The sequence below is a fragment of the Seriola aureovittata genome, chromosome 3 (assembly GCF_021018895.1).
Source record: "Seriola aureovittata isolate HTS-2021-v1 ecotype China chromosome 3, ASM2101889v1, whole genome shotgun sequence".
NCBI classification, from domain to species: Eukaryota; Metazoa; Chordata; class Actinopteri; order Carangiformes; family Carangidae; genus Seriola; species Seriola aureovittata.
Window position 1 is genome coordinate 9,839,977 of NC_079366.1, and position 121,572 is coordinate 9,961,548.

General features: G+C 40.7%; 13 protein-coding genes, 1 long non-coding RNA gene and 1 other non-coding gene across 21 annotated transcripts; 9 read left to right on the forward strand and 6 right to left on the reverse strand.

Moving 5' to 3' along the window:
* The first annotated feature begins 10,256 nt into the window (after window positions 1-10,256).
* Window positions 10,257-19,662, forward strand: LOC130167106 (somatostatin-like receptor F_48D10.1). Its single transcript, XM_056373095.1, has 5 exons — window positions 10,257-11,664; window positions 13,469-13,609; window positions 13,806-14,078; window positions 16,070-16,216; window positions 17,360-19,662. Exons 1-5 carry the CDS (start codon window positions 11,083-11,085, stop codon window positions 17,591-17,593), a joined length of 1,377 nt encoding a protein of 458 aa, XP_056229070.1. The 5' UTR covers window positions 10,257-11,082; the 3' UTR covers window positions 17,594-19,662.
* On the reverse strand, window positions 13,920-20,814 carry LOC130167107 (uncharacterized). The gene is made up of 3 exons (XR_008827226.1): window positions 20,747-20,814; window positions 17,876-17,964; window positions 13,920-14,056 (listed from the first exon to the last, which is right to left on the reverse strand). It is a non-coding gene; the product is annotated as an uncharacterized LOC130167107 (long non-coding RNA).
* Window positions 20,815-37,375: 16,561 nt separating this feature from the next.
* Window positions 37,376-40,697, forward strand: LOC130166582 (lipopolysaccharide-induced tumor necrosis factor-alpha factor homolog). Its single transcript, XM_056372268.1, has 5 exons — window positions 37,376-37,448; window positions 39,095-39,242; window positions 39,387-39,440; window positions 39,597-39,744; window positions 39,854-40,697. The coding sequence occupies exons 2-5, from the start codon at window positions 39,128-39,130 to the stop codon at window positions 39,957-39,959; spliced, it is 423 nt and encodes a 140-aa protein (XP_056228243.1). The 5' UTR covers window positions 37,376-37,448; window positions 39,095-39,127; the 3' UTR covers window positions 39,960-40,697.
* Window positions 40,698-44,078: 3,381 nt separating this feature from the next.
* Window positions 44,079-53,223, forward strand: gprc5bb (G protein-coupled receptor, class C, group 5, member Bb). Its single transcript, XM_056367712.1, has 4 exons — window positions 44,079-44,934; window positions 45,658-46,762; window positions 50,996-51,108; window positions 51,194-53,223. Exons 2-4 carry the CDS (start codon window positions 45,658-45,660, stop codon window positions 51,236-51,238), a joined length of 1,263 nt encoding a protein of 420 aa, XP_056223687.1. The 5' UTR covers window positions 44,079-44,934; the 3' UTR covers window positions 51,239-53,223.
* Window positions 53,224-55,992: 2,769 nt separating this feature from the next.
* On the forward strand, window positions 55,993-59,978 carry knop1 (lysine-rich nucleolar protein 1). Of its 3 annotated transcripts, none has more exons than XM_056371903.1 (6): window positions 55,993-56,404; window positions 56,792-57,122; window positions 57,241-58,500; window positions 58,603-58,674; window positions 59,054-59,122; window positions 59,506-59,978. In XM_056371903.1, the coding sequence occupies exons 2-6, from the start codon at window positions 56,985-56,987 to the stop codon at window positions 59,809-59,811; spliced, it is 1,845 nt and encodes a 614-aa protein (XP_056227878.1). In that variant the 5' UTR covers window positions 55,993-56,404; window positions 56,792-56,984; the 3' UTR covers window positions 59,812-59,978. The 3 variants fall into 3 exon arrangements, with proteins under 3 accessions (XP_056227878.1, XP_056227880.1, XP_056227879.1); XM_056371905.1 differs by having other exon boundaries at window positions 57,055-57,122; XM_056371904.1 differs by lacking the exon at window positions 56,792-57,122.
* A 498-nt stretch (window positions 59,979-60,476) lies between these two features.
* Window positions 60,477-64,894, reverse strand: exosc1 (exosome component 1). Its single transcript, XM_056371906.1, has 8 exons — window positions 64,816-64,894; window positions 63,597-63,712; window positions 63,243-63,317; window positions 63,022-63,110; window positions 62,899-62,932; window positions 62,742-62,792; window positions 62,448-62,532; window positions 60,477-61,615 (listed from the first exon to the last, which is right to left on the reverse strand). Exons 1-8 carry the CDS (start codon window positions 64,841-64,843, stop codon window positions 61,509-61,511), a joined length of 585 nt encoding a protein of 194 aa, XP_056227881.1. The 5' UTR covers window positions 64,844-64,894; the 3' UTR covers window positions 60,477-61,508.
* Window positions 64,895-66,070: 1,176 nt separating this feature from the next.
* On the reverse strand, window positions 66,071-69,762 carry pgam1b (phosphoglycerate mutase 1b). Its single transcript, XM_056371910.1, has 4 exons — window positions 69,400-69,762; window positions 67,851-68,125; window positions 67,558-67,738; window positions 66,071-66,738 (listed from the first exon to the last, which is right to left on the reverse strand). The coding sequence occupies exons 1-4, from the start codon at window positions 69,536-69,538 to the stop codon at window positions 66,569-66,571; spliced, it is 765 nt and encodes a 254-aa protein (XP_056227885.1). The 5' UTR covers window positions 69,539-69,762; the 3' UTR covers window positions 66,071-66,568.
* An 84-nt stretch (window positions 69,763-69,846) lies between these two features.
* pi4k2a (phosphatidylinositol 4-kinase type 2 alpha) lies at window positions 69,847-80,867 on the forward strand. Its single transcript, XM_056371909.1, has 11 exons — window positions 69,847-69,978; window positions 71,454-71,542; window positions 74,241-74,610; window positions 76,440-76,640; window positions 76,717-76,848; window positions 77,695-77,852; window positions 78,581-78,638; window positions 78,780-78,879; window positions 79,218-79,351; window positions 79,561-79,620; window positions 79,846-80,867. The coding sequence occupies exons 3-11, from the start codon at window positions 74,272-74,274 to the stop codon at window positions 80,005-80,007; spliced, it is 1,344 nt and encodes a 447-aa protein (XP_056227884.1). The 5' UTR covers window positions 69,847-69,978; window positions 71,454-71,542; window positions 74,241-74,271; the 3' UTR covers window positions 80,008-80,867.
* trnap-agg (transfer RNA proline (anticodon AGG)) lies at window positions 71,749-71,820 on the reverse strand. The gene has a single exon. It is a non-coding gene; the product is annotated as a tRNA-Pro (tRNA).
* On the reverse strand, window positions 80,859-85,186 carry avpi1 (arginine vasopressin induced 1). Its single transcript, XM_056371911.1, has 3 exons — window positions 84,355-85,186; window positions 82,955-83,414; window positions 80,859-82,350 (listed from the first exon to the last, which is right to left on the reverse strand). Exons 2-3 carry the CDS (start codon window positions 83,323-83,325, stop codon window positions 82,149-82,151), a joined length of 573 nt encoding a protein of 190 aa, XP_056227886.1. The 5' UTR covers window positions 83,326-83,414; window positions 84,355-85,186; the 3' UTR covers window positions 80,859-82,148.
* Window positions 85,187-87,196: 2,010 nt separating this feature from the next.
* LOC130167112 (zinc finger protein with KRAB and SCAN domains 3-like) lies at window positions 87,197-91,927 on the forward strand. 2 transcript variants are annotated; one of them, XR_008827228.1, is made up of 4 exons: window positions 87,197-87,909; window positions 88,359-88,688; window positions 89,332-91,576; window positions 91,686-91,927. XR_008827228.1 is itself a non-coding variant. In XM_056373099.1 (3 exons), the coding sequence occupies exons 1-3, from the start codon at window positions 87,342-87,344 to the stop codon at window positions 89,934-89,936; spliced, it is 1,503 nt and encodes a 500-aa protein (XP_056229074.1). In that variant the 5' UTR covers window positions 87,197-87,341; the 3' UTR covers window positions 89,937-91,927. The 2 variants fall into 2 exon arrangements, 1 of the variants encoding a protein (XP_056229074.1); XM_056373099.1 differs by having other exon boundaries at window positions 89,332-91,927.
* Window positions 91,928-94,168: 2,241 nt separating this feature from the next.
* zfyve27 (zinc finger, FYVE domain containing 27) lies at window positions 94,169-103,300 on the forward strand. Of its 4 annotated transcripts, XM_056372404.1 has the most exons (14): window positions 94,169-94,478; window positions 96,015-96,243; window positions 96,376-96,446; window positions 96,553-96,739; window positions 97,545-97,640; window positions 97,924-98,036; window positions 98,133-98,251; window positions 98,763-98,834; window positions 99,641-99,661; window positions 99,899-99,919; window positions 101,033-101,174; window positions 101,341-101,387; window positions 101,511-101,592; window positions 101,757-103,300. In XM_056372404.1, the coding sequence occupies exons 2-14, from the start codon at window positions 96,017-96,019 to the stop codon at window positions 101,825-101,827; spliced, it is 1,269 nt and encodes a 422-aa protein (XP_056228379.1). In that variant the 5' UTR covers window positions 94,169-94,478; window positions 96,015-96,016; the 3' UTR covers window positions 101,828-103,300. The 4 variants fall into 4 exon arrangements, with proteins under 4 accessions (XP_056228379.1, XP_056228380.1, XP_056228381.1 ...); XM_056372405.1 differs by lacking the exon at window positions 99,899-99,919; XM_056372406.1 differs by lacking the exon at window positions 99,641-99,661.
* Window positions 103,301-104,391: 1,091 nt separating this feature from the next.
* On the forward strand, window positions 104,392-107,852 carry golga7ba (golgin A7 family, member Ba). The gene is made up of 5 exons (XM_056372768.1): window positions 104,392-104,494; window positions 105,591-105,716; window positions 106,138-106,290; window positions 106,393-106,494; window positions 106,586-107,852. The coding sequence occupies exons 1-5, from the start codon at window positions 104,447-104,449 to the stop codon at window positions 106,667-106,669; spliced, it is 513 nt and encodes a 170-aa protein (XP_056228743.1). The 5' UTR covers window positions 104,392-104,446; the 3' UTR covers window positions 106,670-107,852.
* A 1,501-nt stretch (window positions 107,853-109,353) lies between these two features.
* Window positions 109,354-113,887, reverse strand: crtac1a (cartilage acidic protein 1a). The gene is made up of 14 exons (XM_056372767.1): window positions 113,728-113,887; window positions 112,962-113,163; window positions 112,655-112,851; window positions 112,410-112,546; window positions 112,126-112,282; window positions 111,915-112,049; window positions 111,263-111,399; window positions 111,007-111,143; window positions 110,798-110,880; window positions 110,485-110,585; window positions 110,236-110,404; window positions 109,950-110,089; window positions 109,684-109,722; window positions 109,354-109,592 (listed from the first exon to the last, which is right to left on the reverse strand). The coding sequence occupies exons 2-13, from the start codon at window positions 113,159-113,161 to the stop codon at window positions 109,720-109,722; spliced, it is 1,596 nt and encodes a 531-aa protein (XP_056228742.1). The 5' UTR covers window positions 113,162-113,163; window positions 113,728-113,887; the 3' UTR covers window positions 109,354-109,592; window positions 109,684-109,719.
* A 233-nt stretch (window positions 113,888-114,120) lies between these two features.
* Window positions 114,121-117,941, forward strand: r3hcc1l (R3H domain and coiled-coil containing 1-like). The gene is made up of 7 exons (XM_056372909.1): window positions 114,121-114,256; window positions 114,573-115,084; window positions 115,247-115,446; window positions 115,826-115,896; window positions 116,026-116,121; window positions 116,233-116,373; window positions 117,223-117,941. Exons 2-7 carry the CDS (start codon window positions 114,599-114,601, stop codon window positions 117,273-117,275), a joined length of 1,047 nt encoding a protein of 348 aa, XP_056228884.1. The 5' UTR covers window positions 114,121-114,256; window positions 114,573-114,598; the 3' UTR covers window positions 117,276-117,941.
* The last annotated feature ends 3,631 nt before the right edge of the window (window positions 117,942-121,572 follow it).

Genomic DNA, 121,572 nt, shown 5'->3' on the forward strand with positions numbered 1-121,572 from the left:
CATGGAGTTGAAAGTACATTATTTGTCTTTCAGTATAGAGAAGTAAAAGTCATACGTTTCCAAAAAAATAATACTCAAATAAAGTACAGATACTATTGCACTAAGTAAATATACTTTGTTACTGTTCACCCATGTAAGCAGGACATAATGTATTATTTTCAATGTAATGTACAAAATTGCTTAATATAAGTTGAGGATTTAACATGTCTGTCTGCTTCTGTGTCTGTGCTTGGAAGGCGATTTACAGGAGAGACTGTGTGAATGTGCTAGAAATCTTATTCTCTATTCATGAGGCATCATTCAAAGCAATTCAACCTTGCATCAGCTGGACACCGCGTGTCACTGCGGGGCACATATTACAGCTCAAAACTAACAACTCGAGCTTTGTGCAGTTAAACAAAGTTCATTTCAATTCAAATCTTTTCATTCATGAGGACCTTCTGTAACTCCACAAGCACAAACATATACTTACATATATATACAACTGTATTATCAGCAAACCAGCTGACAAATTAAAAGTCATAATGGATAGACAGGATTATGTTTATTTGCAGTATCAGTTGGTTTGTGTGTTTTTCTTGTTTCACTTTTCTTGTGATTTTTGCCAGTTATTTACTTCTTTTTTTTTTTTTTTTTAACACGAAGAATCGGCAATCTAAAGGGGATTCAAATACTAAATAAGAGAGTAACAAAGTTGATTCCTTTAGCGCTTACCCTAATAGCTTTCTCAAAGGACTTCAAATGCCCTCATCTCAGGATATCTGCCTCTCATGAAGGCGAAGACAACTCTAAACAAAGTAGCTGAGGGTTAGCCTTTTTACCAACCTTACATGGACTCTGCCCCTCTGTATCCTTCCCACTCAGACTTTCCCACGCATTCCCTGTAAACTTGATTTCAGCTTGTCATGATCTGCCCCTCTGTGTGCCTTCCTATCTGGACTCTGAAATTACTTAAGCTTATGTGTCCATGGTTATTTTACTTCCTGCCCTTGTGTTTTCCCACCTTTGTGATTGCCAGTCACTTGTTGTTTGTTCCTTTTTGTTTGTGTACCTGCCTTGCAAGTCATCTTCCTGGTTAGCCACCATCTACCTGTAAGCCTGTTTTTTCATTGCTAAAGCATCTTCACTGCATCAGCCTGCCTTTTGTGTGACAGCATTTGGGTCCTTTCCCCTGTCTTCAGTCGTGACAAACATACCATTGTCAAGGATAAGATGCTCATAATAAGGTTCAAGTACTTACTGCTGGATTACCTTTGCTTTCACTTGAAGGCCAAAGTCTGTAAGTCTGTCCATGGACTTTGCAACTTGACATAATAGACTAGAGCCAACCCTCGACACAGCCAGCAGGGGTAAACAGTATTTTCTGGAGACCAGTGACAACCAAGGATACAAAAAAATTAGAATTTGCAACATTCGCAGGCTTAGACTGTTTACCTCATCTTCCTCTCCACCTCTCCGCTTCCTTCTTTCTTCCTTTTATTTCTTTAAACCAGTGATGTGGTCACGTGGTCTGTCCTGGAAGGTCCCTGCAGCCTTCCTGAGGGCCAATTTCTAGATAACTATATCACTATCTAGGAAATAAAGCAAGAGCTGCCCTCATCTACCTGCCATAACCCTCTTATTTCTCAGGTCAGGGTGGGGTATGAGTAAAGGTCAGAACACATTAAACTGGGGTGTTTTGATAATCAACTTCAATGTCCTACAGCCAGCAATCCTTTGTTCTATGTCATTTCCTCTATTTCTCCCTATTGTGCTGTCTAATAAATGCAAAATGCATAAATATACACATTGACTTGATGATATGCTCCTAATAATACAACAGTTAACACCCTCCACACAATAGAATTTTGAAAATTACTACTACAGCAGCTACCTTATGGTATATGTGGTTGTCTGTATTTAGATGACAACATTCATTCACACAAAGACTGCAGGCATGTGTCTTGTTTAGGCAAATAGCAATGACGAATCATAGTTAAGCAGGGAAGAGATGTATAATGTAGATGTGAAGGTAAAAAGTCACAGGAATGATTTTATATCGATGTTTGTGCAGAGAAATGTCTGACTTGAATAATATTGTACATAAGCAGCCAGTTTTGTCTGGATATGTGAGCAGCTACAGTGGAACATCCACTTATATTCAGGTTTATCCAAGCTCATCCAAGTGCATAATTGTGCTGGATAAGCTGCGGTTTACATCTGATTTACCTGTCACACACATAATTAAAGGTATTTAACCATGAGCAGTGTTATGGAGCAATGTTTTGTGGAGTGGGTCCCCCTGTTTTTTTTTTTTTTTTTTTAATATAGTCCACATGTGCGTGGAGGTTTGTACATGCTCCACTGAATGTAAACATAAGTTTTTGTTTGTTTACAGGAAAACTCTGGAGAGGTGATGAGGTTATGGGGCATTTGCCACATTCATAACACTTTTGTTGATCCTAACCTTAACAGCTGACGTCAAAGCCAGCTTTTTCATCCAGACCAGCAGCCGCAGATTGAAATGTTCTCAAAAGAATAGGCTCTCAATCTGTTGACCCTTACGAATATAGCTGCCCTTGAACATACAAACATGTACACAAACCTGTAGCGCAGCTCTGTTACATTCTGATAACATCTCTTGTTTTTTTTTCTGAAACTGAAGCAATTTTGTTATCGTGTTTCATCTCAGTGGTGAAGATAGTCAGGGGAGTTCATTTTTTCCCTGTATTTATTTTGAGATTTTCTCACGAATGTGCTTGAATAAAACATGTGTAAGCCTCTACCCATATTTCCATAATTACATTCCTATGCTGAGATGTGTTTGTCAAAACCAATGATTTTCCACAGCCACTGGCCATCTGTTTATAGTATTGATTGCTCTCTTTATTAACATAAGTACTGTGTTTATTTTTCCTATTGAACAATTTTTCTGATTCTTTCTTGGTTCTACTTATATCTCTCTACTGCCTGCAAGTATACTGAATATATACTGCATGATGTGTAATGTTAAACAACCCTTGACCAAAGCCTTTCAGGGGGACAGATGTGAAATGGAGCTCTTGACTCATATTCGTGGCATCCACTCCTCTGAAAAGCTCTCCATCTAGCTTTCTGTGAAACATATGCATCCCCTTTGATAATGCTTCTAATAGAATTAATGAATTTCACCTGTTTCCTTTTAGTTGATTCACTCCATACAACACATAAAGTATGGGATATCACACCCTGCGTAGCCTTACTGATGTTGCCTCTATTCTCGCCTTAAGGCAGATGACCTGTGACCGATTATGAGAGGCCGCACATATAGACTGATCAGCAAAAACATTTAAACATGAACTGGTTTTGATTCTTTCTGAACCATCAGTAAATTGAATGTTGTTTCAATTATCATGGCTTAAAGCTAAAAGCTCTTTCATGGCTTGACAAAGTAAAAGAAACACACCAATCACTCACAACATTACAACCAGTTACCTGTTGTGGCTGATCAGTATACATCCGTCAACAAGGTCACCCCTCAGTTCTTGTGCTCTTCACCTCCCTAAGAACACGTCCACCGAGTTGGGCTAGCAAGCTACAGCTCGTTAGCTCCATGTGTTCAGTCCATGTGTGGCCAGCCTGAATTAAACTTAATGGCCCTTGTTATTGTTAGCCACTGCTGCTTCAACTGATGAGTGTGGCTGTCCGGGGAGTGCTAAATTTGAGTTTTTGTTTTGTTTCAGAATGAGCACCAAGCCTAAGCACCCGAAGAAGAAGTCTTCTGTCTACCCATGTCCTTAGGAATGTGGCCTCTCTTTGCACAACAAGGACCAGCATAGGGCATGTCCCGTCTGTCTGGGCATTGTCCACACCAGGAGTGTTGACCAAACCCAAGGCCTGTGTGTGTTGTCACCAGCTACGGCGTTCAACATTGGAAAGGTGGGTAATGTTTGTGGAGAAAGCGGTGGGACAGTCTACTGCTGTACGATATGACTCCCTCCTCTCTGGTTTGAGGGACCTGGCTTTGTCTGAGTTGGGGAGTTTTCAATCAAAGTTCCCACTGGTAACTCGGCTGACCACATGGAGTATGTTGAGGGGTTAGCTAACTTTGATCTGAGGCCTTTGAGAGCACTAGCCAGCCTCAGCTTGAGCTGGCCACTCCACCTCCAAGCCTCCAAAAGGATTCAATGCCTAGGATGAAGAAAACACACTCGTAATTGTAGGACTGAGCAGCAGCAGGGATTATATAGTGGTTCACCTCCTTCAATGTTGTGCATGTGCTCCCTCTCAGTGGGTGAAGAGAACCATTGCTATGGGTTACGGGTTACAGTTCTAGTGTAAGTGAATGAATTCTCCTTCAAATCATTCACCTCATAACGCTGAGGTCAAGGAAAAGTGGTTAGCAATTTATTCAACCGTTGCACATTCAAGCAGTGAACTTTCAGAATAGATGCGACCCCAGAGTCAGCTGCATTTCTCCGCTCCTTTGCTCAATTTTAATTGAGACACAGGCCAAGTTTCTGGATGACTTTACAGCTAATAGGTATGATGTCTTCTATGATTGATGTAGTGCCGCTCAGGCTGTTACAGAAGTGAACCTTTGGTATCACCAGCTGTGTGTTGTGTCACTTTCAGAGGGGGCTGACAATAAACCCTTCCTGCACGTTAGCTCTCTTCCCTTAGAGGGAACCCTGTTCACTATGTAAGGATCTTGACATTTGCACAATGCAAGCTTCACATCAACTACCTGGAGCTGCTAGCAACTTTCTTTTCTCTGAAGCAATTCTGTCTGGTTCTGACAGGCCAGTGTTTTCTAGGAGTGGATACACTAGTGTTTGTAGTAGTAATGGCCCAACAATCCAGAGTGCAAGGGCGTTATCCACTCGAGGCCTATAAATGGCGGGCGTTTCAGCAGTGGTGTCAAGACTAAAATGTACTCCCATTTCAATGCTCTATTGTTGATGTTTTTATGTTTCTTCACGAGCTGCTGGATAAGGGTCTCTCCTTTTCCATGATTAAGATTTCACTTTATTGCCATTCGTTTTTTTAAATGGGGTCCATCAGCTGAGGACCCTAGTTAAATCCACTGTCCCTTCATAGGATTTTGCTTTGGTTCTTGAGGCTTTATGTGGTCCCCTATTGAGCCTATTGAATCTGTGGATATGAAATTTACAAGAATGCACTGCTTTTCGCTTTGATAAGGGAACAAATTGTTAGGACCATAACTTCTGTTCCCTGAAGGTGAGGAACCAGGTACAACACTTGATCACCCTGCTGCGAAGCTGGGCTCGGTGAAGAGTGGCTGTGGCACTGAGGGATGACCATGTTGATGGATGTATATATGTGCAGGTGGGGCCTCACATTCACTGTCACAGGTCATCTGCCTTAAGGCATGAATAGAGGTGTCAGTCAGGCCACGCAGGGCGTGAAGAACTACACTTAGGGGTTTGCACTACATCTGAGACATCAGTTATGACAGTCTCAAGAACATGGTACCAGTACTTGATGTTGCCTTGTAATGTGTTGGCTGTCATGGAGCTAAAGAGATGAATACTTCCTACCCTTTCATCTGTCTGGCTCAGACAGTGGAAAATGTATTGCATTTGAGAAACATAAAACAACACATTGAGAAGAAATTACTCTTTTTTGTGAAAGTGTGTGTTTATGTTTGCTTAATGCTCCTCTGAAGCAGTCTTGACTATTAACCTGTATGTACAGCAATTTGAGATGAGTTCATAGACTGACATTTAAAATAATACTGCCTGATGTATGCAGCTCTGCATATTTTGCATTTTTCACAGGCTATAGTATTCTCAGTGTCTTACAGTATTTCAGATAATATATATATATATATATATATATATATATATATTGTTCCTGTTTAAGTGTGTTTATGCTGAGTGTGAAGCTCATATGAGATTGTGGGATTGAGTGGAATTATTGTAGATGCTCTGTCTGTTTCCATCACACTCATCCACCAGACATTTTCTGTGGGATACTGAGGTTTACCTTGTGGTCTATCCTCAGATGCCTTGCCTGCATATACGACTGATTGAAAGTGAACACACAGATAAGAACTTAAGGACTCAAGGACACACTGGTGATGCTTTGTGAGATTTATGGCGATTTTCCGTGATAACGACACCTGCTGTCTGCTCCTTCTCCTATGGACTTATTACGCTTTACTTTAAAACAGTCTTGGTGTTAGGTAGCCTGTTCCTGTCCTGTTATTTTAGCCCATAGACTGTATATAAAAATGGTTGTAGACTCCAGGTCTTAAAAGTAAAGCCAATGCGGAATTATGTTAAATCTGCATCCTATCTAGTGACCATCACGGGGCGACTCCATTGGTTGCAAAAAGAAGTCTGATTGTATCATAGACTGGTTTAGCCCTACCCCTGGTGGTGGTGATGTGTAGCACAAAACACCTGATAAAATCCCTCTCAACACCGCCACGAGTGCAGGGAACCAAAATCTTCTATTAAAAACAGAAAATATCTCATTCCAAAAAATACATACTCTACTAGCAGCTCTACAGATTGCCCAATTACTGAAAACGCCAACCCCAACAAGACCCTCAAATTTGGTATTATAAATATCAGATAATGAATATAAATGATATTATTGTTCAGCATAATCTGGATATGATTGGTTTAAGTGAAACTTGACTTAAACCAAATGTTTTCTTACCATTGAGTGAAACTTCCCTACCTGAGTATGTCAATGCCCATGTTGCTTGGCCTACTAGACAAAGTGGGGGTGATGCCTTAATCTACAAGTCTATATTACTTTTAACTCTTTTGAGGCTCGTGCACTAAACCATCTCCATCAGCTATAAATTGCTTTGTCTAGGACAACAGACTCCGACCATCTCAACTTGTGGTACTCTACAGACCACGTGACCCCTTATTCACAATTTATAGAAGAATTAAGAAGGGAGTGCAAATGTCTTCTAGCTCCAATGGCATGAGTGTGTTTTGAATTACAAGCACTCAATCTCCACTACTAGAGCAGCATATTTCTCTCGCTTAATCAGTAACAATATGCCTAATCCTATATTCCTTTAGGCAAACATATTAGAAAGCAGCTGTCTCTTCCTTTACTTCCTACTTTTAGACTTGTTCTGCAGTAAAATATATGAGATTAGATACAAAATTAGTTCCTCAACTCCAGCATTTTCTGCAGAATCATTTGAGCATCGTGCTGAATCCCAGATAATCTCTGTTTTAACAAATTCTGTGACTATATATCTGGAATCATTGTCTAAGATGGTGTGAGCTTTTTAACCTGCCTCTTCGAACCTCTAGCTAAACTTTCCAAAGGATTCTGGCCAGTTATGGGACCTACAATCCTAAATATTCTTCATTTGTCACTTGCGTCTGGCATTGTGGCCACTAGTTAAAAAACGTTTGTGGTTAAACTGCTACTTGAGACACCACACTTTGATCCAGGGTCTCTTCAGAACTGTCGACCAGTCTCTAACCTTTCATTCTTTTCAGTGCTGGAAACAGTTGTGTCTAAGCAGCTGTCAGCACACATATCTAACAGTAGTCTTTTTGAACCTTTTCAGTCTGCTGATGCTGCTGAAACTGCAGTTGCCAAAGTGGTAAATTATCATTTGCTCACTACGGATTCAGATTCTACCTGTGTACTCTTACTCAATCTCAGCTGCAGCTTTTTATACGATAGATTACTGCATAGTCCTTGACCAATTGTAAAACCAATTTGGTGTCACTTTTCAATCTATATATTTCACTTCTTGGCCAAATTATACATAGTCATGTAATTAATTTCCACTGCTACACTGATGATACTCAGCTGTATCTTACTGTCAAAGCTGGTGACCCTTCTCAAGGGTGACCCTGATCAAATTAATCATTTGTCTACTGGCAAAAGCTAAAGGTCAAAAAATGTCCTGCTCCGAATTTCCGATAAAACTGAGATGCTGGTTATTGGCTTGGCCCGACACAGACGCACAGTAAATTCGACAACTATGTAATTTCCCAGAATATGACAGCCAAGAACCACGATGTTACGTTTGATCCTTCCCTCATCTTTCATCAGCACATTAAGGAAATCACTGAGACCGTCTAATTCTGTTTTTTCTCTCTGTCTATTGCAGATGCTGAGACTCCAATCTATATCTTTGTGTCATCCAGAATGGATTATTGTAACATTTTGTTTTCAGGCCTGCCAGATAGTAGAACTAAATCGTTCGGAGGGCTACAGCTAGAAGTTTAACTAAATCCAGAATATTTGACCACATTACACAGATTTTACATTCCCTTCATTGGCTCCCTTTCCAACCTGTCTGATCTCCTTAAACTTTATATTCCATCCTATGCTCTTTGCTCTCAGAGTGCAGGGGCCCTGTCTGTCCCTGGACTTAAAAAGATGTCAGCAGGCTGCAGAGCCTTTTCCTATCGTGCCCCCTCCCTCTGGAACAACCTCCCTGCTGACATCAGACTTTCTGACTGCATTTAAATCCAAACTTAAAACTCTTGATTATTCCATTAAACCTAGGACTTCCATCATAGTCGATGGTGTCCTGCTGATGAAGTTTCTGTAAACTTTCAGAAACCACTGCATCTCTCTAACCCACTGTATATTCCCTTGAACATAGGAGCCCCCCCCCCGTCCTCTCTTTTCACTCAGGCTCTCTGTTCTGGATCATCGGCCGTTCTGTTACCTCACTCCCTCATTCCCTGGCTTCTCCCTCTCTCTGTGTTTGTTTCCTTTTCCTAGACGTGTGAATGACGTGCTTGGTTTCACATCTTGCATGTTTATATAGTCCTTTTTCTAGTTCTTCACGGTTGAGGAGGTTGTGTGTCTCAGGTCTTATCTATTGGTGGCACCTGGAAGCTGCTCCTCCCAGAACATTTTCTTCATTAATGCTTACAGTATTTGGTGCTCTATTCTGTGTATACAACATCTATTGCATGTCCATCCTGAAAGAGGAATTCCTCCTCTGTTGCTCCTCATGAAGTTTCTTCCATATTTTTCCTTGTCCGGGTGTAAAGACAGAGGGTGTTGTAATGCTGTACAGATTTTTAAGCCCATTGAGTAAAATTGTGGTTTGTGATTTATAAATAAAATTTGACTTGACTTCTCTGTCATGCCCACATGACAGACTGCTCTGATGCCCAGCCTGGTGTTTTGAATTCATGAAGTTGTAACGGACTCTGATGTGTAATACTAGCCAGTGTTAGCATGTGATACTAAACAGACACACCTTGCATAGCTGATAGAGCGGATTTCACCTGTGTGAGCACAAAATATATGGACAAGAACATTCTTAGTGAGAATGGCCTTCTGTCTGTGGCACCTTCATCTTAATCAGGGTGACACTGAGCAGTATGTGGTGAATTGACAGATGGTCTGTATCACACAGGCTGTAATAGCAGGCGCATACCCTTCAATATGATATTAACATAACATAACAATATTTTTGCACTTTAGTTTTAAACCAGAACCACTATTGCAAAAAAAACTATGATTCGAACATGACCATGGAAATATATTGTCATCGTTAGATTTCTGTATTGCTGCAAAAATAATACAAAGAACCTTAAATCATCAATCAGAAACAGCCAAGGCTACTGTATGAGGAAGAAATACTCACACATTTTACTATAATAAAAGCAGTAATACCCCAATAGAAAAATGTTCCAAGTAAAAGTTTTGCATTCAAAATCTTACGTACGAAAAAATATATGCGTAAAACTTGGCAGAATCCCCCCTTTCAGTGTGTCACATTTTATAATTAATAGTATTACATTAGCACTGGCACATTAACATGTAAGCAAGCAGCCTTTTTTTGTTTTGGATGGTTGAGGCAGATCTAGTTAAATAGCACTACATCATGATTTAGACACTGTTCACATATTTATGTATCTCAATCTGCATAGCTGTCAGATAATTGTTGGTGTAAGTTTTCCTCTACAATCTAGTGGAGTAGAAGTATATAATAGCATGAAATGAAAATACTCAAGTACTTTACTTAAGTAGCCTAAGCACCTTAAAATTGTCCTAAAATTATACAACAACAGTAAATCTGTTCTCTTCTGTACTGACTTCACCCATGATCAGACTGAAGATCCCTCGGTTCCTTGTGTCTGCTGTGTCTCATGAAGGAGTGTTATACTCTCTCTCTTTCTCTTGCTCGCCCTCCCTCTCTATCTCTTAACAAATCATATCAAAGAAACAGCAGAGCTGTGTGGGCAGAAAGTTGAAGGAGAGGCGGCGGAGCTGCTGCCGACACACTCTGCTCAGCACCACGGACAGCGATCGATCGGAAAATCGGACACAAGCTATCCATCGATATTGCTTTATTGGAAAATCAGAGGACTGAATTAACACCAGAAGTTTGGTTTGGGGGATCTGTTCATTTGAATTTGAATTCACGCAGACTTGGACTTTTTTCACTGCTCGCCAAAGTAAGTCTGCTCTTGATAAATCACGAATGTACTAAATGGATGGTTTAAAAATGTGTCGTTGCATTCGGAGTGCATTACGTTATGGCACCACATAACCTACTTAAAGGTTATAGCACATAATCAGTCATTATTACAGAGATTATAGTCAAGTAGATCTGCCGTGCGTAAAAGCAGTGGCGCTGTTCCAATCGACTCTCCCTCGGCGCACGACGGTTGACTTGTAGGCGATGTGTTTGCGGTGTCAGGCAGAAGGAGAAGGCAAATAATTTAGGGCTGTGCCAAACCCAGAGACACCGGAGAGGTGACAACGACAATACTAAAGCTCAGTACTGCGTACTGCGTAAATACTGATACGACTCCTTGCGAAAACTGCTTCAATGTTATGTTAGAATGTAGGATGAATGGCTTCACAACTTTCCTCTTTGGAGTTGGTGCACACAATCAAACTTAAATTTGAGACAAACTAAACTGTAAATCAGACACGTTAAACCACTTTTCGTCATTTTAACCGATATCCTATAGTGTGGTGGCTGCTGACTCTCTCCTCTTCCTGATCTGTTCCAAAGAAAGCATGGAAACCAACAGGGTAGAAGAGAATACTTTTTTCTAAATCCTTGGAAACAGGGGGAAACAAAATTACTTCTGGATTGTGTGGCACGATCTTCCCTATTAATTTCTGAAAACTATAATGGAGCCTCTAGACCAGACCCAATGGATTCCCCTCTCATCAGACCTCGATTCCTCCTCTGCAGCAACTCCCTCATCCTTCCTCTTTTCTTACCCCCGCCTCTTCAACATCTCCTCCAACCTGTCCACTCAGAGTGTCCCCTTTCAGGGCAGCAGCACTCTGGTGACAGCGGTCATCTCCCTCACGGTCTTCATGGTGGGTCTCACCGGCAACACTCTGGCCATCTACGTGGTGCTGCGCTACGCCAAGATGAAGACTGTCACCAACATCTACATCCTGAACCTGGCTGTGGCTGATGAGCTCTACATCATCGGGCTCCCCTTCCTCACCACACAGAATGTGCTCTCCTATTGGCCCTTTGGCTCTTTCCTGTGCCGCGTGGTCATGACTGCAGACTCTATGAACCAGTTTACGTCTATTTTCTGCCTGACGGTCATGTCCATCGATCGTTACCTGGCTGTGGTTCATCCCATCCGCAGCACCAAGTGGAGACACCCCCGCGTGGCCAAGGTGGTGAGCGCAGCTGTGTGGGCCGTGTCCTTTGTGGTGGTCCTGCCGGTGGTCATCTTCTCTGATGTCCAGGTAGAAAACCCAGTCCTGGTTAACGTTATGTCTTTGAAGGCCTATGTCCCAGTGCCAGAGGTCAAAACGTTAGATAGGACCACAAGACACAGCGAGGTGACCCCTGCAGGTCCCTCTTAAATTTACATTTAATAAGGCAACTATTCAAAGAGCCACAGTGGTGGTTCTGCATTTTAATTCATTAATGACAAATTGTCTGTATCAGTACCTACATTCATTCATTATGTCATTATATCATTTCAAAATTAATTTTTTTAAAACAGGCTTTATTATGATGAAAAAGTGCATCTTTGCCAAAACAGGTCATAAAGTAAACAAGATAAGAACTAACAACAAAAAAGATAATACATCATGTCACAAAATGAGGACATGAAGACCCACCACTCAGCTGTATGCTAAACATGAAGCTAAAGCCAGTGAGCTTATCTTAGCACAAAGATCCATAAACAGGATAGCCTGGCTGTGTTCGAAAATCATTTAGTGTTTTAAAAACCTGTCCTTACAATTGTTAGTGTAGCCAATAGTGATTTATACAGTAACCTGCTAAATGGCATAATACCACAACAAACAACCAAATTCTTGCCAAAAACAATCAGGAATGATGTTGCCGGATGAAGGCACGAGACCGAAGTGTCAGACTCTTCTCTTTAGAACTCTTAAGCTGCTCTAATCAATATTTTTGTTATTACCAATGGATAAATCATGACTAATGCGAAAGCGCTCACTTCTAGTGTCAAACCTACTCTGCAGTAACCCTTGATTTACCTTCTTTCAGCTGACTGTTTTGGATGTTCACTGTCACTGTTCTCAAAACCTATTGTCCAGTAACAGCAGGGAGCTGTTTTCAGTGGAAAAGCTCTAATAGACTCACCGTACGCTAGTTGCCCAACACCAAACAACAAATAGACAAAGCTCACGACTAGCTGTTGAACATAATGGACCATTTAGCAGCAGCTGTTTCTCTGAGAAGTTGGTGGAAACCAAAAGCAGAACTAAGAGGAGAGTGAATTGGACTTAGATTTGTTGGGTGGCCAGAAACACAACTCCAAATTAATATTAATCTTGCTCTGTGCCTGCTGGATGTGTGTGTGTTGGGTTTACAGCTGGTTGTGCTGTCCAAAAGTGGCCAAGCAAATAAATGAAAAATAATGCAGGTTTCAAACTTGAGAAGAATGTGTCTAGATGGAAAGAATGCCTTTTTCCTCTCTATAGTATTTCTTGGTATTTACGGAACTTGAAAGGCTGTGATGGAAAAAACAGGCAAGTTGTTGCTGAGATGCTAGACATGCGAACTGAGTTAAAACACGCTGTTCAGTGTCTTTTGTTCAGAAGTTTAGCAGAGGCTTTTATATGTGCATGGAAAGAAAAGTATTGCAGAAATTTCTCTAACGGCAGCAAAGATTTTGAATAGAAAAAAGGTAATAGGAAAATTCAACTTCTGACAAATGCGGCAGTTTTGTTGGTGAAGGACATTGGTTTGATAACAACAGGAGGCAAGGCAGCTGTGCTGGGTTAAAGCTAATTGTTGGTTTGACACAAACTAAACACATTAATGTCTGGAAATGTCTTCCACAATGCAAAACACGCTTCTTAAAAACCCCAAGAAGCAGATAATGTCATTTGCATTTCTCCAAACATCCTCTCTGCATAATTTATGGGCTTTGCAATTAAACTCTTCAAAGTGCAATGTTTACCTCTTGTATTCTACTCACTGTCAGACTGAGCAGATGACGATTGGATTTTTAATTTGCTGTGGTTTCCTTTAATATTTAAATTTCAATCAGTTTATTTCCTCTCTCTTTAGGAAACATTCAACTCCTGCAACATGATCTGGCCAGAGCCGAATGACGTGTGGTCGACAGCCTTCATCCTCTACACTGCCACGGTGGGCTTCTTTGGACCGCTGCTCATCATTTGCCTCTGCTACCTACTTATCGTCATCAAGGTGTGTAAGTGTGTATATGAAGCTGATTAAAAAAGCTCATGTATAAATTCATACTGTAATCTGCTTCCTCATCATGATAATTTCCATCATCCTAAACACCCTCTCCCTCATTTTCATCATCATCATCATTATCACTCTCATATTCATCCCCCTTACCATCATCATAATCAAACTATCATTGGTGTTTTCCCTGCAGGTGAAGTCCTCGGGGGCGCGGGCGGGCTTCACCAAGCGTCGCCGTTCGGAGCGTAAGGTGACGCGGATGGTGGTGGTGATCGTGGTGGTGTTTGTGCTCTGCTGGCTGCCGTTCTTCATCATCAACATGGTCAACCTGGTTGTCATCATCCCAGAGTCCAGCGTCACTGCCGGCATCTACTTCTTTGCTGTCATCCTGTCCTACGCCAACTCCTGCGCCAACCCGGTGCTCTACGGCTTCCTGTCAGACAACTTCAAACAGAGTTTCAGAAAAGTAGGTTGAATGTTGTCTGGCTATCAACTCTGTGTACAGGCAAGGCCTAAAGAAATAATTACACATTTTCAGAAATACAAGTATTTGCTTTAATCCAAGGGTTACATGAACAGATTAAAACCACTCCCACGTCTCGTCATGTGTTCAGTATGAAGCTTACAGCCAGTTAGCCTAGCTTAGCATAAAGACTGGAAACAAGGGGGAACAGCTAGCCTGACTCTGCCTGAAGGCACAGAAGTACTTGTTTAAACCTTACAAATACGTAAGTGCAAAAAACAGCAAGTTGTGGTTCTACATCGTGTGCCAGGCTGTTTCTTGGCTGCAAGCAGTGACTTAACTGAAGGTGAAGGCAAAATGTCAAAGTAAACTGCATTAGTTTGAAACACTCTCCTCTGTACTGGAAGAAGGGCATACAGTTTAGACATGGTTGCCTCTTCCATGCTTGACAGTACATTATGACATCTTAAGAACAGAATATATGCATATATTTTGAGTTTTCAGACATCTTTAAACATTATAGACAGGTGACAAATTAATGGGAAAACCAACATAAAGTGTCTTAGTAAGGTGTTGGGCCACCCTGTGCCACCAGAACAGTTTCAATGCACCTTGGCATTGATTCTACAAGACCCTGAACTCTACTGGAGGGATAAACCATTTTTCCAAAAGATATTCCCTCATTATTGTTTTGATGATGGTGAGCGCTGTCTCAAGGTCCTAAATCTCCCATAGGTGTTCAACTGGGTTGAGATCTGGTGACTTTTAAGTTCACAGCATATGATTCACATGTTTTTCAGACTCCTCATTGTCTCCTATAGATGGGGGAAGTTTTCCCTTTAATTTGACACCCGTCTGTATCTATATACAATATAGATATATTTATATTTTTTTCTACTACAAGTCAGAGGGTTGCAGAGCATCTACATATAGGACAAATGAACAGATGGTGAAATACTTCCTCTGGCAACTAGGTTCCAGTTGAGAGCAGCTGATTGAGTTTGTAAGCTCATGACTCATGTCAAAGTGTGAAAACATTTAATTTCTGCCTAGGTTCTGACTGATCACTTGATCAATAATACATCTGACAATGAGTGGTAGTGAGTAAACATGATCTACATCGCAAAAACCTCATACTTAATTTAAAAGTTAGTAAAGTTAAAGGGAGGTTTGGTTTGGGTTAATTTACTTAATTCTTACTTACTTACCTCACAAACTAAAAGATGTGTTTTTTTTCTGCAAGCATATCTATCAGTTTTCTTTTGCTCTGCTCAAATATTATAATCAGGGTCCCAAATGCCATTCCTACACTTATTACTTACAAAGCTTTGTGACTTTTTATGCATTCCAACTTTCCGAAACTGACAATCTGACATTCACACCCACTCCTCACAGCAGTTGGCCGCTCTGCAGAGTTGGTGGAGTTTCGTTTGGTTTCTCTCAAGCTCGTTTTTGTAACAACTTTTTCTGTCACTTTTCATGCGAACAACTATGTGCAAAACTATGAATTCCTTTCACGTGACTTCCACAAGACTATCTTGAACTGTATGCTGTTATCCCTTTATTTAAATGATTATCACATTTCCCTCCTCGCTATTATGACATGGCTTTTCACTCAGCCTTCTGGTGTGCCTTCCGATGTGGTCAGAGGACACGTCGCACAATCGAGTTCTTTTGAATCAAACCCCGAGCTTAAGTAGTAACCGCCTCAAATTTAAATAATCGGAATAGCACGGCTCACTTACTAAATTATCTTGCCTTGTTGTTTATTAGCCACAGTCGGCCTCTTTTTATTTTAGGTTAACTTAAAGCCACGATGTGTAGGATCTGAAAAGTCTTTACTTTGGCGCCATCTGGTGATCGTATCAAGTATTACAGTGTGGCAGACAATGCTCCACTTCTACACGAGTCGAGTCAGTAGCTACTGTTGCTTCCTGGAGATTTCTGATGTAGCTTGAAAGCATCCACAGATAGTTGTTGTTGTGGTCCTGCAGGTGCTGTGTGTGAAGAGTATGAGGTGCAAGGCCAATGGTGTAGATGATGGTGACCCCAGTGCCCCACGTACTGAGAAAACCACAGCACACGACCTTGTCCTGCTCTCCCCTCGAAACCAAGTCTACCATGATCCCCAGAGCAGCCAGGTACTCTGTCTTTATGTGTGTGTTGTTGTTGTTTTTTGGGGCAAAAATGGGAAATGAAGTGACAAGGAAAAACAAAATCATTACAGAAAAAAATGGTGTGACATCACCATGGTGTGATGAGACACACACACACACACACACACACACACACACACACACACACACACACACACACACACACACACACACACACACACACACACACACACACACACACACACACACACACACACACACTCCAACTCTCTGCATCACCAATGAGTCCGATGCATCAGCTTTGGCAGCCGAACACATCTGAATTAATCAACAGGCAGGTGTGTGTGTGTGTGTGTGTGTGTGTGTGTGTGTGTGTGTGTGTGTGTGTGTGTGTGTGTGTGTGTGTGTGTGTGTGTGTGTGTGTGTGTGTGTGTGTAGGTGTGTGTGTGTAGCAGCTAATTGAAGAAGGATGGTAGATTAATGCTGCTGTGGAGGCAATGATTAGGAAAAACTCTGAATGCGGGAGTGCAAGATTATGAGATTATTAGTTCTGTGTGAGTTTGAGTGTGTGTGTGTCTGTGTCTGCGTTAGAAACAGGAGGGTGGTCAGGGAATGAAAAAGCTTTGACTCAGTCTTTGCAGCATGGGGGCTTCATAGTGTCCAATTAGATAACTTGTACAAAAGCAGCGAGGTGCATTAGACTGACAGAGCAGCTCTGATGAGACTCTCCCACGGCCCCTTCAGCTGGATCAAGGTTATCCAAACTATCAAAACTTCCTCGGTAAGTCACAGAGAATATGTTAGAGTCCAAATGCTCAATTATTCATGTATGGATCTGCTGGTTATTCTCAGAATTTATGTAAGTTCAAGTCATATCTCTTCATCTTCATGTGAAGAGAAATGCAATGAGAGGCAAATTACTATTAACTCGCATTTGTATTTTAAACCTGGGTTTTAACAGCAAGTGCATTTAATTGTACAGGTCAGAGAATTGTAAATTATTTACTGAAAAGGTAAATAGTAAGTCTGGTATCAGTGAAATAAAATTACACTGGATTACATTCATTCGTACTTTTAACCTCGCCTCTCTCTTGCTTCAATATATTGCTTTTGATGCTTCCTCCCTCTGCTCTCCTATGATTCTGGCTCTCTTCTTCCTCTATGAAGATTTCTCCTCAGGCTCCAGACTCGCCTGCCTCGCACACAGCAGCAGACCTGCACCGCTTCAGCCCTACCTATCAATCTCCCTCCACTTGTCCAGGGATCGGATCCACCACTACCACGATAACCTCCACAGCAGCCTCCGTGGTAACCAACATTGTAACCCCTGCTGAACCTCCCACCACCACTGCCCTGACTACGCCCGCCTCATCAGCCACCATAGCTCCACAGGAACACTAGCCAATAAACTCTGGATGTCAGGTGTTTTAGGAAATGAAAAGAGGAGCTGAGGAGGAAAAAAAACGTGATGATGTGAGACTATAGAGGAGGGAACACAGTTGGATTAGCTGATGAAAAATGGAAAACACTGATGCTTCTCAGCAGTAACAATGTAAAAATGCATATATCGGGCTATTTCCTGATACAAACATGCACACTCATTCTAAATGCATTGCAGCATTGATGGGCCATATCAGTGAAACAACCTGATGAATATTTTTCATGCCTCGATGTATGAATTACCTGTATGAATCACCAAGCCCTGGGTTTCTCTCCATCCAGCCATCTGACATAAGTGCCTTTTCAGCCACTCTCAGCAATCACCACGACTCCTAAAGACACACAAACATTCACACCTTACTTCTCTCACTTCCTGTTAGTGTGTCAGATAACATGTAAGAATGTATTAACTTTAAGGAACCAAAAATGCCATCAAGGACATATTTAAAGCCAGCGGAGAAGACTTCCCGCAGGTACCTGATATCTTTATTTTGGTAAACTGGGCATTACAGGGTTCTTTTATTATAGACATACATGATTCAGGCTGGAAAGATGAAGGTATTTTTAGATAAAAATCTTGGCCTACTACAGCTTGAATGAAACTGCTAAACAGCACAATGCACTAATTCAGTATCAAGTTTTTTTCTGTGTTAAAAGTGCATTTTTCTGTTTCAAGCTCCCACTCACTGCTGTTCACTTTACTCAAATGGGCGTATTGTGATCAATGAACTTGACATCTGTACCGCTTTGTGGAAACAGTCCGCTGTAATCCTTGTGGGTTATTGTTTGTATTTGGTAAAAAATAGCTTGCTTGCTGTTTGTCAGCTTCTCAGTCACAGGAAATGTGACTCTGCGCCTGCTCAGTGACCTTCTGCAAACATGTAGCCAGCTCTGAAAACAAAACCTCTGACCTCTTTGTATATACGCCTCTTACTTTGTGTCTTTATAAACTTGTGTGTCATGTAGGTGTGTGTGTGTGTACATGTACATTTGTGGCATATGTACAGAATATGTGTATATGTTTTTCTCTGCAGAAGCCGTGATGCTGCTAAATCCAGGGTTTACAGCAGCACGTATTGTTGCAAGTGTTACTGTATGAGCGGCATGTTTATTGTATAGTAGATGCTATTTCTGATCAGACTGGCAGCACATTATCAGCTCTCACAGCCTCTGTTAGTTTTGGCCTTTGAACTGCTTGTATTGCAACCGTGTCAGCCCTTGAGATTTTATTATCAAAGATCCTGTGTTGTGACAGGATGGAGAGGATTATACCACAGGCACAGAAAATACTTGTTTCTGAATGTTTGGGAGGTACCTTTAAAATCATATAACAGGACACCTCAGATATATTTCTGGTCAGTCATACTGAGCAACACAGGCAACTATAGAAACAGTATTTCTGCTTTATGCTACGTCACCTTTTAACACTGACAAGTGAAACAGACCTAAACAAAGACTAAAAACTATAAACCCACATTAAATTCATGGCAATCTGAGCACAGCTTCTCCTTTTGTGGTACAGTGAGTGACGGAGCAGAAAAACACATTCGTATGTTATTTTTGTATTTTAGTGAACCTAAAGCATTTCAGTAGTAACGCTTATGTTTCTATTTTCTGGTCTCCATATTCTCACCACACAACCAGTCCCTTTATAAAACCAGTCATTGTGATTAAGGCTATTCAGTAAAAGCTAATTAGAATCAAACAATGTGTTTATTGTAGTAGAACATACTGTAATAAAGTGAGTATGAGTTCAGGTTATACTTTTTTCAGCCACTTGTCATATGTGTAGAGAAAGAAAAACTCATCAGCGGCACGAGGAAGCTGACCAGGTGAATATAATGAGTGGAGGCGATGTCAGCGAAACGAATGGAAGCTGTCAAAAAAAAAAAAACAAGGCTTTTAATAATAAAGGCTTTTTCGTGCAAATACAGAGACTATGTTGTATACTTTACTAGATTATTTATAGTTGTTCAGATGCTTCAGTGCTGTATGTTTGTTGGGTTATATTGGAATAAAATGGTGTGATCATAAACCAAACATTTCTGCTTGCTGTTGTCACACAAACACACCCCGACAGCCGCGAACTGTCACTGTCATTCTGTAGAAATTTATAGAAACATGAGCAGTCTGCACTTTTAAGAAGGCTGAGCGACAGACAGTGCCAGCTCTGTATCCTCTGTGAGGAACGCTTCCTCCGAGCTGCGGTCAGACGATGATATAACCATGATGATATAACCTCATTTCTTTAACTCACATGTCAACAGTCCTGTCATGTCTCGCTATATGAAGCAATTTACATGCATAGCAGCCAGTCACATTACTAGACAGGGATTCAGGTGTGTGATGCAAACAATGAGAAGTAAAACTATTGATTGACTGATTCACACATACATAAGTGCGTACAGATAATAGCTACAGTTATAAACAAAGACAAAAACAGACTCAATTAAACTCTCCCATAATTGTTGGAAAAATCCCTCCAAAACCATTTTATGTTTAAACGCCCTGAAAAAATAATTTCTCAATTAGCTTGTTAGTGGGGGTCCCGCATGAACACCATTTTCCTGCCAAAGTTATGACACTTTCTTACTTATATTAATTGAGAGATTTCTGTATTGTATAGTGTGTGTTTTTTTTTCTCTCTCTCCTCTTGTCATGTTGGTTTGAAGTGTGCAGGGCTTAGTATGAAAGCGGTGATGTCATCTACTTACAGTTACCAATCAGGATTTAGCAACACATGATTTGATGACAGTTGGAGGGTTGGTGTGTCCTTGTGTTGTCAATGAAATCTTATCAAACCACCACACCTGCACAGTCCTGATGAAAAAGATTAACTGAGTGTTTGTGTGGTCAACTCTAAATAATAACTTCAGTTCCGACTGCTGTTGATTTAGTCATGATTATCCAACAGACGAAGTTCTCAGGGGCTAAGCAGCACGGGAGTGTACGTAGCTCCCAAATATCACATTGTGTTTAGAGCTTCATAACTCCGCCATGGTTTGAGCTAGAGACGTGCCGTTTTTTTTCAACTTAATCTAGAAAATCAACGCTTTCCATGTGAGTCACTTCGGTCTACAAACTGCTACGAAAAGTTACGAAAGATAGTCTTACCGTTTGCCTGAGGCATTGCCGATTTCTTTCTCTAAGTTTATGATCGATTCTCATCCGCCATCTTTGCTAGTGACGTCTAGAGGTATGTCACTGAATTTGACACTCCTATTGGCTCCGGTGGGTGCTGTCACAGCCAATCAGCGTCTGATTCAGAGGCTTGGCTGTCAGCTGCTTGTATACCCAAACTAATTGAAAGCAATATACTCTGAGCTCAAAGTGAGGAGAAGTTGGTGTAAGTTTATTGTAGAGACAAAAAAAAAGACAGAAAGATATGGCCAGCAAGAGTCACCTGATCCAGCCTGCTGCCCAGCTTACATTGCAACCTTACCTGATGCCTGTCCCTGCAGGTGGTGGGCCCAAAGGAAGGTGGCTCCATGTCATTTCTTTGGGCTGTGACCCCACTGCACTGCATGGGCCAAGGCCCAATCACCAGATGCACACCAGCGGGCTCCCCTCCCAGGTCTGGCTCCAGGAGGATGCCCCAGTTTCCCTTATCTGGGATAGATGACACCGTCTTGAAAATTGCCTTCCATCTGGTCGCTATTTGGCCTCTCCCCTGCAACCAATTTTCCTTTACCAGTCGATCTTCGTTCTGACCCTTGCCTATGGTCATGAGCTTTGGGTAGTGACCAAAGGAACAAGATCAAAGATACAAAATTTTGAAATGAGCTACCTCTGCAGGGCGGCTAGGCTCATATAGAGCCAAATCTCAACCTAGGTTATCAGGAAGAACCCATTGAAAGCTGGAGGAGGGAGATAGAGGGGGAGAGTGACATACCACAATCCAAGTTGCATATAGGAATGTATAATAATAATGATAACAATAAGGATAATAATAGTTGTAGTAGCAGGTGTTGAGCAGGATCAGGGGGTGGTATGCTTGCAGTCACAGATCCAGACTCTAGCTCCGGAGGCAGAAATACCTGCATAAAGTGACAGGAGGAGAGAGCGGAGGGATGAGAAAGCACAAAACTACAGGAGAGAGAAAATTGGTATGTGTTGCACCCACATTTTAACTTTAGTCATCAATAATTTAACTCAGAGGAGAGAAACGGCAGAAATCATATCCTTATACTGTGTCATTATCTGACTCTGTGTGTCCTTGTGTGTGTCTTCTTTCCCAGAAAGGTCTTTAGAGACGGCCCATCTCTGTAATGACCACGGACTGGATGTCAGGTTGACTCTCCCTCATTGCTTATGTAGCCTCACACACACTAACACAGGCAATGTACACAATGTTAATAGTATAATGTAATAAATGATACATTATTTCATGAAATAATTCATAGCATTTCATCCTCTTAGGACTGACATCATAGACGTGCATGCGTGTACTTTCTGAGCAGAACATGGTTTTTTATCTTTGTACGGGTCCTTATCTTAAACACACAGCTTTGAGGAGAAAGAGATGTAGGGAAAGCATGCAGCGGGCCACTGTCTTTATTCATAAACCTATATTTTGTGCATCATCAAGCAGATGCATGAAGTACCTATGCTGGGAAGGTTTCCATCTTGGTTAATTAGTCTGCATACATTTACATGAAATTTGGTGGACACACTGGCCCTTGACCATGGAATAATTCATAAGATTGTGGTGGTCACCTCGGCCCAGCAAGGGACATGTAGTGAGAAGTGATGCAGAATGTCTTTCATGACTTTGTGTTTGTTTCATATACAGTATGTCTTTGTGGTCTTGAATCAATGAGTGAGCTTCTGGCGACAGAATATTAACCCATGGACAGATTATGAGACAATGGTGACGCTGGGAAAAATGAAAAAGGCCATCACACTCCTCCTGCACAGTTCCAGAGGTCACACGTTATTTACCTTCAGGGAGTTTACACAGTTTTTTGAACATTTCACTAATCTTTCTCAAACATTGTAATGTTCAACAACATATATACAAACATTCAGTAAATAATTATTCAACCATTTCATTCATCTCTGTTGAACATTTAAATGCTTTACTAATGTTCAACATTGCATATGCAAATATTCAACCAACAGTTAATGAACCATTTCATGGTTAGGGTGAGGGTTAGCGAAACAGTTCAGTCATTTGAAATACTCTACAAGCCTCTCTGTAGGCAGACTACCAAATAAAGTGTTACTGAGCCAAATCCCCAGAACCGAAAGAGTAGTTTTGTGTTGTTTAGATGCTTTTTGTGTTGGTTTTGCGTCTCTGTTTAATACTCTTGCCTCTGTTTGTAGTCGATCTATGTCTCTTGTTATCGTTTTGCGTCTCTTTGTGGTTTAATTTTGCCCCTTTCTGGTATTGCATTTGTGGTTGATTTGCATCTTTTTGTTGTCAGTTGTCATTTAATTAACTTCCCAGCAAGTGATGATAACACTCACTTCAAACAAAGGCTGTGATTCCCAGATCTTTTGGGCCCCTGTGCCTGCGCCCATTAGCACTGTTCAGTAATCCATCCATGATGTATCTCTCAACCAAGGACAGTATCAGAGGCCAGTTGTATTACTGAAATCTTATTTATTTATTTTAAAGTTGAATGTAAAATTCTGTGTATAGGCTCCTAACACTTGAAACAGGGAAAAGAAACGACGACCTGTCTTTTCAAATGTTAAATTATCTGTGGTCTTGAAGTGTTTACAACAAAATTATTTGGCGAGTACCACTTTTAAATTTTGTATTGAGTCATAATCCTGCCCGAGACTGAAATGATTCTTTTGAGAGTTTAACATTGATCTTTTGTGTTCCTTCCAGACTGCAACACAGTGACTAATTATAAACTCCTCCTGCTGATCATCAACACAATTAACACTTCAGACACACTTTAGAGATTGTTCTTACTCACATTAATTATGGCAGATCCCCACCCACACAAACCAAACCAGTTCTTATTACATTGTGATACATTTACATCTGAAAGTACTTCACAAATACTAACTGATGAATCCTACTCATCACCAAGCTTCCAGTTCAAATAACTCACATTTGCACCCGGCCATCAGTTCAATGTCTGTGTTCCTTCTGTGTAAGATTATGATTGACATAAAAGATACGTCAGTCAAGTGACCATCAAAGCTTGTTATATGCTCCCCTCCAGAAAGCTTTCTCTTTGGATTAAGACATGAAGTTAATCACCTGGGGTTTGACTGTCACTCAGTGTATCTGTCTACAGACTCACTGGCTAACTGCCTGAGTGACAGACGATGCCCCACGGACATTATCCTATGGAGGAGCAAAGGAAAAAGGCTGAAGGAGAGAATTAAGAGATTATAGAGAAAGCAGGAAATATATAAATGTAGATAATGACTTGCAAATTTACCTTTTAAGGTTAATGTCCTTGTGTGTAGAATAGGGATCGCATCTTTCAAATGATTTGACACTGCCACTGGGGAGCACCAAAGACGGATATTTTCAATTCATAACAGGCTGAAAAAAACAGAAATCAATATTTTATAATAATAACATTAGTCTTAGAAACGTGGAGCTTCAAAATAGTTTCCAATCCTCTGTCAGTTAAAACCATATAATTTCAGTAATAGACAGCATTCAAATATAACAGTTGCATCAACAAACAGGTGATACTACGAGATGTGACATATCGAAAGTTTATTGTGACACATAATTAAACATTGTCCATAAATATTGAACTCACTACAAGGTCCATAGTTGTTTCAGAGCTTTCGATCATACGACATGAGCTTCATCAACAGATGGAGTTGTCCTGTTGTCATGGAACTGGACCGTTCCAGCAAGTGTTGAACAACTTGTACCAGGTGAAGAAAAAACAGGGTGAGCGAGGCAGAATTTTGTTATTGTGTGAGACAATGTGGCATTTCACCATTCTCTCCCAATCACAATACAACCCATTTCTTTTTCCTTTCACTTTACTCTCCATTCCTCAACTTCACACAGGAATTCCTTTTCCTTATGGAGGTGAAAAGTTTATGACCGCCGGCCACATGATCGGAGTTCTCTCTTGGACACAATGAATGCTGGATGTCTGCATGTACAGTACCTGCAGAAGATTGCAAAGGATGGATCAGACCGCCAGATGTATTAAAGAGAGGACAAAAGGTGTGATATGGATGAGAACACGTGGCCAAATGAAGGAAACGGAGCTGAGACAAACGCTGGTTTATGTCTATATCTATGGCTGTTCCTGTACATGTCTGTATAGTGTATACAGTATATATGGCTTTGTGTCTCATTGAATAGCAGAATCATATTGCAGCATTTCTGATTTAGTACTCTGACATACAGTGTAAGGTAGCACAATCCATGCAATAAAAACATGACATTTTAGTTGTATTGGAATCTTGGTTTATGCCAAATGAATGAATAAATAAATACTGGCACTGGCACATATTGTGATGGTACATGTTAGAGTTGATCTTGAAATATGGATGAAGTGTTGATGTGAGGTTAACTGTTGTGCTGACTGATCTGCAAGAACGAGAACTGTGTGAAAAGTGAGCTGAAGTATAGTATGAAAGGAAGTAAGTATAGATATGTGAGTTAGCAATTGTAGAAAAAAAAACAACTTAATAGCACGGCAAAAAGAGATATCACAATGTATTTCCATAATGACACACCCCATCCACAGGATAAAATTGGACTAACAGTCACCTAAACAGAATCTAATCACTGTTGTTGCTGATAAACATTATCTCACCGATGTCAGTCTGGGTTGCTTCTCTTGTCTCATCAATATCTCAAACAAAGCAGGGCCAATTTGTAGACTCCCGCCATGAGTTGTTTTGTGGGCTGGGCTCGCTTGACCTTTGGCTCTGCTTTTATAAACAAACAAGCTTAGACACCCACACATGCATGCAGGCACAGGCATGCACACCAAGCAGGAGAGGCAGGTCACACACTGGACGACTCCTCCTCATATAGTAACCCTGATACTTTTGTACCTGTTACTGTGCTCCTTGAGGCTGCCTGTAGACATGTGGTGACCAACAGAGAGAGAAACACAGACATGCACACACACGCACTCACACACACGCACGCACACACACACACACACGCAGCACACTCACCTGCACGAGAAATGAGAAACACAGGCAGCCAGGTGCAGCTTGCATGTGCGTCTGTATCTAGCCAGTATTATGGATGCTTTGGCAGCCACAGTCATTCGTGTTTGTTCTGCTCCTGATTTTAACTCTCCATTTACTCCTCCTTTTATGTTTTCAATTGAGTCATATTATTTGGAAGGTTCTGCTCTGTCATCTCCCGATTCACACACTTACTGCATCTCTTTCCATCTCTACCTTTCTCCTCTCCTTTATTCTCTCAGTTCAAAGCTTTGCCAATTTTCCAACCCACATTTATCAGCTTGTCTTACACTATTTGCTTTTCCTTTCTCCATTTCCTGCGGTCTCCACCTCTTCACTTGGCCGTGTTATTCATGCAGTTCACTTCTCCTGACACTAAAAGAATAATCATGAAGATATACTGTGTGCAGCGAGTTGCACAAAGGGAGTATGCAGTTGTCAGAGAGGAGACAGAGGGCAGGGAATATGCTCCAGTCATCTCCTGTGGCCTCATTTCTCCTTTCTTCATGTTTGCTGACTGACAGAACACATCCCTTTGTAGTCTTCCTCTACAGATGATAGTGTCCACCTCCCTGCCAATCAATAAACTAGTCATCTTCTTTCTGACCTGTGACGGTAGAGCCGCTATTGAGCCAATCAGTGTAATTTTAAAACTGCTCGGCTACAATGATGAGCTGTGTGATTTTCTCAAGATTTATTGATGTCCAATCAGTGGTTTCAGAGATAATGATTGCCTGTCATGGTCAGATGAAAAAAACCATCAATAAAGCACCAACTGGATTAATAAGTAAAATGCTGAGGCGACCCTGATATGAGATTTTGTCAAACTGATATCACATATGATGGACAAACTGCAATCCTGACAGGCAGCCCTCACTCTCATTTTTTTGTGAACACCCAGGCAGCAACCGCTTAGGCTGAAAAACATGTTTACAGCTGATAGGAAAAAATAATCTCTATAACTGATTTCCCTCGTCATGACAACTGTACGGGGGGTGAATATTAATATAAGTCACCTGTTGATATTTTATTCATTTTGCATAATCGAGGGGCGTGGCCGCTTTGAGTGACAAGTGGGTGCCGTCACGTTCAGCTACCTGTCTGCTAGGGTTAGGGTTAGCTTCTGAGCTTCCAAACCACACATGGTGACGTAACCCACGCTATGTCCATCTTTATTTATTGTCTATGGTCAGAAGGCATGTTCACCTTCACAGGCGTGAGCTGTGTGTGAATAGTGAATGGTAAGAAAGATGTTCTGAAATGTTCTTTTGTGACTGTGGAGCTGAAGTAGAAAACGAGCTCCACTGTCTCTGCAGTGCGTCATGAGCGGAGGGGATGTATTGTTCATAATGGAGAGCAGTTTGTTCAGTGACTGAAACACTGAAACATCTCCAGGTGCTGAGCAATAATGATCCCAGCCTTGCCAAAGAGTTTATTGATCCTGCTGGCATCTCTGGCACAGATCCCCCCCCTAACCCTAACCCTAACCCCCCCCCTTCACTTGCACTCCTTTCCACAGACTGGTAAGGGGCACAGTGCAGGGAACACAGAGAGCAGCATGGAGAACTATTATGACTGAATAGTGCTAGCATGTTGCCAGCTTGCTAGTGTGTTAGCCATTGGTTCACCAGGTAGAGTAGTTCCTCTGCTAGCTGTGCAAGTGGTCGTCACATCAACAAGCCTCTAGCAACGCTTATTTCTGTGTGGACACATGAATAAAGATTGCAGTTACAATTTCTGATGTAACCAGACGTTTAAATAGGGACAAAACATCCTTTTGTATGCCGCATGTTTGAAAGACAGAAAGGAGGAGGCCCTGCTGGGTAAAACCTTTAGAGCTGTAGAGTCAGCTTGAGTGACACTGTAGGATTAAGAACAGGAGGAGGAAAGGGAGAGATTCAAAGAAGTAGGTAATGATATGAGCTCTGCAATCAAAGGACCAGAATGAGTGATACCCTGTGCACCAAGATTTCTTGTGATTGCTGTGATTACAGTAAAAGTCACTGCCAACACAGTCATTATTAGAACAGTCTAATGTATCTGGAGGAGAAAAAGCCTGTGTGGAAATCCTGTTTATGTGTATGTTAGTATGTGTCTTTGTTTGTTTAAAAGAAGAAGACCCCCTGGGGAGATTATGAGACTTTTGGGCCAGACAGCGAGGTCCGCCAGGGAGCGAGCTGAGGAGCAGGGGTGTTGAAATATGAAAGGCCACGCTGTCGGGGGTCTGCATTTATCGCAGCTCTACAGCACCAGCCTCTCTGTCTCTCTCTCCCCTGCCTCCTCTTAACACTCTCTGCTGGTCCTCTCTCATCTCTTCAGCTCTCCTCTCAGCCCTCTCTACTATACTCAGCACCAAGCCTTTCTCCTCTCTCCCTCTTTCCTGACCTCCTACAATTGAACCACAATGCCATGTCTCCCACCTTCACTTCAGTTCAGATGATGGATTGATCAGTTGATTTCCCATAATGATCCAATGATAATAAATATGGAACAGTAAAAATGAATCTGGTAAAATTATGTGAATGTAAATATTAGGTGTTGAACAGTATTTCATAGAGAACATGAAATGGAATAAAAAAAGAAAAACTAGAATATGCTCATTTCTTAAAACGTCCCACACACAAACACACAAACACACACACACACACACACACACACACACACACACACACACACACACACACACACACACACACACACACACACACACACACACACACACTTTCACACTGTAATGGCCTCTGTATTGAATTAGTCATCTCTATCTCGGGTATTTGTTGTTAACTAACTGAAGCTCCCAGTCAGCAGCAGTACACTGACCTACAGGGCTGCAGGCTTTCTCTTCCTTTCTGCTAATTGCATTCACTCAATACCCCAGCTGTAATCAGACCCTGATTAGATGGGCTGGGATATAAAAACAGTCACGTTTCCGAGTGCTGAACTGTAAAGCACTGGCTCACGGGAATGCAAACTGAGTACTACTTATATATCAGGTAACATTGTCGCAGTCTGCTTCTCACTTTCCCTCAGCCCCCATCTCCAAACCCCTGCTCACTTCTCCTAACCCACGTTCTCACCTTCATCTCCACAGATCTGCCATTCTCCAGCCGTCCACCAGATGTACCAGCATTTTTCTCCTGTCTACAATTCCACTTGCTCACATGTTCCACATTTGCCTCCCCTGCCCACACACCTGATTGCAGCTCCCTCATCACCATCTCAGTGAACCTGCCATTACCAGCCTTTCCATCGCAGTTTTGTGCAAAATAGAAGTGATTTGTTTTGAAAAGTCGACAAAACATTGCGAATTGCCTGTGTTTCCATTGAGTGATTTTATGCAAATAAAACTGGGTTTTCTCCTCTCATGATATAATTTTAATTGCACATGACGATGGATTACCAGCATCTGCAAAGTGTTGGGGACGGTGATTTCGATCATATCCACCACAATAGCCATTGTGGTATCGAAGGTGATTTGGGGGATCTGGTGCATGTAATGATGGAGAGGCAAATCCCTTCTATCTGGCAGTGGCCACGTAGGTGGCAACGGCAGAATAGCTCACTCTGAAATTCAAAACCGCATTTCAGAAACCTATGGGTGACATCACGGAGGCTCTGTCCATCTTTATTTACAGTCTATGGATAGTGTTTGGTTGGACCGATACCAGCAATCCTGACATGCTTAGTTTAATTCCTCTCTTTCTTCAAGTTCGTTCAAAGGACAACATGCAAGGTTTTAGGGTCCCTCAGAGCCTTTTCCTAGGTCAGATTCTCTTTTCACATTACATGTCCTTAACTTTTTTTGGTAATAACAGGAATGGTGTTTATTGTTATGCTGATGATAATATATTATGTGCTAAAATATAGACTAGTTATTAGGTGCACCAATAGCCAATTAAGCCTTGCAAAAAATCCTCCCTTCCTAATGTTCAGTTTTACATAATTCACCTTCATGGTCATTTGGAGGCTGTGATCTGCAGTGATATTGTGTTGTATTTATATTGATATAAACAGGGGAGATAACAAAACAACAGCTGACCCAAATTTCATTCTTATCCCTCTGATGTCACAATTTCTGGCTCCTGTACAAATCACCACTTTAAGAAGCAATGCGCTTAATGTCGAGTTTCATTGTTTATCCTTCTGTTTATTTTGCTGTTGTTTCACTCTCACACTCTCATGTTGTTTTCAGCTGCAACAGGCAGCTGTTTTCAGTGGAAAAAAACCTAGTGCACGATACGTGCTGTGCTCCGAACAGCAGACAGACACTGGTGGTGACTAGCTGGTTGAGCATTTAGCAGCTAAAGAGAGAGAATAGCTATTACAGCTATTAAGTGGCCAGAAACACAACTCTAATTGAACGATAATGTTGCTCAGTGACTGCTGGATATTATGAAATAATATGAATTAATTAAATTATTAAATTATTATAAATTAATTAAAATACAAAGAAATAAGATAATAAGAAAAAAACGTATAAAAAAAAAATAAATAAAATATATTTCTTCCAATTGTGACTTGCATGAATGTTAGACCTGTTACCTCTCTTGGAAAATGGATATTTAAATGAAAATATTGACTTTGAGGTTTTGGCACTGACTTTCAGTTTTAATAAGAGGGTGTCCCAAACAGTGTAAGATCTGCCCTTTTATGTATTTATAGGACAGTGCAACAGACAGGGCACCCAAGGGTGAGACAGTTATGCAAATGAGCACATCGCTTATTTCACTCAATGACGACCACACTTTAGGCCAAAAGCCCCCCAAACAAGATGTAATGGCTGCAGGACAGACAACAGTGTCTTTTTTGTGCACAATCATTGTGTGGCCTCAGGACTGTTTTGTACATTTTGATTTTATTGTGAAGTTACTGTGACTTGAGTGCTTAAAAGCTTTTCTTTCTGTCACTACTTTTTCCAGAGCTGTTTTTGTTCCTTGTACCCAGAGATTAGTGTGACATTGAAAAGCACTTGATGTACAGTTTCTGCAGCAGATCACACTTTATCCCCACTTTCATGAGCTTCAAATGACTTGGATTAAGTTAGTCGTCTTCCTTGTTTCTGACACAAATAGATCCTTATATCAGTGGTCCTCAATCCTGCTATTCCAGTTTGCTTCTTCTTGTCTCTCTCCAAATAGTAGCATTCACGCTTCGCTGTAATCACTTTCTGATTTCACAGCTAGACTGAGAGCCCAGAGAACAGGGGGAGCATTCAGCTCCACGTTAGCATGTTGTCTTCTCTTGCCCTCTTTTCCTTTTTGAGGTGCCATGGATGTAATATACAAGATGTGAGCGAACAAAGACGAGAGGAATGTGAAAAGAAAGGAGGAATTCGAATGTCGGTCACAGCGTTGCCATAACAATCCTCGATCAGCATGAGTGGGTGAACGCATGGACCCTGAGAAAATGACAGTGTGGAGTCGACAAAATGAAGAAAATGAAGAAAGTTTCTTCGAAAGAAAGTGTGTTTGAGCTGTTCAGTTTTCCTCTGAGTGCTTCTCCATGTTTTTGTGATGATGAATCAGTAATGATGTCCCTTCATCTGGCCCCAGTTAAAAGACTTGTGATGACAATATCTCTGCAGAGCTGCTATTGAGGGATACTCTTCATACTACCCTACCCTTACCTAAAGGAGGGCAAAATGGGGGAACAAATGTTTGTCAGGCATCTTTCCTCTTGACATTTTGGGGTAATTTCAATCTCAATGTGATGGAAGACACTGAAAAAAAACATTTTAAGTGCAACTGAGTGGAAATCGAGACTGAGATCTACCAGCTGTAAATAAAATATCTCAATCAGTGAGTACAAAGACAGAACTGCTCTCTGCTCATGACAAATGTTTTATTCTCTTAAATGTAGACCTTTTGACTGACACTTCACACAGTGACATGTCACACAGTGACGTGTCAGTCAAAAACACAGTGACGTATCAGTGGCCAAGGCAGGGGGACATGCCATTTTACCTCTTTTTCGTCCATTTTGTCATAGAGTGGACTGTGCACTGTGCACGTATCAGTAATGTGTAACGCAGTTTTATTCAGGGGATGTTAAAAGCTTTTGAAAATTTTTCTTATTAATTTTCTCTTATTTTCATTTGACGTTTTTCAAAGAGTCCATACACTGAGCATGTTTTATTTATCATAACATAACTTGATTTTTACCTCATGTAGAGAGAAATGTAAAGTGCCATTATTTCCAGTGATTTACAGGCAGAGACTTTCAATGAAAAGGCACAAGAATGAGTGGGAATAAAATCACTGTTGTGGTTTTAGTTTTATTTCTTAGATTTTTCTGCAGTATTTTTATGTATGAAAAGTGGAATTATATGTTTTTTAATAACAATAATTATATTTTGAGGGTCTATCCATAAGGATTTGCAAATTTTTATGGGTGGATTTTTTTGGTTTTTGGGTTCTTGCCAGCTTTATACAAGTCAGTATAAACTAACAATATGATATGAAGAGTTTGACCTGAAAAAAAGGATACTGCACGTTACTGCGTTAAGGACTGTTTAAAATGTGCTAAGACAAGTGTGATAGAAATAAACTTGGACCCCAGGTTACACAGGATGGTATTTTCAAATGTGTTTTTTGATAGGGATGTGTGAAAAAAAGGAGCTCCGTGCTTCTTGTCACCCCATTATTTCCAGGTCGGAACCAGCAGAAAAGGAAGATGTCAAGTTGAAGAAGAAGGCTTTCTTAGCCTGGCTGACACTCCTGACACGTTTGAGAGAGAAGTGGTTGCCATTAAAGCTGCAGCTGCTGTACCTGCAGAGGCGAGAACCCTCAGGTGTAGGAAGACATTCAATTAGAGGGGTAAGACAGAAATGGCCATTATGCATTTCAAAGTCAACCACATCAAGCTGTGTAGCTGGGTTTAATTAAAATTGATATTTCAAAGAGTTTTCTTTCATTGCAGCACTACTTACTACTGAGTGTTCACACACCGGTAAGGATGATTATAAAGGTCATGACTGGTTGAATTTAGAAAACATTTGTCAACTCCCTGTTCTGTAGAGATAACAGGAGAAAAGGCTGCAACCTTGAAGACTTTGATTAAAAATACATATAACCCGAGCTTCTGTCATTTTAGGTAAAACCTTAAACAAATGTCAAGCTACGACAAGTTTATTTATATAACACAATGTCTGCCCCTACAAAGGATTTATCCCAAAAAGCAATGATGAAAGAATTTGCAGCTAAAGCTCTCAGACACAAGGAAAACCATTAAAGCTGCATTAAACTATGATTTTCATAATACAACAAATAACAGTGTTGTGTGTTGTGCAGCTAGTGATGAACGCGCACAGAATTATCACCCAACTCTGCAGTTCAAACCAGCGCTTTAGCATCTTTCAGCTTGTTGTTTCGGTTTTACGGCTGCAACTGTGCTGTTTTGGTTCAATCTCACCGCTCTCACGTCTTGTTTCCTGCCTCTAAAAACCCAACATACACTACCTGCTGAGCACCAGACAGCTATTCCCTCCCAGGAGGTGCTGGAGAGCAAGACAGAGCTAAAAGAGAGAAAACTGGTCACCGAATGAATGTTAATGTTACTCTGCGACTTGCCAGGTGCTTCCTGGTATGCCAGCCATATCAAGTACAGAATCAGTCAGTGGAGTTTCAGCATGATGTGCTGGAACTCGTGTATTTGAAATATGTGTTGAATGTTGTAATACCTGTGAAAGAGGTCCTCTCTTTACTTTGTTATAATTATGCATTACTCCATCTTTCCTGTCAGCCTGTTTCAAAAAAGACACATTTCTTTCTACTGGCAGCTGCAGCAGAATCCCTCCTGACTGCATCTGTGAATGCTCTCAAAATGTGTTACATCTGTACATGACATATGTGTAAAAATACTGTAATGACATCTAGCAGTTGACAGATGACACAGATTTCAGTGTGAGAAAATTATCTGTTTAAGCCAAGCCAGCAATGCGATGTGTATGATGAGTATGATATGTACATAAAACTGTGCTCAGTTCACAAAGAAGTTTCAATATTTGTTGTTTTGTTTAGTTTCTGTGTCACATCTTTAAATGTTTTGTGATGATGTGATGAAATAATAAAACCAAATAAAATCACAAAGTAACAAAACTTTGTAACTTTTAAATTTTATTTTTATTAACCATTTTCAGGTTGTAAACCAATTTCTGAGTAGTAATAGGAAAACTAATGAAAAGTTAGTTTCTCTCCAGTGACACTGAAAATTAACCTCTTTTTGAATTCTCATAATTGAGGAGAGAACCAGGAGAAGCACACACAGAATAGAAAAATATGTCTCGGAGCACAAAATAAATGATGGTTTTATTGTGCTTCTGTTTTTATATTATTTTTTATATTATTTTAAACACAGGTACTGTTTCCCCTGAGCTATCATCTTCACATCAAATGAAATTTGTACACAGTTACTCCTTAAACAAAAAAACAAAAATGCAAATCCTCAAAGCTGTAAGAGAAAAGTAGTTTGTTTGTAATTCTTAATGTGATTAATATATAATACATTTAATAAATCTTTGCTGCCCCTACGCCAGCATTTTCTTCCGTTTCTTACATTCAACACAAACTATCCATCCATTCATTTTATAAACAGTCTATCCTGTTAAGTGTCATAAGGGGCTGAAGGCCACATTCACCCTCTACCACCTTACCTGGATGTCTTTGTACAGTGGAAGGAAGCTTTGTGAGGCTGAGAATGCCTCTGCCATCATGCCATGGTGATCTATGGCGATCTTATTGAGTCTTGCTGTCTCAAAGCAAATAGAAAGTCTTTTCACATTCTGGATAGAGTGTGGCTGCAGAAAGCTCACTGAGGCCAGGCTGTGGCGAGCTATTCTGTGAGACATAACTCATTCGAGTAATACTGATACAAGGCTGCTTTGCCAACGGGCCAAAAAGAGCTTTGATCCCGCAGCAGCCCCCGTGGCCCCTGGTTCACTTTGTCATTTGGCTGCATGCAATTAACACTGAGGTAGGTTCTGCGTTAATCTGTGTGACCTACTTTTGTAGAAGGATCAAAGTCTAACTTTAACATGTCATTTTAGTTAATACTGTGCTTATATGGAGCATTTTCCTAAAGAAAGAACAAAATAACAACCCGTGGCCAACTACAGTAGCAGCAGAAGAGCACTGGTTAGTTTCTGGGTAGCCGGCAAGAGAAATGGGCAAAGGGTATCAACAGCAAACGTTTTGAATGTAATATGTTTTTTAAGAAAAGAAGAAGAATAGAAGTATAAAGTAGCATGAAATGAAAATACTCAAGTAAAAGCTTCTCAAAATTGTACCCATTTCAGTAAATGTAGTTTGTTACTTTGCATCACTGGTACTAGTCGCTCTCTCTCTCTCTCTCTCTCTCTCTCTCTCTCTCTCTCTCGCTCGCTCGCTCTCTCTCTCTCTCTCTCTCTCTCTCTCTGTCTCTCTCTCTCTCGCTCTCTCTCTCTCTCTCAATATTCCGACTGCTTGACAGAAGGTCGACTGCTTCTACCAAGTGGCCACTATGCAGCATAACATTACCTGACATGGCAAGCTTTCAGAGATTTCTCCCAGCAGCACGTCCTCTGGTGTTAGAAGAGGCAAATAGATTCTGACAACATAACACACACACACATTCACACACACACACACACACACTCACACACACACACACACACACACACACACACACACACACACACACACACACACACACACACATACACACACACACACACACACACCACACACACACACACACACACACACACACACACACACACACACACACACACACACATTCACACACACACACACACACATTCACACACACACACACACACCACACACACACACACACCACACACACACACACACACACAGTTTAAATTTCATGCATACAGGATTTCACACTCACATGATCTGAGTGACGACCTGCTGTATCTCTTCAGAAGAGCCTGGATGCTCCAGCTTCTTATAAATCATTCAGACATGCTTTTGGTTAATGTGCTGGTGCTGTTATTCTGTTATAGTTCAAATTTGTCTCAATTATGTGAATTTATGCTGGACAGGTGTGTGTGTGTGATTTTGTGCATACCAACAACACACATTTAATACTATAAAATATATTCACAGAATGAATTTAGTGCTTAACATAGAAATCAAAAATACAATTAAATAATCAAAACAAAAACGTAATTGTAACAGACAAAACTCAAAGAATTTCCTCATTATATCAATCAGTATGAAGACAATCATTTTCAAAGTAAGGAAAATATAACATTGATATCACACACTGAAGCCTTGCTTCACACACAGTACCACCACTGCTGAGCCGAGAGCAGGTCACACCCGCTTATAGGCAGGGGAGGCTCATGTAAAAATATAGCTCTGTTGGTATTCAAACTTCTAATAGTCAACAACTACCATAAAAAGAGCAAAGCAATCGATTAACTGATCCGGCTTCTTACATATTCTCTCTGTCATGGAAGCCTGATAGATCTTATTGCACTGTCTGTGCCACAGAGCTCCGCTGTGTCCAAAATCTATTAGAAACATCAGTGAAACATCAGTCGATCAATACCGCTCCACTGAGTAACATTGTACCTCATGCTGAGCGTGGGCCATGAAGTTAAACCCACTTACACTGAGCTTAGATACTTATCATAAAACCAAATGTGTAATTCACAACTTAAAATTGTCCCCAAAAAAAACTGACATTATAAACAGTGTTGCTCATAAAGTTGGAATAAAATATTTTTTACCTCTTTCCTTGAAATGATTGTGACAATGTGATTTATTTAATTTCACCTGGGTAATTGGGACACATAATGTAATCATTGCACCTGGTCAAAAGTGATTACTTATGCATTCAAATAGGAATAAACAGAAGATTGTGTCTGAAAATAAAATTATTCCAACTTTATGGGCAACAGTGTATATTATCACCTGATTTGAAATCTTTGCATAGCGACAGTGGCCACAGGGGCGATGGTCTCACACATTGTCTCCTTATCATCTTCTGAACCTTTGCTTGAATCAACTTAATATTTCCAAATGTCTCTTAGTGAGTTGCTCATCAGACTAAGCCCGTCAGTGCTGTAACATTAAAACGGCAGTTGTTCCTCTGGCATTTAATAACCACTTAATAATTGTCCACCATTTATATTTGGATACGGAACTCAGTACATCCCACACAAGTTTTCTTTTAAGAATCCCTTTTATTTTGCTTTGCACTTTGCAGTTTGAATAACCTTTATTACATCGTCTTGTAGCTATTTTTGTTTTACTTTGACCTCTTTTTTTTTCAAACATGTAATTCGTCACAGTTAATATGTATATAATAGGGGCACTCCTGCAAAAGAGATCTCGCTCAGCAAGTTCCTCCTGTGTAAATATAAGCTTGAATCAATCAATACATTATGTTTGAAATGATTTAATAATGTAATTATGTAACGTAAACAATTTAATATTTTAAAGTCTTAAGCTGTGTTGGAAATGCTTCACTAGTTATAAAAGTAATGTTGTAGTGACATTTTGAAACTCAAATACAGGTGATCTACACCTATTGCAACCTTTTCACAGTGTTGCTCCACCTCCTTTCTGACACATCACCATGACATTTGTCTTGTTGTCTTGTCCTCAAAGATCACTGGAAGAAGCAGTGCTGCGCTCCCACACTCTCTCCTCACCTCCTCGTCAAGGTAAGCTGCGTCAGTTTTGTCCTCAGGTGTGAGAAAATAAAACATACTGGCAGAAGATTAGATTTGTGTGTGTGTTGTTTGGTTTTCATGTGTGTACCAGTTAGAAAGTGGCTTTAGCTTTATTTAACTCAAACTAAACTTAACTACAAATTGAATCAATCATGAGAGGTAGGTTTCAGCCTAGCAAACAATAACAGGAATACTGAGTGCAGGAATGCTGAATGCCAGTGCAGAGTGCATCTTATAACAGGTTGAACAAGTTTTGTCCTTTTACATCAATAATAACTTTACTCAGTAAGTCAACAGATTCACATCCTCCGATTTGTACGGAGGCAAAGACAGGGCAGTGCATGCAGTTTAAGAAAACACAAGCAAATAAAGAAATCTTCCTCTCTACGTTGAGACATAGGTCACAAGTAGAAAACAAATGCTGCAAATAAAACAAACACATTTGCCAAATGTAAAACGCATAACAAACGTAAAGAAATGCGTTGCAAATGCAGCAAACACATGCAAACAGAGAAATGTCGCAAATTGTACGCAAAACAGAAAATTTACCGCTGAGCTCATTGACCACTCGGTGAAGATGACTGACATGTTTATCTGAGTTTTTACATTCTGATTCAGCATGGACGTTCATCGGTGGCCTTCAAAACAGCAGTACGACAAAAATGAATGAATGAATGAATAAATCTCAATTCAAGGTCGACATAGTAAGTTTCTTTTCAGACATTCTAATTGTTTGACTGTGATATTATTGGAGATAATATTGCAGGCACGGAATCAGATATTATTACCGGCACCTTACTGAAATCAGTATTTAGTGTTCCCCTGAAACTTCTGTGTTTTTTTTTTTTTCACAGCAGACATGTTGACTCGTCTCAGCATGAAAAGCCCAGGCATAATTAACAAAATTAAAAATGACTATATTCAGTTAAGCTTGTTCAAGGGTCTTTGAGTATTATGAATGGTGGCTCTTTGTCATGGCTCACTGGGACGCTTGATGGAACTGAGCTGTTAACAAAATGTGTTTCACATGTGGTATTCCCTCTTTGACAAATGAAAATGTTGCTGTGTATTCAGTGTTACTGAATCCAATCTGCCAACAGAGAACATCGTCACTGAGGCGGGTTCAATGCAAATTCTTATCAGTGGCTTATTTGTAGGTGTGTTGGAGACGTGAAGCAACACTGTGCATTTGCTTTGGACAGTTTCTAGTACAATACATTCCTTTGGTAGAACAGTGAGGTGAAGGATCATTTATATACACAGGGCAGGGACTATTATCTAGTGTTTTCTAGTTTCATTTTCCTTTACAAAGTGAAGATATAATGCCACCAAACCTGCTTGTTTGCATACACATGCCTTAGAGTCAATGTTGTTGCAACTGGCCATTCATTGCTTTCGAGCACTCTATAACTTGAATAGCAGGTTTTCACACTCGGGGGAGGCATGGTGTAAAAATAAATACGCCACTGGAGTTTCCGGGTTTTGATCTGAACCCAACTTCGATCCACTGCTTTAATTCACCGACAGGGATCAGGGGACCCTCTGAAAGACATTTTTGGATTACAAGGCTTTATTCCAGATCATTTTTTTGTACCTTCTTTCCTCTGCCTTACAAGCTTTTCTCTCTGCTCCATCAGACGGATATCATAGAAAAGGATCAGAAACCTACCATGGCAATGCCACCCAATATGGCAAATATGCCAGCACCGCCGTACCCAGGCCCCCCTGTAGACCCCAACATGGCTGCCTATATGGGAGTCCAAAGTCAGCATGTCGTGCAGACTGGTAAGACATCAGGGGCTTATTTTGTTCTATTTTACTCTATTTTTCAAGTTGTTCCTCTCATTTTAATCCATGTGGTCAGAGCATTTGAGTTTAATTTTATTCTTTTAACCTTTCTCAAGCTAAATGTCTCCTTCTCATATCCAGTTCAACAACATGTTTACCAGTACCCCCAACAACAGCCTCAGATCTTACAGCCTGGTGAGTGTCTCTCTCCAACTGTCTCTCATAAGTTAAAATAACTTTCAAATTTGTGTCATATAGAAAAAAACTGAACAAACTTTGCGTTCAGTGGTGGGCTGGTGAGGAGGTGTGGACAGTAATTGTCAGTAGTACAAGTTTTTTTCCTGCTCACAGTACAGCAGGTGGTGGTGGTGCAGCCGATTCCAACTGATGCTCCTGGACAGATGTTATGTCCTCGCTGCCAAAACACCGTTCTCACTAAAGTTGAGTATAAGAATGGTCTACTCACCTGGCTGATCTGTGGCCTACTAGGAGTCTTCGTGTGAGTAGAGACCCCAACACACACACACACACACAACACACACACACACACACACACACACACACACACACAGACATAGTAATCAAGTATTATTTTCACTTTATTCCAGAATCTGGCCTTGCTGTTTGATTCCCTTCTGTGTGAATTCTTGCAAGGATGTGCATCATTCCTGTCCCGTATGTAACAACGTCCTGCATGTCCATAAACGCGAGTGAAACAGCAATCTCCAGCGTAAACTCTTTAGAAACAACAAAAGGTAGAGAAGCTAACCATTATCGAAGATCTGTACAGGGGTAAGATGTAATCTTGAACCTTGTACTTGTGTAAAATGCTTGTTTTACCTGTGTTACTCTCTATTGTACATATGTGTAGCTAGAAAGTTACACAAGACCTGTAATATCTTCTTTTCTTTTAGCTCATGATTTGAAATGTGCAATCACAGTGTAAAAAATGTAAGGTGAAAATATGATTATCATTATTAGATTTTTTCTTGACTTGCTCTGAGTGATATTATCTCACTGTAATATAATTTAGTGTTAAATTTAAGCATTAATGTAGGACGGCAACAATTTCAGGCGTCTTAGTTTGTTTAAATTTAGTCCAGCTGATTATTTTATGAAATGTTATATTTGTCTGCAGAGAAAAGCAAAATTATTTGCGTTTTTGCATCTATTGATTTCATTTAGATGGCATACTGAATGTTTGTTTTAGTTGAAATTTAATTTCTTTGACACACTAATATAAAATAAGTAATTGTCACTAAAGAAAAAATATTTTAACATGAACAATGACAATGCACTCAAGATAAGATATGTAAGATACACTGAAATTGTAAATATATATAAATATGTGTAACAAACAAAAATATGTAACAAAACCTTTAATTGCAATAATAATAACTCACTGATTATACAGTGAAATTATTAAAATGAATAAATCACAAATGAATGAATCATTATTGAAATGTACTTTCATTCTTTTCTTTTTTTTTTACTTCATGACTGAATGTTGCCTTATAAAGAAAAGAAATACACAACTTACACATACATACATCAAATCAGCAAATCATCAAGCAAAGAGATAATTTATTGGTTCTTTGATCCATACATTATCAGAATATGGTTGAACCTGGTGAAGCAGAGCTCTGCTAATATAGGTGGCATTTATCAAACAAATAAATAACATTACTTAAAAAAAAAGAAAGAAATTACACCATAAAATCAGACAAGAATGTTTCACTGTAACTCATATGAACACTTGTTGGCTTCAACGCTGTTTAAAAGACATAAATCTTGCAGTGCCATCTAGAGGGAAGAGGCATTAGAGAGAAGAAAGCTTCTGTATTAGTGTTTTTCCCTATTAATTATGAAGAAAGACATATTTATGACAATGGATACAATCCTACAATCCTGAAATGAAATGTAGGCTGAGCTCAGTTTAATTTAAACAATTCACATTTTCTGCAGAAATAACTGAAGCATGAGTTGTTTTTCAGTGGACTGAGAAAGTTATATCATTGAAAACTGTAATATGTTTACATCCAGCCGTCCTCAGGAGTTCCTCTTCATATGTCATATTCAAAACGTTGAGTTTCAAGATGAGTTACTTTTGAAGTTATTCCCGTACCTGCATTTGTTAGTGCTTATAACAAACAGAAGAAAAAAGAGGGAACCTGTAGTGGAAAGGCCAAACAGTGTGATTAACTTGTGGAAGGAAAGTGATGCACAGTGGGTAATAAAAGGAGACATTATAGCAGAACACAGCAGACATTTAACATGTGGTAGCAGGTCACAGGTATAATTAATAACATTAATGATGATAGTATTTCTTTTAGATGTGTCAGCTCCAGAGTCCTGGCATTGTGCATTGCTTGCTCACTGGTTTGGCTTACTTGAATACTTAAATGGGACAGAGCTATGATTAATGGTTTTCAGCTCCACCTGTGCTTTTCAAAATTTCAGCTGTGAAAAAGGCTCATTATGTTATAACCCCTGCCTTTATGTTTAATTCTATGCTGTATTTAATGGGAAACAGGCCTTGGTGGTATAATGTAGTGGAAAATGTATAACATGTGATGTACAGTAATAGATATAACCCAAAAAGAGAGAGAGTAATAGAAAAGACGTTTTTACTTTTTTATTATAATGTACAGAATAGTAAGATGATTTAGTGGCATGACTTTATAAACTGTGATGCAGTAGGTGTTGGTATGACTGTTGGTTTTCAGTTTCCGTAATGAACACAAAGAAGAAGAAAGAGAAGAAGGGACTAATTTTTCTAATTGCTGGAGCCCCAAATGTTTTCCTGAGAAGTGGTGGAGGGGTTAGTCCTCATTCAATTATCTTTCATTGTGAAAACAACAGTACAGGAAGTGGCAAGCACAAAACAAAAGCTGTTGGATTGACCATCTGGATAATCTGCCAAAGCAAATTTTTTGGTCATCTCCATGGTGGCCGTCTACTCAGCTAAAGCCAAACTGTACAAGAGCTCTTCTGACATGACCTCAGACTGACGCTTCCTGTAGTTCTTCAAGTAGACAGCAGATAGAGCCAACAGGCTGGCAGAGAGCAGGCTTCAGTCTCCCTTCACACACCACTGCCTCTTCTTCTTCATGATGAAGTGCACTGTTTTGTACGAGGTCTCCACTGGCAGTGAAAAGGAGATGTTGAAAAAAGGCCCCACAAAAAGGCTTCAACCCACTGCACAAACGCATGCCTTTAGTAACGAATGCTGTATCTGTCTGTGCGCGCACAGTTGTCAGAAGAGACTTGAGGTGGGATAAAGCTGGGATTATGGGATGGGCCATACTTAACAAAGTCCTGTTGGACTGTGACCATAGTAACCACTAGATTACCCAGATTAGGATTGATGACCCGATTTAATCAGCACTTCTCTGCTCTGTTGTCTCCCACCTTGATCTCCCTTTGTCTCTGCGACTCAATCACACAACAGGACGAACCAGCACACAGATAACACATACTAGAAGGTTTCCCAAACTTCTTAAAGTCGATATCTTGTAACTAATGTTCTGCTTTAATAATACACGAGGGACAAGGACGTCAGAGAGTGTTGTCTGTGAGAGGCTGGCAGACATTCAGTTCCTTTCTCAAGGCAATTTAGAAAGGTCAGCTTAGACCCAGATCGATTAAAAAACCTTGGACACCGTGACCCCCATCTGAAGTTGTGGGTTGTCTGCAATGGATAATGGTGATAATGCTACTAAACTATAGCTGCAGTTTTATTTTATTTATCAATTCATCTGCCACTTGATTTCTCAATTAATCAGTTAATTGTTTGCTCATTAAAATGTCAAGAAGGAGTTCATTTTAGGAAATATGCTTATTCACTTTCTTGCTGAGACTTAGATGAGAAGATTAATATCACTCTCATGTCTGCACACTCATTATGAAGCAACAGCCAGCAGCATTAGCAACTTCGCATAAAGCTAGTAGCCCTATAGGGTGGTTACCTGGCAACTGGCTGGCTGTAGCTTTGTATTTATCATACAAATATCTTCTCAGTTAACTTTTGGGAAAAAAGTGAATATAAATTCACAAATGAACTATTGTTTTAAAAATGCCTATCACAGTTTCCTAAAGTCCAAGGTGATGTCATCAAATGTGCTTGTTTTTCTTTGTGTTTCTTATTTTGTCCCATCAACAGTCCAAAAATGAAAGACATACAGTTTATAAACAGTTTATATTAACAAATAAAAGCAGCAAACTCTCATAACAAAAATCTTTGACATTTGGGTTTGGAAATTGACTTAAACAATTGTAGCCTATCAAAATTGCTGCAATCAACTAACCGATTCATGTGGAGACACGTTCACAGACTTTGTTATATTAATGTTAACACGTGCACTTTTCCTACTACTACAAGTCAAAATGTCTGCTGTTGTCATTCTTATACTTTCTTGTTTTTTATCTCAGTATTCTTGCTCATCACCAACCAAAGCAGTTGCTCCTGCTGCTTACATAATAGCAAGGACTCACTGTCTGGATTAGACTGTCTTGACTGACACAGCAGGGTGCAGGTGTGCACTTCTTTACTTGCATCTTTTTGTCTGAGAGTTTATTTGCGTACCACAAACCAGCTTTGGCTTCTCCTGTTTGGCCTCTATCTGTCACTGCGCTCCCTAGTGTCTGTCAGCATCAATCTCTCACACGCTGATCCAAATTGACTCGATTAGCTCGTACAGTTGTTGCTCCGTGTCATGGTTTTCCTCATGTTGTGTCTCTCTCCAACCCCACATGAAGCCACCTCCAGGGGAGGAGATTACTCCACTCTAAGGGGAGGCTTGGCTGAATCATGTCTTCAAGGGTATTATGTAACACTCTCTACTAGGATGGCCACGTGGCCACAAGGCTCACCTGCGTTTGGATTGACCATCTGCCCATCTCTGTCCAAATCCCATCTTCATTCTGCAACACGCACCGTCAACAGACATCTTCCTCCTGGAGATACTTCTGATTGTTTTGGTCCAATCTGCTGCTCAATGAAGAATCTACGTGCCCCACAGTTCTGGGTGTGAGGAAGACGTGGGAGCCTGAAGGCAGGAAACAACACTGAGAAGTGCACATGATTGGCAGCGCATTGCCATGCTCATATACTGTACTTATTTCCTATTTTCTTCCTGGTTAGACAGGTGCATCAGCAAATTATACTCCCCATGCGTGGGTGAGGAGAGGTAAAGCTGGGATCGCATCTGTGTTGACACCTCCGCAGATTCAGTGTGAAGCAGAGAGAGAGAAACACAGACGTGGAGACAGAATGAATAGAAAGAGGAGGACAGAGGGAGCGAGAGAGGGGCAGAGACAGTGAGAGCGAAGAGTGAAAGGGAGACAGAAGATATATTTGACTATGTGGGTGTGTGAAGTATCAAGGCATGCATCATAATTGTGGATTCTTCTCGGAGCAGCCGGACGTGTCACTGCAGCAGCAGGGCATTATTGGTCTCTCAAAGTGTGCTATTTTGTACTTTAAAACAGTGGGAGCTGTGAGCGCAGAGAGCAACATAAGAGACATTTTCAAAGACAAAATGGAAACCGCTTTGTCTCTGCTGCCTCAAGGATTTCATTGACTGTGATTTACAAAAATACTTTAACAAGTTGAAGTGATGCAGCCTGGAAAACTATGATGCCTCTTCACTCTCAATAATCAAGATTTTAAGCCAAGAATTTGTCTGAGGTGAGTTTGAAATTGTCATTTAATCATTTTAATGTTGTGGTATTTATTTTGTATGTCGTGCGTTTATATTTGTGAGTTTGTTTCAATTTTTTTTTTTAAGTGAGAACATGTGGCCTCTGAATTCACAGTTTGAAGATTAGGCTAGCATTTGATGTTAGGGTGAAGGTTAAAATTATGTTCATCTTAGGGCTGGGGAATACATTACATCATTGAGGGTCCTCACAAGTAAGCACAAACATTGTGTGTGTGTGTGTGTGTGTGTGTGTGTGTGTGTGTGTGTGTGTGTGTGTGTGTGTGTGTGCAGTCGCGTGTTTCTCTGTGCTTTTGGGTACTGAAACTCGACTTCTCAAAAGCCCAGTATTTGATGTAGTCAGCCCACGCTGTTTCCCGTTACCATGGAAACCATTGCCCAGTGCTAAAAGCAGTTCTATTCTGTGCTGTGAGTGCGTGAGTGTGTATTTGTGTGTGCCTGAGAGAGAGAGAGAGAAACATATTAATGTCTGATATATAACGCTTTTTTTGGATGTTGATATATTGGCAGCTTTTTCTACAGTATTTTGTGCACGTTGTGATTTATATCTACATTCACCTTCCTGTCTCCTTCCTCTCTAGATCTTTTTCCATAATGTCACTCCTCTTGTTTACCTCTCTGGACATTTACCTCTCTTTACCTCCTTTAACCCTTTCTCAATCTCATCCATACATTTTTTCTGTCTCTCTAAGATGGCCGTGAGCCCTATAATCATCTGCCTCCTGTTACTGGTTGGCTATGGTTCATCCCACCCTTCTCCTCCTCCTCGCGGATGCAGTGTGGATGTGGACCCTCCCTACAGAGTGCTGTGTGACCTGGAGTCAGTCTGGGGTGTGGTTCTGGAGGCTGTGGCCTGCAGCGGTGGTCTCGCCTCTCTGGTCCTCGCTGTGCTCCTGCTTGTCAAGCTGCGCTCCATTTCTGACCCGGCCAGGCGCTCCGGCATGGGGCCTCTTCTGCTGCTCCTTGGCACACTCCTCGGCCTTTTCTCCATCTCTCTGGCTTTCTTGGTGGGGAAGAACCAGGCACTCTGTGTGGTCCGCAGGGCCTTCTGGGGGCCTCTTTTCGCCCTTTGCTTCTCCAGCTTGCTGGTGCAGGGTGTGAGGCTCAGGAGGCTGGTGGCTGGCAAGACGAGCCCATCGGGCAGCTCCTTGGCGGCGCTCGGCCTGGCCTTGGCCTTGGTTCAGGGGATCATCTCTGCTGAATGGGTCCTGCTGACTGTTGTCAGGGAGGGTCACCCAGCCTGTGAATATCCACCTTTGGACTTTGCTCTGACATGCAGCTACACTCTCGGGCTTCTCCTCATAGCCATGGGGCTTTCTCTGGGGGTGGTGCTCTGTGGAGGAGAGTTTGGGGCAGAGGGAGGTGGTGGGAGTGAAGAAGACAGAGATGGAGAGAGTGACAAGCGGAGATGGAAGTGTAATGCCGTTTGGCTTTTCCTGTCTAGTTTGGCATCAGCATTGCTGTGGGTGGCCTGGCTGGGGTTTTATCTATACGGCAGCCAAGCGCTGAGGGGAAAGGGGAAAGGAGAACGGTTAGGAGGAGGGAAGAAGGATGTTAAAGTGCTGGATGAGCCTGCGCTGGCGGTGGCCCTGGTCATTCAGGGCTGGATCCTGCTTCTGTTCCATGCGATTCCAGAGGCGCACCTGTGTCTCCGAAAACCTCCAGAGTCCAACACGCAAGATTTCTTCGACACCAGTCACACGTCCCCTCCTCCTCACTTTGGAGATGAGCTTCCTCCACACTCTCACCGACCCTTCCCAGAAAACCAGGCATTTTCTATGGAGGAGCACAGTGCAAGTAGGCCTTTGTAATGTGTGTGTGTGTGTGTGTGTGTGTGTGTGTGTGAGCTTGTTTTACTAAATGTGGAGGGTCCAAAAACCAGAAACCAACTATACTTATGGGGTCTAACAGCTTTGTGGGGACCAAACTGCAGAACCCCACAAGTTGCTGAGGGTTAAGACTTATTGTTATGGAAAAGGTTGGGGTTATGCAATCAGCTGTGCTGGTTAAGGTCTGGGTAATGGGCTTGGGAGTGCATTATGTCAATAGAGGTCCCCACAAATATAGTAAAACAAGGATATTTGTGTGTGCATGTTTGCATAAAAGAGATAAGGAATCTGTGTCAAAGGAAATTTCAATTGTTTTAACCTGATTCACATGATGCCTTCAGCTGGAACTCATTAGGTCGTATTTTCAACAAAATAATAACAATATTGGTATTTGGTGTTTTACAGTAAATCATAGGAACAACATTGCTAGGCAACTGACGACAAAAATGGATGTCGCCTTGATACCTTTCCAAAACTGGTGTATGACTTTGTGTTTTCTGCATTCAAAAAAGTGTTGACAATAAAAGTAACAAACTTTCATAGGTCTGACAGTTTACACCAATAATCCAATCAAAGCTAATGTTTGAGTATGAAAGGTGTCTCTAGTTAGCTGGTTCATTTACAGTGGATTTCAATAGTGACTAGGAGCAGTGTCCAAAGGTTCACTTGACCATTAGGAGTCCTCCAAGAAAGCATTAAATTAAATAAGAGTTCCTCTACAAAGCTTTTCACAAAGAAGCTGAAAGTAAAGTTGGCTATGTAACAATAACAAAACTTATAATTTGCTCATTTAAATCATAAATTAAATTGAATTATGCATTGCATTAATTTAGTTTATCAAGATAAAAAAAATTAATTGATTAAAATTTCAATTAACTAAAGTAAAGTTCATTAAAGTAAAGTTTATTTAAAAAAATAATTAAATTAATTAAATCAGATTTTAAATTTTCATTTAATTAAAACTGATAGACAGCACTACAAACTGCATGTGTCTGCGGTGATCAATTCGATGGTGAGCTGATTTTATTCTTATTAACTCACCTACCATCAAAATATACTTCTGAAAGTTCATTTCTGTAGCGTTTGACTTTGAGTAGGCCTGACTTCCTGCACTTTCTCTACTGTCTCTCAGACTTCCATCTGCTTTTAACAGTAAACTGCTTTGTGAATTACTCTAACACCAAAAAGTAGGAGTCCTAAAGTTAGGACTGAACTAAAGCTAAACCTGACCTTCTTCTTAAACAGCCAGTTAGGACCTACTTTAAGCTTTAGGATTTACATTTTTTAAATATGGTCCCATTTCTCTTGGTGCACATCTTAAAAAGAATCAAAATATCCATAAAACTGCCCAAACCACTGCTGCAGATTGATCCATTTTACCACTGTCCATCTGTATTTTACAGACAGTCTTGTTTATATCCAACAGCAACATTCTCAACAAAAAAAATAAACAAAAACTTATGCATACACTTTCTGTGACTATATATATACTAGATAAACTTTATTATCGGTATCATAATATTACAACTGTGACATTATAATTTCAATATGTTATATTTCAAATGGACTTTCAAATGGATGGAAAACCGTAACCATGACCCCACTGGAAGGCAACACTACATCAGTCAAATCTGTTATTATATCATCTATTATAATATTAACTGTTTTTTTTATGTAGTTCATAAAAACTACACTTTAACAAAAATGATCTGAATAATTTATGTGAGAGTCGAATAAAAAAACAAACAAAAAAACTGACGTTTTCACAGGTAAAGTCCTTTCAAAGCATCAATTGCACTGTAGATCCTGTTCAACTTGGAAGTTGTCTACCATATCACCGTACGACCACGAGCTCCATGTAGGTTTTGTTTGCAGCAAAGTGAGGCTCATATAGCAACTGTACACAATCCAGAATCCAATTAAACCTCATGAAATGCCTGATTATCCAGCAGGCTTTTCTACGGGGAGATTTATGAGTCATTTCACTTTGCCTGCTCTCCGTGTTTGGTTGAAGCCAAATGCACAGATGAGGAGCTAAAACCATGAGGAAGCAGGACAAACAAAGAATGGAGGCAGTGGCAGAAAGGAATCATGAAGAGTGTCTCTGAGCAGCAGCAGACGACTCATGATATTTGTTGGCGATTGTACAGCTGACTGAGGAGGAGACAACTCACAATAGTGGAATCATAAGGGAAAGTCATGTAACAGTATAAGCAAGTAATGTAGGATTTACTTTTGTGGTTGAAAGGATGGTGCTAAGGCTTCTGTTACCTGGCCCTAATGAATGGTGTGGTGTAAGCCATGTTTCAGCCTCCCTGTCTCTATAATCTCTGTGGTAGAGTAAGTAATGTGTTAATATCATAGACAGGAATATGAAAATACAGCTATGAAAATAAGTCATGAAAAGATAACAGGACTTTTCCTTTTAAAGTGTGATATCTAAAAGAAGAAATAACAATCTCTTTGCAAACGTCAAGTTGATAGTTTTATACAAAACACTAGTTTTGACTAGACGTTTTGTAGTAGCTTACAGTGGCTAATGTTAGAAAACATTAGGTAGATAGATACTGTGTGACTGACATTACTGAGTCAATTCACTGACTCTGTGACTCCTCTGTCACACTGTTTAGTATGTCACAGATCCATATTTGACTGTTTTTTATCGTAAAAGAAAAACAAGAAGAAAACACAGTACACCTCATTACAGGACCTGTTTGTTGTTTCCTGCTTGCGCTCCCAATCCACTCCCTCACAGTCAGCTCATCTAATAATGAAATCTTCAGAGCATCTGACTCCTATATTGGGAAATAAAGGGAACCTCAGTGTGCCAATATCCTGTAATCTGTAACAATAAATAGCACACACACATACAGTATCTACTGCCCTCCCATTTTATTTGACTACACTACTTTCTGCTGACAATCCCACAATGCATTGCTTCACATTTTATAGATGCAAAAATTAACAGTTATGTAACCCTACAGCTGTCGGCGATGACACAAATGGATGATGATTCATATGGGTCAAAAATCTCAATTTACTGCTCACTATACATAAACTAATGAGCGTCAGTTATATAGGGAGAAGTGAATGACTGAACAGGGGAGTGATTTCAGATAAGGCCATGGTCTTAAATGCAGAGCACGCCCATATGGGTGTTTTTAATTACAGATACAAGTCAGTATGAAGGTGGGTGGAGCTGGCCTGGGAATAGAGTTGTGAAGTGGGAGAGGCCACTGGTTCTCAGAAGTGTTTTCCCCATGCGGTATTTCATAGAAACACGTGACTTTCCCAGATAGTGCATCGTTCATACAGGTTTATGATATAACCACCAAATGAAATTATTTCAGCTTTGTGTCTGAGAAATCGTGTTTTGCCTTTTATTTCAGCATGGCAGCCGGCTCAAAATCCTACAATACCCATGGGCATCAGCCAGTCAGAAACGTGAATCAGAGCAGTAACAGATTCTAATACACATTAGTCTTACATAATTGAAAAAGTGAATTAATTTTAGCTGCAGATTGTGTTTTTAGCTTTCTCAATATTGTGATCTTGAGCTTTCACAAATTGTTAGCAGTACACGTCACAGTGTTTTAAGCTGTTTTTTGCCGAAATGCCCCTTTTACATTTACCTTGTACCTCAAACTTTTTATATCCACAGGCTTGTACTGTTGACATTTTACCAATGCACCAGATATCTTCTAATGCAGTGTTATAATTGTACTGGTGACTCATTCAGTTAAGTTTTTAAATGCTCCCACAGTCGTGTAACTTTGTTGGAAAAAAACAGGATTTTTACTTCTAGAACCAGCTGCGTCTAAAATAGGAAATAACTTGTTCCATGTTGCAACTCTTTTGTGTGAGGTCACCAATCTCCGTACGAGTGAGCTAAAAGAGCTAACAGGAGAGTCTGGAAGTTGTCAAAAGTACAATCTATAGACACCGACAAACACCTGAAAAAGGTCTAATAAACAATAACTATTGAAATCACTTGTATAAGTTTACCATGAGTGTGAAGGGCCTTTGAGTTTCCCAGCTGGAGGAAAATTATACTGAAGTATAATTAATGTATAATTGTCTCAGTCTGTAGCACAGCCATCTATCATAGGGGGTACTGTGCAAGCTGGAACCATCATACATGTGACACATGTTAACGTGACACCTGTAACGTTTGTGTGCTTCACCTTGCTTGGTCTGGCAGCTCTCCGGAGTGGGACATACCACAGCAGCCATGGGAGCATCCGTCCTGGCATAGCCTTCAGAGGTCACGTCTACCAACCCACTGAGATGGCTCTGGTGATGAACGGTGGTACAGTAAGTACGGCAGAAATACTCACTCTGTGTATTTCCCTCTCTCTCTCAGTCACTAAATAACTAGGCTTCTGCCTCTCTCTTGTAGATGCCCACAGCGCCAATCAACTACACTGGACGCCGGTTATGGTAATATGGGACAAGACTTGAAGAGGATACACTCAAGTCACATTTGTGATGGAGGAATTTTATGTTGCCTAAGAAGAATAAGAGGGAAATATTAAAGACATCACATATCACTCTGAGTGGATTTGATGGGAGATAAATATGTTTCATGTATTTGTGTTTCTGCACACATGTATGAATTTGATATATTAAAAACAAACTGTAATATTTATTTTTGCTGAAATGTTTTCGATTGCCTCTTAATCAGCGGACTGGACATGAACTCAGAGGAGAGTGAAGAGAAAGTGATGCAGCTTCCACAGTTAAGGATATTTTGTCACAGAGTGACAACATTTACAGTGCATTATTTTGATCAGCACAGATCAGCAACATACAGTCTTAATTGTAATATGTAAATACACTGATGAGGAGTGTAGAGGGAGAGCTAACGTTATTACATATGAGGCAGAAGTCATTGTCTAGTTTGGCATTGAAGGGGAGTAATTGAATGAGCTGCTGTTAGATCATGACAGAGTCAAGATTTAAGGATAATTTGAATGTAGTGAACATTTTGCCTGAGCAATTCTAAATCAGTGCTGTTACTTACTGATGCCTGTTCATCAGTGATGATGATGCCTGCTTCATAAAAACTCAATTTCCTTCTCTTTCTGTTTGGCATCAAGCTACAACTCAGAAAAAACCCTAGGTTGTTTATGTAAATTACCTGCATCCACCCACAAAGCTTGCTTGGCCTCTGTATTTCATGCTGGAGAGCCCCAAAGGAGGAAAGGATAGTGTTTTTCTCTCCACATCTCCATTCCATGATCAGTTTAGTTTGGCACATTTCACTGTGGGTATAGATAAACGTCATGTATTTAACTTGTGCAGGGTTCTGGAGGATTGTTAAGTGATTTAAAGGGTGAAAGATGAGTCTCCAGCTCATGGGTAACTAGTTTTTAATAAGCATATCATAATAAGCCATTTAATACTGCAATAGCTATTCTGCGGTACAGAGTTTACTGTTGGAGATTGTGATTTTGCACTTTATCAGCGCTGATTTTGTCTGGGCATTGTGATATTTGAAATGTATGATTATTTGAGCTGCATGTAAAAGTACAGTTTAAAGGTACGTATTTTGTCAAACTTAACGTATTTTGAGTGTTTTCTAGAATTTTGATATACATATTGAAGGAAATTAACAGTTTTAGTGCTGAGTTTCAAGCGGATTCTTGACACTGAAAACAACGGTTGACAAAACCAATCTCAAGTGCTCAGCCAATCTACAATGCCATAACAACTGGGCAAACCCTATGTGAAGAGGAAGACCGCGCGGTAGGGCTGAAAGCTTGGTAACATCTACTCAAAGGACCTTGAGGTTGGACTGTTTTGTCAACCAGTTTCAGTGTTCTTTCACTCATAAATTCCCAAGGTGTTTCTGGATTCAATAACACTATGAGCATTACTTGCGCTTTATATGAGATCAGTGGCTACATCTCGTATTCTGGCTTTCGGGATCTCCTTAAATTACCATCCAATACAGAGAAAACTATCACTTTCATACATCACTGTGACTTTAACTGGTAACATTTCATCAATACTGTTTATGCTGTATTAATGACACTGCTAAGTTTGGCTAAAAACCTCTTCATGTTTGACTGGAGCGTTGCAGTTTCCATCTCTCGAGCAAGATTCAATCCAGGATAATTTATCCAGTTAAAATAAGGTTCAAAGAACAGTCACCATGTTCATGCTGTGACCATTTCCTCTCGCTGTGAGACTTAACTAAATAACTAAATAACTAAGTTGTCAACACTCGTTGTGTTCAGGTGTGTAATATTGTACAATGAAAATATTTTAATCATGTAAATATCCAAATGTGAATAAGCACTGGTATTTTCCTTTAAGATGCTCTTATGATGATACCACTGTCACTGTTTTATGGCAGCGTAACATGAATGTCTGTAATGTGATTTGCACAAAGTGGCGAATACATCAGTGCACATTTTCTGTTAATTATTGTCTGGTCATTGAACTGATCCTTCTTCAGCCTTCTGTCCTTTATGTTATGCTTAGAAAATATGCAACTAATTGATAAAACACAAGCAAATCATGAAACACCTGTAAAACTCTGCAAATCCAGAAATGCTGCAAGTCGTACAACAATGGAACTACACTGGGTTACAACACAAGCGAGGGAACAGTAAAACTGATGTCCATGTGTAATTTTTTGTAAAGATTATTCTGAAAAGCATGCACCCATGAAACAAATACATTAATTCACAACCACTCTCCTTAAAGAGTCACTCCAGACCCAGCTTGTATTACAAACTCATCACACACATTTAAGAAATCACAGAATACCAACTTCTAAGAGCCAAGTGAAGACCTGCTTGATGTCTCCCCTCTGTGTGATGTGTTGAATCGTGAGCCAATTCATCTTCTAAAAATAGCAGGGGAGCAGCTGTACTAAAATCCCTCCCTGCATGTGGGAGCGTTTTAAAAGTAGCCTGTGCTTTATTTAAGTCACAACCCCTTAAATGCATAAGTTGTAGGTGGAATTTGGGAATGCACCTGCGCATGGAAGCTGTAGTTGGCAGCTGGAGATGTAGGTGGCTTCTTAAGACTCTCACTGCAGGTTGAAGGCTGCGTGCCAAGTGGCTGTAGGAGAAAACTGATGCAAATGCTTGTCATAGGCTGTAGTCAGATGCTATCAGAGGTAGTAGGCAGAGGCTGGGAAACCAGCTGGCCCCTGGAAGCTGTAGTCAAAAGCTGGGGATAACGTGTTAGATGTAGATGTGTTCAGTGGGGAGTTGTACCATCTGCATAAAAACACTCTGGCTACCAGAGACTGCAGAAGGATGTTGGGATTGCAGGTGACAGGCAGTATAGTTGCAGGGGTTGAAAGATGTAACTAAAGGTGTATGCATCTGGCTGTCAAAGGCTAAAGACAGAGGTAGAAAATACAACTGGCTGCTAAAAGCTGCAGATGCAGATGACTGGTCGTGGCACTGGGCCTCCGACTTCTGAGGCTAATAGTGGAGGCTGGGGCTGAGATTTATTCCCAAAGTATTCAAGCAAAAGCTGAAGCCTGGAACATGCCTGAAATGAACTAATTTGAGGAAAGTGTCGTCCCAGCACTTTTAAATTGGTTCCAAATGGCCATACAAAACAAACATACCCATGATGCGATTAGCATTCAAATTGGGGTAATTGTGCACTTTTTCAGATCGTCTCTCCTCCAATGCACTCATGGTGACAGAAGTAGCTGTGTGAAGAATGGAGGGTGTTTCAAATGCTGTTCGGCCTTCTGACAAGCACTTAGTTTGAAGCATACTGATGCCTGACACTGCAACTTGCAGCCGAAAGCTACATGTCACAATCATGTCATATCATAGTTACTGTAATTATCAGTTTTCCACTTGTAAACGGCGATCATGTCAACACAGCAGTGGCATAAAAAAGAATATTTGGGCAAATGTCTGTGCTGACCATTAACGACACTGATGAGCTTGTGTGGTACATTCTTGAAGAGGTAAGTGCAGAGCCCAAGACATGACATCTGGGGGGGGGAAATGTAGCAGATATTTGGCCAACATGACATCTCCCACCATCTTTAAAACATAGTCATAGTTTCCTCCACATACTGAGACCTTGTTGGACACCTCTCCTTAACTCTTGTTACACTTCTGCCATGACGTTTCCTTCCCTGATTGCTACAACATTCACACTGTGCATGTGCACTTCCATGTCACATAGTTCTTGTTCACGTTAAAAAGCTCCCACCAAAGCAGGATTCATGTGTATGGGTATTGACTACTCAGCCTGGGTGGGAAGGCCCGCCCGAAGCCAGTTGATTGACAGCTTGGCCCGTCAAGGAATAAGAAAAGCAATAGGGAAAACAAATAGAGTCCATAACAAAGATCAGCCATTACAAGCTGCGTCAATGGAATCAAATGGTATAGTCTCCTAAGTGGGCTTGGTCAGCTGGTATGAAATGTGACAGTAGCAGTGCAGTAGCTAATTACTTGCAAATCTGCATCCTTTGGACAAGAAAAGACAGTTTTCAGTTTTAACTTTTAATTTATGGTTTCACATATAAATCCCTTTAAATTTCTGTTTACCTGGTTGGAAAGCAACATCGGCAGCATGGCAGTGAAACCAGACCAGAGGAGGGGAGAGGAGGAAGAGGAGACATGACGTTGCCAGAGAGTGTCGTGCTGAAACACAGACATGTCTCAAACAAAGTTCATTTTCTCTTGCTTGGTCTGTCCGGCCTCTGGGGTGAAAGAATCTGTCATAATCTGTGCTCACCTTCACTTCTCCCAGTGGAGTGAATAGAAAGGAAGAGGCAAGGCAGTCAAGAAACCCACCTGACACAGATACAGGAAATATTCTAAGTGTGCCATCTGCTTTGTCAACTGTCTCTGCGGAAAAGCAAATGCAATAGGAAAAATAGAAGGAATAAAAATACATAAATGACAGTATATAAAATAACTGCTTTTAAAAATGTACAGAAATTCATATGCAAAATAAAATGAAAAAATAGATAAATGTATATTCTTAAATATATGAATTAATATATACAGAATAATATAATTATTCCTTTATATTTTCCCTTCTATTTATTCTATCTATTTATTTTTACAAATTTATTATTTTTTTATGGCACCGCAATGACTCTATAATTGTATAGTATTCAAAGAGAGGAGCATGACAAGGATGAAGGTTGGGCATAAAGGTTTCACGAATAAGCATGCTATTGGTAGATGTGAACATAGCAGACTACAGGAAACGGTAGAGCATGTTTTTTTATACTGTCCTAGATATCAACAAAAGAGACAGATACTTGAATTTGCACTCCAAAGGAATTATTTTCCCTTGATGTAGGATACAGGGCTATTTTCAGATTTTCAGAAAACACAGGAATTATTAGGAGAGTTTTATAATAGTCACATCTATTCTCCAATCCAGAAGACGGCGGTAAGGCACCTAAAAGCTAAGAAGAAGACGAAAAGGAAGAAGAAGAAGAAAAAGAAGCAGAAGAAGAAGAAGAAGAAGAAGAAGAAGAAGAAGAAGAAATAGTAGAAGAAGAAGAAGTACCGTAGTCCGGACGCCTGGCTCGTCATTAAGACGAAAACTACTTCCGGGTCAAGAAACTACGCTGGTGCCCACGTGAACTATCAAAGTGTACAAAGTTAGTAAACCGCTCATCGACTTTGTGTGTCATGATACGTTGTGCAATTATGATAAAGTAGTCTCACTGTCTGGCTTACCGACTAATTTGTCACTTCATCGACTTTACCTTTTAGCTGCTATTTAGCTGCTGTTAGCTAGCTAGCATGTTTTACCAAGAGAGTGCTAGGAATACACTTGGTCTGGTCATCCAAAAGTGTTGTTTAGCCCTGTTGTCACATTATATTTTTTTAACGTTACATATTAATTTGTTTTTTCAATCTTAACATATCTGATGTTTTAGCAAGGCTGTATCTCAACATGTCTTGATTATAGTGTAGGTGCTCTGGGAGTGTGAGCTGACATCAACATTTGGACTGAAATCATGTTCATTTTATGTTTCCGACAGAATCTGATGAGGACGTGATCTTTATTTCCACAAAGACTGCACATAAATCCCAAGAGATTACTATTGACCATGTAGTGATTTGCCAAATCACACTGTTTATCCTCTGAACTCTAATAATATGTGCTAACCAGTTAACACTGCCAGGCAGAAGGGTAATCCAGGGCTAAAAGCCTTGTTGTAGGACAAATTACACATGCACCCAGTGTTTTTGATACATATCCATAACCAAATTCAATTTGCCACAATTCTTTGTTGCCGGAAAGCAAAGCAACTAGACCTGCAAAGAGACATTGATCAAGAGTCCCTTCCCACTCAGCCAGTCAAACCCTGGGTTAGTGTACTGCTCTGTTAGTCACACTTGCACATACACACTCAGTCCATGTACCTGGTATTGCTGTTTAATCTTGGAGAAAGGCCATATCTTGTAGTAATTGTATTTCTCTTACCAGACAAGCCAGAGGTCTGTTGTGGTGGAGAAGCCAGTGAAAATGACGATGGAGGAAGACAAGAGAGAGGAGAATCATATAAAGAAGAAGAAACACAAGAAAGGACAAGCTGCTGTGCCTGAAAACGAAAACTGTACTGTTGATGATGGGAGCCTAGCAGAGGTGAAAAAAGAAAAGAAGAAAAGAAAAACAGTTGAGACAGTAGTTACAGATGAGGAGCTGTTGGATGGAGGCAGTGAAAAGAAGGAGAAGAAGAAAAAGAAGAGGAAAATTGTTAATGAATCAGTGAATGATGCCAATGGTTCTGATGTCATGGAGTCAGCACAAGATGAAGGAGTCAGCAAAAAGAAGAAGAAGAAGAAGAAGCAGCAGCAGCAGCTGGCTGATGATATGAATCAAGTAGAAATTGCACAGAGTTTAGTCAAAGAAGAAATTAAAAAGAAACAAAGGAAAGAGAAGAAAGTAAAAAATAAGAGTGTACAAATTAATACTGAAAATGTAAAGATGGAGGAAGAAGAGGAAGAAGAAGAACAGCAAGCTGTAAAGGATAAAGTACCAAAGAAAGCCAAGAAGGCAAAAAACAATATTTTAGCTGTAAACACAGAGGTGACTGAGGAGCAAAGTAAAGAAAAGAAAAAGAAGACAAAGAAATCCATTGTGGAAGAAACAATTGTAGATATAGATGGGATAACTAAAACCAAAAAGAAACTTAAGGTGGGTGAGAATGGAGTGAAGTTAGAAACACCAGAGGGTGAAACTGAGGTTGAGGAGGTAAAAATGAAAAAGAAGACAAAGAAAGAGGTGAAAAGTAAAGAAGAAAATGGAGTAGAAACATTTGAGGACAAAGAAAACAACAAAAGGAGCAAAGCAGCTTCAAGCAAAAAGTTGAACAAGGACAATATGCAGAAAGAGAGTGAGATTGTTATCACAGAGGAAGGAAAGACGGAGCAAAGGAAAAAAGGAAAAAAAGAAAAGGGTAGAAAAGCTTCAGTGGAGGTCAGCGAGGTAGAGGAGACAGAGCCAAAGAAAAAGAAGAGGAAAAAGGAAAGCCCACAAAGAGAGGATGAGCCATTATTAATGAAATGTGAAGAAAATGATGAGGATGGGCAAAGTAGGGAAACAGTGGCAGGTGACACAACCAGCAAGAAAAGCAAAAAGAAGAGCAGCTCTGTCCAGGTGACACAGGTGGAGAATGACGATGGAGTTGAAAGAGGTGCAAAGAAGAAAAAGAGAAAGATCAAAGAAGAGGTGGAAGACCAGCAGGTGAGTGTTTATTGTGAAAGGTTATCGACACTAAACAGATTTTATTTTTTCTTTTATTTCTGCACTGGTAGTGAACTGCATTTGTGTTTCATTGTCTTTCAGGAGTCTCCCCAAGTGGACGTGGTGTTTCTGTCAGAGAAGAGTGGAAACACTGATGAGATCAACATCAACCAGGTAAACAGGGCTCTCATTATCTGTACATCACTGTGTTAGGTGTGACATTTATTGTTGTATAAACCTGGGTAGGTAAAAAAAAAAAAAAAAATCCGCCTACCTCGCCTTTTAAAATTCACTCATTAACAAATTATATCTCATTTGTTTAATCCACCTGAGATAATCGTCTCCTGATTGTAGTTTTGTATTTACCAAACGATATGAGCGTGACATCGATCTTCTCATCTCACTCTCAGCAAGAAAGTGAATGAGATTCAACATACAAGTTTTTAAATATTTTTGTTGATGGTATTTTTAGATTATTTTTAGATAGCAGTTTCACTTTTCTCCTAAATAACATTGTAAATTGCATTGCGAGATGTGTTTTTGTCTGTCGTAGGAGAGAAGACAGGCTCTACAACTGGAGATTGACAAGGCCTCCCAACCTGAAAAATCAGCCAAACCTCTGGTCAGTATCTGTATCCGTCCTGGAAAGAGAATAAAAAGATATTCCGCTTTCACGGAAGTCGGGGGGGGCTTCTAAGAGACCGATTTTAAAGAAAAAATAGACTAAATTGATGCAGCAAGGGCAGCGATATCCTTACTTTTAATCCATAGAATGAGTCAAGCTTCAAAAAGTGCTTGGACCATCATTTCCCATAATGCAACTCTGGTATTTTTCATTAGACTCTAAGTTCCTCTAGAGACACAGAAGACATAATACAACTGTTTCCTCAGGCTGTGTTGTACTTCTCATAACAAGGAAACTGAGCTTCCTCTGAACACACTGTAGTTTCTAATAACTACTACAACTAGTCTCTAATATTTGTCCCCATCGTCTGTGTTCCTCAGGGTTTGGGTCAGTGGAGCACCGCCCAGTTCGACAGCTCTCAACAGCAGCAGAAGTTCTTACGCTTGATGGGCGGCTTCAAAAAGGGTTTCCAGCCGGCTGAAGCAGGCGCCGGACAAGCAAATATGGCAATGGGGAAAAACGCACAGCAGCAGTTACAGCAAGGGCTTATGGGAGAGTTCGAGCGCGCTCACTCGCGCAGAATGGACTTCAGTAACAGGGGGGCAGGTCTTGGGTTTTCTGCACCATCCAATAAGAAGTTCTCTATCGACATTAATGCAAGTCGATCTGTCCGCTTTGACAATTGATCAGTGTGATCAATGGGTTTTTTTTTGTATGTGTAGTTTTAACTGTTGAGTCATTCACTGAGCTTTTTGCTCAGCTTCACTGAAAGAACTTGTATATAAAGCTAATAATGAACACACAATACAAAAGCTCTTTGTACATATTGTGTATTAAACAACATCCTGCTTGAGGAGCTGGACTGTTTTTAGATAAAAGCTCGTAACTGAGAACCAGTTACTCTGTAGAGTTTGCTGTGATTTCAAATGGGTCACTGTTAACATTGTGATTGTGTGAAAAAGTTGTTTATATTGTTGCATTTAACTTTTCTCTGTTGAAGATGTTCCAGACTAAGAATTTGCCCTTTAATTACTTTTATTCTAATAATGGCAAAAAGTGACTAAAAACGTAATATACATTGTTAGATCACACAGATTCCATCCCTACTGTTACACATCTAAAAGCCTAGTGTTTATATGACAGGAACAATAGAGAGGATGTTCAGCAATGTGTTAGAGAGAAAGAATGCTTGCAGTGTTTATGTTTGAGGTCATTGTCCTGCTAGTTGAGTAGATGTGCAGCTGTGTGCACACTGCTGCGGACAATGGACCGCCAAAAATCACTTGTTACCTTCTTTCATTACTGAATACAAAATAACTTGAATCAGTCCTGCTAAAGAAGGAAACTCATGTTAGCGGTTTCTGATAGTCATTTTATTTCAATCTTGCACATGACATCTGCTGTAAAGTCAAGAGAGAACAAGGAAAGACAAAGTCACTTTAAAGATAAAGTGGAAACATTTCTGCTTGTTATCGGCTCATTTAGTTTTATGTGCTGGAAAACAAAAAATATTTGACTATCATATGATGTGGTACTTCAGTATTCCGTTCTTGGTAGCTGTGTTGTAAGTCTGAACATTAGGCTCTCAATCACATTCATTTTCCATCACTTGACTTGAAAATAGAAAAGTTGGAAAGGTGTAGGGAAAAATGAGCCTCAATAGATTAAGATGTCTTTAAACCAATGTTTGTGTCACTTTTACAGACAAGATATTAAAAAGTCAGCCATACATCATGAAAAGTTTCAAAGTGCAGCGCTCACTATGCAGCTTCTGTGGTCAGATCCTCATTTCAGACCAAATGCAGCCACTGCCCTTCGCAATGATCTCTGCTGACAAAACAGTGTTCATCTTAATCTTTCCATGAGATGTAGTCTGAATCTTGTCTCAACCAAATCTTACAATTATTCACCCAGCCACATGCATCATCCTCCCAGTGACCTGCTGATCTAAACTTTACTGTAATACTTTCTAGCAAAGTGCCTTTCGTCTCTAGTTGCAAAATCCTGATGCTTTTAGCTTCTCAGCATAGTGGTCACTTTGAAAGTTTGGCAGCTGCGATGTACCCCTTTCGAAATAGTTAAAAATGTCTTAACAACAGTCGCTACACTGTTCAGAATATGTCCTGACAGGTTTGCAGATCGGTCTGCTTCAGTGTTTTCAAGCTGGCACAGTCAAATGATGACACAATGTGCAGAGAGAAAGCTATTCAAAAAACACTTATAAAAAAAAAGACATGAAACCAGAAGTAGCCAACAAATTGCACGTCGTCCAGTCTCTCAGAAAAAACATCTGAAACAGAGCTGAGAGGCTACTTGACGACAGTGAGTGAAGGAGGGAGGGGAAGCTGTGTGTTCCTTGTGGAAGAGGGAAGTTTCAGGGCTCTCATGCCTGTAGATACTCCGGCTGCACTCGCGCAACTTTGCGGAACTCTTTGGTGTGAGTCCGCGGGCACTGCATCTCACACCAGCTGATGGGAACCATCTGGGCACCTGGTTCACCAAAGAAATTATGGAAAAGATGTGAGAAAATACAGACAAAACCAAAACCAGTCAACATATTGTCACATTATTAGCAACACAAATATAAATTTAAAAGCATCAAGAGTAATTCGAAACTACCAAGTATAAAATAAATGAGGTGCCTGGTACGTGGTTTGTGTTTGTTATAGTACATGTAAGAAATTCTTAAAAACTACATTACTTTTTTAAAATTTAAACAAGATTTGAGCCTTACAAAGTACAGATTGAGACTTATGTCTTCTTACTGTAAATACAGCTGAGTTACATCCATCAGATGTATTTAAAATAAGAGGAGCATAAACCTGACTCACTACAAGGAGTAAAAATCTGGACGCAAATTGCAGCTCACGTCTCTCCCTTTGCACCCTCCAAAGGATGTGCGCCTCAGTTTTAAAACCTCTGATAGACAGCAGGTGCTCATCATGCAGGAGGGGTGGGGGTACATTTCAGTAATCATTTTTGAGTTTCACCACTTCCACTGCTCTCAGGTTGAAAACACTTAAACTCTGTTTTTGTCTCTGTCAGTTACATTAAGATGCTTGGAACACAGATTAATAAATCAAATATTAAAAGATTTGCACTTTTTGAAACTGAAATAGCAATCATGCTACAGCTAGACAAACAGCACTCACTATGAAAATGACCAAGTGACAATAACTGTCTTGACAGTTACTCCTGCACCACCTTGTGTTCCAACAGGATACTATTTGTGTGGGTAGGTTTGTGCTGGAATCCTCCTGTGTTGACGTTTTGAATATATAAAAAAAAAAGACAGATTGTTAAATTGAGCATCAATAGTTACCTGCTTCACTGTGTGCCACCACGACTCCCAGCTCATTCTCTGCTGTTGTCAACAGGTAGTTAGACTGAACGTCACCAAGAGAAATCTGGCATCAGATGTCAAGGATCAGCAGCACAAAGACAAACAACATACACCAAGACGAAAGATAATGAGGCAGCATGTTCTTTGAATTCACTAACAGTAAATATCCAGAGGCAGCTGCAATGGATTTAAAAGTAACGTGAAGATGTGCATCTGTCCAGCATCAAACCACTTTTAATAAAGGTCTTTGATTGAAGGGCAGGTGAAGGATACCACTTTCGCCAAGACGATGTCACCAGGTCTGAAGCTTTTGTATGTCTCCACCTGGAACAATAAAGAGAAGGATTTACACCAAGTTTGTCATGTCGGTCTCAGAAATCAACAGGAGCTGCATACATAGCCGATGAGGAGATTACTCATTCCAACACACCTTGTCTTTCTCTGTTGCCCGCACATCTTCTTTTCTGTAGAGTCAAAGTGAGCTCAGTTTTATGAAGGAATCAACTGGAGACCAAACACTATTGCTGCACTATGGAATCAGTTCTGGGGTTACCTGATAGTCCCTCTGAAGCGGTCCTTCAGCGGCGTGGAGCCTACATAAAGGATGTGGACCTTGGCGAACCTGGGGTTGATGCTGGTCACCTGTCCAATCAAAGAAAGGCAAGGCTCATGACAAACCACCTCTTTAATAAACAAAGCTATATCTAAACTGTGCAAGATCACCTAAACAGATAAAACAATTACACAAAAAAAGCATCCGATTCCTTTGCATACCTTACAGGTGACTATTGCTCCTACATCTGGCAGTAGTTGTGTTTCTGTTTCCCTCACCACTGAGATCACAGGTAACTACAAAAAGACAAAAATCATGCACATTAATGCACATACAGGTCACGCAAAACCCGACCAGTTTTTATAACTCCAGTTTAAAAACAGCCTGAAGAAAAGACCTGTCAAACAAAATGTGCTGCATATTTCATCACAGACGCTGAACAAACCTATTTTTGCTTCAGTCACATTGACAAAGGTTTGCGCAATACCTTTACTCAGGCACTCCCACATCACATGCCTGATTGCTTCTGCAGCTTTCACCACCTCTCTCCTACACACACCCACCACACCCCTCACCTCCTCGCCCTCGTTTTTCTTGAGCACGTAGCCTGCTAGTGAGGAGTATATGTAGCCGTGCCGCAGATATACTCCTGTGCCTGGAATACAGTCGTCTATGCTGCATAGTTTGTCACCTGAGTACAAAGAAGAGGAGGAAGACAGAGGTAGTGTCAGTGGAGGACACACAAGAGAGGGCTGTTAGTGTGTTGGAGAAAAAATTGTACTCTTACACACTACATGTCTGTGTTTTATAGGAGGAGGTGGACCATATCTGCTAACATCAGAATAAAATAATATAAAGAATACAATTTTGTGAGATAAAACATTAACCTCTGAAGTAAAAGAGTTTAGAGAGACACAAAGCCAATGCCATTTTTAATGAGTGCGAATATTATTTAGGCCATAATCTGCTAACTGAATTGATAGCGAGACAAGTTATGTCAAAATCTTGGTGGATTACCATCTCAGCAAAACAATATCCTGACAATACACACTCCTATGCGCACACACGATATGATTTAGTTCATACAGCACCTTTTTCCAAACTAGCCCTTCATTTAAGCAGAACAACTCTTTCTCTGCAATAATTTCTCTCATCACTTTGAGCCATTTAACGTTGGCAATAACATGACATGAAATGCTGATTATGCACGATTTTTGAAACTATGTTTCCATGTAACTTTAACACATTAAGATGATAGCTATCGTGGCTCATACAGTTGCTAAGTATGAAACATTTTTGTTGACATTTCCCGCTGCCACCTTCACAGTTAAACAGAGTATTTCCCATGGGTGAGTCAAAACAGGTGAGAGAAGGAATGCTGCTGTACTGCCCGAGGCGATGGGCAGGGCTGCAGAGGAAACCTGCCGTAGAAAGTAAAAGTCAGCAACTCACAGGTACAGTAATTACTCTCGTTTGCCGTAAAACAACGGCAGACAATTGCCCAGAACACACCTCCTCCGTTTGATATTCACCTGGATACAACTAGTGCGAAATTAAAAAGTTACGTTAACACTCCTAGAAGCCGAAGCCAAACCCAAAGCCCAAGCCCACCCCACGCGTGGCAGCTGGAAATAATTAACAGGATTTTCCGCTGTCAGACCGCAGTTTAACTGTATTTCCCAGGACCGCGGCGGTGTCTACAGAGAACAACATGAGTAGAAAATACTGAAACGCTCTGGAGTGTGGTGTAACCACATACCAGGCACTAGTAATGACAAAATGTAGGAGACTTACCTGGAACACACAGCTTCATGGGCGACATGTTTTCGAGAAGAGCAGATTGTCAGCCGATTGGCTGTGACGTAAGGCTTGAGTCGATTCTGATTGGACGATCTCACGCTGAGCGGAAAGAGAACGAGGACGGCTCGGTCCGCCATCTTTGTTGAGGCACACATGGGCTCATGCCATGCACATGAACAACGCTGCGATAAAGCAACATGGCATAAACATTCACACACTATTTAACACGTGCAGTTTCTTACGTTTACTTAAACTACTTATACTACTTTTACAACGGGTATAAAGAATATTAGAAAAATAAGAAAACTTTAAGTAAGTACAAGTAATTCACGTTTTACACATGAATACTTTAAAATCATGTCAAAATAAATGATCAACTATGGATAATAAGGACTCATTAAGTGTATTCAGTGTGAATTTGATTAAGCATTTAAAAATATAAATTTTTAAATAAACCATAATTGTGGCATGTGCAAAGCCAGTATTTAATAACACCCCATTGCCACGTTAAGCATGGGAGTGGAATTATTGCACAGATAGAGGGAAGAATGGATTCCACTAGATATTAGGCAATTCTGAAGAAATGAAAATGACACAAGGCCGACTTCCACAAAAGAGACAATGATCCAAGGCATACCGGTACCTCCAAATCCACCATGAACAACTTCAAGAAACAGGCCCTCACAGTTGCTTGTCTTAGATATCACTGAAAATCTATGGGTAGATCTTAAACATGCTGTGTGTGCAAGACAGCATAAATGTATCTTGAAGTGTGTTCTGCAGGGATAGTGGGTAAAGATTCCTAAATCAAGAAGACTCTTAGCTGCTACAAAAAGTGTTTGTAATTTGTGATCTCTGCCAAAGGGGAGATTACTACGTACTGACTGAGTAGGGTGCCCAAATGTTTGCACATGCCACAATTGCTGTCCAATTTTTAAGATCATGAAAATAAAAAGTAACAGTGCATTAACATTTGGAGAAAAGCTGAGTTTTAACTGCCTGTTTGCTGCGGTCTCCAGGGTATGCTACTTCAAAAGTCATCAAAACATGTGATTTGCCCAGGGATGCTCAAACTTTTGCATGCAATGTCTAAAAGGCTTTGGCCCTTTCTAAGACCAGTGTGGGAAAATACTGCAGAAGAATGTAGTTTCCTTTTAAAACTGAGACTGGACCTGATTTCTCCATAACCACATGATTCATAAGGACAGAGACAGAGACAGTTTTGTTGGAAAAAGATGCCAGACACTGATTTCATCACGTAATGGCTCACAATATTTATTCTTTTTCTCACAATGCCACAGCAAACAGAATTCAGCAGTGCAGAGCATTTCAACTTGCCCCTTTGACAAACGCCAGTGTTACTTTATAGGTTATACTGTTCCCACTGAGCTTCACCTACACAGACTGTAAATAGAAATGAATACTTGGGATGACTCCGCAGGGTTAGTCTATGTTTGATCCTATTCACTGGTCCCTAATTTGCAATTTTTGGTCAGTGCTTAAACCGCATTACAGCTGATATCCTTAGTCTAATAATGAAGTGTGTTTCAGTATGTCAGAAAGTAAAGACCAATCAAATCAAACACCAGATTGTATGTTAGTGCAAAAGATGGGTATTATTACAATAAAGTGCACATTGTGTTTGCGCAAGTCTGTGATGAGACAAACAGTAAATGACCTTGTTTTAACTTGATAACTGAATAGCAAATGATTGATCTGTACTCTAGTACCCTGAGAGACGATGAGTCTATTTCTTGGCTTTGCCCTGAGCAGCCACAGCTTCCATGGCCTTCTTGACTGTCTCCTCGTCTCCCAGGAACTGCATGGGTCCGAGAGGCTTCAGGTTCTTGTCCAGCTCATAGACAATGGGGATGCCTGTGGGCAGGTTCAGCTCCATGATGGCCTCCTCTGACATCCCTGGGAAACAATGACAGACATGCAGAGCTTACAGCCCATTTGTGTGAACATGCTTTTCATGCATCTGTATGTTGAAGCAGAGGGACATCACCTCAGGTGGGCGACAGTTGATGCAAGCTCGGCATGATGGCAAAGATTTTTTACTCAAGTTAAATAAGCCCTCAAAGCTCAATTATGATCACATATATGTCACAGAGAAGTTACTATGAATATTTTCAAGCTATCTTATATAACTTCAGCAGTCATTCATTTGAGCACCGTTGTACAGTCACACCCCGTCCACACATTCTTATCATTTCCCTTTTCCCTCCAGCTATAAAAAAATCAGTCACATTACACTTTTGCCCATTGAATATTCATTTTGTGTCTCCTGTTGAGTTCATTTGAAACAACTGATCAACCTAGCCAGAGTTCACCTTTGTTCCTTTGCAAATAAGCCAATGGGAGGAGTGAGTTTGTAAATGGAAAAGTCATTATTCTAGTGCCATGTCATCATTTGCAGTCTATGATTGCTCCGCTAATTATTTATTTTTAATCAAAACTGAGAACATGACATTACATCCTGTTTCAGGAAATTATACCGGAGAGAGGGTTAATGTGAATGTGGGATTTTCAACACTTGAACCAGATAATGAGCTTTGAAAAAATGCATAAAATAAATTCAGAAACTGTAATCAATTCATGTGATTTTGTGATTTAATTAAAAGGAAACTCCTTGATTCACAGTTGAGTAATACTAAGGTTATCAATAAATGATCATAGGGGAGGAATATTTCTGCCACTGGGCATCGTCTCATACGTCTCCACTCTGTCTCTTACCCTCGAGATGCTTGACGATGCCCCGGAGACTGTTGCCATGGGCAGCAATCAGCACCCTCTTTCCCTCTTTGATCTGTGGAACGATCTCTTCGTTCCAGAAAGGCAGTGCCCTGGCGATGGTGTCTTTGAGACTCTCACAGGAGGGAAGCTGGTCCTCCGTCAGGTCAGAATAACGCCGGTCCTACAACAGAAGACAGGGTTAATGTTGTCACGTGTTGTGACCACGTGGGCTTGCACTGATGTAATACAAGTGTCTACATTTGTAAGCAAGAAAGGGGTTGTGCTGTTTTTACCTTGCTTATGGTCTGATAGAAGTCATGCTCCTCTTCCATGGCTGGGGGAGGAATGTCAAAAGAGCGCCTCCAGATCTTCACCTGGGCTTCTCCATGTTTGGCTGCTGTTTCAGCCTTGTTAAGCCCAGTCAGACCCCCGTAGTGACGCTCATTCAGGCGCCAGGTCCGGTGGACGGGCACCCACATCTGGTCGATGCCGTCCAGAACAAACCACAGGGTCCTGATGGCCCTCTTCAGGACAGAGGTGTAGCAAATATCAAATTCATAGCCAGCATCTGTGGGGAATAAGAGAGAGGACATGAAAAAGATGGTAAATGCAAATGTGTATTGGCACCTCAGACAAAGGGAGTGGTTTCACTAAAATGTAACTGCAGAGGCGCATACAAAACTCGAGAGGAAAAAATTATTATTCTACCGGCATTTCACTTAACCCAGTGGCAACCCTCTTTCTTTATTCTCTAATAATAACATTTATACTCCTGCTTTTGCTTCGTCAGTGGCAGTGCAGATGACAGGACACAGGCAGGCTGTGGACACTGCAGATTCTGCCTGCAGAGGATTGCTGGGTCAGAGAAAACCTACAGGAATGTGCGCGTGTGTGTGCTGCACAGAGAGAAATAAGCCAAATGAAGTGAGGGACTGAGAGGAGGTTTATAAAACTGTCATCAGCAGTCTGGCCTTATTCTTTCTTACATCTGACTAACATGTATTCATCATTTTTTTAAACGTTAAAGCACTGGAATTTTGTATCTCTGCTATTAATACTTCTTTTTGTTATTTATTTTCTCACTTGCAAATGAGATCTCATCCTCAATGTGACTCTCAGAATAAATTAAGTATATAAATGAACTTTTATTTTAATATTATAAAGAGAATGTCTAGACCTGCTCTATTTGAAAAGTGGCTTGAGAAAACCTCTGTTGTGAATTGGCGCTATAGAAATAAGAATGGACATTTATTTCAAGCAATACAGTAGTACTTTAGGCAGGTTTACAGTAGTATACCTTAATAAAATGCTCACCGATGTTTAAGTGAAAATGCCCCACTTTCCAATAAACTAACTGGCATCATGACTCATCTCTGTTATTGAAGCTGTATTCACAAATTCACTACACAATACAGTTTATATCATTAATCCAAAAACGATTTAGGATTATTCCACTCTCTTGGAAATGGCAGGTAATGAAAACCTAAACATAACACTGATGATTACACCCAGACTGTGTGTGATCGTGTGTGGGAGGAAAAGGGTCCAGCAGGGAGACTGTGATGACACGTCTGATCGAGCCTTTTGCAGCATGTCCTACAAACGCATGAATACATTAATTCTTCGATTTCAAAGACGAACAGCAGCCGTCTAGCCGAATAAACACGATGACGGAGTCACTCCCATGCCTGCTGCTGGCCTGTCTTGTGTCGCAGTGTGCCTACTACCTGTTTCCCCATCCGGCAGAGTTGCATAAGATCTGGCTTGCAGCGGCTTAATCCAAAGACCAAGAGAAAGCCCGATTAGGCCCCGTGACATCATCATCATCATCTGTTACCGTACCTTTCAGGGCCTGTCCTCCTCTCTTTGCCTCCTGCTCTCCGGTCTCACTCAGGTCCGCGTCGAACCAGCCGCAGAAGCGGTTCTCCTGGTTCCAGCAGCTCTCTCCATGTCGGATCAGGACCAGCTTGTAAGCAGCCATCCTCACACCGATGCCCTCTGCCGTGTATTTCCGGAAACTTTGGGGTACGTGACTCTTTCTCAAACGCGGCAGCAACGTCCGCAGACTTGTCCTGGCTTCGCCGACACCCAAAAGAGGGCTACAAAACAGCGAGCGCAGTATTTTTGGTGGTCTGGAGAGAAAGCGGTTCTGAAGCAGCAGTGACTCTGTGGAGTTGGCTGGTCCGGCTGAACTTGACAGATCTCACGACCCGAGCTCTCTTCCTCTCTTCCTGCTGGTTTCCACCAATGAGAAGGCGAGCCGTGCGCGCCGGGAGGAGGAGGGAGGCAGGATGATGCGCACAGCGGCACGTCTACACACCCAGCCGTGCATCCTGCAGGCCAGACTGGCGGTAATGCATCATATGGAAAAACCAGAGAAATGTCTTCTGACACAGAAAACTATCATGAATGATCACCATAGTAGGTGGAAAAATAGCTTTATACACATCTTCAAGTAATAATCAGACACAAGAGAAGACCACAGACTGCTCACACAACAGCACATTTGCATTATTTACTTTATTTGACACATTATTACACATATAATGTCTGGTAGGAATGTGTAGTAGAAAAGCTGAACCTTGGACTATTAAATGATTATTGATTGTCATTATTTCAATCTGGTAGTTAGGGTCAGAGACCTGAAAGACCTGACTTAGCTTTAAATTTGCAGTTTTCTCTTGAGAACTTATGAGGACCTCATGGACTTGAGTCATGACTTGGACTTCCCCAGTTATGACAGATACTGACTGTATTACTCAATGGATTTTCAAAATACAGAACGGTTACCCTGAGGCGTAGCAGTCTTGTTGTTAGAACGTCCTTCTACAGTCCATCATTCAAACCAGACTCTGCACAGTTGAAATGTTGCTAGAGCATGAGGCTAAATTCAGATAGCTCCATATGTTACCGCCCCTGACCTTTGACCTTCCATTGAAGAGGGGAAGAAATCAAAGTCTGCCATTCAGCATTTTCAGAGCAAAACATGTGTAAGGAGTTGGGAACATATGGCCCCAGAACATATCTGTTATCTAGGGTCTCACGTCATCCACTATTATTACTGAACAAAACAGATTAATACAATTTGTGGTTATGGACAAATTATGAAATTCATTGTGAAGTCGTCAAAAAAATTTAGTGTCATTTGTTCACTGGCAGGTTGCTCTGACATGACAGACTGAAGTTTTAAGATGTTTGTTTTTATTCCATTTTCACTTATTTAAACCTTACTCTTTACTATTTCTTTTAAATGAAAAAACACACAGTTAATGTGTGTCACTTTCATATTATTGGTCTCCTAAATCCTAATGTCGTGAAGGGTTATTGTAGTCCATACTTTTCTTATAAATAACCATATATATTTTCTCCTATTACAGGTTTCATGCTTATCACCATGGCAACATAGTTTTCGCAAAGTCTGAAATACTATATACAACAACTGCTACAATACAAATACACTGAAGATGGTAGCCCTACCAACTCATCAGTGGTATAATTAATATAATCAGAAAGCAACATGGAAAGGAAAGTCAAGAGAAAGTAATAGTGAGTAGAGAAAGTAATTCCCAGTGGCAACTAACGAAATAAACTATGTTAATACTGCTACTTACAGAACTTATGATTATGAATATAATCAGATCTGATCACAAAATGTTTATGACAAGTAGGTGCAAGTGTGAGATCAGACTGCTGATGATCCAGATGAGACATCCACATATATGTGGATGCAACTTGTGACTTTATCTAACATATCACTTTAATTCACCTGAAAATTACAGTTGTTTATTTCTGGTCAGTTATTTGCTGTCTGCATTGTTTTTTGCATTTGTACATGTGTATGTTCTAAATCTATGAGAAAATGCCTTTTGCTTTTTCATTTGTTTGTCTTGGACAAGCTAATGGGATGTCTCAGGACGGTTCAGTATACACGAGATGAGGCCATAACATTTGTACAATCCATTTGAAACAGCCTACATAAGGGCAGGTAAGTACAACAGAAAAACTATTATCTCTTTCTTTGCATCCTTTGTTTCCTTGGACTAGTCATATTCCTTTCTCCATTCCCTTGGTTTTTCAGTTTAACTCATCATCCTCACGTTTTGTGTCTGTATTCATTATACTATCAGTGTGATCATAATTTGTTGAAGTGTAAACTCTTAACCTGCAGCCTTGTCTGAGGAGCTAAAAGCAGGGCTCGTCCGGGATTTGAACCCGGGACCTCTCGCACCCTAAGCGAGAATCATACCCCTAGACCAACGAGCCTATGCATGACAGAGTGAACATCTGCATTTCTTTGTCCCAAAGACCTGCAATTGAACTCTTCAAACTGGTGATGTGGCAAGTTAGGGCTCCATATTTCATCTAGCTGAACAGCACCCTCTGGTGGTCTTACTATATTCATGTGATACAGTTGTTTGCAGTTTGCAGCCAGAAATATGCTTTCAAAACTAAAACGATATGAGATAGGTGCTGTGACTTCTCTGTGATGCTTGATTTTATATTATTGTTTTTTATTGATTTTCCATAGGGAATGAGAAAAAAACATTCCCCCAACACACAACCATGAGGCATTGAAGAAAACTTCCAGTGCTTACAATTACAATGGATAATGCTCAAGTGACTGATATAGGCCACGTCCATATACACCATAAACATTTCCACATTTTTTTTTTTGCTAGTCATACTGACTGACTCCTTATCCTGCATCTTTCATCCAAGCTTCATCAAACCTGGTACATCATGTCTGAATGACCCCAAAAACTACCTATGTGTGATTCGAGAGATCATTTTTTCATGACAGGCTAGCAAACTTTTGTGGATGAATTAAACCGGCTAACTCTTGAACCAATTGCAACCAAATTAGGCTCTTGTGTACAAACTTGGACCACAAATAAAACTTTCATTCAGTTTCATGCAGATTCGCCACTATGGGGCGCTATAGTAAAAAGGAAATACTAAACCAAAATTGCTTAATAAAAATCACTGGTTCTGGTTTCACTTCTAAAATGTCAAGCTTGAGTAGACCATGTCAGAGACCTTGCAGGCTTGGTACAAATGGGTTATAGCAGCACTTTATTTTTCAGTAAGAGTAACTGCAAAAAAAAAAAGGAAAAAGAAATAGTAATCACAAAAAAAAAGAAAAATTGAAAAAAAGTCACCTTTAATGGTTAATTTAACCACTGTGGATTTTATGACACTCAACTTTTGTAGACTGTGTGAGAGATGTGTTCATTAACCTATGACCAAAATTGCCACTATGTACATTCATATTGGTGAGTGTTGGAAGGTGAGAAGTCTGATGTTAGACTCTCAAAGTGGTGACAAAAATGAGGCCTCAGACTGGTTTGTTGTGTTGTTCAAGATTCTTGCTTAGGACTTAGGGTGAATGAGGTCCTGGGTTCAAATCCTGGATGAGCCCAGTTAATTTTTCTCCTCTAGTGCGAAACATAGTGTTACAGTCAACAGTTCCATCAGAAGTCTTTGGACAACAATGCCAATGTCAGTTCTACCAAATGCTAACAGAGCAAGGGTGTCCCTCTCTAACTTCAAGAAACTCTTGAAGACTCTTCTCCTCCGGGAGAATCTCCCCTTCTAACACCTCTAACATGTCCAACCAGCACTTGCTATGCACCTTCAGTGCACTTCTTTACCTGATCTCATTGCACTTACTGAATAGATGTAGAACTTAGTACTTACAACAAGGTCTCCTACTGCATTGAAGTTTTAGTGTTGTCCCTCATACTTTGGATAAAAGTGACTTCCAAATGAGTAAATGTAAATGCAATATGTAAATGTAAAGTGCCCAATAAGTATAGTAGGGATTATCAAAATTCACTATGCGAACTTCAATAATCATGTCATGCCGTCCCTCAGTCACATACAATTGAGTCATTTGCCTCGGAAGATGTTTTTTTTAAATTTGTGTCAACATCAAGGACATGAGACAATGTCACCAGGAGCACTTTTTTGGTGACTCATTCATGCTGTGGGCAGGGTAAAGTTTACTCCAGTAGGCAGTACAAATGAAATAAAAGAGGCTAATGATACAATAAAATAATCTAATATAATAATACAATCTAATCAAATCTATATAATATAATATAATATAATATAATATAATATAATATAATATAATATAATATAATATAATATAATATAATATAATATAATATAATATAATATAATATAATATAGCTTTTTAGATCCTCCTCCACTAACTAAATTTAATTCCACATCATGTTCAATTTCTCAAGTTTATAGTAAACCAAATGTCATGCAAATCAGCTCAGAATTAAGCGAATGGCAGATGATCTCATAGTGAAGTCTTGTATTTGTTTACCGGCGAGTCTTGACCGCTCCAATATGGCGGACGGGCAGATGCTTTGCTGCGACCCAGTGGCCAATGAGGTATCAATGTTTAACTACGCTCTCACGTGTCTTCCGTGGGCGGAATATTTGCGACCAATCAGCACTGGATATTAAGTTGTTGGCAGCACCATTTGAACGCCGATTGGTTAAAAATCAAAACACTCCCGTCTCCTCCCGGAAGCTGACAGTCATCTGATTTTTTCCCCTGTGTTTCCTTGTTAGCCAGCGTCAGTACTAGTCAACAAAACAACCGTCCTACTTTCTTTCCTTCTTCTGTTTAGTCCTCTCTTCTCTTTCTTCTCTTTCTTCGGGAGTTTAAAAAACTCTTTGCCCACCCCCAAAGACATGGACGAGACGAGTCCGCTTGTCTCTCCGCTACGGGACTCTGGTGATTTCAGCTACTGTCCCACAGAGCCCACCAGCCCGCGGGGCGCGTTTGGAGGCACACCGGGCTCCGTGGTGCGCATCCCGGCCGGGAGTCCTGGGCGCAGCCGGGAGAGGCAGCCGCTGCTGGACCGGGACCGCGGGAGCTCGCCGCGGGAGCCGCACAGGAACGAGTTCCCGGAGGATCCCGAGTTCAGAGAGATCATCCGAAAGGCCGAGCGAGCCATAGAAGAGGGGATCTACCCGGAGAGGATCTACCAGGGATCAAGTGGGAGCTATTTTGTCAAAGACTCACAGGGGGTAAGAAGAGCAGCTGCTAATTCACATCTACCGATTACCTACAGTTTCTACCATGCTACCGGCCCCTTTTGTTGGATGTTGACTGATCCGTGAAATCTGAAGTGTTGTGTGTGATGCACTGACTGGAGACTGAATGAATGCAAGAGTGCTTTGATGAAAGTGTTTGTCGCTTCTAGGAAAGGCCTCTTCCAACTAGCCTGTGATGACTTGGCAAATAGGCTATAAGGCATGCCAACAAAACACGAACCAAGTGCAAACTAATAAACATCCAATGTTTTTGGAATAGAAGGCACATTTATTCTCCACCAAGGTGTAAAATTGTCTTCGGCCTATGTGCTGTTCATAAAAACATACATGCACAGCACATAACAACAGCAGTCTCAGTATGAATACACCAAGTAATGGGAGACCATACACAAAGTTTAAATAAAAACAGCTCAATTCAAAATATAACTAAGCCTCTAAGAATTGAGCAAACCAATTGCTGGTGGGACAAATGTATTCTTATAAACATTCTTTGTTGCCAAAGTCATCCTGTAGCACCTGTCAGCGTTTAGGCGGTACAGGCTTTTCTGGTGATGAACAGACCCTCCCTCCTCACCCTGCGTTCCCGAAAGAGTTCCTTAACTGTTTTTGTGGCTTTCTTATTAGTTTACTGGCCATGTTGAAGACTCCTGTCAGCTTGTTCCTGTATTTATTGTATGACAAAATGCTTCCAATCAGAGATATGTAGACAACTTGTCAAATTTGCTGGATTACACCAAAGCTCTTAAGAATAATATGAAAACATAATCAGTATTTACGTTCACATTTCAGTATTTTTTTAACTTCTTGATCCAGCTGCTTAGCTCCCCCGTTAGTATGACTACGGCTCTGCTGGCAAGTGTTGGTCATTTCAGGTCTTTCTGCTGAGGCAGTAGTCTGTTAGTGAACCCCCACCTCTGACCAGCTGTCATGCTGATGTCAACAACAACACACTGTCCCAGACAACATACTCTGCCACCCGTTAATTCAAGTAGTTTCCCTGTTTTTTTTGTTTTGTTTTGGGTTTTTTTAAAAGTCTTGAGCAACTCACGGACACTCTCCTACCACCATCTCCCTGTCAACTGTGTGTGTTGTGTTCAATCCCCGTTTAAAAAAAAAAAAAAAGAGAAGTGTGCTTGTGGACTCTGTGGCTGGATCCTCACTCATTTCACTTGTGTTCTCAATCTGTTAGAGACAACATAATCCAGGTCTTTTATGTGCCACTTTCTCCACTCATTAAAAGCTTACAAAACAGAAATGAGTATTCTAGGCTCATTGTGTGAGCTTTTTATCCAGTGACCTGCCCCCCTTGCCTCCACCACCTCTCCAGTTTCTTTACTTAGTCACCAGTGTGCTTAGTAGTCATGTGCTAGCTCTCTGTGCGAGGATATAATTCTCTTCTATGACCAAGTTTCATGTTGTAATCGGCGTATGTGTCTCATACTTGCGTAATGCAACATGTGATGTCTGCATACAACTCCAAAGTGACACTGCTCCCAAATTTGTCGATTGCTTATCAAACACTTATCACCTTTAGGCCCTAAAGAAAGTCTGGTGTTTCATTTTCTGCATAGCACAGTGGCTGTGGACAGCCTCCGCTCATGTCAGTTACAGTGGAGTTCAATAGTAACAAGTTTTCACAGGTTCAAGTTTAAAAGATGAAATATTGTCCTTTAATGTAAATATTTAATCGTCTCATACACAAAGAAACATGGCTTCTTTAATTTCCATTCCTAAATGTTCCAAGTCTGAACCTCTTTATTTGCATTTCATTCTCATTTTCCTCACATATTCTCTGTCCGCAGAAGATTATCGGCGTGTTCAAACCCAAAAATGAAGAGCCTTATGGCCAGCTGAACCCCAAGTGGACTAAGTGGCTCCAGAAACTTTGTTGCCCCTGCTGTTTTGGCCGCGACTGTTTGGTCCTGAACCAGGGTTACCTCTCAGAGGCCGGGGCCAGCCTGGTCGATCAGAAACTGGAGCTCAACATAGTTCCTAGGACCAAGGTATAGACATGCACAGTAGTTCCACAACATTACAAGAGCACATTTTCCCTCTCCTAATGCATCTTCTGCCCTTTAGGTGGTGTACCTGGCTAGTGAAACATTTAACTACAGTGCCATAGACAGGGTTAAGTCTCGAGGCAAAAGGCTAGCCCTGGAGAAGGTGCCTAAAGTGGGGCAGCGCTTCCACAGGATTGGACTGCCACCAAAGGTAATCTAACAAACCGTTATTACATAAGTGATTTCATTCAGTGATGCCTTACAGTGACTGGTAGAGGAAAAGTTCACCATTAAAAGTCTTGAAATTAAAACTGTTGGATGTTATTAGTTATGTGGCTTGTCTGTTTTGACTTCACTTAGTCATTTCCTTTCTTTTTCCCTGAATGACTTTCAAGAATGCCTGAGAAAAGGTATAAACTTGTTGCCTATAAATGGCATTAATTGTAATTGATTAATTTCTAGTATCAAATGCCATTCTTTTTTAAGTATATTTTTTGGGCTTTTGTGCCTTTTTTGGACAGGATAGTAGAGAGAGACAGGAAATGGGGAGGCAGGGAGAGGGGGAATGACATGTAGCAAGGGCCGTCCGATGCGGGACTCGAACCAGGGCCGACTGCAGCGAGGACTGTAACCTCTACACACGGGGCGCCTGCTTAGACCACTACGCTACACGACGCCCCTGTGCCATTCTAGCTGCACTGGATATACACAGATGTGCCGTCACAATATCTATGTTTGGTCTGTGATTGACATGAATACCAAAAATACGCCAAGGTTCAAAGTCTATTCCTGATGTTGGAAACAACAGTTGAGAAAACAGTCTCGCCATAGGGTCAATTCGGTAGCTGTTCTGGGCCTGTCAATCAAAAAAGTACACCGCAAAGTTTGAAAAAATAATTTTGTGTGGGTTTTATGAGTTGTCTTTCTTTTTAACTCACTTCAGCAGATTGTTGAAATTGGCATCACGGTGTAAAAAAAAAAAAAATGAAACCGAAAATCCAGGGCATAGATGTACTGTGTGTAACAGAAACACCCCGTTCTGCTTCACTTCCACCAGGTTGGTTCCTTCCAGCTCTTTGTTGATGGATACAAGGATGCAGATTTCTGGCTGCGGAGGTTCGAAGCTGAGCCTTTGCCTGAAAACACTAATCGTCAGCTCCAGCTGCAGTTTGAGCGGCTCGTAGTCCTTGATTACATCATCAGGAACACAGGCATGTGGTCACAGTCCTCAGCCAAGATAACTCTTTATTTGAATTTATAGGTCTTGTCAGATCAGTGGTTAAAAGTAATTTAGTATATTTACTCAAGTACTGTACTTAAGGGTGATTTTGGGTTACTTTACTTTACTTGAGTGTTTCCATTTTCAGATGCTTAACACTTAACACATTTATCTGACAGTTCAGCTCAAGATTTTACATACAAAACATATTAACATTTAAAAAAATATCATAGATTGTTTTTGAACTACCCAAAAATAAAAAGTAGGGATACATTGGAGAAATAATGCAACATTAAAAGCACTAATAAATCATGTCAGCAGCTTACCGTGACTGAATGGAGGTAACTTAAAGTAAAAATAAGACAAAGAAACAATATTTCACATCTGGCTAATATCCGGCTGCAATATTGATATGCTTCTTACATGATTATAATTATTAATAATCCTATAATAAGTATCATGTGACAGGGACTCATCCTGCCCTTAAGGAGTAATTTTACTTTTACTTTTTTTTTTAAAATACTTTTATTTTGCTGACAATACATACTGTTTACATGCTTTTATATTGTAGTATTGCTACTTTTTCTTAAAGTAAAAGATAATACTCAATACTTTATCCACCACTGAATAAAGATGTTGTTCAGTGACAGTCTTGAATGCATCCTGCTGAAAGAAAGTGATATTGCAGGCTCAATTTGAATCCATTATTTGGTGTTGCAGACAGGGGAAATGACAACTGGCTGCTCAAGTACGACTGTCCAATGGACCCTGTTGGGAACAGGGTGAGGATACACACACCTGCACACTGTAAAAAATCTGTAACTGTAAACATGTCATTTTGAAATTGTGATGCTATGGTATGTCTTTTTTTAAATGAAGGATTAAAATTGAATTCCACCTGTACCCTCACGCCCTCTCTGCAGGACACAGACTGGGTGGTAGTAAAGGATCCCATCATTAAGCTGGCAGCTATAGACAACGGCCTCGCCTTCCCCCTCAAACACCCCGACTCCTGGAGAGCCTGTAAGCACCTACACTGACATTGTTTTAACCAATCACTTCTCACCCTCAGCAGGATGTAATCCATGCTTTTGAAGAAATTGCTTCTCTCTTTTCAACAGTGTGTTCAGTGAAAGTTGCTTTATTCCTGTTACATTTATCCTGTATCTTTTATATCTATCTCTATTTATCTATTACTTATATTTATATATCTGAAGTGTTCTCAATGTTCTTTTCGCCCCATTTTCATGTGCACTTTAATTTTCTTTAAAGGTATCTTTGCTGTCACTGTATTATTAACTTTCTTCTTTACACAAAGTGTATATAATTGTTAAATCACAGTTTATTTGTCCAATCGTCAGACCCCTTCTACTGGGCGTGGCTGTCCCAGGCAAAAGTCCCTTTCTCCCAGGAAATCAGAGAGCTGGTCCTGCCCAAACTCTCTGACCCAAATTTCATCAAGGACCTGGAAGAGGACCTCTATGAACTATTCAAGGTGAGGAGGGACTTGGATTAAGTATTCAGTAGTATGTATGTGGAGAATGGTGAGGATTGATGTGGGCGAGAGGAGTTTGAGAATCTGGCTGAGAAATGGAAGCAGGCATTGAAATAAGGGGAAATGAAAGATGGAGAGGAGGATGACTCAGTTCTGTGGCTGTAAATGTTATGTATAAACATGCTTGTCTTATCTATTGTTTCTGGCAGAAAGACCCCGGTTTTGACAGAGGACAGTTTCACAGACAAGTAGCCGTAATGAGGGGGCAGGTGAGTTTTCTTCTCTCTTTTCTAGAAACATTTATCTAGAAAAAAAACTGAAGCAAAATATGCAAAGTCATACTCCTGAAAAAAAAATGTTTCTACAACATCTTTTTCAGCCGTTTGACATAAAACTAACGGTTCCTTCTTGGATGACTGTTTGTTTTAAAGCATTAAGTCACCACAAGTGTTTTTGCTTTTACATACTTTTTCTGTCTCCTTTTTCTTACTAAGATCTTGAACCTGTGCCAAGCCCTAAAGGATGGTAAAACGCCCCTCCAGTTGGTCCAGATGCCCCCAGTGATCGTCGAGACAGCCAGAGCGCCTCAGAGAGCCAACAGTGAGTCCTACACACAGAGTTTCCAGAGCAGAAGACCGTTCTTCACCTGGTGGTAGGAGCGGAGCAGCCAAGAGTTGAAGGAGGAACAGCAGGAAGCTGGAGTGGGTAAAGGAGTGAGCTGTGCGGTTGGAAGAGAGGGCAGAATCTGAGAGTGCCGGATTTCGCCCTGAAAATGGATATTATCATCACCCCATTCCCCCTCTCCTTATGGATATTTTGGTTACAGAGAGTGGGTGAATGGGTGGAGAGATGAGGCCAAAAGAGGAAGAATTTCACAACGTATCTTCCCTGTTTGCCTCTGTGCCTTGTTTGGATGTCGCTGAAGAATTAACGCCTAAATGGTGACAGTTCTGTACCTTCCTGCGAGAGGAGAGATTTCTGTTGGACTCCTGGGTGCACATAATGTTTGCTCACACACATGCACACCAGTCCAAAACCTCTCATACTTTTGTTTTTGGATGGGAGGTGTTGCATTCCATGTATTTTTTTTTTTTTCTTCATACCAGTCTGCCTTTTTAATATTCACCTGCATATTTCCTCGCATGCAGTTAAAAACACGGGGTGAAAGCATCAAAGCCACTAGTGAAGATCAGTGTTGTCATTTTTAACAAACAAGAGAAGTGTTCATTGTGATAAAGTCTTAAAGATTCAGGAATTGGGAAACTCATGAGTGTCTTTACACAGTGAACACAAGCCACGTGAACTGGTTTCACAGTTACTTGTTGCTCCTAACTGTTTAGATTAGGATGTGCAAGTCATCTGGGGTGATGTTGAGGCACTTTTGGGGTTAAAAAAACAAACTGTTAAACTGAGATTAGTATGATCGCCTAATTTGTCCCCTCGCACTAATGAGTTAAATCATTGGTGAAGAAGACAAAATTATCTTGTCCCCAAGCGGGGGGGGGGGGGGGGGGGGGGGGGGGGTGATTCCCAGTGCACAAGCTCCTGTTTGTCTCAGCCATGTTGATTTCTGTTAACTTTATGGCTCGTGGGGTGGACCTAAGTAAACATCGAAGTAACTTCCTGCTGTACTGAACTGACATGAAATGTATTGTGACAATGCACTGTATAATTTGTATGTAATATTTAATGATAGATTATAATTAAAACATATTCCATTAATACAGATGACTTGTGTTTGTGAATGAGAAAAGTTTACCGTCAGACAGTCACACCACACAAATGTGAGAAATTCAACCAGACTTCAAATGCTTTACAATATTCTGTTCATGGATACTGCTCATAATAGTCCAACAATCAGTGCTTACAGTCAATCAAATCTTGCCCTATAAGCAGCTATAATCAATATTTGTTACAATGTTACATTAACAATGGTTCACCCTCACAGCTCTCATCAGCATTGTTTAGTGAAAAAACTTTCACTACACTTCCTGCTCAACACCAAATGGCAGGCAGACACAGTAAGCAACTAGCTGGTGAAGAAAGTGCAACATTAAAGAACCAAATATTTCCTTCAGGAGTCTGTAAAGACCAAAAACAGCTAAAAGAGAGTGAATATCTGACTTAAAACCGCTAGGTGGACAGAAAAACAACTGAATGCTAAAGTTGCTCCAAGTTTGCTAGATGTGTAAATAAGCGACTGTTTGCTAACAAGTTTGCTTTATCAACTTGAAAGTTGGTAACATCAGTTTTGTGTTTACCACTCATTTACACCCAACTGTCCTAAAAAGACTGATGACATCTTCATTTGGATGTTTCAGTACTGAGTAAAAGTAATAACATGTCGGGCCAGAAATACTCTCATTAAAGTGCTCTTTAAACATTAATGCAACATTACAATATTATTTACCATGATAATATACCATGACCTCTGTGGCAAGTTCATTGTCTGCTGTGCTTTCAAAATGCATTGCACTCATAATGTATATCAGCAATTTCATTTCAGGCTTAGACACGAGCCCATTTCTGTTAAAACACAACTGGTTTCATTCTGTTGATTGTTCTAATCTACAGGCAACATGCCTGCGTTTGAATAACTTATAATAGTTGGACTAATCCCCAAGCAGGTTTACCAGAGTTCACTGGTATGTCTTTGTGCTGAGGTCTAACATGTAAAGTACATGTTAGCAGAAGGTGCTAAAAGTAGGAATACAATGTGTCCTTTCAGAATCAGTCCTGTATTTCTTGACTTCTTTGCATCTTCTACCACTGTGTTATTCCCAACTCCATTTAGCTTTCAGTGGAGGATGCGGTGAAGGTAGCGTTCAGAGTCCCTAGCACTGTCCTGCCTTGCCACACCCAACCTCCATGAGGAGGGTTTGAATGGATTTTGGTTCTCTGGGACGTCCTCTTCAGTGGGCAACAGGAATTCTCCTGGACTTGACACTGGGTCAGCCTCCTCATCCTCAACAGTGTAGTTGGACAAAGGCTCCTCAATCCTGGAACACAGAGAAGTAAAACAGGTTTAGTTAAATTATCACAGGCCTATATATTATACCAGACAAGTAGTCTATAGCCTTGCTAGTACACACTGATAGCATGGCTAAAAAAATAATCTCCCTGTGCGCCATTTTGTTATGACCACACCGCCCTGCCCCCATTTTACCATTCTGTGGTTACTTCATTACTCCTCCAACAAATCTAATTTCATCTAAGTGAGGAATGTGTGTGTGTGTGTGTGTGTGTGTGTGTGTGTGTGTGTGTGTGTGTGTGAGAGTGAGAGAGAGAGAGAGAGAGAGAGAGAGAGAGAGAAAGGACACTGTCTTGTGAGGTCATGCTGAGTTTGTTAGGCACATGACAATTTACACACTGCATTTTATGCAGCAGATGGAGTCTGGATCTAAGTTGGATAGGGCCTTGAACATCAAGAAGTTCAACTGATGACAGTATTTTTCATTATTAATAAGTAAGGAGAGAATGGAGAACTACTTTGCTACTCATAACAAGTATTAGGAGAATTTCTCACTTTTTAACTCGTCATCTCTTTTCACATTCTTTCTTTACTTTTTTTCTGGCCTCTTGCCATTTGACATTGTCACCTACCTGAGATATCCTGATGCTCTGAGCCACTTGTGGTCTCTGTGTCCTTCCACTCTGATCCCTGCTTTATTCCTCGTTCTGACTCTGAGCCCCACCATGGCCTGGGCGAGCCCTGCCTCAACCTGTCTCTCCTCCCCTTCCTCCTCCCCCTTCTCCTCTGCTCCGTCAATATCTGCATCCATTCCTCGCCACACCAGCTTCGCCCGATGTTCAGCGTCTCTGTCTCCTGCTGTTCTGAACAGCCTGTGCAGTTGGTGCAGGTTGACCCCAGAAAAGATATTGGAGCATCCAGTCTTCCTGCTGCGTCGATTGGAAACTTTCCATTGCACAGGCAAACCATCCTCAGTGAAGGTGGATGCTGGGGTGTCTGCCATGGTGTGCAGGTGGAGAGCTTCCAGGTGGTGAGATAAGGACAAGAGGACAATATCAAGGGGGAAGGTAGGAGGGCTGACAGGAAGGTAAGCTGAAAGGGAGAGAGAAAGGAAAGAGGCCAAAGAGGTCAAACTGAAGAGTTCACAGCTAAAAGCAAAGCTCAAGCCTCACCCCGCAGCCACATTTCCATAGCTGCAGCCAAAAAACCTAGTTGCCTCTGCCACCCTTTCCTGTGTGACGAAGTCTTATCTCATTATTCATGGGTCTTAAGTGTGTAAAGACAGTGACACACATGTTCCAACTAACAATTATTTTCAGTAGCAATTAATCTGTCAGGTCTTTTCTTCAATAATCATTTGGTCCATCATAGAACAGTGAAAAATTGTTCAACCAACAGTGCAAAAGCCAAAGACATTTAATTTAATAGCATAGTTGACAAAGAAAACCAGAAATATTCACATTTGAGAGGCCATTACACTTTTGGCTTTTTAGCCATTACGGCGACCTTAATTTGATTTTCATTACAGCTGCCAAATGATTTTCTGTTGATCAATTAATGGACTTATAGCTTAAGCTCAACACTAATGCTTGTGTCATTACAGTCTGGCACATCCAAACCTGGTGAGGCTCATTTTTAAAACACAGTGTTCTAGCCTCCCGTATCTAGAAATTCTACCACACATATCCTTCTACCAAACCCCTTCATAAGCCATGTTTTCAGAGGACCATTGATGGGATTCCTTGGCAAACAGCGATCCCACAGACTACACTAACTGTTGGTGGCTATTTCTTGAAAAACTGACCTTTGGGACACACAGACACTGCACAATATTGAAAATATACATAGAAACCAGATTGTTTCCCTGTGATGTTATCACAAAAAACCATTGATTAAATCAGTTTCATAAAAAAAAAAATCATGGCTGATATTGTTAACAGTTGTCTACTATAACAACTAAAATAAGTTTAGCCCAAACCATAGGAAAAACTTGAGAGTTATGTTAAACACTGGCTATAATGAGAATACTTACCTCACCCACTGTAGTTTGAATGAGACAGACTCCAAGCATGCACTACAGGCAGACAAACAACCTTGTTACTGAACCAGCATGCAGACTACAGCCTTCACACCCGCTAATGCTGAGCCGACCCACTTCTGACAGGCGCGTCAGTCGCGCGTGGAGCTGTGGGGGAAAGGAATAAATAAAGAGTAATCCATTAATGACGTCAGTGCCGAGGTGCTCGCCTCACAACAGGAGCCAGGCTGCATTAAAAAGAGAAAAAGACAGTCCAAATAAACAGAGGACAGAAGGCTTTGAGGGAAGTAGGGCTCCTGCATAGGCCTATTTAAAACAGGAGTAGCCTACTCTCACTATGGTTTCAAGCTATACAGGGCAAACTGTCACCCTAACTTGTTTAGTATGTAAACAGTTGCTACAAAGTAATTCCTAACGTTTTCCTCTGAAATGTAGTAGAGTAGAAGTATTAAATAAGCTAATAAAAAAGGATTTATATACAATTTATATAATTATTTTTTTAATTATAAGTAGCCTACCTCAGACATGAACCGGAATAAATGTATTATGTTACTTTCCACCACTGGATATTAAGATTTATTGTGTGTTTGTGTTTCTGTAGTAATGCCACTGGCCTATATTTTCTTATACTGAGTGTTATTTAACAACATCATTTACCTGACATTGTATGAACTGGTTGTTTAACTTTATTATCCCAAAGGGAGCTTTATTTGCAGTGGGAGCACAAATTGAGCGTGCACAATCAAAAATGACCAAAGACACAGTCCACAAACCCAATACTGGTGACAGCAAAGGCTATACTGTATGGCGTTATACCACACAGGCTGGAGGAAACCAGGGCAGTAATTAACAGCACACAGTACTATATTGTACAAAACTGCATTTCTTGTACCAATAAAAACACTGCTGCCTGTGTTATTTACAGTTTCCATTGTCTGTACATCATCTGCTCTGTAACTACTAGTAGTGGTCTTGGAGGCATTTAGTGGTTTAACTCTGGATCCTGCTGAAAAATGATTTATAGTTCAGAATGAGCCAAAAATCTATCTTCTTGGAACACACCTCATTACATATGTGCTTTCCCTTTTGTTTGGTGCTTTGCACATACAGAAGCATTTCCCTCATGACTTCAGTCAGCTCTATTTCATCTAAGCCAAGCTCCTCAACTGCATTCCAGTAATGCTCAATTAACTGTGACAGTCTGTCTTTATGTCTGTATCTTTCAACGCTGTAAGTGGTTACACATGAGATTAATAGAGTGAAATCATTCAAGTGGAGTATGTCGTCTCACATAGTGAGTATGCTGTTTGACCTTTAGGTTAGTTTAGTTAAACTAGCTGAACTAAAACATTGGATTGCAGCTAAAGGCTGCTGCTATTCACAGCATGTTGAACCACATTTCATCACATCCTATGTTAATTGTTTTTTATAGATTTCTGTTGAATTAAAACTAAATTAGTCGATCTTCTCTCTGTTGTTGATGTACATATATAAATGTTAAATGGAGATTCAAACAGGTATGAATCGGGTATGACTGGCCACTAAGCGGCGCCATTTTCCTACCATCTGTGGCAGGGTCAGGACCCACGTGTTCAATTTTTTTAGGTATTCACACTCTGCAGCCCAAAGGCTGAATGTAGATTATACACATAGTTATTGTGGATGATGCAATAAAAGGAAAATTAATCACATTTTGATAGAGGAAGGTTGCTATACTGGTGTGTATTTACTTTTATTTTAATTAATAAAAATGATTGATGATTGAATAGGATTGAACATAGTCTTTTTTTTCTTTAATAAAATTAATTTAGAGCTCTCTCTGTGCTCTTGACAGCAAGGACTGTGAATATGACGCGGTTAAAACAGTTTCCAGCTATAAATAAGCAGCAGTAATTATTTTCCTCATTTTCCTTTACTTAACTATGTCATATCATCATATATAGCCTACAAGTTTATACATGCAGATCCAGATGTTTGAGATGTTACAACTTGACTCAAAGAAAGTGAAGACATGAACTACTCTATAACCTCTTTCCCTGACTTCACTAACAAGAAACTATAAAATATTTATCTCAAATAAAATGCTTGAGAAGAACAGTCACCCAGAACTTGAGACCTGGACCTTGAACTCATTAAAGCTATGTTGTTTTTTTTCCTATAGCGCCTGAAGGCAACCTAATTAAAACCATCCCAATTAGCAGGTGTGTAATAGTACAGCTACTCTTAAGGGCGCTTCCTCCCCAAAGCCATCGACGGTCATTTCTCTTCTTTCAGAGGGTGATACAGGCGGTTTCTTCATAGCTTAACATGTGTGTAACACTGTTTGCTGGGCTGCTCAGGTCTCAAAGGGCTTTTGCCCCGAGAGCAGGTACAATGATTCAACAAAAAGCAAGTTATATCCACGGCAAACCACCTAAAAATAACGTTGGAGTGGCGGTAAGTTTACAAACGCGCTCTGTTCGGTCTCGTTTCTCATTTTTGTCAGTGGCTGGACGTTTAAAGCTTAGGTTGTTCCTGTCTAATTTGTGGCTTATGTGGAAACTGAAGTTGCTAACATGGCTGTCTTGCAGGAGTCTGCGTTTGTGATGACGGTGTTGACTCTGACTGTCCTCGGGCCTTCTGGTTGGGTACTTGCGAACTTGGAGTATTATAAAAGCCGATGACTGATGGATGAGGCCCTGCAGACATTGTCTGTACATGTTAAAGCCATAAGTCTGGTGTCAACTGAAGCTTTGGGGATTTTTCGTGCGTTTTGTTAACATAATAAACGAGTTTTTCAATTTCTCTTTGTACATTTGTATTTATTTATTTTTATTAACCGATGCAGTTTAGCCCTCACATCAGTAGATGGCAGAAGCTGTCGGCGGAAGTACATCCTATCGTTTTGCTTGTAAACACGCCACCTCGCCAGACGATTTTTCACGACTGAGAAATAACCTTTTTCTTTAATGTCGACACTACTTATTTAATCTTTAATCACCATGAAGCCGCGGCTGACTGGGACGACGAAACGCACGTCTGTGACTAAACCAGCCGGGGATGAGGCTTCGCGGTGTCTGCAAGAGGAGCTTGTTGCAGCGATACATGGAGCATTTGAAGTGGCTGTGGAGATCGCAATACGAGAGGTGAAAAAACTGGTGGGTCAGACAGCAGGAGACATCTACGAAGAGATGCGACGAGAGAACGAATCCCTGAAAGAGAGACTGCAGAGAGCTGAAGCTATGTTGGACTCTGTGCGGGTGAAGGAAAGCGGGGGAAGCCCTCCTCCTGCTTCAAAGCAGCTCTTCAGTACCGCAAAGCATGCAGATCAGCTGCTTCATCCTACTTGCAATCAAATAAGCCCCGAACCCGAAGTGGGCAACATGCGTAGTTGCCGAAGGCTCAGAGGTGACGCACCTCCTGCTGGCAGTGCACAGCAGCCTGCTCACCCCCAAGATAAACACGTGAGCAGACATGACGAGCAGAGATCAGGCGATGGTGGTAAGACACAGACTGTCAGTGATGCTGCTTCACATCCAGAGGAAGGACGAATTAATGGATGCATTAAAGGTATAAGTTTATTTTTTTTGTTTTTGTTTGGTGGCTTTCCTGCTGTAGGCTAATATAAGGTGGAATTCAATACGTGTGGCTCAAAGGGTAGGTCCGCACGGAAACTGCATGGAAACAGCTGGAGTAGTCATATATTGTACTGACTGTTTCCACACATTTCACAGACACATAAGTGCTAAACTTTATAGTGACACACTTGTTAGTTCTGCATGTTTTACAGTCTCGATTGCTGAAGAGCAATCATCTCTTGATGCACACTCATTACTGAATATAATGGTTAATTTTAATGTATGGTTCAGTTTTGAAAAGTGAAATGACTGTACTCAAGTATTTGTTATTCATAAATGAATACTTGAGAAATTAAATTGTGCATGTATTTTAGTCTGTTCCAGAAATATGTGAAATGTTTAGTGTTACCTCACTCAAGGTGTGCATCTTTTTGCTCACAGAAGTCACCAAAGAGATTTCCCGTGTATGTGTGGTGAAGCTAGAAAACATTAACCAGCCATGTCAGGACTCAACAGCTCAAGGCCACCAGTCAGCACCACTTCCCAACACTGAGTCCACTTTGGAGCAGGTTACAGTGAAGCAGGAGATGCCAGAAGATGAGGAGAGAGATGCCTCAGCTTGGTGTTTAGACTCGATCAAAGTAGAGGATTATAGCCTGGACTGTATGTCGGCGGTCCAGTCCAAAATGTTGGAGGAGTGGGAAACAGAAGTTCTGGATACTCGGAGCCAAGACTCAAACACCCAGCTGTCCAGCACCAGCCTGGTTCAGGGTAAGAAAGAACACAGTGAATGACTCAAACGATCATAAAATGTGTCTGGTGCAACAAATCAAAATGTGGTTAATATATCAATGATATTCAGTATCTTTGAATTCTATGTACTGAGTGTTTCCCCAAGTCAGACTGAAATAAAGTCTGTTTGAAACAGCATTTAGACAATGAAAATAAAAGTGATTATGTAATTATGTTAGTGTGAACACTATTGCAGCTCATCAAACTAAACACTAAACTAAATGGAATAAATTTGTTTGAAATTATATTATGGTTAGGTTTTTTGACTCAGTTCAGGTTAAGGACTTCCCACCTTTGTAGTGATCAGTTGTACAACCTATTGGTAAACGGCTGCACTGCATCGTATATATGTGCTGGTCAAACTGTCATCTTGACGTATTCAGGGGATGGTACCAGTGTTTAGCATCTCTACTTCCAATGTGGATGCTAAACATCAATGCATCCTCAGCATTTGAAAAACTTGCTTTGAATAAATACGATGGCCAGTATGGCTAAATACAGATTTACTACATGCAAAAATCCAAACTCTGCAGCTACATAATCTGTTTTTGAATGGCATTAAGGTGAAAAAGTTTTTAATTTTCTTACAGTTTAACAACCCACATGTGGTATTTTTCTACAGCTCATCCTCCAAACATGACTACAGACCTTCCACCACCCACAGACCTTCCACCACCCACAGATCTTCCATCTCTGTCTTCAGAGTTCCCCATCTTCCAGCTGGCAGAACCGGCTCCCATCCCAGAAGCCCCTCCACAGATTTCTGGAGTTCATATGCGGGGCAGCCGCAACCTCGGCCACACCATCACCAATGTCTACACCTGCAAGTCCTGCAGTCAGACCTTCCACCAGCCCAGCTTACTGCGACGGCACTACAGCCAGTGTCCGCAGAAGCTCCAGCAGCGTTGTCAGCAGCCTGTAGTGGGAGGGAAGAGGACCAGACTGCAGCTATACCCACCCGGCTGCAGCCCCTTCCGTTGCACGGTGTGCAACCGAGAGTTCAACCGCATGGAGAACCTCAAGACCCACCTTCGCATACACACAGGAGAGAGACCGTACACCTGCTCGGTGTGCTCCAAATGTTTCCGTCACTCTGGTGCTTTAACCAGGCACATCCGAATCCACACTGGAGAGAAACCTTACATCTGTGGACAGTGTGGGAAGTCGTTCAGAAATTGTGGGGGGCTTAAATTCCACCAGCGTTCACACAAAGAGCAGCTACAGTAAAGTGGAACTCAACAGCGTTAAGGTCCACAGGACCAGTTTTTTATGTGAGATATAAGCAGCTGATTTTATTAAATACTTGTGAAATACTTTAATACTTTAGAATACTTTTAAAATGTAACTTTTCAATGTTTAAACATTTTTGCAGGTTTTTATAGGCTGCGAGTCCTGAAGCTGTCTAAAATTCTCAGGATGGACATGATGTATCCCTTATGTACAACTAATAGCCTGTAAGGGCCTTGAGCATTGTGCTTTATAAGCTATAAACAGAAAAAAATAAGTAGCATTTTATAGTCTTTTGAATTATAGGTCAACACATCCGGTATAAAAATGAGCAAAGTGCAAACAACATTCCCCAGGTTTCATTAACACAGTAATGCATTATCAACATTTCAGAGAAGGATCACACCTACTGATAGGTGACAGTTTCATAACAGCGTCTCTCCTGCCTGTCTGCGCTGTTATCACATTTTTTGTCAGATCTTCCCTTTGAGATTGCAGGTATTGTTTTTAAAATCTCTCACCCAGGAAGCAGCATCGCAGCAAGTTATTTGCAACTTCTCTGGTACATCATACTGAGGTGGTATGTGTCAAACCATAAACTATTATGTCAATGAAATAAATTGAGTTTTATTTTAGTGATGGTGTTTTGTAAATCAATGTCTTCTCATTGGTAGAAAAGGGCAAAGTAGAAAGAAAGAAATATAGATACTGTAGCTATGTGATCACTCAGTCAGCTATTTAGCTGCAATACTGTACATGTGTATGATGGCTCAGTATTACTTATTGAAATGCAATGTGTGTGGAAGCTTTCAGTGTTATTCTGAATGCTTTTTTTTATGTTGGTTATTAAAGAAAATCACTGGCTAAGCCAGTTGTTTCCTATTAATGGTAATCTTGTTTTTTCCAATTTTTTATCTATGTGCTTCATTTATCCAAATAAGCACCTTATTTTGGATGCAGTGTGTGGATAATAGTGTAATCGCAGTAATAAATGTATGGAAATTGCTCCGAAAGTTAAGAGGACATATGTTTTGTTGTACTGTACCAATGTATATATGAAATCACAAGTCCTGCTTGCAAATTACCTATCATCTCAATAACCACACCCAGAGGTTATGTAACCCCACCAATCTGTAAATTAAATTATTAAAGCTGCGCTCAGGTTGACAGTGGGGAGCCAAAGCTTTTCTGAGGAAGTGTTGCATACTGTACTAGTGGAAGTAGAGGGAATCTTAAATTCCAAGCCAATTGGAAATGCATCTTTTGACATAGCACCCCCTGTTCCTGTTACCCCAAACCTCCTCCTAATGGGGCGGCGAGATGCTTCTCTTCCACAGGCGGTCTATGCAGACACCAACTTACTGGGATGAAAATGGTGTAAGCATAGTCGGGTACTAGTTGATCAGTTTTGGTTGTCATTTATTAGAAGCTACCTCCCCAACCTACAGGTACGGAACAATTGGCAAATGGACGATCAAAATATAAAAGAGGTAAATGTGCCATTTGATGGGGCGGCTGTTAAATCACAAATCTAATACCTGCCTGCAAATTAGCAAATTACCCATCATCTCAATAACCACACCCCTCTGTATGCAGGCCCTTTCCGTCCAAACCAGGAGAATAAAGACAACCTGGAACCTGTGAGTTGAACTTATCATATGGACTTTTCAAACCTTGTTATTCGAATTATTTGATTAGCCTTTTATTATTGCCTGGTTTTGAATGTTTTTTTGTATTATGTTTAATTAGATTCCTTTGTTTTGATGCCAGAAAGTGAAGAGATAGTGGATGCATGAATAATGTAAGTATAACATCAGCTTAATTTACTTTAGTTTATCATTTTTTGTGCTGAAATTTAAAGTTGATATAATTGTATTTATTTTTGTCTTTATGCATTTGGTCTCATGTAGAGGAAATCATCCATCTATCCATCCATCCATTCATCATATAAACCAAAGACCTGATCCTGAACTATGGAAATAAATCATTACAACGGCTCCTGGATCCTGTGTTTGAATGTGCACTCCACATTAGATGTTCCATGAGCCACCGCTTTCAATGTAGTTTTTTCAATGACCGTGGAAGCCTGTAGGGTGAAGTCTAATATTAATGTTTGATGTAGTTAGACGAGGGGAAAGTAAAGCAAATTTACTCAAGTCACTGACACCAGAAGATGCTATCAGATCAGCTGTAGCCTCTGCAGAATCCCAGTCCACCTCAAGGAGTCAGTTCAATGCCTAGTGAGTGTTCAGTGTCAGACAGCAACCGTGTTTGAGAACTCTTTTGAAAAACATAGACAAGTGCAGATTCCCACAGTGAATAAGAGATGATCTGCCTTTTCAAATGCACATCTCATGAATCAGTTGAGGGGAGATGACTGGGGGACATTCAGATTGCCAGTAGAGGGCAACAGAGACCATATCATAGACATAACTAAATAAGCCCATGTAATGTAAGAGGTCATAATAAACACCAACAACAATATTGTAATGGGAATAATTAAGGTTAGGAAAGGTTAATATTACATTATGGTAATGTTCAGGTGTAGGGTGTCATTTGCACTTATTACTAATAAGTGACAGTAACTGATCTGTACAAGGTACTGCATGTTCAACACCAAACCAGAAATCATGTCACAGAAAATTCAGAATGCTTGAACTAGCCAGTGTGGTAGTTGTAGCTCACAAGAGATTACTGACAGTCACAAACACTAGTTCCTGAAATCAGTACAGACAACTTTCTCCCATCCACATAATAACCAGTTTGATTTACTGCGACAAGCAAAAATAATATTCAGTTAAATACATTCAGACAATGACAGAATATGGATTTACTAACTTGTTGCTCTAACTTCCTGCCTCACTGAAATGCTCCTTCAAGCACATGCACCCTACGTGTTTGCATTGGTGTGTAGAAGAAGGCACATTGCATCTTCTCGTATCTGCTCAAAGAGCCTGTTACTGTGGTATGATGCCGTATAAATGATGAGGTGCCTGTGAACTTGCTGCAGCTGCTAAAGAGTTTCATTAAGGCTTAATTGAATCATCCAGGTGTCCCAGTGGATAGTCACGTCCCATACCTGTCTGTTGACATAGTAGTTTGATTGGACGTGTTAATAAGGAAAAAGAGGCAGTGTGTGTGTGTGTGTGTGTGTGTGTGTGTGTGTTTGTGTGTGTTTGTGTGGTCAAGAGAGAGGGGCAAAAATTGCTATTATCATAATTTACGAACATTATTAATTTACATGTTTATTCTGATTATGCACAAAGAAAAAAACCCAAACATAATACATGTTTCTAGTGTGTGTGTGTGTGTGTGTGTGTGTGTGCTTACTGATGCGTACTGATGCTTCTGATTGCTCTGCTTCACCTCCATCAATACTTTTTCTTTATTTATTGTTTTATTCGTCTTTGTACTACTTTTCATCTCTGGTCTCTCTTTCTCTACATTGCTCCCTGCATACATGCTCTGATGTGAAAACAAAGCTCTGTATTGTAAACTGCATACTGAAATCAAACTGCCAGTGACTAAATCAATATGAATGTATTATTTCCATTTGGGAAGAAAGACATTAATTCATTCAGATGAGTTGCTCTGTAACCTCTGCTTTCAACAAGGCATTATACTTAAATCCCTCTCAACTCAAAAATGTGCTTGACCTTCATAGTGCAAAATGATGTATGTGCAGAATTTGACACTAAAATACTGTTTTCATCGACTCAAGGTGGAAAGTTTCTCTGTGACTGCTTTGAATCTCTGATTAAGGAATGTACTATGTAGTCTGAAAGCCAGTCATGATCCAATGTTCAACTTGTTGTTCAATTTGAAGCCTCTAGTGCAAATACAGTGACAATGGAATAGTTCAAAAATATTTTTAGATTCACATTTTTTCAATGAGAAGGAGAAGCCTAAATGTAATGCTTTTATGTCATTAAACTTTCATTGTCATTGTCATTGACCTTTTTGAAGAGGGGTGGGGGGAATATCAGACACAAAATTATTATTCATTCATTATTGTCACGTCTTAAATTATGTCTAATATATATATATATATATAAAGTAAAAAAAAAAAAAATGTAATATATATATATATATATATATATATATATATATATATATATTACTTTTCAGCATAAATTTTTAGGAAGTCCACATCACTTTAACACTAAGATCATCCTATTCTGTGATCGACTGTATCGGACACACTTTTCTGCTATCAATTACTCGGCCTGGATTAAACGCGGAAGCGGACGTTATCGGAACAGGACGGAGCTAACAAAGCTAGCAGCCAAACAAAAATAACTGACATACCTGACGGCTTCCTCCCCAGACGAACCGACACTGTGAACCGACTCGCTTTGACAGGTTAATGCTCATGCAGGAGAGCAGGCTGCTGTCATGTTGACCGGGTTGGTTGTATTTGGAGACTCTTCCTTCCTCCGGACTGATGATGTCGGTGGGACTCGCTAGTTTCGCCTGACCTCCTCTCAGCACCGCTGCTGCTGCTGCTTCATAGCCTGGCTGTTGTTGGACTCTCAGCTCGGGGTAAGTTATCTCCTTCATACCCGGCAGGTGATGTTAGTTGGGCCGAAGTTACAGTTGTAGGTCTATAGTGTCCTTTTGTCATCAAGCCGAGTAAACTTTCCTGTTTGACAGCAACTCACAGGCCACAGCACTTCAGTTAGTGGCGCTGATTTATTGAGATGCCGCTTATTGTAAGTGCTCCTGACCGTGGCTGTTCACGGTCACGATAAATAGTTTAACAGATTTAATAGTTTAACACGCTGCTGAAAAGTAGAATGGAGAGGGAAGAAATAAAAAATACACACACAGCTATGGGTAAGGAGTACTTATGTAATAGTACCTCTAGTAGTTCTCTTAAAGACTACATGAAGCACCAAAGTGACAGTAGCATCTTAACCACAACACTGCAAAATGAATCTACCATAGGTAATACAGTGGTGCGTTCACGGATGTGTACACTTTATTCTATAGGAAACCGTCTCACAAATCACTTCCAGGGCAATAGACTACACTCCTAATTGTGTCATCACACACACACACCCACCCACCGGTACTGTAAAAAAAGTACAGTAAATGTATGAATGAATAATTTACTTTTGTAACATTATGCTTCATTTGGCAGCAAAGGTAATTATTACGCTTATACTAAAGAATTGCATGGTGAAACTATTAAGAGTTATTATTTATTAGATACTAGCTATTCCTGAAAACAACTTCAAAATTAACATCAGTGAAAAAAGCTCTATAGCCTGGTCCTGCATCTGGTTGAAAGTTTTAAGTGTGTTGCATCTCTGACCACACCCAGTGTCACTGAAGCGTGTAGTTTCCACTTCATATCAGTTTGGCACTCAAAACGGCCCATGAGGCTTATACACATGTAAATTGTCATCTCTGTGTGGCACATAAGTAAGATACCACATATATCTTAAACCACACAGATTGGTAAACGCATATCTTACTCAGCTTATAGTCCCTGAATCGAAATCGAAATTGTATTTTACAATCTCTGTGTAAAGATTAAACCGCAGCATTTCCACCTCTCGCTGCTGTTATATTATCAGCTGATAGAGCTTCACCATCATACCTGTGGCCTCATATGCTACTTTCTCTCCATTTGAATACATTTCCCTACCCTTGGAGCTAAATAACAAGCAGCGTCAGGCACAAATAGAGCACAGCCTGTGATGTAACCCCATCTAACAGTGGTGTAGCAGTGTACTGACTCTGTGAAGTACACATAACTATCACTGCAACTAGGTGAGGCGTTAATCCACTGGAGATGAGCAAAAGTAAGATTTTCAGATGCTGTCTCCGTAGGTTTCACTTTGGTTGCAGATTTGAGTGTGATCCAGAGGTCTGGAACCAGGCTACTGCCTCCCCACTGTGCCCATCTCTGTAGAGAACGTACTGTACTAAGGCCTCATTGGGAGAGAAATGTGAAACAGGGTCTGTGCTTCAGAGAATATCTCTTTAGGGAGCTGCAACATTAGCAACTCAGGAAACGTTTTGCCTTTTACTGTTAATTCACCAAACAACACTTTTCTTCACTCTGCATAGGAATGACAATGCACAGTGCCGGAGCGTCCCAGGACCCGTCACAGGGTACAGGGGAGCTGGTACACACACTGTCCAAAGAGACCCCCGGGTCTCCAGATGCTTCTGAGTTGGGGAGCCCACGGTGTATACCAAACTTTGACCTCCTCAACATGGTCGTGTCCTATAAGAGAATGGCTCTGTTTCTAGAACCAGTTGCAGATTCAGTGGAGCTGAGCCGCTTCCTGCTCGAGTGAGTATATGTGTCTGTGGTCTGTTTGAGCATCATATGATATAATTGCTTTTGGCTTTGTGTAGTAATGGCAAGAAGCCATATTTATATTGGAGTATTCAGTGTCATCTGCTTCATTTTCTAATCTCTCAGATGGAAGATGCCCCTGTGCTCACTGGTTGTCTGTATATTCCTTAATGTCTTCCTCTGCACTGTTAATGAAGGTAATATAACATTAGGCATTAATATTGATCCAACTTTTGTGTGATGTTTTAAAAGACACCTGAATAATTTATTAATGTATTGTTGTGTCTGCCTCTCTGGTGTCAGTGGGTTGGTTCTCAGTGGGTGTGGTGGCAGTGTCTGCGCCTGCTGCCTTGGGTTACCTGCAGGACAGGTGTGGGGGCAGAGCCTCAGAAGCTGAGCTCCAGAAGAGGCGCTATCATGCTGTGCACCGCAGAGACCTGCAGACAGTACATCTCACCAAACAGGAGGCCATGCTGGAAGTAAAAGACCTGTAAGACAGATGCTGCAGGGCTGCATCTAATTAGTGTTTTCATTATTGATTCATGTGATTAATTAATAAGTCTCTAAAATGTCAAATACTTGCTGATCACGATTATCTGAAGAACAAGGTGACATCCTAAAGTGTCTTGTTTTGTCTCACCAACACCAAAAAATATTCAAATGATCAAATACGAGAAGCTAAAATATGATCACGTTACATACAACACATACACATACTGGTTACAGCTTGGTACCCTGTGCTATTTTAATTTTAAACAAACAGTTTTTTTCATTCACTGTTTCTTACCAAAACATACTGTATGTTTGCAGAGCCTTTTTAAAAGAATATTTTAAACCTACATTGTTTATATGAATTTAAGCGCTTTCTCTTTTTCTAACTTTTTATTGCTGCATCGCTCCCTTTTATGGCACATTGTTATCAACTATTGCTGTGCTCTGCATCCACCCCTGACTCACTCATGCATGTGTGCCCCTGTGTGTTTCAGCTGGAGTTACAAACTCGTAAAGGGGTCGTTATCATCAAAACATTGCTGTACGGTTTCAATAGTGGGCCCAAACCCCACAGGGTACCTTATTATACCATTATAAAACGAAATGGTTTAGAAATAAGGAAATCATTCATTAATTAGAAAAGTAGACTAACTGTTGTTGAAAACATTATTTAGTTAGGTTATTTAGTCAGGTTTATAAACTACACTGGTGACATTTGCACATGGTATTTGTTCATGTATGGGTTTAGGTCTGTCTTTGTTATTGTAATGTTTGTGTTTGGTGGTGTTTCCTGTCTTCACCAGGTTGAAACACCTGGATGACATGCTGTCCTCTGCCTGTCAGTCAGCAGAAGCTTTTTACAAGGTCCTGTACTGGGATAATCACACCAAGTCAACAAGGTCTGCATCTGCACACACACACACACACACAGTCACACAGAACTGTATCACCTGAATTTGAGTAATCATCAGTCATTGATCATTAGTAATGTTCTGCTTGAGGACAACGCAACAAATCGGTTATTTGTTGTGCATATGTTAGCATTTGCCACATTCACACAGGTATTAGTTAGCGTTAACTAATACTGGTAAGAAATGTAAATGGAATGTAAACTACTATAGTGGCTGATCAATCTCTCACATGGTTTGCATGTGACCTGACATTTGTAACATTTCCCTCCAGGTTCTATGGAGGGATGTTAATAGTGGTGTGTCTGCTCTATGTCGCTCCTGTGGGCTGGGTGCTCGCTGGGCTCAACAGCGCCATCTTCCTGTGGAACAGAGACTTCTGCAGAGGTCAGTTTACCCTGTCTGAAAGAAGCAAGGATAAACGCAAACTGTTATTTAACAATGTAAAGCTAAAGGAAAATGTTGTTTCCCCTGTGCTTCCAGTTTTGTTCGACCTTAGGAAGCTCTTCCACTTGGGCCACACCAAGGCCACAGAAGGGCTGAGTGAGGAACAGCAACAAAGCAACTTGCTGGACCGGACCCCCACACCAACTAGTCTGGAGGTGAGAGAAAGGAGTGGGAAGTGGAGAAAAGTGTGTGTAGCTTAAATACTGACAGAATCTGTGTTTGTAATTTACATTAAAAGTAACCATGGCTGTAAGCTTCTTATCCAGTTTATCCCATGCTCTCAATGTATTTATCCAGTAACGTAACATAAATCCATGCATGGATTTTCTCCATCCATCTATGGAACCACTTTTTTATGGTGATATTCTATTCTCGGGCAAGGGCAGGAGTGTGAGCTCAGATAAATATGACTTCATCTGTCCAAAGGACTCTGGGTCACAACAAGGCAACAGTGAACTGAAAGCTGCACTGATAAAAACAAATATAATTTTCTATAATTTTATTCTACAGCTTGGTTGGATCAGTTATAACCTGACCACTATCCAAGGTGCTGATCCTTGGACCACCACTAATGGGGGATCTGTCTGTTTTATACCCTATAATATAGTATTTATATATTGACTAGTGTGTGTTTGTGTTTGTGTGCCTGTGTGTGTTTGATGAAAGGACCTGTCTCCTGGAAGTGTGGAGGAGGCTGAGGAAGCAGAACCTGATGATGAATTTAAGGATGCCATTGAGGTAAATGCATCTAAACCCATATGCCCACATTTGAATGACATCTTTTCATGTTCCCCCAAATCTGGCTGCCTTTGTCCAATTTTTACGATATCAGATGTGATGCGAACATCTCATATTTCTTCTTAGATTGATGATAAAAGACGCATTAGGAATAAAATAAGCATCACAGCTTGGGCAATACATGTATTAGATTTGTTGCAGAGAGTTCAATGAGAGGAGGACACTGCTCACATGTCTATACAGTAAACACTGTATGTAGCAGGAGCCGGCAGCTGGCTAGCTTAGCTTAGCATAAAGACTGGAAACGGCTATCCTGGCTCTAATTACCATGTTGTATCATGTTTGTTTAATCTGTGTAAAAACAACAATTTGTGGATTACATATGGGACTTTAATTAAACAAAACAAGATATTAGGTTTTAATTAGTGAGTTTTAAAGGTGCTGGTTGGTGGATTTTGTTACTGTTGGCCATGCTTACTTTTTCCCCCTGTTTCCAGTCTTTGCGCTAAGCTAAGGTAAAGGTCCCCTGGCTCCAGCTTCGTATTTAGATTGCAGATATGAGAGTGGTATCGCTCTTCTCATCTAACTCTCAGCAAGAAAGTGAATAAGCATATTTGAACTAGTTGCCACTAATTGTCCAACCAATCTTTGGTTATAAGTAAAACAAAAGTGGCTGGTGACTTTGTAAACAGTCTTTTTCTACCTCCTATTTACAAATTTGAAACATTGTTGGAGATTGCCATCACTGTGTGGAAAAAAATATTTTTCATACTTCCTGTTTTTTCTCTGCTGTCCTCTTAAATCAGGAACATTCAGTTTCGCTGCAGGTGAGTGTTGCCCCCTTGTGTTTAGAAGAGGTTAGTGCCACTGCCACCCAGTAAACTATAGAACAACTTGACACATGAGCAACAACTTCATGTGTCGTTAAGCTTGTCAGATCCTTGTGGTTTAGATCTTGCTTTGCTCTTTGAAGCACGGGTTTGGGTTTGTTCCTTTCTTGTCGCACTGAATATGAGTGTCTGTCAGTAACATTGTTCTCATGTGTTGTTCTGCATCCTGATAAGGAGACCCCTTTGGTCTTAGTGGTAAGTGGATTTCCCAATGCCTCCCATCCATCCTTTCTGTGCCTTCATATGTTTGTTCCGTCGGCGTGATAGTGACAGTTATGTGATAGTGATACATAACACTGTAATTAACAGGCCCATAATTGTCGTCTTTAATAATCCCCTCATTCATGGTCATTCATTTCTAGTCTGCATGACTGGCATTGTTCATGACACATCTTACATTAGTGAAATCAGCTTTTCACTCCTCAAATCATATTGACTAAGTAGTGGTTTGAAGTGTGTGTGTGTGTGTGTGTGTGTGTGTGTGTGTGAGTGTGTTGATTAAAAGCATACTATAGCCTCATTGAAGAGTTTTGCATAGAGGCATATTGTTTGTTTGATCACATGTGCTACATCAGAGAGTTGGTGCATAATAGCATATATATTTTAGAGTTTCTGATCGTAGTTGTTGCCTTCTCCTTTTTGAGTATCTGCTTTTCAACACACAGCACGCTGAAACAGGTCATCCTGTTCCCAAAAAGTCCTGATTGTTGAAGGTGGATGGATTTTTTTAGCATGAGCAATACTTTTCTTTGTCCTCTTACTCTCTGGTCCTCTTGTACCGCTCTATGAAGTTAAAGTTGTGCATTTCAGTGAATTAGGTTGTACTAACTTAATTACCCAGCTCTTGGTCTCCAGGAAGTAGGGGGATAGACTATTTAACAACTCTTTTTTATGGAACATCTAGATGGTCATAGAGGTATAAACAACACTTATTTCTTCATAGGCTCGTTATTAGAAGGATAAAATGATTCATATTGGTTGTGTGTGGGGTTTGATGTTCTTATGTTTGGCAAATAGGTCAAGCACAGCTGTATAAGCATGCTTGCATTTTTCCTGTAAATGTATGTATTTTCCACCTGTGTCTGTCTCCCTGGTAATCCTACTACTTGCCATCAACCTGCTTGATTTACTTGCCAAACATTTATTAGTCAAACTGTTGTTTAGCCACACTGCTGAGTTTGGCTCCGTTTCCCAGTGAGGTTTCCAAACCCCTCCACATCAACTCCTATTACTGTAGGTTATACAGCACATAACTACCTTTTTATTTGTTCATCCCCCTCCTCCCTCCTCCTCCTCCCTCTCCCTCAGGAGGATGACGATGGGCCTCTTGGAGCCCCGGAGTACGATACCATCTCTGAAAATGGTCTCTTGAGCCGCAACGAACCAATACGCAGCAAGGTGTCCAAACTGACGGAGAAACTGCGCAAACGCTACCCCACCACCAGCACAGGTCAGTCTGCTCTGACTCATCCACTGATTTCATTCCTCCTATTACACTTGAGGGATGAAAGAGGAGTCTCATATCTTAGCTCTGAACAGATACATTTTATCTCATATTTCATGATGCTTCGTTTTCATTATAGTACTTATCATTATGTCTTTCTCTGTCTCCAAAGGCAACTGTTCTAGCTGCAATGCTGTCTTCTCAGTGCTGAAGAAAAGGGTGAGACTGAAAACTTGTGACAAGAGTCTGAGATATATTTAGGCATCACGTCATCATCACATTTAATTTTGTCTTACTTTTCTGTTGGTGTGAGCTTCAACACAATGTCTCTTCTTATTGCAGAGGAACTGCAGTAACTGTGGCAACAGCTTCTGTTCTCGATGCTGTTCCTTTAAGGTGCTGAGATCTTGCATGGGGGCAACAGGTAAGGAGGGAAAAATATTGGATCATTGTAACATTTTATTATTCTACAGATTGATCAAAATGTGTTTGATAGCTGCATCGTGTCACATTATTACACCTCTGTTCCTCTTACTCGTCTGTTCTCTGACTGATGATCTAATTCTTTTATTATTGTTTCTTCTTCAGCTCCAGAGGCCCAGAGAGAGACCGTGTTTGTTTGTGCTGCCTGTAATTCTCTTCTCATCAAGTTACAGTGAAGATGGCATGTCGGTTTTGTCTCCCGGTGCCCAGTGGGAGGTCACTCACTGTTTGCCCCCAAGCCCTTCACCAAGTTACTGAAACCCTCACACATGCCTTGGTTTTCATGTTAAGGCACTTAATATCTGTCAAGATACCTCCTGTGTTGAACTCCAAGACCCTGCCATGCCTTTTCCTGCTGCATCCCTCCTTAGCTACTGTGATATGTTACATATTTCCTGTTTGAACTCTCAGTGAAGAACTGGACATTATGAATCAATGAGACTTAATACAGATTATAATGGCTCCAAAATCAAAGGATCTTGTTGTTTCCCTTGCTGAGCAGAGGGAAGTAAAAAGCATGCACAGTGGAGGTCAGGATGCTGATGCTGACGGGTGATGCAAATAATCCTATTGGATGTCAGTGGTTTTGCTTTTACATGCTTTGCCTCCACCTGAATGTTGATACCTTCAGCCCTGTGTAGCAGTTTAACTTTGCTGTAATGCTGAGAGGACTTTTCTGTACGATCAAGACTAAGGCAGTGTTCATGCAAAACAGAATGTGAATGGCTGTGTGACAAAAGAGGCTCTGCGTTTAGACTTGATTGCTGCAGCGTGTGGAGGCTTACCATCTAAATTTTTTTTCACACAGATTTGTTCATTGTCCTCCAATACACTGTAGGTGGTCAACAATGTCATGTGATCAGTTCTCAGTTTGTCCAACTTTTCAAGGCCAGTGATTTTGGTGTACTTCATGTTTCATTGATTACATCTGCCCCCAGTGCAACCTGCATTTCTGTATACTACCCATGTGGGTATTCACGTTATTTACCAGACCTAAAATCCAGAATAATTCTATGGGATCAAACTGAAAATGCATGGCCTGCAATGAATCCCATCACATTTCTGCCAAACTGCTGGTGATGGTGTACTGGAGGGCTGTGAAGTTTGACAAACCAGCCTGTTCTGCTTTGAGGGATCAAACTGATGCTTCATTCTGGTTGATGTTTTTTTTCCCTGTGTGGACATGTCAAACCGGCTTTTTTTGGAGTAATTCAACAGCCTAAAAGACCAGATTTCCCTGCAGCCCAAGCTTTTCTGTTAATCGGATCAAAGTCAACCCAACTGGATTAAATTCATTTGAACAGACTGAGAAACCACCTGAAACTGTCATCAGAGCCTCACACCCTTGCAAGCAGGACTTAAAAGAATTAATGTGGAGGCATTATAGCCCAAAAGGTGGCTCTTGATGGCAAAGTTGTTTTAATCATGGTTTGGACACGGATGATTGTAACTGTTTGCTTTGCTTTTATTGTAATTGTAAAATAACTGTTAGTGTTAATTGTTCTACCATATCTAATATATTTAATTTAAAATCCAGAAACTGCAAATGATTATTTGACCTAATGATGAAGTTTGTATATATTGCCCCTTATTTTATGGTTGAAACATGCTATCATTGAAATAAACTCTGATGATTTAATTAATTTAAAGTGACAACTGTTAAGTATATTCTTCTTGTGCTTTTGCCTCTGAAGGATGGAAGCATTGAAAAGCCATAATCAATTGAAATTATAGGCCACTAAATACCTTTACCTTTTTAAATTGCACAACTTCTGATTCAAATTATCCTCTGGAACATATTAACATATTTTATTACTATAAGCTATTTAGTATCAACATTAAGTTTTGGATAGTGATTAAATTTCACACAATAGCTATTGATTTTCTTATAAGACTAAAATCCTTAAAGCTGCTCTTATGAATATTTTTATATTAACAGTGGATCAAATGAGTATGTGTAATGTGAAAGGTGTTGCTTGTAGCCACCACAGTATATCTGTGGTTCCCCTCAACTCTGGTGTGTTAATCTTTCAGCTCATTTTTTGGTTTTGTCTCGTAGCTCTAATCAGCATTGCTTCCAGATGCAGCAGCTTTTTCTGCCAAGAAAGAGCTATGATAAACCAAATGTACCCTGCTCAGCACCAAACAGCAGACACAGTTAGCAACTAGCTGGTGAGAAGGGCATTCAGCAGCTAAAGGGCCAGATATGGAGTTGGTGAAGACAAAAACGGACCTAAAAGGTCAATGAATATTGCATTTACTTTCACCAGGTGGTCAGAAGTATGACTGCAAATGATTGTTACTGTTGTCCTGTAACTTGTGCATGTGTAAACAGTAAACTGTTTGCTAACAGGTTTGCTGATAATAGGTCAGTTTAAGGCCTTTCTTTGCTCCCACACAGCAGGTCTTTTTAACAGAAAACACGTTTTAATGTCACAGTAGGAAAAGCATGAGCAAAATGATCAAATTAACGATAGCTGAATTATATTTAGCTGCTTTGGTTTCATGGCCCAGGATTTTGGGCATGTTGGCTCGCTGTCACATTGTCATGCTTTATAGGGACACTTGAATACAACAGAGCCATTGTTAATGTTATTCATAAGACCTTTTATTACAGGTTAAAATATTAATTCAGTCCAAACTCATGTGAGACCGGAGAAAAGCAGAATTAATGTGATGACCTAAACCTGTACTTGTGTTAGCCCCGCCCCTCCCTTCTCCTCCTCCCCCCTCCCCGCCCTTCCCCCTCCGCTCCTCCAATCCGTCCCTGTGTCCCAGTAAAGCAATTTCAGCGCATGCAGGGACTCGTCCCTACGGCCACGGATGGCAACATGGCGACAGAGGTAAGACTGGCGATATTATCGGTTTAATATCCTGCTCAGGTCTCGACCACCACCACAAACAGCTGTATTGTGTAGTCATTTGAATAAAACGGGCGCGGGTGCAGTTAACATGGCCAGAGAGGGCATTCAGGCTGCGCACGGTTAAACTGTGAATCAGTTGCGGCTCACTTGAATCAGGATTGACGACCGTGTCCTACATTATTATGCCAGTTTCGTCCGAGGGTTATTCGCTTTTCTGTTTCTCTTTTCTGTAAGCGTTCTGGCATTTTAAAGAAAAAAAAAAAAAAACATTATCGGGAAATTTGAAAGTCAACTGCGCTTCATGGAAACAGAAATGTGGCAGAAACAGCGGATCACCGTGTGGTCCTCTCCTCGCGATGTTAAGCTGTTTTGGTGAAAGCAGATCTGTTTTTGTCTGTTCAGACGCCCCGTTAATCCGGTGACAGGCCACTGTGTTGACCAGTGACCACACACACACACACACACACACACACACACACACACACACACACACACACACACGCACACACACGGAGGAACAGCGTTCAGCACCATGGACAGAAGCCACGCCGCCCCGACCTCACTCACTGCTCCTCTAGCCTCTTTCGCCTCCGTGCTGTTGTAAATGCTGAAATTACAAGAGTTGTGAAAGAGAAAAAAAATGTGGATGGCTTTTTATCAGTCTGCCTCATCTTGTTCCACCTGATCGATCTGTTGTGAGCTGTAGTGAAATGTTCCGTCTCCTGCAAGCTATGCTTCCCTGTTAGACTAGAGAGAAAAAGAGGGGGAGAATGAAAGTGTGTGTGTGTGTGTAGAAGATAGTATGTCCAATGCTGGGCTGCGCTCCAACAGACAACAAGGCAGAAATGAGCGCAGACACTGAGCCACAGAGTGATTGATCACATCTTGTCTACATCTCCTCTATCATGCTACACTTCCAAATCAGCCTCTGTTTGTACACATTGCCAGTGAAGAGGTGCACAGAGGGGTGTAGCTCTGTCTCTCTCTGGGGGCTCATTAAAGAGATACTGTATTAACCCTTACCGTCCTGTGTGTGTGTGTGTGTGTGTGTGTGTGTGTGACCTGACCTCCTCAGTTCCACAACCTGCAGGAGTTGAGGCACAGTGCATCTCTGGCCAACAAAGTCTTCATCCAGAGAGACTACAGTGAAGGAACCACCTGCAAGTTTCAGACCAAGTTCCCCTCTGAGCTGGAGAGCAGGGTGAGGAGACAGAAGCCTGTAACTCAGGCGTTTAGCTGATTAACAAAATTAATCTGTAACTGCAAATAAATAATAGATAGATCTAGATAAATGATTAATCATCTACGTTTATTTTTCAAAATATGTTATTTGAATATGTTGGTTAGAGAGAGAGAACTTTCAGTGGGCATGTTTTACTATTTCTGGGTATTTAATAGACCAAACAAATAATTAAACCATTGAGGGAATAATTGCCAGATTGTTAGTGGCCGCCTCAATTCACAGCTATGGTTGCAATGTCATTTAAAATAAAGAAATTTAAAAAAAAAATACAGACAGAATGATGATTGGGTGAATTACCCCTTCTTTTTTCCATGCTTTACCCATTTTATCACTGTACAGAATTCCTTTACTCATGACTCTGTCCTGCATTCGTCTCCAGATTGAGCGGACACTGTTTGAAGACACTGTGAAGACTCTGAATAACTACTATGCAGAGGCAGAAAAGATTGGAGGACAGTCCTACCTGGAGGGCTGTCTGGCCTGCGCTACAGCATATCTCATCTTCCTCTGCATGGAGACACGTTACGAGAAGGTCAGACTGGCGATCTCAAAGTTGATGCATTTTAATGTTTTCAGGGGAAGTGATGAACATCTCATAATTTTTTTGTTTCATTTTTCTTGTTCTGTGTGTTAGGTGTTGAAGAAGATAGCCAAGTACATTCAGGAGCAGAATGAGAAGATCTATGCTCCCAGGGGTCTGCTCATCACAGACCCCATAGAGAGGGGAATGCGGGTCGTATCCTTGCTCAGTGTTTGAGGTGTATGACTTTTGTTTTCTGTTTAATGAAAACAGTAGTGAAGTATTGGTCCCTAACTACTTTCACCAGATAGAGATTTCCATCTATGAAGACCGGGGCTCCAGTGGCTCCAGCTCAGGGAGCAGCTCTGTGTCCGGCAGCACTGCTCGATGACTGGGTACTTCCTGATCACCATGTCCCCCTGATCACTCACAGCCCCGGAGGAGAAGTTAGGACAATGATACCACTCCTGTTCCAATACTTAGCACACACATCCCTCACCTATGCTCACACAAAGGATTTTCTAGCTTTGTTTTTTTTTTTTTTTTGTCATCACATGCTTAAATTGTTAAAGCTTTTTTCACAGTGAACGCTTCAAACACGCACTTTAGTAGTTTCCTGCAAAGTGATGTGCATGCACACTGACACAGTCATGTTTGGAAGCAATGTCTAAATGAAAAGAAAAAAAAAAACTAGCTGGTAATACTTTGTGTGATTGCACCATTACCTTCCTTCCTGTCTTGTCTGGTGGGTGACAAAAATGATGGAAGGAAGTGAGAAAAAAAATGGAGGAGGTGTTGTGACAGGAGTGAAGACCACAAGCCTCACCAAACCTCATACCTCAGCCACCACAGCTGCACCATGTAGTCCGGATCAGCCCCAGCTGCACCCTGACCCCACCGGACCAACTAGGAAACTGGACACATCACCATTAACCCTGCACACCACCGGACAACAGCTTGTAAAGATGTTATCTGTGGCTCAACTGAGTTTCCAGATTTTAGCAAATGTAAAAAGTATGTACAACTGTTTGAGCAGGGCACCACAAAGTTTCACCTTCCCAGAGCGCAGATTAACTGTACGAAGAAGCTCTTCCTCCATCACCTCCGCTGTAAATCATGCTGTCTGGTAGCAGATGAATGTCATTCAGCCCGTCCATGTCTATAATGTAGCAGATCTTCCATATCTCTCACATGAAGCTAATTAGACACACAAACACGGACACATGCACAAACCTAAGTACTAACCTCTTGGTTTCAAGTAGAGACCAACTTTTCCTAAATTTTGATTATGCAAAGACATACTGTGCATTGAATGCAACAGTAAGTAGACTGAGGATGGGTCAAAAAGTCTTCCTGAATCTTACCTGTAGTGTTTTAAAATACACCAACCCTTCCTTGATTCCTGAACAAACTTCCAAAGAACAATACCTGCCAAAAACTGGCTCAAAAATGTGAATGTGTCTTTTATTTTGGTGACATTGTGTGCAAGAACAAACTTTCGTACTGCTTGTTGTTTGATACACATGGCAATGAGGTATATATGACTGGTGTCAAATAAATACCGTTTCATCACAGCTGCACAGAGCTGATCTTTCTTTATTATACTGTAAATATACAAAATAAACCAATGGCAGACAATCTGTCACAGCAGGAAAAGGGTTAGTGTGCCAGTAGCAGGGCTTCAGTATTAAAGTTGGGCTAAACAACGTGTTTTTATCAATAATGAACTTATGAACAATAATGGACTCACATTCATCAGATGGACAGAAACACAACTCCAAATGAACCAGTTAGTGCAGCTTTGAAGCCAATAATGTTATGCCTGTTAAAATGTCTGCAAAGGTCTTTCCCTTTCTCTTTTATTAGGCCATTGGCTATGGACATATTTTCCAATCACCATGTGAACTTAAGGCAAGTTATTTACTGGCAAATGGGTACAAGGATATTTGACATTCTGACACGTGTAAATAAAATTAATGATGGTTGATGGTAGGTTCCATTTTACTTCAGTTTCAGTGTCGTGATGTTGTGCATGCTGGCTCACCGTCTCGCTCTCATGTCTTACTGAGTCACTTTAACAGAACAGAGCCAATCGCTTATGTTATTAGCAACAAAAACGACCTATAGAATGTAATGATGACGACAATTCAAACCCACTGCATGCACTACAAACAGAAAATGTTACTAATTCGATGTTATGACAAGCTTTGGTCAGGCAAATTCCCTCATGTTTGCATGCATGCTCGGCTGGTTATACGACACTTCAGCACTTTCAGCTGGCTAAAGGACATGATACCGATCCCAGTTTTCCAGCCTTGACTTACATGCAGGGACTACAGCATGCACCCAGTCCACCAGAACAAACAGGACTTGTCCAGACTGCAGGACGTCCAGATACTAGGATATGATCGAATAGTGTATCCAGACGGACTGTTAATGCGTATCACAGGAATTAAAGCTTTTAGCAGATGTTTGATCCAGACAAGCAGTGATGGATAAAGGCTTTCTTACTGTGTCATTGTTACCCTGTAGACTACTGACCCCTGAGATCTGCCAGTGAGGACAGCACCAAGACACACTGTAGTAAAACTGTCCTTAAACAGGAGGCTTCAATCGTGGAGACAGACGTAGAGTGGACGCCATTGCACAATGGTGGGCAAGGCTGCATGGGTGAAGGGACAGAATAGGGGAGAACAAGAAAAAAGGTGGAGGAAAAGAAGGAAGGGCAGACATGAGGTTAAGACAACACAGTAGAAATGGTTGACATTGAAGGACATGGAAGTCACATGGAATGTGATATGAGAGAAAGAGATGTATGTTTGCACAGAAGAATAAAGTAAGTCATTATCTTTCCTTTCTATTCAGAATTCAGGTCTTGCTCTGTTTCAGCTGGCAAACCGAGCACGTCTCAGAACAAGCAGGCAGCACTTGCTTTGTCGTTTGTCAGAAAAAGTAAATACTGTCGAGGTTGTATGCAAGACTAAAGCAGGAGTGTCTCAGAGCACTGATGGTGGATATTACGTTTTCTTTTTTTTTTTTTTACACCTGAAATGATAATCTGACTCACCCAGAATATTGATTTGTAGCAGTTTATTTAGAGAGCTTTCCATGGCTCATAAAAACAAAAACCATAAAATAGCAGTAGCAATAAAAAATGAATAAGAGAAAAATAAGAAACACAAAAATATTAAAACTATGCACATAGTAAAGAGAACAACAGGGGCCCTGTCTTAATGCACGGGCAAAAAAAAAAAAATTTCAAACATGATCTCTGCAACATTTCTATTGCATTTCATGTGATTATCTTCAAGGACCTGTAAAAACATAAACATCAAAGAAAATGAAAAACAGAACAAATGAATATATGATTTCATTTACCAACAACTCATTTGATAATTTGGTTACCTGCACAGCGGCCATTCTGACAATAAAGCCTTTACCTCACTGAAAATCAGAGGAAAAAAAAATCAAAAATTAAAGACGGACAAAGGAGTAAAAAAATCAGCAGTCTTTAGTGCAGTGTTGTCTTCTGCTAATTAATATTTTGTTGTAATATTGCATCTAATTGAACTGAAATTGAAAGTGAGAGGAAATGACAAGAGGATGATTAATAAGGCTGACTGGAAGATTAACTGTGTTCATAGTTCACACTGTGAAGCTGTACTGCATACCTGCATGGCACTGGCAGACATTTCCCCTTCACTGGGATAGGCCACTTCCACCACTGAGTTCATTTCACCCTGCTGAATGGTTCGAGTGATAGACTTGCCGTCTGGCCAGGAGACCTCCAGTAACTTCACCTCATCACTTCCTGTGAGTCACGGGTAAAAACAAAAAACTGAGCATCACATGAATTTACACCTTTTGATATTGGGTTTATTACATGCAATAGAAAAACTTGAGATGTGTGTCCCATGCTCTCAGTGTCTTTAAAGTATAACATGTAGAGGTAGTTACCTAAACCAAAGTGGGCGACAGGTTCCATCTCACACAGGTACCCAGAGCCTCCGTCAATGATGCGAGTGTAACGTACACCCTGATTGGTGAAGGCTGTTACCTTGGCGCCCCGGGCAAAAGAGCCAAACTGGGTGCGAGGGATGACCCGCAGCCATTTATTGGACGAGCCCTGACAACAAGGATGACAAGTTAGGTTGTGGAGCCAGAGCCCAAACACACTTGCACGCACGCACGCACATACACACACACCTGTGTGACTTTGAAGACAGAGATTGGTTGCTGGGCGCTCTCTCCATGTGCCAGCAGCAGGTCCAGCTGTCCGTCCCCATCCACGTCTGTCACGGTGCCACCTGTCCAAAACAGACAGAGAGCTTTCACTGCTCTGACCTACATAACCGCTTCACTGTGGCGTTTCTCCAACAGCTGTGTCTCTGCAAATCTCATCCAAGGAGAGAGGAAGCAGAGAAATCACATGTTCCCTTCAGGTCACAGCAGTTGTAGAATAAATTTGATAAAAATGTGTTGTCCAGTGTCCTGTGCTCTGAATTTAGAGCTGGCTGACCTGTTCCTCTTCCCTGTGGCTCTGCAGCATCTCCCACATTAAGCTCGTGGATCAGTGGGTCCGCCCCAGCTCTATTTGACACCCTGCAAACAAACGCACAAGATTATACAAATAGCTAGTAATTTAAACATTAATCCAGGATGTGTGTCACTGCCAAGCACTTCTCAACCCTCATTAAACTTGGCTCCACATAATAATTAAAATCTTACTTGAACAGCTTGTTAGGGGCGTTGCCTCTGTAGGCAATATTGTTGAAAAACACCTCCAGTTCCTTGTCATTATCAAAGTCAGCTGCGATGACTGTGCGAACAGGGGAAGGGGTGGCAAATCCTCTAGTAGCTATGTCCTGCACAAGAGAACACATAACTTTTTAAATCCCGTTTTATCAGCATCAGCTGATAAAGCATTAGCATTTTACAGACTTTTCTCTGATATTCTTTTTTCCACTGTCTTGTTCTCCTTTACCCGAAATTTAGAGTCGCTGCCCTGCAGGTAAAGTCTATGTGGGCCGTTCCAGTTGCCATAGACGATGTCTGTCTTCCCATCGCCATTGAAGTCAGCTAGTGCCACTCCTCTGCCATGCTGGGATCGGTCCTCCACACCTGTGGATATGGAGACAGTGTTAAAAGCTATAGTGCTGCCAGTGCTGGAAAAAACAATACACTGTATTTGTATATGAATTCTCTTTTAATGAGATTCTATGTCTTTGGTGACATCTAGTGGTGGTATTAAAGAAGACAATGTGGCAGATAATGCACACTGATTCCCCTTTATTAGTTTACATTTCCAGTGAAATAACCACAATATTTCAATATGCTCTTCTCATTTACGCAAAAGGAATAGTACGGCATTTTGTGTGTTTTAATTTGTTGCTGAGAGTTAGATGAAAAGACTGATACCAATCTCTTATGTGGCCATTAAATTTAAAGCAAATAATCATATTTCCTAAAATGTAGAACTATTCTTTTCAAGAAAAAAATATAATGTAAAAGTTGCAAAACATCAGATTACTTAAAAAAAACACAACTAACTGTGCACAGATTCTGGAGTTAATAACAAGTATTTCTACTCCTAACATATGTGCTTTCATGTTCTTCCCTCCCTGTGCCATACTCACCTGCCTGTCTGGCCATGTCAACAAAAGCCCCATCTCCATTATTCTTAAACAAGAAGTTGGGTCCGTTCTCGTTGTCACAGAAAATGTCAGACCTGGCCTCGTTCAGGATCGGTCCAACCACCACACCGCGACCACCTGCAGAACAAGCACGTTGTAAAAGCCAACCTCAAACCATCACACACTGAACTTCTCCAGCCTAACTCCTCCTGACCCGTGAGCTTGTTGACCCCAGCCGCAGCCGCCACGTCAGACAGGGCGATGATGCCCCTGCTGACATCACTGGCAGCTTCGTCCATCTCTAAGAGAGCGTGAGGGCCGGTGTTGCCGCTGGCGTAGTTGGCCACGTAGATTGAGTAACGGCCTGTTCCCTGCGGGGCAACAACAGCCATGAGAAGTGAGAGGAAGTAAACAGCAGGGAAATGAAGAATCACAGGGGGTAAAATATGAAGAATGAAATCATGTGACTTCATGAATAGGTTAAGTGGGTCTACTGACCTTTCTGTCAATACATGCCACAGAACGTCCTGCCATGCGATTAGCAACGCCACGACGCACATTGAGCTCGTCACTCAGAAGATCCTCGAAGCGGCCATTACGAAACTTGAAGAGCTTGTCTGAATATGTTGCTCGTCCTTCATAAAAAAAAGTTTAGTTATCATGTGGAAAAATCATTCTTGCTGGAGCCATATAATTTGTATAAGGGAGGAAGTGAGGATTGATCTTGACAGTGCAATATTTACCAGAGTAGGCATTGTTCGTGTTGAGGAAGTAGATCTCCTCACGTCCGTCTCCATCCACATCACATGCTGTAACTCCAATAGCGTTACCCGCTCTGTCCCTCAGGGCGTAGTATGGAGAGTTACTATCATCAATAGCAATGTTTACCAGCCTGTTTAGAGTGCGATCGTACTTCAGCACCAAGTTGGGCCCATTGTACCTGAGGGAGAACATCGTATAGATTTGTTTTGCACACACATACTTGTATAAGAATTTCTACACACGGTAACAAACTTATAGCTGTATAATATCACGCCATCAGCCCCTCACCCTGCCACCACCACTTCCAGATCGCCGTCACCATCCACGTCTGTTACAGCCATCCCATAGTTGAGCTGTGTGGGATTGTGCAGACTGTCAGGAGGAAGCATAGTCTGTGTGACAACCTGGAACATGGGCTGAGAGGTCTGGGCATGAGACTGACGCCAGAGTCCGACCAACAGGAGGAGCAGCAGACGTGAGCCCCACATCACTGAAAATGAATAGGACACAGAGCAGGGCTGTGGGTTATGGGTTTCAATTTAAGATGCACAAGTCTTTTGTATGAACAATTTAATATCAAAGTTCAGGCTCCACATTAGGTAATTTATAATAATAATATATATACACAAGACTGCCAATATTACACATATATTTTACAGGGGGGGGGGGGGGGGGGGGGGGGGGGGGTGTTTACAAAGGGCCTCAGTCACTTGAAAGGAACCAAGATGATGTTACAGTTACAGTCAGTGAGCCAGAAAGCCACAGCAAATGATCATTTTAAGTAGGTTTTCTCTCCAAATCTACCATTGAACACCAATATAGTTTCAAGTTCAGCAAAATCAGTCCTACATTTGAATTGATTAACAAAATTGATGATTATAAAAAATAACGCACCATTACTAAACACATTTTCATTACTATTAAAAATCATGCACATTGCAATTAGATCTCTATTAATTAATCAATGCACGAAGCGTATTCCTCATCTCTGTCTGGTTCTGGGCAGACTCGCAAACAGGAATTTCATTTCTTCAGTATTTAAATACCGTCTTACCTGACAAGCTCTGTCCGTGTATAGAGATGGAAATGATCTAATTTTGCTGCAGTGATGTGAATGAAGTCAGCGCTGATATGGAATTATTTGTCAAAGATCCTTCACCTTACACAACTTCTGCTGTTAACATTTACGAAATAGCTTGTGTAACGTGCACAGGATTGACCAATCAGCAAAGAGCCATCTGAATATTTAGAACGAAGGCCAATGGCTGAGCTGTGCTTCCGTGAGCCTGTACGTAAGAAGCGGATGTTTGCTGTGTTTGTAGTCGCTGCTATTATAACACATTACAGCAATAGCACAGAAATAACACAGTGATAATTAGTGGCGGGGTAAAAACCCTCAGCTGTGAGGTTAATATATATTCTGGTGAAAAACAAATGTTTTGCAATCACACAAACAGGCTCGTCGTGCAGAGTGGCTCAGCCGCAGCACCACACAGGAACACCATCTCCCAGAATGCTGTGGGTTGTCCTACGCCTGCGTCAGTAGTGCGACGAAATTCTGTTGCTAAACAAACCAACTACGGGTAAGCTGAAAGAGCAACAACTACCTTATATAATTGTGGTTAAAATAGTCTGTATGAAAACGAATTGATAAAATTGCACTTAAATGCAAAGCGATAATAATTTTATATTTGCGTTTTCAATAAACAGTTATTATAGCCCCGGAGAGAAGAATTTTAGCTAGTTAGCTAAATCGGTTAGCTAACTGGAGCTAGCTTAGATGTATTGTACTGGTGTAAATGCTACTTGTTTCATTTTTAGACTCTGCTCCAAAAGTGCGCAAGCTAGTAGAAGTTGTTTGGATAAGAGTTGATTAATTTTGTCGTTAAAACTATTCAGGATTCAGGACTCAGGACTCCATAATAATGGAGTTGGAACAGACGAAAGAAGACAGTGCTCCAATCCAGCCAACATCCACACCTCCCTCTCAGTCAAAGAGGCCAAGTCAGGCTCTGTACGTTCCCAAACAACGACTTCATGCCTCCAAAGACAAAGCTCAGACTCAGGGAGAAGTTAAGCCGAGACCCAGGCCTCGCTACACAGACAAGGCACGAAAGAACGCTAAGAACAAGAAGGACAAGGCTGGAGGGGAAGATAATGCGGGACCTGTTGGAGGAGAAGGCGGAGGTCAGATACAGAACAGTGACACTAAGCCTGATGTGAAGAAGGAAGGGAGGCTACAGGATACAGATGCGCAGGTTAATGGGCAGCCTGAGTCGACCAGTGTGGAGACAGATGTTACCTCAGGGCTGGAAGCAACATCCCCTCAGGAGGAAAATGGGGAAGAGGAGAGCTGGGACACTTTGTTCAACGATGACGGAGATTGTTTGGATCCGCACCTGCTTGAAGAGGTGAGAGCTTGGTGTACGGCTGGTCCGTACACAAAACAAGACTCGATAACCAGGAGGACATATACACATTGTACACCTAGCTAAGCATAAAAGCAGAAACATATAATTCAAAATTAATTGCCTGTATCCTTTTCCTTCTCCTGTCATTCATCCCACCCTCAGCTGGCTTTGAAAGAAGGTAGAAAGAAGGAGTCAGTCCAGGAGCCCAGGTTCGATTACTACAACATGAACCGAGATGATGATGGCGATGAAGACGACGACATCGATCTCAGAGAGGATGAACTCTCACACATTGTAGAGATCTATGACTTTCCTACGGAGTTCAAGTCAGAGGACCTTCTCAAGTTATTTCAGTGCTACCAGTATGTATAATTCTGTGTACAACAGCCAACTCTCAAATATTTCAGTAAATTACAACATTGTCTCCATTCATCAGTATGCAGTATTGAGTTTTTTTTTGTCCTCGCTGCATTTTAAGATTAACATTGGTACCTTGTATAAAACTACGGTTAATGTAGCATAATTTTTTGTAATTAATGTTTTCTCTGTGAGAGTATGACTTAACAGAAATGAGAGTAAAACTCTGGTCAAGTGTATGAGTTTGACATCTCAGGGAGTGTGGGATCTCTGATATATGTATTGCATCTGAGATTCACAATTTTCGGAAGAATCTGTCTTATCTACATTTGGTTTACGTAATGTTTTATTGACTGTTTTTGTGTGACTTCTGACTGATTTCAGACAAAGAGGCTTTGACATTAAATGGATTGATGACGCACACGCTCTGGGCCTCTTCTCAAGCCCCATTGCAGGTTAGTTAAGTGCTACTTCACATAAACAGTAGCTTAGTAGTTTAGAATACTTTACAATACATTATCCTCTGCTCTAATTATTGTTGAGACACTTCCAACTTGTGCAACTTGTGTCTTATCTCTTTTCAGCCCGTGAAGCTCTAAGATCCAAACATCCACTGATGAAGTTGCGACCACTCTCCAAATCCTCCTCTGCCACAAAAGCCATAGCCCGTAGCTGCTCAGGTACAAATAATCTGTTTTACCACTTGTTTGTTAGTTTGTCTTCTGTTCTCACACATTTAAAGAGAAATATGATCTGTGTCCCTCTTCATTCTCCTTTCCGCCCATACCCAGACTACCTCCTGCCGGCTAAAGAGAGACCTCAGACGAGTGCAGCACTGGCTCGCAAGCTCGTGATTGGTGCCCTTGGTGTAAAGAGCAACCTGACGAAGGAGCAGCGCGATGCAGAGAGGAGGAAACTCCAGGAGGCGAGAGGTGCATCATACACAGAGACATTATTCTCACCTCATGATTGTGGTCTTATACATGGAGTCATAGTGTGACTAGCAGAACCTGTTCTGTCCCTTTGGAGCCTGAACTGGTCTGTTGTGTGTGTATATATATATTTGTCTACTAGTAGTCATGAGTTGCTAAAGTTGTTGCTTAAGTAAATAATGGGCTTATTATGTGTCAAGCAGGGTGTCATTCAGGAAGAACATAGGTGTTCAGTGAAGCCAAGTGAAAAACACACAACAGGCCACATCTGACTGTCTTAGTTTTTGCATCACAATGTTTCTACCACAAGTGGGAGCTCTTGTTACACATAACAGAAAAAAATTTAAAGTGTAGTTACAAATTGATGCCAAGAGAAGTTGCTCTCTGTCCATTCCTGTGCAGATCATAACAGGTCTATAATCAGTACAGCAGCCATTTCCCTTCAGAGATGGAACATAAGTATACAGGCACAGAAAACCACAAATGGCCGTCCACTGAGCAGCCAGTCAGGAAGTCAGGGCCTTGAGTATAGCAAACTAAAAAAAGCTCCTTTGTTCTTAGCATGGGCGCACTGCAGTGCTCTTTATTTAAGATCACAACACGCACAGTAAATGTCAGTGCAGACGTGCATCATGTGCTGAACGTTGTGTCCTTGGAATGGATGCCACGTATGGCTGCCTCCAGAGATTAATTTACAGCTGCCTCTTCAATCTGCCTCAGCCTTTCTCTTCCCTGCATGTGGCAAAGATGGTGATATAAATTTAGAGCAACAAATTACCAAAGTGTTGTTTATTTAAGGGCTTTTGCTGATTGATATGTTGAACTAACTGTCTATGATTTATCTTTCAGAACAAAAGCGCCTGGCAGCCAAACAGAGGGAAGATGCTTGGGAGGGGAACTGACCAGACAGAAAACAACCCCCCCTTTGTCTGTAAGATTCCTTGATTCAGCAGAGGTTAGGGACTTCTCTGTTTCTTCTCCTGCTCTGTTTTTCTCAATTGGCCACTCCTTTCTTCCACCACACTTCCCAGAAATGGATTCCCACCAAATTTTCCTTCTTCCTGCCACTGTCCCTTAGCCCGCAGTGTTACCTCAGATGAGAGCATCCTACCACTTCCCTCTCCTTTATATTCTTGCTTTCTTTGTTCAGGGATCAGTCTCTCATATGGACTTGTTTTCATATCTGTGACACTGTAACTGTAAGGTCTGTACTGAAGCACTGAGCCTAATCATTTGTAATTCATTGAAAGGATTATTTTCTGTATAGATCCAGACCATCAAGTTTGTCATTATATATATTTAAAAAAATGTTTTTAAAGATGACCCAAGTAAAACCGCCTGTAAACGTAAGGGCAGCAAGGTTTTCTGTTAAAGATCACGCATCTCTTAAATTCAGTCATGACAATACAGTACTTTATTGTATATGAAGACATTGTTGAGATTTGATTATGTTTTAATGTGTTGAATTAAATGTTGTGTTATATGCAAAAAAATGCAGCATTGTTTACAATTTAAGGCCGCGGAACTTAATTAAACTTTGAACCTTCATGTCAGGTCCATTTGCAGCATTTAAACTGTGTTGTGTCCCTCTCTGTACACATTTTCAATGAGAGGACTCATTTGTCCAAAGAGAACTAATGATTATGAGGATGATAATAAGTGTAATAATAGGTAATGTTTTTTTGTTTTTTTAATCCATTTTGAGGGCAAAAAATGTCAACAGGGATAATTTTCTGTCCTGGACACAGAAACCCATCACCATCTATCTAGCCAGATGGATTAAGAAAGCAGGAAGCATCTGTAAGCCAGGGGGAAATAGGGTGAACACTGAGAACTTGGAAGAGTCTTCAGTAACAGTAGTGTAGAGCATCCCATTGTTGTATCCCGCAGTTGTCCATACCCCAAAGCAGAGCAGCAACAGTCTAGCATCGGGTATCGGTGAGACTCCCAGCTTACCCTTCAAATCCCTTTCTAACTATATTCATCTAACAGCTTTTTATTTTTTAAGAGACACAGTGAAGACCGTTATTATTACAGTATATGTAGCTAGTACATTTAAAAAACAATATCCTGAAAAATTTGTAGTATGGGTTCTTAAAGTGGCTGCACAGTCACAGATCCAGGGTCTGTAAACTTGAATGAAGCTGTTGAGCAGATATTGTATAACAGCTGTACACATTTGAATTTGTCTGTATTCATAAAAAACAATAAATTGGTGAATAAATTATTAAAAAAAAAAAAAAAAAAAGGTTGTATTTCCTCTCCTGTTTTGGTGATGTTTTCAGTTGAAGTATTGCATGAGCCAATGGTTGGGGAAATTCTCTGACACTTGGGTTTACCACAACTTTTTCAAACTGCCACAGACAAAAAAAAAATTGTGGTCGTCAGTCTCAACAGACTGTTTTTCTTTATTCCTGGAAAGCTTAGATTTCTGACTTGTAAAAGCTTTTCACTAGACAGAAATAATGTCTATTTAATTAAACTTTTATCCTCAAATTCAGTTTCCTAATTCAGAGTCAACTTTCATAATTCACTACCAGCTTCCTCAGGCACGTCCGGGCTGAGGAGACTTTTTTTTTGACAGCTGGAGGCCGCCGCCTCCTCTGAGGCTTCACCCAGCTGACCACAGACCATGTGGCACTGTGTCTCCTTCACCTCCTCAGCCAATAATTAAGTCTCATTCTCACAGCTAGCAGAAAGCGCTGAATATTTGTCACGTGTTCTCAGTTGGTGAACTTTGTATCAAAGATAAACGTAAGATTTGCCTATTAACGTTTGGCTTCATAAGCAGCTAGCTGTCAGTGGATATGTTGATACGTTAATAACAGCTTGCTGTGTGCATACATGTTTGGAAAGGTGTTCATTCATATTAAAACATAATGTCCTACCTCTGATCAGAGTACTTGTATAATATTCACCTCTATCACCACTAAATATCCAAATCCAGGAGAGAACCCAGTTTGTAGAGCTGCAGCTCAGTGGCTGAGGGCGACTGAGACACAGTGCCACGTGGCTCATCGTGGGCTAATTAAAGTGCTGCAGCCTCAGCGGAGGCACCGTTACATGTTCCGTTTTTGTGTTCATTTCTTTTTTAGATTAGTGATTCAAAATGAGCACTGACAAATACAGTCTCTGCAGGTATCGCTGTCTTTGCAGAGAGTCCTTGTTTCCAGTGATGTTTTTGTGCAGTAGTATTGGTGGATTCAGCATGAGGTGTGATGAAAAGAAAGAAAGCTCAGCACATCATACAAACTCATACGGTGTTAAAGTTGATAAAAATGCATCTCAAAGCATGTGTTTCATGTGTTTTTATGGACACAAAGGCAGGGACACAGGATTTTGGTATATAAACTTTTAGTTTTCAGTTTTAGTATGATTTGTTATTTTGGTAGTGAAAGTGAATTCTGGATGGTCATTTGATTTAACTATTGTATTTAATATATGTATATGTATATATTTTTACAAAATGATAATGCATTTAATAATTTTGTCTCAGTATCAGCTACAGACTGATCAGCCACAACATTAAAACAGGTAACTGGTGTATTTTTTTTTGCCTTACTCTAAAGCTATAAAGCCATGGAGAATAACTGAAACTACTAAATAAGTTTGAAATCACATTACTGATGTTTCAGAATTAACTCTCAAAAACAGGACACAGATAAAACCAATTAACCATTATAACCAATTACCTGCTTTAATGTTGTGGCCGATCCAGGTATGTACTGTATTTGGTTATGCATTGTCTCTTACATCTCATCACCAAAATCTCTCTTCCATGACTGAAGAGCAAGCAACTAATACTGTATGTTGTATGTTGATTCATTATTATTACAGCTTGTGATTTAAGCTCTGCCAGGCCTCTGCTAGTTTCAGTACACACGTGACCTCTTTCATGACCTACTTACATGACATTTCAATGTGGAATAAAAGCAAATGTGGACAAATTTTCTTTGTGAATTTGCCAGAACAGAAGTGGACCTCCATGTGCAGGAGCCTGTAACTCTTCTTTACCATCATCGTGTGAGATCTGAGCCCTGCCTATAATCTCATGCTTTACTGTGGCTGCACGAGGAGGCGATGTACCGCAGAACAGCCGACTGGGTGCCTCACACAAAATCATTAGATTAACTACACAAACACAAACCACTACTAAGCAAGTGGTGATTCTAAGTGCCAACTCTGCCCTATATGTGCTGCACAGAAGCGCTGTTATGTCATGGAGCAAATGAAATGTGAGCCATGGTCTAAATGAAGGAATAAACTAATGTTCCACCACAATAAAGAACACTGGTAGGGTGGTGCGCTTCCTAGCACCAAACACTGTCAGCAAACACACCTTACATCACCCTCCATCAAAGTTTGATCACAACTTTAGCAATCAGTAGTGTCTTTGTATTATAATTATCATTATTATTATTATTTGAATTATTTAGCAGGGACCTAGTGCAAATAACATCTCATAGAAAGAGATGTGTTGCATCAGATTTAGCTACTGGCTAATTTCCATCTGCAGACCAGAGCTTGTGTTTCAAGGTGATGATACACACTTAAAGTGAGACTATGTTTTGTGGAAGAAATGACACATTTCTACTCGAACAAATTAAAAGCTGAATTCATAAGCAATAAAACACACTGTTTCTCAATTCATTATATGCTGCTACAGCCTTACTTTGTCTGATATGACCTCTAGCTTCAGGTGGATAATGTTAGATAACCTTTGGTAAATATTGCTGTGTAACTAACATTATTGATGTAGTTTGCTGACTTCACAACTCTTCTCCAATTTGGCCACTGTAACTGCAGTTTATCATTTTGCCTAATATATCATTATTGTATAACTTGTAGCTGTAGTGGCTGCTGTTTACCAGATCTTGCTTTAATCATGGGATGAATGGACTATTGCTGGACATGATATAACAGGGGGCATTCATGCTCATGTAGACGACAAGAGAAAGAAACAGAGAAGAGGGGAGATGTGTGAAAGGTGGCAGTGTGAGTGAGAAACCCTAAATCTGGCAGATGCTGATGGACAGTACCAATTTAAGGATCACCAGGGGATGGAAAAGGAGGATTCTACCTTTCTGAGAAGGTCAGAAGAACAAAAATTGAAAAAGAAGTGCTATGATCAGGCAAATGCGAAGAGCCCTTAACACCGGTGAGGCTGCATGGTCGGACTGGGAAAGAAATTCTGGACCT

Bases quoted from the DNA above. Each gene is read 5' to 3' on its own strand.
- LOC130167106 (XM_056373095.1), top strand. From the start codon at position 11,083: ATGGAGCCTCTAGACCAGACCCAATGGATTCCCCTCTCATCAGACCTC. The intron at 11,665-13,468 runs GTAGAAAACCCA...CTCTCTCTTTAG, and splicing joins TCATCTTCTCTGATGTCCAG to GAAACATTCAACTCCTGCAA. The intron at 13,610-13,805 runs GTGTGTAAGTGT...TTTTCCCTGCAG, and splicing joins ACCTACTTATCGTCATCAAG to GTGAAGTCCTCGGGGGCGCG.
- LOC130166582 (XM_056372268.1), top strand. From the start codon at position 39,128: ATGGCAATGCCACCCAATATGGCAAATATGCCAGCACCGCCGTACCCA. The intron at 39,441-39,596 runs GTGAGTGTCTCT...TCCTGCTCACAG, and splicing joins GCCTCAGATCTTACAGCCTG to TACAGCAGGTGGTGGTGGTG. The intron at 39,745-39,853 runs GTGAGTAGAGAC...ACTTTATTCCAG, and splicing joins GGCCTACTAGGAGTCTTCGT to AATCTGGCCTTGCTGTTTGA.
- crtac1a (XM_056372767.1), bottom strand. From the start codon at position 113,161: ATGTGGGGCTCACGTCTGCTGCTCCTCCTGTTGGTCGGACTCTGGCGT. The intron at 112,547-112,654 runs GTAAATATTGCA...TTTTTTATGAAG, and splicing joins CACGAACAATGCCTACTCTG to GACGAGCAACATATTCAGAC. The intron at 111,400-111,914 runs GTGAGTATGGCA...CCATATCCACAG, and splicing joins TGACATGGCCAGACAGGCAG to GTGTGGAGGACCGATCCCAG.
- LOC130167112 (XM_056373099.1), top strand. From the start codon at position 87,342: ATGAAGCCGCGGCTGACTGGGACGACGAAACGCACGTCTGTGACTAAA. The intron at 87,910-88,358 runs GTATAAGTTTAT...TTTTGCTCACAG, and splicing joins AATTAATGGATGCATTAAAG to AAGTCACCAAAGAGATTTCC. The intron at 88,689-89,331 runs GTAAGAAAGAAC...ATTTTTCTACAG, and splicing joins CAGCACCAGCCTGGTTCAGG to CTCATCCTCCAAACATGACT.
- pgam1b (XM_056371910.1), bottom strand. From the start codon at position 69,538: ATGGCTGCTTACAAGCTGGTCCTGATCCGACATGGAGAGAGCTGCTGG. The intron at 68,126-69,399 runs GTACGGTAACAG...TATTCCCCACAG, and splicing joins AGGAGGACAGGCCCTGAAAG to ATGCTGGCTATGAATTTGAT. The intron at 67,739-67,850 runs GTAAAAACAGCA...CTTCTGTTGTAG, and splicing joins TCTATCAGACCATAAGCAAG to GACCGGCGTTATTCTGACCT.
- avpi1 (XM_056371911.1), bottom strand. From the start codon at position 83,325: ATGGCAGACACCCCAGCATCCACCTTCACTGAGGATGGTTTGCCTGTG. The intron at 82,351-82,954 runs GTAGGTGACAAT...TCTGTGTTCCAG, and splicing joins AGAGCATCAGGATATCTCAG to GATTGAGGAGCCTTTGTCCA.
- exosc1 (XM_056371906.1), bottom strand. From the start codon at position 64,843: ATGTCGCCCATGAAGCTGTGTGTTCCAG. The intron at 62,933-63,021 runs GTAACCCCAGAA...TTGACTCTACAG, and splicing joins CGCTTCAGAGGGACTATCAG to AAAAGAAGATGTGCGGGCAA. The intron at 62,533-62,741 runs GTATCCTTCACC...ATCTGATGCCAG, and splicing joins ACATCGTCTTGGCGAAAGTG to ATTTCTCTTGGTGACGTTCA.
- r3hcc1l (XM_056372909.1), top strand. From the start codon at position 114,599: ATGGAGTTGGAACAGACGAAAGAAGACAGTGCTCCAATCCAGCCAACA. The intron at 115,447-115,825 runs GTATGTATAATT...GACTGATTTCAG, and splicing joins AAGTTATTTCAGTGCTACCA to ACAAAGAGGCTTTGACATTA. The intron at 115,897-116,025 runs GTTAGTTAAGTG...ATCTCTTTTCAG, and splicing joins CTTCTCAAGCCCCATTGCAG to CCCGTGAAGCTCTAAGATCC.
- golga7ba (XM_056372768.1), top strand. From the start codon at position 104,447: ATGCAGGGACTCGTCCCTACGGCCACGGATGGCAACATGGCGACAGAG. The intron at 104,495-105,590 runs GTAAGACTGGCG...TGACCTCCTCAG, and splicing joins ATGGCAACATGGCGACAGAG to TTCCACAACCTGCAGGAGTT. The intron at 106,291-106,392 runs GTCAGACTGGCG...TCTGTGTGTTAG, and splicing joins TGGAGACACGTTACGAGAAG to GTGTTGAAGAAGATAGCCAA.
- knop1 (XM_056371903.1), top strand. From the start codon at position 56,985: ATGCACCCAGTGTTTTTGATACATATCCATAACCAAATTCAATTTGCC. The intron at 58,501-58,602 runs GTGAGTGTTTAT...ATTGTCTTTCAG, and splicing joins AAGAGGTGGAAGACCAGCAG to GAGTCTCCCCAAGTGGACGT. The intron at 59,123-59,505 runs GTCAGTATCTGT...TGTGTTCCTCAG, and splicing joins AAAAATCAGCCAAACCTCTG to GGTTTGGGTCAGTGGAGCAC.
- pi4k2a (XM_056371909.1), top strand. From the start codon at position 74,272: ATGGACGAGACGAGTCCGCTTGTCTCTCCGCTACGGGACTCTGGTGAT. The intron at 78,880-79,217 runs GTAAGCACCTAC...TCCAATCGTCAG, and splicing joins CCCCGACTCCTGGAGAGCCT to ACCCCTTCTACTGGGCGTGG. The intron at 79,621-79,845 runs GTGAGTTTTCTT...TTTCTTACTAAG, and splicing joins TAGCCGTAATGAGGGGGCAG to ATCTTGAACCTGTGCCAAGC.
- zfyve27 (XM_056372404.1), top strand. From the start codon at position 96,017: ATGACAATGCACAGTGCCGGAGCGTCCCAGGACCCGTCACAGGGTACA. The intron at 97,641-97,923 runs GTCTGCATCTGC...ATTTCCCTCCAG, and splicing joins AATCACACCAAGTCAACAAG to GTTCTATGGAGGGATGTTAA. The intron at 99,920-101,032 runs GTAAGTGGATTT...CCTCTCCCTCAG, and splicing joins AGACCCCTTTGGTCTTAGTG to GAGGATGACGATGGGCCTCT.
- gprc5bb (XM_056367712.1), top strand. From the start codon at position 45,658: ATGGCCGTGAGCCCTATAATCATCTGCCTCCTGTTACTGGTTGGCTAT. The intron at 46,763-50,995 runs GTAGGCCTTTGT...TTGGTCTGGCAG, and splicing joins TATGGAGGAGCACAGTGCAA to CTCTCCGGAGTGGGACATAC. The intron at 51,109-51,193 runs GTAAGTACGGCA...TCTCTCTTGTAG, and splicing joins TGGTGATGAACGGTGGTACA to ATGCCCACAGCGCCAATCAA.